The sequence below is a fragment of the Lissotriton helveticus genome, chromosome 8, assembly GCF_964261635.1.
Source record: "Lissotriton helveticus chromosome 8, aLisHel1.1, whole genome shotgun sequence".
NCBI lineage: Eukaryota > Metazoa > Chordata > Amphibia > Caudata > Salamandridae > Lissotriton > Lissotriton helveticus.
The window spans coordinates 419,483,762-419,627,940 of record NC_136069.1 but is presented as its reverse complement, the minus strand read 5'-3'; the positions used below and the strand labels follow the sequence as shown (position 1 = coordinate 419,627,940).

At 45.9% G+C, this 144,179-nt stretch overlaps 1 protein-coding gene across 1 annotated transcript; it reads left to right on the top strand.

Moving 5' to 3' along the window:
* The first annotated feature begins 33,565 nt into the window (after window positions 1-33,565).
* On the top strand, window positions 33,566-143,692 carry SERPINE3 (serpin family E member 3). The gene is given in 12 exon segments (XM_078658878.1): window positions 33,566-33,607; window positions 75,058-75,154; window positions 75,157-75,194; window positions 75,196-75,281; window positions 83,508-83,794; window positions 89,817-90,050; window positions 97,774-97,971; window positions 104,792-104,990; window positions 109,282-109,382; window positions 110,184-110,270; window positions 126,884-126,967; window positions 143,649-143,692. Coding segments are annotated over 12 exon segments (1,497 nt in total).
* The last annotated feature ends 487 nt before the right edge of the window (window positions 143,693-144,179 follow it).

Sequence of the window (144,179 nt, the reverse complement as noted above, 5' to 3'; positions counted from 1 at the left end):
TCGATGGAGGAGGCATGTTGGTCGTACCACTTCTTCATGTCCTCTTGACTGGCCTCCAGATTGGCTTTAGCGATCTCCCTGAATTTCCGGGTCTGATTACGGAGGGTCAGGAGGTATTTGTAGACGTCCGGAGGGGTCTTTAGGGGGGCCATTTCCCATTCCTCCTTCACTAGGCTGAGAGGCCCGCGAACGGGGTGTCCGTACAGGAGTTCGAAGGGGCTGAAGCCGAGGGACTTCTGGGGGACTTCTCGGTAGGCGAAGAGGAGGCACGGTAGTAGCACGTCCCACTGGCGGCGTAGGGGTTCTTCCAGCCCCATGATCATCCCCTTGAGGGTGCGGTTGAACCGCTCGACCAGTCCGTTCCCCTGGGGGTGATAGGGGGTGGTGAATCGGTAAGTGACTCCGCACTGCTGCCAGAGGGATTTCATATACTTTGAAATAAAGTTCGTACCCCTGTCGCTGACGACTTCCCGGGGGAAGCCCACTCGAGAGAAGATCCCCATCAAGGCTCGACCCACTACTGGGGCTGTTATCGTACGAAGGGGGACCGCCTCAGGATAGCGGGTAGCGTGATCCACCAGGACCAGGATGAAGCGATGTCCCTGTGCTGTTCGGGGGTCCAGGGGCCCCACAATGTCTATTCCCACCCTTTCGAACGGGGTGGTCACCACGGGGAATGGTTGTAGGGGTGCCTTGAGTTTGCGGCCGCTCTTCCCACTGGCCTGGCAGGTCGGGCAGGACCGGCAATGGTTGGATACGTCATTTCTCATTTTGGGCCAAAAAAAGTGAGTCACCAGGCGGTGGTAGGTCTTGTCTTGGCCCAGGTGCCCGGCCAGGGGGACATCATGGGCTAGGTTCAACAGGAAGTCTCTGAAGTGGAGGGGCACCACCAGCACTCGCCCGGCCCCCAGTTCTGCGATTTTCTGTTCGCTGTACAAGAGATCATTGTCCCAATAAACCCAGTGGGCCCCGGTGGTGTCTCCTTGGCTCTGGGCGAGCGCTTGCTGTCGCAATCCCTCGAGGGAGGGGCAGGTCTTTTGCTCCTGCCGGAATTGTTCCTGGGTGGGCCCCCCTTCTTGACGCCACTGAGCCAGGTCGGGAAGCTCGGGGGGCTGTGTGGACCCCTCTGGGGTGGGGTCCGGGTGGTCGGTCTGGAGGAAGTCTTCTTCTAAAGTGATCGAGGGCGGAGGTGCTGCCCATTCTGGTTCTTCTGGTCTAGGGATGGTGCGGGTGGCCATGGACCGGGTGGTTACGCACGCCCAGTCCGGGAGACCCAACATCCCCAGATGCTCTCTTCTTTCCACAGCGGCCCACGGGGAGCTCTCGAGATCGTTCCCCAGGAGGCAGTCTACGGGGGCATCGTCACGGACAGTTACTTTCAGCATGCCGGACACTCCTCCCCATTCGAAGGGGACGCAGGCCATCCGACACAGGCTCTCTGAGTTATCTGCCGATCGGACGGGGCAAAGTACGTTTGGTAGGATTTGTTCCGGGGTTACCAGGTGACAGCGGACGGCCGTCACACTGGCCCCGGTGTCACGCAGGGCCTCGGCCTTGCGCCCATTGATGCTCACCCATTGGCTGTACTTCCGAGTGTTGGCGGGCAGGGGAGTCCGCGGGACCATGTCTCTTCCTCCTAGGCATGCCAGGGTCATGGCGGCGGGTTCCCACTCGAACTGCTCCGACTCATAGGTCTCCGTGTCTTCGGAGACTTGTTCTTCTCCCAGGGCGGCGGCCGCCATTTGGCGGGGCCCGGGGGCCTGGTTCTTCGGGCAGGTCGGGTCACTGGCATAGTGGCCGACTCGCTGGCATCGATGACACGTCACGTTAGCTCGGAACCCCGGGCGCATCGGGGGGTTTCCCCGGCCTGCTGGGGCCGGGGTGGCGTTAGTGGGTGCGGCCGGGGCGGCGTCTCTGCCCCGGCCCGGGCCTCCTCCTCCTCCTCAGGGACGATGGTGACCTTGGTTGGTTCTGTTCTGCTCATTCGGCCCACTCCGGGCCACTCGGGTGCTCTCCCACCGGTCAGCCTCGGTGGCGAGCTGCCGGGGTTCAGTCAATTTACTGTCGAGGAGGTGCTGCCTGAGCTCGACAAAGCAGTTGTTGGAGAGGTGCTCCCACACAATGAGATTGAAGAGTTGTTCGTAAGTGGTTACGTTGTTACCCTTGATCCACCCCTCGAAGGCTCGGCTGAAATAGTTCACGTATTCCAACCACGTCGTACCTGGGATCCGGGTGCAGTTGCGGAACCTCTGGCGGTACATTTCGGGTGTAAGTCCATATCGACTGAGGAGGGCGGCCTTCATGTGGTCATAGGACGTCATTTGATGGTCCGGAAGTTGCAGCAGGGCATCACGACCCTCGTTGACGAATCTCCCCCATAGACCGGCTCCCCAGTCACTTCGAGCGACCCGGTGGGCGGTCATGGCAATCTCATAGGCCTTGAACCACTGCTGTATGTCGTCGTTCCGGTGATATTCTCGGACCACATCCTTGGGGATGTGGACCTTCTGCTCGGTAGGACCCGGGGAGTGCGGTTGCTCGGGCACCCCTAGGTTTTTGTTCAGTTTGCGTATTTCTATCTCCGCTAGTTTGCACTCGTGCTCGTATGCCAGTCTTTTTTCTTCGAGGTCTCTCTGTCTCTGTTTTTCCTCTCGCTCTTCTCTGAGCCGTAAGTGTTCTAAGTTTATTTTTTGTTCCGCCAGTTTCAATTCTCCGTCTAATCTGAGTCGTGCCAAGTCTAACTCGTGTAATCTATTTTTTTCCCGCTCTTGGATCTCTTCATGGGAGGGGCCTGTTCTCCGTTCCTCCGTCCGGGTGGTGTTGACTTCCGGGGCTGCGGGGTCCCGGGGGGTTGCGGTATTTGTCTCTGTCCAGGCCTCTAGGGCGTTTTTGAAGTCTTCTTTTGTGCTTAGCCCGGTGGTAGCAATGCCTAAGTCCATGCAAAATTGTTTGAGCTCTCGGTGGTTGTATTCTTCCAGCTTTTCCATCTGGAACTTCTCCGCCGATCCGCTCTCTTTGGTCGTCATTGTGGTTTTAGTCGTAGGGTGAGTTACTGTCTGTACGGTACGCGTTGGTTCGGATCGCGCCGCTAGCCACCAATGTTAGACGGGGACCTGGAGGGTCGGCCGAGCACAGTGATCGCACAGACAGGTAACTTCCCCCCCACAGATGGACACCACACAAGGATTAGGGTAACACCTTTTATAGGCACTTCAGGTAGTAGTGTAGCACGGTACAAGGCGATCAGGACACGATGATCCTCTCAATTCTAGTCTCTAGTAAGGGAAGGGGGTAGCGGGACAGTCTTGGTACCCACGGGTACGGGTGTGTAACGGTGATAGCTCACAATCCTCGAGCTCGGTGTTCGGATGGGTCAGACCGCGGCAGCGCCGGCAGGTCCCGAAGAGGTCGTAGGTGGCAACGGGCCGCGGCAGCGCCAGCAGGTCCCAACGAGGATGAAGGTTACAACGGGCCGCGGCAGCGCCAGCAGGTCCCACGAGAATGCAGGTTGCAACGGGCCGCGGCAGCGCCAGCAGGTCCCACGAGAATGCAGGTTGCAACGGGCCGCGGCAGCGCCAGCAGGTCCCAACGAGGATGAAGGTTACAACGGGCCGCGGCAGCGCCAGCAGGTCCCACGAGGATGCAGGTTGCAACGGGCCGCGGCAGCGCCAGCAGGTCCCAACGAGGATGAAGGTTACAGAGGGCCGCGGCAGCGCCAGCAGGTCCCACGAGGATGAAGGTTACAGAGGGCCGCGGCAGCGCCAGCAGGCAGGACAATAGTTCTCAAGGCAGGGCTGTGGCAGCGCCAACAGTCCGTCAAGGATGAGTTCGTCGCGGTGTCTCTCGACTCCAGGATACAACTGCCTTCCTGTCCTGGGGCTGCCTCAGTTATAGGTCTGGCGCCCTTTGATGTCCGGACCCTCGCTCTTGGAGGTCGGGAGGTCTGGGATGAGGGAGTCCAGACACCCAGCAGGGGGGCGGAGCCAGCGCCCAGGGAGGCTGGGGGTGCTCGGCACCTGGCGGGGGAGAGCCATCGACACTTCGTACTCCCATTGACCTGCCAAGTGGGCCGTTCACCTCCTGGGTGGAGGGTGGTGCCGGGATGTCGGGGCCTGGCCAGGCCCAGGGTTGGGGTCGGGCTGAGGCCGCGCGGCCGCGTGGTGCCGTGTCCAAGATGGCGGCTGGGCCGGGCAATGGTGCTGACGGTGGCCCGGGCCCTGTCCTGCGGGGAGGGAGCGAGCCCTTCATGTGGCCTGTCCAACAGCTACCATATAGCTAAAGAGGAGATGGGTTGCGGACTCCCCCTCCCTGCCGTCACCTACCCAGCCGGACCTTGGGCAGATTTTCCCCTCGTCTCTACGTCCTATCTTCCTCCTACCCCTTTACCCTATCCCCTTACCTTTCCTTGCTCCATTCACCTTGTCCCCTATGTTCTTTAAATGCTTTTCTTGATACTTATGTAACTTTTAACTGATGTAAATTGCAACATTGTAGTCCCTCATGTAAAGCGGTCTGATTCCATCGGGTCTAGCCAGCACTATATAATAACTCATTAATTAAATTTGTTCCCATCTAGTACTCTTTCTCTCTTTGTCTACCTCCCTAGCTCCTAGCTCCTATCCACTCTCCCCTGAATCTCTCACCTTGCCTGCTAGTCTGCCTAGCCCCCTGTCCTTTATGCCCTTTGACTAAGCACTCCTTCTCCCCTTGTTGGGGAAAGATCCAATATTTATACTCTGGAGTTTCAGCGTACCCACTGAGAGAGTCCACTGCGCCAAGGGAACCACTCACAGCTGAGGTATGGTATGGCACCCCTTGCCAAAGCACTACCTCTCCCCTTTTTGGGGAAGGATCCAGTATGTAGGCCTTGGAGTCTCAGAGACCCCTCTGAGAGAGTCCACTGCGTAAAGGGAGCCTCCCGCAACAGAGATAGGGAAGTGATACCACTTCCCCTGGGATCAAAGCTTACTGGACTTTGGACGTTGCTTTGACTTATCTACCGGTTTGTGTCCCTGTCGCCCTTCCCCGCCTCTTATCATGCGGTGTCCTTCACTCTCCCCTCCTCTTTCCCGCCTTCATTACCTGTCTACTTCCCCAGCTCCTTCCCTCACCCCTGAATCTTTCCCCTTGCCTGCTTTTCCCCTTACATATTTGTGCTTATTGTTTATCTTGACCTTACAAATAACTATGTTGCCATGCTCTAATAACCATGTAACCTTTGTAACGATGTAACCTGTAACTATGATCTGATGCTCATGTAAATCACTCTGATACCTCCGGGTCTAGCCAGCGCTATATAAAACCTTTAAAATAAATAAATACAAATAAAATAAAAGTGGCAAAAGAAGCAACCAAAGACTGGTACCAGCCATCACCAAAGTGAACCCAACATAATGGCAGTTTGGCCTTTCCCCTACTGTGACCTTCCTTATGCACATCAACAGTTAATACCAAATTGTTAACTCTAGCAGCGACTACGCCATCATTATTATTGTTCACCTTGACTGAGTTATTGCTATTTGAACCGCAAAACCCCACTTCCCTGCATGTATTAAACGTCTTTCCTAGTGCTGAACACCTTTTGCAGTTGCCTAACCGTGTTTTAGAGCCACACCTGAAACAAGTTCTAGAAATTAACCTTTTCGTATTAGAACGTTTTCCACTTTTGTCTTTATGGAACACTGCACACACTGATGCGTTGTTGTTGTCCCCACTCCGATAGACCTTTCGATGAGGTCGTCGATCTCTCAATACCCTTTGCGTTCCCTAATACTTCATGGAGAGGAGCATTTTAATAACTCAGCAGTCTCTCCTGAATCTTCTTGGAATGGCAATTGAAAACAAATTGATCCATCAACTACACCTCAACGTTGTTTTCATATTCACATCTAGACGCAAGAATGAGCAGCACTGCAATGTATTCATCTATCAACTCATCACTGCCTTGCTTCCTCTTGAAAAAATAATGTCTCTCCAGCATATTACTTGGTTCTTTGTAAAATATTAGACTTTTTATTGCATCTGTTCATTCATCGGAAGTGCCAAACCATTGCCTGATACCTCTAATTATGACCCCAAAGGACAATGATGAATGTGTTGCCCCACAAATAGTACTAGCTGAGATCACTCATGTGGCGTGTTTTTTTTTTTTTAATATATTTTTTATTGCGAAGATATAAAAAAAGGCACAAAGCTTACAGACTTCAATACCACTGAGATGGAATCGGTATAAACATGATGCTCCAAAGTCAATACACAGCCGTATATGGCCCACATCCCGGAGGCCGGGCGGCGTAGGAGTAAAGCATTTATAAGAGATGGGAAAATTGCATTTGTGCACTGAGGATACGACACTATCAGTACCTTCGACATTTCATTCATATTGCGCTATCAAACTACATAACAATTTAACAATAACCAATTACCCCATAAATGGCATCATTTAGTACAGATCCGAGCAAAGTAGGACATTCAGGTGAGGGCCAGTTAAGGCGCAGTCATTATAATGTAGTATGGACCCATGGGAATCACAGCTCTGTACAGGCCTACATGGTAAGGAATATCGGCGTGGCAATTCGGGGCTCCCACACCGGACCCAGTCACCCCACCCCAGTTCTCTCTTCCTCACAATCAGACTCCGAGGCAGCGGGAGTAAACAACTCAGCACTAGTAGCATCTGAATCATCTTCCGCCAGCCCCTCCATGCACAATACTCTCCAAGCAAGCAAATCATCCTGCAATTTCTCATCTTTGCGAGTGCTCTGCATGTGTGTTTCTTCAGTTAAGGCCCATTCCCTGGCATCCCTCAGCCAAGTGGAAATCTCGGGCGCTCTTTGACCCATCCAAGTGATGGCCACTCGTCTCCTCGCCAGAACTAGCAAGAGTTGCAGAAATTTATAGGACAAGTTCTTTTTTTTTGGTTTAGGCACCAGTGCCAGCAGACAGCGGAGTGGATCCAAGAGAAGCTTAAAGTGCGTGGCTCGAGCAATGTGGGCCACCACTTTGCGCCAAAAGTCCTGAACCAGAGGACATTCCCACGCCAAGTGCAGGAAGCCCGCCCTCCGCGTCCCACACCTAGGGCACTCGTGACGCTTATCCGCCGATATGCGATGAAGGGAGACAGGTGTCATATAGGTGCGATGGACACAGTTAAAATGTATGAGCTTGAATCGTGCGTTACAGGAGACCTTACGGGTCAACCGCCCTATCCGTTTCCGTTGCTCAGGTTCCAGTTCCACTCCTAAGTCCGCCTCTCAAGCCGCCCAAGCCGGTTCCTTCGGGGGCGGGGAGTCTCGGCGCATGGCCGAGTAGAGAAGGGAGATCAAGCGCTTACCTCTCCCACAGGATAAAATGATGTCAAGCGTATTGGTGAGCGGAGGCGCTCCCGGAAATTGGGGCCACGTTACCCTGGCCACGTCTTGAAGACTATGGTAGTGGAGGTATTGCCCCCCGCCCAGCTCAAAGGACTCCATGGCGCATTCAAAGGACACGAAGGAGTCGTTAGGGTAGAGGTCCGCCAGAGTCTCGCATCCTCCAGAACGCCACTCCCTGTAGGACATATTTTCTTCTATCCGGAGCATCGGGGCCAAAATCCAAACAGGGAGCTCCCTATGAAACGGAGCACGCCTCAACACCCTTTCGACAAACCGCTGCCAAATTCCAGCCGTGTGCCGCACCACATATGGCAGAGTGTTGTCGGCGCCGCGACCCTGCATCAAGGCCCTCTGTAGGGCTTTGTCATCCGCCAAACCAGCCAGCAGTGTCAGTTCCCAATTATCAGTCTCGGCGAACCACCTTGCGGCTGGGAGAAGTTGTGCTGCATAATAATACAGGTCAAACCTTGGGGCCTCGAGGCCTCCCTCATCCCAACATCTCGTTATGGTGCGTAGTGCTACCCTGCTGCGTCCACCCGCCCAGAGCAGGGAGGTAAGGAGCAAGTTCAACGTGCGAAACACTCGAGGAGGTAACGGACACATGGTGTTCTGTAAGACATATAGAATCCTGGGGAGCATCACCATTTTGGCGATTGCCAATCGCCCCATTAGGGAGAGAGGAAGCGTGTTCCAAAAGGCAACAGATTTGTGGAGGGCCCCGAGTATTCTGTCGACATTGCGAGCCAGTAGAGTCTCCTCAGATGTGGCCACATGAATGCCCAGATACCGGAACGCCACACGCTCACAACGGAGGCCTAAGCAAGGCAGGTCCGTGTCTGGGTCCGGGACAGAGCTGGTCAGGGGGAAAACCAAAGATTTGTTAATATTGATACGCAACCCAGAAGCCGCACCGAACCGGTCCAGGAGCCTCAACAAGGCGGGGAGGGCCTCAACGGGGGAGGTCAGATAGAAAAGCGCATCATCTGCGTAGAGGGAGACCACATTGGTGGTGTCACCCACCACTATCCCCCAGTTTCGTAGTTCAGTGCGGGCAGATACCGCAAGGGCTCAATTGCAAGAGCAAACAGGAGTGGGGAGAGAGGACAGCCCTGGTGGGTGCCTCTCTCCAATGACCACTCGTCCGAGCGGGCCGATCCTAAGCGCACCCTGGCTCGGGGTGCCCCATAGAGCACCCGGATCCAATTGCGAAATCCAGGTCCGTAACCCCATCTTCTGAAGCACCTGCATCAGGTATCCCCAGTGTACCGTATCGAATGCTTTAGCCAAATCAACTGAGACCAATGCGTGAGCTCTTCTCTTTCCCGCACCTCATGCAATACATGATTGAGGCGACGCAAATTCATCGCCGTGTTACGACCGGGAATACATCCGCACTGGTCGGAGTGGACCAGCCTAGTCATGAATGGGGCCAGGCGAGTGGCCAACAATTTAGTAAGGATTTTTGCATTTGTGTTAAGCAAGGTGATGGGACGGTACGCCGCGGGATCAGTACTGTCACCGCCCGGCTTCAAAATCATACACACCTCTCCCTGATTCATGGTGGGTGGGAGGGCGCCAGTGTGCAGAGCCTCCGTGTAAACTTGCAACAGGAGGGGGGCCAGGACATGCCCGAAAGAATGATAGAACTCGGACGGATATCCATCCCCACCAGGGGTCCTAGCACGAGGGAGGGCGGCTATAGCCGCATTTATCTCACCCAGCGTCAGCTTCGTATCTAGGTCTTTTACCGCTGCCTCTGGCAAGGTCTGGGGGTGCATGTCCTCAAGGTAAGAGTGGCAGACGTCCTCCGTGATCAACGGGTCAGCCTCATATACAGCCTGTAGGTGGGCCCGAAGGACCCCGAGTATACCTAACTCAGAGTGGACCATAATTCCATCAGATCCTCGTAGAGCCACTATCCTTTCAGGCGCGAATTCACGACGGAGTATCCAGGCCAACAAGCGGCCAGACTTATCTCCTTCACGGTGGAGACGTTGCCTATACTGGCCCAATGTAAATTTGTCAAGCCGGGCGAGTGTGTCATGTATCAACACCAAAGCATCTTTCTCCGCCCGCTGATCTAAGGCGTCCGGGTCAGGTCGGGACTGAGCCCGTTGAAGCTTAATCTCCGCCTCATGCAGCTCAGACAATAATTGTTTCCGGACCCCATAAGTGAGGCCCATACACTCGCCACGCACCACTGCCTTCAAGGCTTCCCACTTTGTAGAGTAGGGTAGATCATCACCCCCCCAGTTGAGCTCCAAATAGTTCGACAGTGACGCCGCCACATGGTCTCTGCCCACCTGATCATGAAGGAGGTCAGCGGGTAGTCTCCACGTACGTGGACGTGCAGTTCGATCCGACCACTGCGCCATGCATGTCACTGGGGCGTGGTCCGACAGATATCGGGCCTGATGAGTGACCGTCAAGGTAATAGATGGGGTGAGGCTAGCCGCAAGAACGCGGTCTAACCTGCTATGGGTACCGTGCGTCGGGGTGTAACACGTGTAGAGCTTCTGAGTGGGGTGACAAGCTCGTCATACGTCTATCGCCCCAAGGTTGTGCATCACTTCCCGTAAACGCGCCGTCATACGGGGCTTAGTACCCGTCCTAGGTGGATGACGATCCAACTCAGGGTGCAATATGCAATTGAAATCCCCAAACCAAAGAAGGGGTGTGTCCAAGCTTGAAGCCACAAGATCCTGGACTCGAGAGAAGAAGGCTGGGTCATCAGTGTTCGGGGCATAGGTGTTGAGGAGTATGAGTTCCTTGTCGTCCAATCTAAGCCTCACTAATAGGTACCTGCCGTCGACATCCGCCTCAATATACTGAACAGCGCAAGGAATCCCTGGGGCCCCCCAAATGAGGACACCCATAGCATATGAGGAGAAGGAGGAATGGAAGATCTGGCCTCTCCATTTCCTAGACAGCCGCTGCGCTCCGTCGTCGTCCAGGTGGGTCTCTTGTAGACAAGCCACCGAGACCCCATGTCATTTAAGGAAGGTGAGGACCCTGTGTCTCTTGGTGCAAGTGCCCAAACCACGCACATTCCATGTTAAAAATTTAAAACCCATGTCCAACGTTTGGGCCCAACCGGGCCACAGTAGAAGCAGAACACGACCCGCCGCCCCTCAGTCCCCACTGTAGTTAAATCTAGAGGTGTAGCCCAGTCAGTCGGCCAACCACAAATCGGAGTCAATGTGTACATGATGCCAGCAAGACCTTGTTCACGAACCCCATCCCACCCCCCAAAAACCCCACAACACGGAACATTTGCAAGAACAGTCTCCCCACCCCCACCCACGAGCAAGAGGATAGCAACAAAGAAAAACGCCACCCCGCCCTTCCCCTGCCAGTGCAAGGACGTACACAGCCACCCCATACAACACACTCAACACACACACACACTCACAACAAGTCAACCCCACCCACCCTCCCTCCCAGCTCCCCAAGAGACCCAACAATTCTAAGACAATACCCGTGCATGTCATCTCACTCCAGTCAGCAGTGTGGACACGTCACTCAGGACAACCCCCGGCCCCACCCTCCCCCCCCGCATCACAGGCCACAAGGGCGCCAGTTCTCAGGTATGTTCCAGGATCTAGAAACCCCAGCGACAAGGAGAAGGCGTGATAGCCCACCACAGTAGTAGTACAAGGCAACCCAACCCAAAGACATCCTCTCAAAGAGGCACATTCAACTCAAGTCAAAAAGTTATTCCAACCGTGGTCCAGAGAGGGCTGTCTCCGGAACCACCGGGGCAGTAGAGTCCGTGTCTGGTGGCGTTACCTGCAAAGTGTCTGGGACCAAAGTTTCACCAGGGGCAGGGGCCCGGTCGGACTCGAATCCGCCCTCGTCGGTGAAGGTTCCATATGAATAGCTCCATCTGCCCCTACTGTGGGTCGAGTCTCAGGAGTTCCGCGGGAGCCCGAACGGCGTCCCCTCCTCGCCTCTTCTGCGGTCTGGTCCCCCAAGTCTCACGGGAGCCACCACGCTCTCCCGGGGGCAGGTCATCTCCCCTGATTTCAAGCCATTCCCAGACCTCCGCTGGTGTCTCAAAGAAATGTGCCCGGCCCTGGGAGAGTACCTTCAGCTTGGCAGGATACAAAAACATATACTGGAGCTTCATTTCACGTAGTTTTTGTTTTACCCCCAGGTAGGATTTTCTCTGTTCCTGCACTTGTTGGGTGTAGTCAGGGTAAATCGACACGCGACTGTTCTCAATTGTAAGGGATTCCGCCTCCCTCGCAGCCCTGAGGATACAGTCACGGACCTTATAATTCAGAATTTTTGCGATGAGGGCTCTAGGAGCCTCGCCTGGGCGCGGAGGGGGCACAAGAGCTCTATGCGCCCGCTCCACAATGAATAAGCTAGACAAACCAGTCGGGCACAGGTGCGTGCGGATCCAGGTTTCCAGGAAGCGTTCAGGATTCCTCTGGAGTTCTGGACTTTTTGGTTCCGTCCAGAGGTGTCAGGGACAACACCCGAAGACCCCGGAGTTCAACCTGTCTCGGTGCACAAACAAACAGAAACACGGGCTTCTCGATGGTGGCGTCAAAGACCAAATGTTTATTACTGCAGGGACACAGAAGTCACAGAAACTGCACACGGGCAGTGTCTAGGAGCCTGTTCAATTTGTACAAAGAGGGTTGTTCCTTATATACCAAATATTCTGCTCGGGGCAAATTCTTTACATGTTACCACAGTTCTAAACATTCGTGTCTTAAACAATAAATATTTGGCGTTGCACAGGAATCGTCAACAGTATCTGATGTCAAAACATTAGGAATGAGGGGTTCCCACTAGTCCATCATAATCCCATGTCAATTCTTCATTCAAGACCCGGACCGCCTCATCTTAAATTTCGTTACCTCCCCCTAATAAAGGCCCAGAAGGAAAGGAGCAGAGCCAGGTGCAGAAGATAGAAAGACAGGATAAGAGATGTTTGTGGGTCGTAAATGGGCACGGTTACCAGCTTCGGCCGCCTAATCATGATCAGGCCAATGGACACAAGAACCAGTATAGCAGGACTGGCCTCAGGCTGGGGAGGCAGCTCTTGCCGAGTCATGCTGCCACAGCGTTGCTGGCCTAAGGTGCACGTGTCACTCGTAAGGTGAATCGCCGGCTAAAGCCTACGTGTCCTTAAATGAAAAGAGGTCATTGTGTGTCCATTGACTATGTGAGGGCAAGGAATACAAAATGGCTTCCGTGTTCTAAGATGGATGCCATGGGTAGAACAGAAATGTGTTTGTAACTGGAGTGCTCTTGCTCGTAGCATAGCGAAAACACCAGGATATACTAAATGGATCATTTGCGGTTCACTGATACCGAAATTATGTATTTACGACAATGTTACAAACACGAGTAAAATCGTCACGGAACCTCAGACCCTACTTTTGCCCTTACATAGGCAATTACTTAGTCTATATCAGAGTCAGAGTCTAATTCTATGCTCATTAGGTCAGTGACATGTTGTTGTATCATCATCCTGTCTCGTGCCTTTTCTCCTAATGCAGGTGGTTTTCTGAAACAGGTTGCAGCACAGAGACTACACAGAGCGGGACCACATTGGATAATAAGACAGCACGAGAACAGAAATACTAGGATGACACCAATGACCATCAGAACCTTCCATCCCCACGCTGATACCAGAGTCCAAAACCACTCCATGAAGGACCAGTTTCCCTTATCTACGTGTATAGAGTCGGAAATCTTGTGTAGCTTAGAGATTGCTTCATAGACTGTTGGAGCATTATTTGGAATAAAGACACAGCAGCTCGATTGGATCATTCTGCATACCCCACCTCGATCTGCAAGTATTACGTCTAGAACCATACGGTTCTGCAACGTCATGAGACGATCCGCCTGAAGCTCAGCTGTTAAGTTACTAAGGGCACCAGCAGTTTCTGTAATAGTAGATTCAACTACCCGTGTTAGTTGACGTAGATTTCTACTATTGGCCATAGGCCCCCAAAACGGAAGGAAACCTTTGAAAAAGTCTCCAGCTTCTTGACCAGCGGTATCTTCCTTGCTGAAGACACCTCTTGCTACTCTGGTCTTGTGATAATCTGAAGAAGCAGTGTATGTCGGGGGTAACAATCGAGCAATATAACATGAACCTGAAAAGTCAGCAGGCAGCCATGTATATGCTCTGTCCTGACAGATGAAGTAGGTACCCCTAGCAGTCAGGAAGGCAGGGGAGGAGTTAGACGGAAATACGTAAGTCTCAACGCACTCACTCCTCCCTAGCTGAGCTCTCAGATTTCTCCCATTTCCTTGCAAACAGACCTGACCTCGGTGAGGCACGACCCAAACTGAAGTGGAGCTTTTACGCTTGCTTTCTCCCAAACTAAGGCGATACTCTGTAGAGTTCCAACTCAAATACACCCGTAATTCATCTCTAGGGTAAGATGGAGTATTATTGACGTCTTTAATCATGTCAATAATTCCCTGGACTAAAGCTTTGTTGGCTGAGTTGTATTTAGTGGACCGTGGTGGACGCGGAGGATAGGTCTCAAGGGCATATGAAAAAATGGTCTGAAAGGCCTGAAATGATCCATTGTAGCTAAAAGGCAAGACTAAATAGGGAATGCCTTTATCCATAGTGTGAGGTATCAAGCCACACACCCAGCAGTCTGTAGTATTAACTACCAGTTGGTGTTGATGCAAGAGCTGTACAAATGTATTGTTAATAAATTCTGAGCGTCGAGCTTGTTCGTGTTCAGGAAATGAGTGAAAAGAATGCATAGAAGAAACCGTAGAAGTAGTAGGATCAAGGGGAGGTACTGTAGTTACTGGCATAAAAATCAAATGTACACCAAAGACGATTCCACCCACCAACGTTATCAAAACGATTAAAAACGTAACTGCACATTGCATTAGAAAGCATTTGCTGTGAAGTATTCTGTACAGTCTATTTCTGCGAACATAAATTACATTTTCTCGTTGCAGCTCAGGAAGCTCCATCTTCTACGACCGTTCGCGACCACTGATGATGTGTACGTAGATGAAAATGCCTCTATCAGCCCTGGGAGTTCCCAGAACTAACAGAAAGATCGACCTTGTGTCTGACCCCCGCAGATTCAACTAGGCACACAGCCACGACCCTACGGCTACCCAGACGGCAAGGCAATTTTAAAACAAAAAGAAACAATACAAAGTATTAGCAAACTTCCTGGCTGGAGGCAATGTATAGAAAATTCAAATCTGAAAATAGGCAGTTTCCTGCTTTATTTGTCCATATTGCGAGAACGTAAGTTGTATCTCAGTTTTGCAGGAGCTGTCTGGTCTGGAAACAATGTATTTTCAGCCGACGTTGCAATGTTCACGTTTTCAGATGACAAATGTTCTTTTGGTGCAGATGGCAAATGTTCAGGGTTCAAAAGAGCAGTTTCAGGAGGAGAGTCAGAATTTGGTGAATCCGTGATCAGTTCTGCATCGCTGAAAGGTATGAACCTGGGGATTTGTTCCGTTTCAGAGGCACCGATTCCTTTCTTTACCCAGTTGTCGTAAGGAAGTGGCAGAGGCACACGTTTGGCATGTGTCGTATGGATCCAGTTTTTCCTTCCGGCCACACGAATAGCAGTTCTCGTTGCTAGTAGGACTTGGAAAGGGCCAATGAATCTGGGCTGAAGATTTTTCGTTCTTGCAAAATTTTTAATGACCACCTGGTCACCTGGTTTCAGCTGATGGCCTGGACTCTCCGGTGGCTTTGGCAATGCATCGAAAACCTGTTGGTGAATAAGACTCGATTTAGCAGTCAAGTCGAAAAGGTAATCAATTAACATTGGGTATTCCAGCTGCTTGAATTCTTTTGGTCTAGGTACCCCCCAAACATTTGCAGGACGACCAAAAACTATTTCATAAGGACTAAGCCCTACTCTAGAATGTACAGTTGCTCTTGTTGATAGCAAAGCCAAAGGCAATGCGTCTGGCCAGGACAAACCCGTGGATGCTTGTATCTTAGCAAGTTTCAGTTTAAGGGTGCCATTGTAACCCTCGACTAAACCCGCGGACTGGGGATGATTCGCACTATGAAACTTCTGTCTAATCCCTAGACCGGCACACACACTCTGCATAACTTTCCCTACGAACTCACTTCCGTTATCTGACCATACAATCCGTGGCATTCCGTATCTGGGGAAGTATTCTTTAAGAAGAATTTTGGCAGTGGATAAGGCAGTATTGTCCTTTAGCGGGTATGCTTCGATCCATCTGGAGAAAGCACAAACTACCACTAGGACGTACTTTAGATTATTACAACGATCCATGTGAATGAAGTCTAGCTGGATCACTTCAAAGGGGCAGGAAGGAGGAGCGAAGTGACCTGCAGGTGTGGGGATTCCCTTGCCAGGATTATGCATCAAGCATACCATACAATTTCTCACCACTCTCTCTGCACACTTACTAATCCCATCATTCTTCCAGACCGGAGCCAACATCTTACAAATCCCTTTTGAACTGATGTGAGCTGTTCCATGTGCCATCGTCACTACTGCAAGCACATACGCATCAGGCAACATCCAACACTGTTGTTCCGACAAGTCAATCCAACACCCACTCGAGTCCAATTTACCCGTGCTCTCTCTCCATGCGAGTTTTTCCTCCTCAGTCGCCTCTTTCTGAATTTCCTTCACGCTTTCCACTGTGTCTTCACACATTCCAGACTCAGAAATCCATCTTGCAGACGTTGAAACATACATTCTACTCATCATGTTTCTAGCTGTCTGTTTTGCAGTCTCATCGGCAAAAGCATTCCCACGACCAACATCATCCGTGATTGCTTTATGAGCACTGCATTTCACAATCGCAACTTCAGTCGGCAAGGTTAGAGATTCCAACAAGTCATTAACTAGCTGACCATGTTGAATCTTAGTCCCATGGGACGTAATGAAACCTCTCTCTTTCCACAAACGGCCAAAACTATGGGCCACGCCGAACGCGTACTGACTATCTGTGAACACATTCACTCTCTTTCCCTTAGCTAAAACGCACGCTCTTGTTAGCGCGATCAATTCTGCAGCCTGGGCAGAATTCTGACTCACTCTTGCAGTCTCCACAATCGTACTCAAGGTCGTTACTGCATAAGCAGCAGTCACATCACCATTCTCCAATTTGAAGCAAGACCCATCAACATACAGCGTGCCATCTGGATCTGACAACGGAGTGTTTTTTAGATCAATTCGTCCTTTTGTTTCTTCCTCAGTTTTGAAATAACAGTCATGTGGTTCGGAATCACTCGACTCTTGGCTAGTCGGCAACAATGTTGCTGGATTCAATACATTGCATCTTTTGATCTGAATATGACTAGCTAACAGTGTCAGTTCATAACCTGATAATCTAGCACTGGTAAGGTGTTGCGTCTTGGTTCGGTTCATGAGTGTATCCACCGCATGAGGAACCATAACCACTAGCATGTTGTTCATTACTAAACCAGCAGATTGTCGAATGGAAGCTGCAGCTGCGGCTGTAGCTCTCAAGCAACTAGGCAATGCTCTAGCTACTGGATCTAATGTTGATGAAAAATACGCACAAGGGCGTTGTTTATCACCAAATTTCTGCGTCAAAACACTCAATGCACAACCTTCTCTCTCGTGGACATAGAGCGTGAATGGCTTACTGTAGTCGGGTGTACCCAATACAGGTGCTGAACACAGTGCATTTCGTAACTCAGAAAAACTCTGCTGACATTCTGCAGACCATGGTACCGGACTCGGAACACCTTTCCCAGTCAAAGCTACCAACGGTTTTGCTAAAAGAGAAAAATTCGGGATCCATTGCCTACAATATGAGGTAATACCTAAAAAGGCACGTACTTCTCTCTGCGTGCTAGGAACATTCATCTGTGTAATTGCTTTTATTCTCTCTGGGGTCAACTTCCTTCCCTCCTTTGACAAGAGATGACCTAGGTAGGTCACTTCTTGGCAGCAGTATTGCATTTTTGAAGGTGACACCTTGTGATTCAAATTTGACAAATGATGCAATAAAGAAATCGTAGCTGTTTTGCAAGTTTCCTTGTCATCAGCAGCCACTAGAAGATCATCGACATATTGTACTAAAGCAGAACCAAGAGGAAGTACGAAGGAATCTAACTGGCTTTTTAATGCTTGACTGTAAATGGATGGGCTTTCACAATAGCCTTGTGGAGCGCGTTTAAACCTAAAGCTTCGTCCTCCTAGAGAGAAACCGAAGATATCTCTGCTTTCTTCGGCTATCGGAATGCTGAAAAAGGCATTTTTCAAGTCGACAACCGAAAACCATGCTGCTGTAGCAGGAATCAACGTTAACAACGCAGTAATGTCTGGAACCACAGGAAACTGTGGAATCACAATTTTATTAACCTCTCTAAGATCAATTACAAACCTATATATTGGAGGTTTTGTAGGGTCAGTTCGTTTCAAAATAGGCAGTACAGGACTATTACAGACATTACCTCTAGTTTCTTCTATAACGTCTTTCTCAATCAGATCATGCACTATCAGTAGGAGCGCACGCTCACCTTCACTAGAGATTCTGTATTGTGGAATTCGTGGAAGTTTGACATTTGCTTTCAAAGTTACTACATAGGGTGGAATTTCCAATAGACCTACATCATTAGGACCAGTCGCCCAAAGAGTATCAGGGAGTGAACGCAGCTCTGGTGGGAGCGCATCCATCGACAAGTACATCGGAGAGATTATTCTTTTACCCAACGTAAGCTGTACTCCTGCTGGAGAACAGTACAATGTCGCGTACAGGCGTTTTAACAAGTCTAAACCAAGCAGATTTTCGTTACAACCTGTCGTCAAAATCAGGGGTGCTTTCAATTGACAGGGTCCAACAGAAATAGACAAAGGACCAGAAAAAGGGTTATGAACAGGGGCGCCCGAAAAACCTACTGAAACGTTTGTTGAGCCAGACAAAGGTGCGCCAGGGAGTTTCGCATGTATAATAGAACTTTTTGCTGCACCAGTATCCAACAGAAACGGTTCGACTATACCTGATGTTGCTACTGCGACATAAGGCCCACTCTGATCTACTGGAACTGATACTACTCCCTCTCTTTGTCCATGGCTGTCCTAGTACTCACTTTGCTGACCTTCCTCACTAGCTTCATAATAGTCTTCAACATGATACTGTGGAGACCTATTCTGTTGGGCAGATTGTCCATTTCGCTGGTCGAAATAATTAGAAGGGCGATCACTCGTCTGCGGAGGCATAGCACCTTGTCCTCGACCTCTAGAGTTTTGCATAGAACTACCACGACCTCTCTGAGCTGCCGCAGCATTATTTTGTGCCCGAACTGGACACTCATTTTTGTAATGACCTTCCACTTTGCAATAAGCACATTGATTCCATTGGTATTGTGGTCTTTGAAAATTATATTCCGTTCTTTGATATGACCCTTGCTGCATATTAGTCTGATTCGTGCGAGGCTGATAAGCTTGCTGTAAAAGTACTTTAGTTTTTAAATCTTTCGTCTTTTTATCTGATTTTTCCTTCTCTTCTTTATCCCTATTTTCATAGTACTGGGCAGTCGCAAGTATTTGCGCAGTCGTAGAGACAGCCCACGCACTTTCAGAATTCTTTAATTTACCACTAAGTTCTGGTAACAGATTGTGCACAAATTTATCAACAAATAATCTCTGGCCTCCTTCTGTGCTCATATCCTGACCACTATGATCCACGAAAGTCTCCTCGAATCTTGTGAAAAAGTCTGAGACGCTTTCGTCTTTCTTCTGTTTGCACGCGGACAATTTGTCCCAGTTAACGCGCAATGCTGGCATCAAGGTTTTCATTAAATCGATTATTCTACCAGGCAAATTAGCAATTAGGGGTTCTGGTTTGGAACCACCTATTTGTTGACCATCCGCTGCAATTATAGCCGCCCAGTCACCACCTAGGGCAACTGGATGATTCTCTTTACGAATTTTAGCCCAAATTGGTTGCGGTACTACATTACCAAATAGCAGATCTATGTCAGCAAGATTCAATACACAAGCGTCAACTGTTTGAGCCAACTCTTTGTAGTACCCTGCAGGATTTTTACGCGGATCTGGCAAGGCCTGTTTCACTGCTAATACTTCAGCTCGCTTGCATGGAATATGTATCCATACTCTCTGGAATTGGGCTGGAGCGGCCGCAATACCAAGCGGTGCATTAGCTTGCACAGCTTCACGCCAAATTGGTGGAACCTCTCTCATTGGATATTGACGATTTTGTTTCGTACTACGTTTCCCTAACTCTCTTGGTGAACGAAGGGATGAGTCGGTCCTATAACTTAGAACCAGTTCCATCGCTTCTTTTATATTTTGACTGACTATCATACCTGCAGCAAACTCTTTCTGAACATTAATTAATTCTCCTAGATTTGATTCAGGGTCATCCTCTTCCAATTCCTCACGTAGAAGGAAACACATTTCATCGAACACATATCGTTGTGTCGGTTCATTCCATTGCATAAATGTATCTAATACATCTTGTACATTATATCTTCCAACTTTCGAAACCCATCTAAGAGCAGTCGAATCTAATATTCCTCGCTCTTCAGTACTGGGAAGCTGACTACGCCTCTGTACAGAGTCAGAGGTAGGAGTCTTAATCAGAGTTTTATAGAAGGGAGATAGAATATTGGAGACAGAATCAGTGATTCTCCGACGAACAGAAAGCGGAGTCATAATATTAGCAGAGGCAGTAAATAGAGTAGCAGTTGGAACAGATAGATTAGGAACAGTAGGAGTAGCAGGAAAAATAGCTTGTGAACTAGCAGGTGTGAGCGATACAGGTATAGGTAAAGAAGCCGGCAACCCTGGAAGAGGGGTTGTCGAAGGAACATTAATATTGACCACAGGAGGTACAGGAACTTGATTCAGGGGAGCGGGAACAGGGACACCAGGTTGTCCAGCAACCGGTAATTGAACATTCGGTATAGGTGGAGCCGTAGCACCCTGTGCATATGGTGGGGGTGATCGTAACAAGTAAGACAACAGGGGATCCTTTTCAGGGTCCTCTACTATCTTAGCCGTACTCGATGGCAAAGCAGGATAGCACTTGTCTATCGCTAAATTACGCTCTCTATTGGCCACCTCCATCGCTTTTTCAGATTCGTTGAGTTGCAGCTGCCTAGCAGACTGTTCTAAAGTCAACTCTTGCTCTTTCTGTTCTTTCTTCAACTTTTTAATTTCTCTCTGTTTAGATTCTTTTCGCCAATAACGGAAAGAATCAAACATTGCCGGCCGGGCTTTCTTCTTAAACAACCTTCTTTCTAGATTATCGAGAACTTCAGGTTCAAAACTACCATGTAGTGGCCAACTAAGGACACCATCTTTCTCTGTGAAGCGGATCCATACCTCGTTATAAGAGATAGGGCCCACACCAAATTTGCAATATAGATCATAAAGGGGAGTTCCAATCGGAGGAACCAAACACGAGTCCTCCAACTGGGAATCACTGTTGCAACTAAAACAAGACAACATACAATTTTTCCGACTTACCATTTTATAATCCGGAACACAAAACAAACAAGACACAAACAGAAAAGATGCGCACTCGAACCAAGAACTTAGGCCTACCAGAACTGATAAACGTATCGATACCTGAACTGAACAGAATGATTATCGTAACCAGAATAACCAGTGATAATCTTACAGAACTGAACTGAACTGAGAACTAAAAGGATTATCCAAACAGGAGCAACCCTCACAAAATACTTAACTGAGGTACTGAAGACGTCACCAAGGAGAAACCCGTCACGTCTCGCCGTACTAAGGACTGCACCTCGGGTCCAAGACAGGGCGACGGTCAAGGCAACGGACCACTGCAGCCGTCTGAACGGGAACCCTCGCGGAAGAGAACGTCGGGGCCACTTTTGCGATATGCCGGGATCGATGAAGTGGGGCGCCTCCCTCTGAAATCTTCACACGAAGCTCCTCGAACTCTTCAGGCTTTTGGACCGGTACCGAATGACGTCGCCCCACGTTGGGCGCCAATTGGAGTTCTGGACTTTTTGGTTCCGTCCAGAGGTGTCAGGGACAACACCCGAAGACCCCGGAGTTCAACCTGTCTCGGTGCACAAACAAACAGAAACACGGGCTTCTCGATGGTGGCGTCAAAGACCAAAGGTTTATTACTGCAGGGACACAGAAGTCACAGAAACTGCACACGGGCAGTGTCTAGGAGCCTGTTCAATTTGTACAAAGAGGGTTGTTCCTTATATACCAAATATTCTGCTCGGGGCAAATTCTTTACATGTTACCACAGTTCTAAACATTCGTGTCTTAAACAATAAATATTTGGCGTTGCACAGGAATCGTCAACAGTATCTGATGTCAAAACATTACGAATGAGGGGTTCCCACTAGTCCATCATAATCCCATGTCAATTCTTCATTCAAGACCCGGACCGCCTCATCGTAAATTTCGTTACCTCCCCCTAATAAAGGCCCAGAAGGAAAGGAGCAGAGCCAGGTGCAGAAGATAGAAAGACAGGATAAGAGATGTTTGTGGGTCGTAAATGGGCACGGTTACCAGCTTCGGCCGCCTAATCATGATCAGGCCAATGGACACAAGAACCAGTATAGCAGGACTGGCCTAAGGCTGGGGAGGCAGCTCTTGCCGAGTCATGCTGCCACAGCGTTGCTGGCCTAAGGTGCACGTGTCACTCGTAAGGTGAATCGCCGGCTAAAGCCTACGTGTCCTTAAATGAAAAGAGGTCATTGTGTGTCCATTGACTATGTGAGGGCAAGGAATACAAAATGGCTTCCGTGTTCTAAGATGGATGCCATGGGTAGAACAGAAATGTGTTTGTAACTGGAGTGCTCTTGCTCGTAGCATAGCGAAAACACCAGGATATACTAAATGGATCATTTGCGGTTCACTGATACCGAAATTATGTATTTACGACAATGTTACAAACACGAGTAAAATCGTCACGGAACCTCACCTCGCCTCCAGTCGTTCCAGCACACCTAGGACCCTTATGTTGCTCCGACGGGCCCTCCCTTCCGCATCTTCAGCACGTCTCTCCAACGCGCGGGTGGTAGAGGTAAGCTGGGCGACTGTTTTTTGCAAGGAAGCGACCTCCCCCTGTAATTGTGTGATATTGCCCTCTGCGTCCGAAACCTTATCCGCCACCTTGCGAAGGTCGGTTCGTAGGAGGTTAACATCGATGGAGACCGTCTCTATCTGTCGCTCCAGGGCAGAGTGGGATCCCTGAATAGCCTTAAGGATTTCAGCTCTAGACGGTTCCGAAGGACCCTCACTTCCGTCGTCAGGCCCCGTTTGCCGTGTGATCCTCTGAGGCTGCAGGCGTGGAGTAGTATATTGCACAATCGTGTTCGGTTGGGAGGCCTTCGAGGATCGATCCTTACGAGCAGCCATAGTGATAGTCGGAGCCCCTATCCAGTGCGTTCCTCGGTGTCCACTCTGGGGCCCGCTGGCCAGGGAGGAACCACTCGACCAGACCAAGGACAGTGGGCACAGTGAGACCACACCAGTGCTCAGGGCGAATGCAGTGCAGGCAGTGCTCGGGACAGGCCGGGCGAGCCGGTATCTAGGGCAGAAAGGAGGCCGCGTGCACCCGTCTCCTCCTCAGAGCCGGGGGCGCAGTGAAGGCCTGAATCCGGCAACAAGGAGCGGAACGACCGGGTCAGTGGGCATGAGCAGCAACTCCCTCCAGGGCCCTCTTCATCTCCAGTCGGGAGCAGTCCAAGTCCGAGGCCTCCAGCAGCGCCCACCCCGGATGGCGCACAGCCGTTGTAGTCACTGTCCCACCAAGTAGCTGCCTGATTGAATGAGGGAAAATGGCGGGCGGGTGGGGGAGGGGCGCTAGCACGATCGCATCCTCAAAGGCTCCTCCACTCGTGACCCCCCCTGGGCATCAAGGCACCAACCCCCCCCCAAGAGGGGAATATAGTGTAGTTCGCAGTCCAGGGGGGGGGGGAAACAAGTCTGCAGCTCCCACGGGGCACAGCAATGGTATCAGGCCAGGCCGACCGCCCAGTAACTCGGGACCCACTCCAGCGACTGCACGCCTCAAGTAGGATCTAGGGCCACAGTACTCACGCAGTCCGCCAATGTTGGTATGGGCCACAGAGACCAGCCATGCGATCCTCAGCAGTGCGGGCGCCCGGGGTGGAGCTCCTCCGTAGGAGCACAGCGCAAGATGGACGGCGCCTCACGATCACTGCCGACCACCGGGGTCTCGGAGCCACCGCTCCCCGCCTCCTTAAGCTCGCATCTGCAGTCGCGGGTAGAGCGCCGGGGTCCGCCAAGGACCCGCCCGGCCCGGAGCCCGCCGCACGCCAGTCCCAGGCGGGCCGCCCGCAGCTCGGTCCCGCGATCTAGGCCCAGACCGCGGTGTCGCGTGAATCAGCGCGCCACCGCAGCCTCCGGCAGTGCCGTCGTCTCCGCTCCCGGGGGGGTCCGGAACCGCTCCTTCGGATCGGGAGATCCCAGTCGGGTCAAAGTGCCTTCCGACACAGTTCCAGAGAAGCTGACAGCCCGGGCAGGATTTATTCACAGGATTCTGCAGGTCTTCGGGACGGAGCTGGTGGAGCTCACGTCCTGTTGGCCATGTTGCTTGGCCACGCCCCCCCTCATGTGGCGTGTTTAAAGGACGGATTAACCCATTCAAATGCAGACTTGAGCACTCACCACTCCTGCAAGCGTGAAGGCTATAGCGCAAACCTGACTGTTAACAAGGGCACACAGTAAGTTCATAATGCTTCCCTATTGTTGATCTTTGTTCACAGGAAAGTGTATGTATGAATGGGGTGACATGCAATCCGTGGGCTCTGGATCCAGTGATACGCATACACTCAGGACTGCTTGAAAATTCCAAGGAAGCTGCTTGCTTCCAATTCAATTAACAAAACCAAAACAAGTCTAGCACAAATCTTTGGGCAAGCATCAGGCTAAACTCACCCTGAATAAACATAGTAGTTCCACCTTCCTATGTAAGTTCCAGTGAGTAAGTCCGCACCCTGCTTCATAGGCATTCCCTCAGATAACTCCTTGCAGATAAGGTGCATTGACAAGAACAACTCATTTCTAATATGTAATGAATGGGTCCACACCAGGACCAATAGAAGCGTGAATAATTTATTCTCAAAGATCTGAATATCAAACACACAAAAAGTGGTGAGAGGAATGCTTGCAAATAGTCTAACCACTGGCAGTCGCTCAGGGTAACACTCAAACCCATTGTTGCTCACTGTACCACTGGAATCAAGTTGCACCCAACTGAAGAGGCCCAATCAGGCCAGAAATGGTCCTGGGTTGCTTGTGTTCCAGTTCAGAGAGGACCTGGCTTGGCAGTTCAGACAGAACTGTTCGTATTAGAGCGGGACCAATACTGATTTGTATATGCCTGGTTCTAATCTGAGGTGGCCTTTTCCTCAGCTAATTAAGAAAGGGCATATTGCATGAAATGTCTTTGAAGAATGAAGCCTTTCCCTCACTGAGACCCATTGAAGGCTTAATGTCCACTCAGTGAGAGCGTGAGTAAGCACTGGGATCCCTTTGAACATAGTGATAGTAACTGGTGACATTGGCAAACTGTCAAAATGAACTAAACTCTGGCTAAACTTATAAGGACTTTCATTGATTGAGTATCCCCACTGGCTGATAAAAAATGTTCACTGACCTTTCAGATCAGAAGAGGTCAGGAAGGTCAGGAAGCCTGGAGTCACAGAAGATGCCAAACATTTTGTTCTTAAGCCCCTCATGCTGTACATAGTTACAACGTCCATTAAAAGCTTGCTTGCTTTATCACCAGTTCTGTATTTGTTCTTAAGTACAACCTGTACTCTGAGGCGAGCCTTGCAATTGAGCTTAGACAAATGTATTCCAGTTAAAATAGCTTCTGGGTTCAGTAGCAGCTGCTACCAGACCCGGGTGGTGGGGCGTGTGGGGCAGGTATGAAAAAAGAAGGAAAAAAAACCTTACCTTCAAACGACGGCCGCCACCTTTCCTCGGTCCTCTTTGTAGTGAGGAATGAAATCGCACTCACAGAACTCAAGTTAACAAGTGATGTTTATTCATACGAACGGAGCTTGAGGGGAGGGAACAGGTGACCGACAGGGAGAACAGCAAAAACTGTCAGTGCCGGCTGTGGCGCTGACGCCACTTTAATAGTGTCAACAATATACAGCTGCGCGAGCCCTGTGGCCAATAGCATGAGGGCAATAGTAAAAAGACTAGACTTACAACATCTCCCTTTCTAAAGGAAGTTTTAACTCACATCATACTCTTTGTAAATACTGGGCAGTTTTGCAATCCTGCCAGACCTGGTACATGTTCCCTGCCAACCTCCGTGCATGCGGACTTCATCAGAAGGTACTGCTGCAACAGAGGGAGGGTCATTACTGACAACATTGTCACTGACACCAACTTGCTCGATATCTTCTTTGTCAATTACTGGTTCACTGTAACGATTACACATATCATTGTAACTGTAGGCAATTCTACTTTCACTCTCACGCTGACAGTCATCATTGTTACTTGAATTGTCTGCATTGGTAGTAGGTAGACATGCTTCATTACCATTAAACATATTTAACCATGAGTATTCATCATTGTAGCCTCCTTCATTAACCTGACTGCTATGCCACACTTCAGCTTGCTGTTTGTTAATTCTGACAACATCACTTCTATTGTGCCACCCAGAATACCTGAGGCAAACAGCACTTTCTGAGACCTCCACCACTTCTTCAGGGGAAAAGTATCTAGACTCGCCCTTGACTTGATGACCTGGCTTGGTGGCTAACGCCCAATCTCCCTTGAGAAACTCTTTGTTGATAGCCCTATGCACCTTGTCATGATACTGTTTATTTTTCAATTGACACTCAGTTATTCTTTTCTTAATATGCAATTGTTCATCATCTATAATGATGGAGGGAGGCAATTCGTTCCCTGACAACATAAACTTGGGGGTAATGTCGTGGTCGCACCTCCTTCCCCTCAACAAAAAGAACGGTGAAAAACCTGTGACAGAGTTGTGTGTTATGTTATAAGTAAACACCCTTTCTCTTATAAAGTCTTTCACTGGTAGGTTTGATGCCAGGGCAAGTTGAATACCTTCCTTGAGGAACCTGTTGACTCGTTCAATTTGTCCATTAGATTTGGGAGAATACAACGGAGTTTTCTCCTGGGTAATTCTATGTGATTTGAAAAAATCTGTAATTTTGTTTGACGTAAGTTGTTTACCATTGTCTGAAACAATAATACGTGGACTACCTTCTATGTCAAAACACATGCGTAGAAAATCGATGACTGTGTCAGCATCTATAGTGCTGACAAATTTGTGGTAAATCCACTTCGAATAGTAGTCACTGACTGCAATTATGAATTTAGCATCCTGTCCAAGACGTTGGAACGGTCCTGCCATATCGATTGCAATTTTAAACCACGCTGAATTAGGGATGGAAACTAATTGCATCTCATGAGTTCTTCATTTCCAATGTTTGTCCGATTTTGTGCAGGCAGTACACTTTTCCACAAATAAGTTCACATCAAGGTCCATGCCGGGCCACCAGTAATGTTCTTTGAGACGTCTTTTAGTCAAGATGGCTCCCAAATGCGTTCTATGCGCCATGTCTATGATCCTGTTCCTAAAACTGGTGGGGGGAACAAGCAAATTACCTCTTCTGATACACCCTTTCACAATATTCAATTCATTGGCCACTTGCACAAATGTTCTAAGATCAGATGAAAGATTACGTATGGGAGGCCATGAAGTAGACATATATTCCTTGACCTTAGACATAACCACATCCTTACCCATGGCCCCTGCCCACTCTTCGTTCGAAATGGTCATATTGCACTGCTGTATAACATCTACATTAGACACTACTCACTCTGTTTCCTCAATTATTTGATTATCTTGACATTCTGTAGGCAAACGGGAAAGAAAATCCGCTCTGATGTTGCACCTGCCCGAAATATGTTTAATAGAAAAATTATATTCCTGTAGTCTGGCCAACAATCTCACCAACCTAGAAGATGCTCTCCCATTACCCCTACCGTATCCATCAAACAAATATATGAGGGGTTTGTGGTCTGTGATTAACTCGATTTTCCTTGCCTCAAATGTACATTTTTAGCTTCTCAACAGCCCAAACACAGGCTAACGCCTCTCTTTCTATGGTGCTGTAATTCTTCTCGGTTTCATTTAATCTTCGAGAAATGGAAGCAACTGTGTGGGTATGCTTACTTACTTTTTGGGTGAATACTGCGCCAATTCCCACTGAACTTTCGTCAACTGTAATGACATTATAACCATGTGAATCAAAAGGTTTCAATGTGGGTGCTTTAACAATCGCTTGTTTTACCTCTTTGAAAGCCACATCATGCTGCTCCTCCCAATTAAAACTCTGCCCTTTGCGCAACAGTGCCCTTAATGGTTCCACCATTCTAGCATAACTCTCGATGAACCTAGAGTAGTACTCGGTAAGACCTAAGAACGACCTGTGTGTCCTTACTATCAGGATTGGGTGCATCGGTTATTGCTTGTACAAGATTCAGTTTTGGTTTGATGCCATCGGCACTGAGTACATGACCTAAATACTCAATCTCAGTTTTCAAAAATTTACATTTATCTCTCGAGACTGTCATACCTCTCTCTTGTAACCTGTTTAATACTGTATCCAAGATCTTGTTGTGCTTGCTTTCTGAATCTGCGTGAACCAATATGTCATCCTGGAACTTCTGTACTCCATCAATCCCGCCGAACATGTTCTCCATTAGCTTCTGAAAAACACTGGCAGAAGATCCCAATCCAAAAGGTAGACGAACATATCTAAACGCTCCCAGGGGAGTGATGAAGGTGGTTAACATCTTGTATTTTTTATCCAACTTTACCTGGTGGTATGCCGATTTAAGATCTATCAAGGAAAAATATTTGGATCCGGAGGTGTTGGCTAAAATCTCTTGAATCCTGGGTAATGGGAAACAATCTACCAAAATGTTCTTATTTAATGATCTTAAATCGGCACACAGACGGTACTCACCATTTTTCTTCTTTATCAAAACTATCCCTGAAATCCACTCTGCTGAATCTGCAGGTTCAATTACTTTTTCTTTAACAAATTTTTCTAACAACAAACGTAACTCCTCCTTAACTGATAAGGGTAACGGTCTAACTTTGTGTTTTACAGGGGACGCATCTTTTTTGAGTACTATACTGTGCATAAGTCCCTTCACACAACCTATGCATTCTTCAAATAACCTTTTGTACTTACTCAAAATTGTAGATAATTCACCTTCTGACTCTGAGGAATCAAAGCTTTTGGACTCTGTGGGAACAGTAATGAGAGATACAAAGCCTTCATCTAACACAATGGGATCCTCAGCTCCTGGTTTGAGGATTATTTTTAGTTTTGCAAGATCTCTCCATCCCACAATATCTCTGCCCCGTTCCGCTACATATATTTTGGTTTCAATGCATCTGCCTTTTATGTTCAAAACATCATTAACATACCCAAACATGTTTATGTCATGTTCTCCAAACGCCTTGGGATTGACGTCTGAAGATAACAAATCAGTATTGGGCCAGTACTTCAGATACTTTTTATCTGACACAATGGTGATAGGTGACCCTGAATCTGCCATGATACTGAGCTCCACTTCGCCCACGTGAGCGGTACCTATCAGACCTTTTATGCAATTGTCGCTGTCACCGAGCGACAATATAATATTCGAGCACATATCTTCATCAAATTCTTCTACTACATTTACTTTTGCTCTTTCTACTTTTTTATGACCAAAATTTCCGCACACGCTAGCGAAGTGCCCTACCTTCTGGCATCTTGTACATCTTTTTCCTGTAGCTGGACAGTTCAAGGAATCTGCTTTGTGGTTGTGCGAACCACATCTATAACACACAAAATTTGAAGAATGAACCACTTAATTAGACTTGACATAACGGCCAACATTATATTCTTTTTTCCTTCTGTCATTGACATATGAAATGCTAGCATTGGCTGAAACACTTGACCTGGCTAACTCTCTTCTGCCCTCCAATGAACGTTCAATTCCCTTTGCAATGTCTATAACTTCGGACAAAGAGGGATTTTTACATGCTAACAAACGTTCTTGAATCTTGATCTCATGGCAATGGAACACAAATTGGTCACGTAAATATTCATCCACCCTGTCACCAAACCCACATTTGGCAGCCAATACCCTTAAACTGCCGATATATTCCTCTACATTCTCAGACTCCGATTGCTTTCTCATAGCAAGTCGAAGTCTGCCCACCATTATGTTTTCCTCTTCGTCAAACTGTCTTTCCAGTCTCTTTACAGCTTCTTGGAACTCGTCGAGAGGAATACATTTTCCAGGTGCGGGTTCATATTCCGGTAAACTATAAAACATTTCTTGACCAGCAACGCCTAGTAACCCATATAGAATTGCTTTTTTGCGTTCCGGTTCAAATCTTTTGCCATTTATAGCTACCAGATAATTATCAAATGCCCTGTACCAGTTTTTTCATGACATGACTGGTTTACCTGGTGATTCCAGGAAATGTGCTGGGGCACAGAAATTGCTTTCGTTTGCCATCTGAACTTTATCCTCCTCAAAGGTCTCTTTTTTAATGAACCACGCTATTGTGCTGAAGAAATAAAACTTTTACAAGAAGAAATTGCTTTTAAAATGTACTTGCCACAATCAGCGTTGACTTTTGGTATCTAGAAATCAACAATTTCGTATGTACCTGCTTTCCGATGTTTACTTCACCTTACGGTGACTCTTCTGTGCTGAGAAAACACGGAGCAACTCTGAGTGAAAACTCCGCCCAAAATGGCGGCACGCACTCGATGCTGCGCGATGATGCGCTCACGCTGCCTCCCGCGTTCGCCCGCTGCAGTGAAATAACCAGCTGTGACTGACGTGTTTACGTCAGCTTGCCGATGACAGTTGACAGTTGATTCTGTCACTTTTTCCTCACCGGCAGCAACTCGGTTTCCAAACACGCTGAAATGCACGAAATTCAGCTTTAGAAGAAGTTAAACACAACAGCCCAGTGTAAACATCCACACTTGCCTGAACATTTGCTTCCGACGGCTGCTCTCACTTCTGAATTACACCCCGCCTCCTTTACTCGTCGCGTCCCGAACACTTCTGCTCAGCGGGCCGACGTTCTTATGATCCTCTCGACGGCACTCTCGGAAATAATGAGAGAAGAAATAAGAACTCCGACAACTCTTTGTGAAATTAAGAGTATCATAAACTTGCCTCGAGTAAATTAGAAATCCTCCGAAAATTCTCCTCCACAAGCTCCTACAAATCACCGATCCCGTACCTCGTCGCCAAATTGTAGTGAGGAATGAAATCGCACTCACAGAACTCAAGTTAACAAGTGATGTTTATTCATACGAACGGAGCTTGAGGGGAGGGAACAGGTGACCGACAGGGAGAACAGCGATAACTGTCAGTGCCGGCTGTGGCGCTGACGTCACTTTAATAGTGTCAACAATATACAGCTGCGCGAGCCCTGTGGCCAATAGCATGAGAGCAATAGTAAAAAGACTAGACTTACAACACTCTTCTTCCTGTCTAGCAGCAGGAAGAAGCAGAAAGCACCCGGGCTCCCAGGCTTCCCTGAGCCAATCACAACGCTGCACTGTAGCGTTGTGATTGGTCAGAGCACTGTGGTTTGGTGTTCAGACCGGGAATGGGAGGTTGGGCTTGTTCCTCAACAGGCTGTACATTACAGCCTGGTGGGGAAACTGCAAAGTGTGCATGACTTTTTGGCGGGCCCAAGAGGTCCGGCAAAGCAGTCGTGCGCACTTAGAGAGTGCAAGCCACACCTCCCTCTTTTCTGGCCAGCCCGCACGCCCGAGAGCCACTAACTGCAATAGGAAAGCTAAAATGATTATAACAATAAGTTATTAGCATTTTCTTTTTCTTTTTTAGCAGTGGGTCGACGCTCCACCTCATTAGCTGAGGAGCTGCCATTGTCTGGTTTATGGAAATCGAATAGTCAGCCCTCCAAACAGAGCAGAAGGAATCGGTTTGGTGAATGTGTCTGTTCTTAAATGAGGTGAAAATTTAACATTATTCCCTGAGGACAAAAAACCTTCATCATTAGCACTGGAAAGTTATGGCAATGTGTTGGTCAGGAAACTTCTCTCCTCTCGCACAGTTCTCTTGTAAATGCCCTGTCCCCAGTGCTCCCTCTGGCCAGTGTTCGAGGCCTCTGTGCCTCACCTCGCCTGTGGTCCTTCCACTGCCTCTGTCTGTGCCTTAATTCTTCTTTTGCCTCTGCCTGTTTTCCTCTTGTCTTTTTTTTCCTTTTTGCCCCTTTCCTTTTGTCTTTTTCCTATTGCCTCACTCCTTTTGCCATGTTCCATCTGCCTTTTGCCTCTTTTTGCCTTTTTCCCTTTCCCTATTGCCTTTGCCTTTTTTTCTGCTGCTGCTGCCACTGTCGCCCTTCCTCCTCCCACGTGCTCCCACTCTCGCCTCCCAGCTGTCCTACCCTCCCCAACCCCTACTTAATGGCAGCCGCTGCATGATAGGGTGAGCAAGACTTCTGACATCTTGGTCAGGAAACTGCTCTCCCCCCCCAACAACCAGGACAGGGCCAGGACAACAACTGCAAGCTTTCTTCTTCTATCGACACCCACGAACCCTTCACCTGCCATCACTGTTGCCACTCCTTCGCCTCCACTGAGACTCAGGACACACCTCAACTCCACCTCACCCCAAACTCTGCAGTGCATCCCCCATCAACGTCCGCACTCTCCACAGACACACAGAGGAAATCTGGTCCCTCCTCAACAGCACCACCCCTACGTCGCCTTCTTCACAGAATCCTGGACGAATGCCGAATCTACCTCGCCAAGACCACATCACCCATCACCTGCGGACACTACATTGGCTCCTGTCGAGAAGAGAATCACCTTCAAGCTTCTCACCCATGCCCACAAAGACCTCCACAACACCAGACCTGCCTACCTGAACCATAGCCTCTCATTCCACGCACCCCAAAGATCCCTCCGCTCAGCCCAGCTCTCCCTTGCTACGGTGGCACACATCAAGAAGACCACAACAGGAGGTCGTTCCTTCTCCTTCCTGACAGCCATGGCACCCTTCCTCTCAACCTACGACAGAAGCCAACAATCCCCAAGTTCATGAAGGACCTCAAGACCTGGCTCTTTGATGAATCGCTGTGAACATTCGGGAGCTCCGCCCCCCAGAAATCTTTGAAACCCTATTGGGTGAGTAGTTGCGCTTAACAAACCCTGATTGATTGCCAGAGGGAAAAGCCTAGATGTATTGGAAGCAGCAGCAGGCAGCATAACATCTAAAATAGAACTGTTTTCCATTTGTCCAGTGACAGCACATACCATCTTAATGGCATTGGTGTGGTTAACATGAGCTGAATGAGGGTTGCAGCAGAGAGTACAAAGATCAGGGACGCTGATGGGAAATGGTAGAACACAGGAAGGAAATATATAATACCTGTGTCTTGAGGTGTTGGTTATCAGGGATTGTAGTGCCATCCAGTGCAAATAGCTGTAGGAAAGCCCCAAATACATGACTGAGGGGATGCAAAAGTTGAGAGAGAGAAACATATTTAGGTGTCGTGAGATGAAATGTAAAACCAAAGGGGGAGCTGATGTCAATTACCAACATGGTGCTGTGTAATATAAAGAGAACAAGTGTGGGCTGTGGGCAGGCCCTTGGGGGATGTCAACATGTCGAGCTGTACGAGAGGATGACTTCAGCATCCTGTAACTGAAAAAGATCAATCAGCGAGATCGGAGGAGAGCCAATTGATGGCAGAGCTCGTTTCCTACCAAGCTGAGGGAGAACGTCGAGGAGGGTGATGGTCTGGGAGGGAGAGAGAGAGAGAAGCATGAGGATTAAGGATAGATGATTGTGGTGCGCTCCTGGGATGACATTGGATACATGTGTAAATGTAATCTCAGTGGAATGGAAAGCACAAAAGCCAGACTGAAGGGGACTAAGAAGATTACTCGATGAGAGATACAAAGAGAAACTAAGGCACTGTAGAATTTGCAAGGGTAATAGAGGCCCTTTCCAATAGTTAGAAAGAGGAATGGTCTGGGGATGGTTTATTTAGAAGAAGTATAACCAACATTGACTTAGACCACTGTTACAGATGAGACTGAGAGTAGCAGAAAAGAGAAGTAAGGTAAAAGAGAATTTTAGAGGAGATAACAAACGTTTCTGATCTGAAAGTATCCGATGGAGTGCAAAAGAGTTTACGATTTTGATTACAGCAAAGAGGTGAGCAAATTAGGGGGCATATTAGCAAGGGCTGGCGATAATATTATCGCCGCTTTAGCGTCCGTTTTCAGACGAAAAGCGGCAAAATTATCATCGCTCTATCTACAAGGACAAGCTGGCACGTGTTTCCTTGCATTAGCACCCAGTTTCTTGCCGCCTCGCCTCGCATCCCTAATGAGATGCAAAGTGGGCGTGCCTCGTAAAACTTCATTGTGAAATATCGCTAACGGGGCTTAATGATATTTACAATGCAGCCCCGTCCGGCGTAGCAATATTCTTTTCAGAGCTAACTCGCCCTTAACGCTGCTTCCAGAAATCTGTAAAAAATATGAGTTATGGATGTTTTACACTGGGGGTGGATTATGGTGATATGACCACAGGGTCGTATCAGCAAGGTTATCGCCGTATTCAGGAGATCAACGCCGCTGGTTTTCCAGCGATGTTTTTGCCATTTCCCCCCTATCGCTGGAAATGTATCTCCCTGGAGAAACGCAATGTTAATAACGCGCTAACCGGGCGATAAATTCCAGTGATAGACGGCGATAAATAAAAAAGCGCTAAGCGAGCTTTGCGATATTGATCACCGTCTATTGTTGATATGCCCTTAAGTGTCTGTTAAGTCAAAGAGTAGAGCAGAGATAGTCTTGAGGGTAGGGCTTGAAAGTGAAGTTGTGAGTAGAGTAGCTACATTTATGGTGATTTTAGGCAAGGAGTAGGCTGCAAAGCTATTCTCCGACAGTGAGGCTTGTGAGGTCGGTTCTGTGACAGGGCAGTTGAAATAAACTGATGAGGTTTAGGAAGTATATGGTTGAAAACATGCTACGGCCAAGAATAGTGTGCCCAATGTCGGTTTACTGCTGCAAGATTTTCTGTCGTCTTTGTACCATTTGTGAACATCTGCAAAGGGAATTAATATAGGTGAGATCCAAAGCTGTGGTCAAGAAGAAACAGAGGGGCACTTCAAAGGGGATAGTGCTTACATCATTATGGGTTTACCAGAGAAATGCTGGCAGTGCATTGGAAGAATATTTCCTTTTGGAAACTGAGAGGCAGTAAGTGAGGTGTAGAAATTATATTGACTAGAATTTTCAAGATGGCATGGTCAGAGGGAGATGGGTTGATAGGTGGGTGCAAAGTGGGTCAATATGTCTGATATCAGTACTGTAGCCAGTGCGTTCCCTAGTTATGTGTGGGTGAAGAGCATTGGACAGATTTACAAGCCCCTTGCAACACTTTTGCACCACCATTGCATCACGTTTGTGAGGCAGCGGTGGCGTAAAAAATGCGCCCTATTTAAAACGTGACACAACTAGGATCTTTTCCTGTCGATTCGGAAAGTGAGACGCCAGCCGCACCGTTTCAGAGCGCAGTGTTCTATCCTCGCAGAATAAAGGAAATTATTGGTTCATCATTCGGTGGCCGCATTACTCGTCACCACCATTTAGACAGCTGCTGCTGCAAGTCCCATTTTCATCTTGAAGTATAACTCTCAGAGAAGCGACTTTCTCACATCTGAGTGGTTCATCAGACAGCACCAAATTCACTGTCCTGAAGATGGTCTGAAAAGACGAAAGCGGAACAGACCGAATCGTCGACCATTACATCTATTTCCAAGTGGAAATTATTTCCTTTGATAGTTACATATTTTTGTTTAATTTGTGACTCTCATTTTTGCATTTGGAATAGTTATTTTTATGTACTGTTAGCACAATGTGTGTTTGGCTTCTTTGCATAAAGATGTTGCTGTAAATATTTTACCCCATTCGAATACTTCATGTCTAAATAAGATTGACATTTTCAAAATATCCTAGGTTTCCCGTGTGTTCTTTCTCTTTTTTGCATTTTTGCTCAGTTGTCCATCGACACTTTGTAGTCATCTCCTGCTGGAGTGTTACTTTCAGATTGAATCTTACAACTAACCAGAAGTCATTTTTTGTAACAAAATCCCTTGCAGGTCCTTTTACTTGATCATTGTATTGCCCAAACCTACAAGGGTATATTCAGGGGCGGTGGGTGAGATTTGAAAGTGGTAGGGCGCAAAGTGATTTGCATACTGCACCGAAACCCAAAAGGGGGGTTTGGGGGGATTACCCCCCCCCAAGAAAATTTTGAAAAAAAAGAAGAAAAATCGTGCATTTTCAAGCAAATTTGAGAAAGCAGGAAGGTTAATAAAGCAATTGTGAAAGTGCAGTTATTACATTAATAGATGGCATAACATAGGTAGCTGCTTATTCAGTATAACCACAGAGCTTCATACATTCTGTCCTATTATGCTCAGGTGTTGAATTCAGACTATAAGACTTTCATGGAAATCTCAGCTCTAAGAGTAGAAGAAGTTGCACAGCCTAACTCCCATGTAAAAAAATATAGCATCAGTTTGCTTACCTTTATCACTGGTGTTGGCTGGGTGGTAGCCGGGGTGAAAGAGCAGCAAAGGAGGTTGTGGTCCTCTTCTTGTTTGCTGAGAACTCGCCCCAAAATGCGGTAATGTTTCAGGTAGTCAGGTGCTGAAAATGAAAAGATAACAATTTATTTTTGAAACAGTAGGGTAATCAAACAAAGACTGTGGGGAAAAAACATAACGCTCCAATCTTGTCCTTGCAGTTTGCATCCAGCTCTTAGATGACAGTTAATAGCTCGCTGTTGTATGTTAGGAATTTTACTTTGAAACTGCAAGTAACAAAAGGATCTCTCTGACAAAAGCAGTCACTCACTGACCTATTTACATCATTTGCTCCAACCGGGGTTCAATAAATTCTCCCTGAGGATGTTTGGCAGCCAGAAAGCTGTGCTCATTTCATTTTTGAAACCCACTAGATACATAGACTGTCTTTTATGTTTGTAGATAAAGTAGTACAAGACACCAGCACAATGTCATCAGCAAGTGTTTCATTTTAGGGTTAAGGGCTATGCACAGAAGTCTGAGTTATTTCTACAGACTGTAGGGTTCGATCACGTAAATTAAGAAATTATGTGGATATTATTCCAGGTAGACATTTTCAGGGCATACTTTTTAAAAATATTCAAAAAACAGACTAGCGTACAGAACTTTCCTGTTGTGCAAGTCATGTGCAAAATGTTCATAGCTTGATACTGGCTCATGTCCCTTTGATTCTGGTGCTTGGAGTTGTGCATTTTTAAGTAAAGTCAGAATTAACAGGCACCAGCATTCTAAGTGCTCTGTACTACAAAACCAGGCCCAATGTCCCACATCAGATATGAGATAACTTAGTCTTTGTGCGGGTGGGAAGATGTGTGGATTGTATTCAGCTGCTGACTTTGCTGAGAGAGGGCGTCTGCCAGGGTGAACTGTCGGTTGTCAGTCCCCCATGTTAAGTTGTCAGTGACTTTCACATTTTACAAGAGAAATATATGTACAGCACCACCAAAAGGCACCGTTTGTGTCAATTAAGGTAACTAACTCCATTTCAAAGAAACTGCGCTTAAATTAAGCTCTCATTTGTATTAAACGAGCATCATGTATTTGCTCTTGCAATTGTTGCATATGAGTCATGAGTGTAGCAGGAGTGTAGTGTACACAGCGTCTATCCTACAGTCCTAGCGCACAGAGGTTCTGCTCCACATAGCGTCTGCACCAGGGCCTTCAGGCGCACACAATCAGTTCCTGTGGTGTTAATGGTGCACATAGTGTCAGCCACCGTGATTTTAGTTTATACAGCGTCAGCCATCAGGGATCTTAGCTTATTCAGTGTCAGCCACCGGAATCTTAGTCCATGGAGTGTCAGCCACCGGAACCTTAGTTCATACAGTGTCTGCCACCAGGGTTTTGGTACACACACTGTCACCCACCAGGACTGAGTGCACAAAGCGTATACCACCAGAGAGGCGCAGTAACAACAACAATGCCCGGCTGTTCGGGGAAAGCCAACCATGTTGGGATGGGTTGCGCAGTCTGAAGCAGGTTGTTGACCCCCAGCTTGCTGGGAAAGGCGCAGCTAGGGGTGCAGGCACGTGCACACTTCACGAGACATCGGTTCTCGCCATTATCTGAGGGGACATTGTGAATATGAAATGGCCGCACTGCATGAAATAGATGTCCAGCAAATTTCCTCTGACCCAGAAGAGCCAGGCGCTTGCATCAGTGGTCAGTCGTCCTGCTCACATAAGATACTCCATGGAAATAGGGAATTGATGGCTTTGACACATTGATTGATGGCGTTGACACGCTGATGGCTTTGACACGTTCTGTTTGGAAGAAAAGGGGGCATGATGGATTTAAGAACTGCATACCAAGATTTTGGCGAATTCATTTTATGATTGTTCTTTTTAGCTAATTTATATAATGTCAATTACATTGATGATTTTTCAATTGTTATCATTGTTTCCATTCCTGTTATTGCTGTAAAACATCCATAACGATTTTAAGTAATTGTATATATTAAATTCAGTACAATTTAAAATCAATTCAGTAAGATAGCCAAGTGCATTTGCTGTACAAGCCTCATGGTGGGTGAACTCGGATACACTCATAGCTGGAGAACTCGAACCCTTGTCACAGCCCTTTGGAATTGTGTCTCTTAAGATAATGAGACATCTAATGAGGGTACAAGCCTCATGCACTGAAAACCACAAAACCTATTCCACTCTGAAGCGATAAGCGAACATACCAACCCCTTCACACCACAGCTGTGGCTTCCTCTCATAAGTAAATCCCCAAATACAATGTTTGAAACCTAGCAGGTGTCTTGGGCAAAGCAACAAGTGCAGTGTGAAGAACTAAGAACGCAGCACTCTAACGACGTCTGATTCAATAGTCAAAAGTAATGTTGTTATAATTATAATTATATATCCCCTGCCCTGGTTTACATAGCAAAGACTGAAATTTGTGGGTGTTGTAAAAGCACTCGGGGAAATACAGGACCACTGGGTACGATTTTACTAACACATTCCACCTTCAGCACACAGGAAAGGCAAAAATGCACTAAAACACGGGTTTTCCACCTTTATGAGATGCAAACCTCGTAGAACAAATTTAGGCAGGTATTCCATGTCCTCGCGGCGGGATGCCTGGCTTTCACCTTGTGGATACCCTGCCGGGGTATCTCACAGGGGAATACCAGGACGGGTTCCCTAAGCAAGCGCCTTGATGCCTTCGGGTGATACGTGCGCTATATAAGTCGCAATACATTTACATTTACATTTACATGTGGCAAAAGTTTTGTTGTTAAATACTGCGTGCGAGTACATGTATCGAACCACTCAGAATAGGAAAACATGCCCAAATGCTGTTTGGCCAGACTAGTTATTTTGTGCAGCCCTCGGTCTTTGTAATTTGAACATAGCTGAACTGGAACAACCAGCTGGAGATTAAGCACAGATTGACCTGCATTTTGTTCTGCAGCTCACTGTGCCTTGGAAACAAGACTCAACTGACGCAATACTGTGTATATATATATATATATATATGTGAACATATTTAATGGTTCACTTTACAATTGGGCAGCTACAGTTCACACACAGACTGGCTTAGGATATGCGCAGCGTATAGCACAACAGACAGAATATCTCGACACACTGAATTTGGCTTTACTTGGTATTCATGATGCACCCTTAACCTCTATTAGTGTCCACTCAATAGAGCCATCCTTAGGACAGGGCCTACCAGTCTCAGTCACACGAAGAGACTTCTCTCACCCACAAGGCAGGGACATATTCCTGCAACAAATGAACTACGATCGGCCGTGCCCACAGTGGAAATATTCCGCAAACAAGCGGTCACATACTGCTTCAACAAGTAAAACTGCAAGGACTGGGGCCTAAACAGCTGCTCCGCCATTACCATAGAAAGGCGGTTGAACCTTAATCTATGGCAGCTGCGACACAAACAAAACCGTCCCCAGTCTACAGCGTTCCGGAATCCGTCTGCCTTTACATGTGACAATTAGTACTCCAAGTGGTAATGAGTCAGAAAAATAAAACCGCGCATAACATGACTGCGAGGCAGAGCTAAATGTTCATATCCTTTCTTTCAGGGGAAAATTGGACTTGTGGGCATTTCGTTAGAAACTTAAAACGCGGCTGCATAAGCTCAAAGAATTCTGTATATTTTCTGAAAAATCGTTTTCAACTTTCTGTGCCCGAGGCGAATTCCACACAAATCCCGCCGTAAACGCTTTCTCAGTGCTGTAATTTAAAATGCCTACAAAGCACATCGCCGCACACTCCACCAGCCACCCGCACTGTGGCCTGCCTGAGGCCTCATCATCACATCATTTCATCATAGCTGCCAAGGGTTCTGATTACTTATGTGTGACATTTTCACAATTGCAGTGTAATTATGAGTGACATTCAACGACTATGAGTGACACTTTCTCGCAAGCAAAATCAAGCAATGAAGAAGTGCAAAACATATAAATAACAGACATTAAACTCACTTGGGCAACGAAAAACTCAGATCTTAAAACTGCTGTAAAGTGCTAGAAATGGAAGGGCACTAACCTAGTAAAAAGCAGTAGCTCACAGATAATCCTCATAAACTACAATTTTGTGAACGTGTGGTTCATGTTCTTTCTTTCCTTCCTTCTCCCCTTTTCTCCTCTTTCTTGCTTTTTCCCTCCTTCCCATTGTCTCACTTTCCATTTCCCTCTCTAGAACTCTTTTTTTTCCTGTTTCCGCACTCAAAAGGTAACAGTGGTAAAACGGGTTAGCCATGTGGCATTATTTGGGATCAAAGCGTGCATGATGTTACTTCTGCTACCCCCAGGCGTTTGGACTGACACTTTATAAAACTATCTCTGTATGCTATAGCACCAAGAGGCCTTATTAATCCAGAGCCCTGTGCAGGCGTCCCTGGAGGGTGAAAGGGCGCCGTAAACTGCCATCGACCCTGACTGACTTGGCACCCTGTTCGGGACACAAGCTGTCTCCGTGCAGCTATTAATGAATAATTGGTCTAGTTACTGCCAGACAAGGTGATCAGTAAGGTGCAGCTAAACTTGCTACTGTACAAAAAGAAAAACATCTCGGGAGACTCCAGGCCAAGCCAGCACTTTACTGGGTCCATTCATTATTAATTGTATTGCCACTGTTCTGCAGTCTAGGCCACGGTGCCCTGCACCACTTAAAGTAGGTAGGTCAGTTGCCCTCCCAGCCTGCACCCTCCGACCGCTGAGGTGTGAAACCTGCCACCTGCGATAGCATACGCTGTGGGGGCACTTTGAAAGGTTGTGCAGCATTTTGTTTTATTTGCTCTGCTCTACGTTTAAATGCACAATCGACATCACCCTACCTTGCAAAACATATTTAGAGCGTAATACGCAGGCCTTGCTGGGTCTTGTGCACAGGTCGGTGATTTCGCCGATATTACACCAAAGTGGCGGCTGTTTGGGGGCACTTTGAAAGGTTGTGCAGCATTTTGTTTTATTTGCTATGCTCTACGTTTAAATGCACAATCGACATCACCAGTACCTTGCAAAAGTAATACGCTCTAATTATGTTTTACAAGGTAAGGGTGATGTCGATTGTGCATTTAAACGTAGAGCAGAGCAAATAAAACAAAATGCTGCACAACCTTTCAAAGTGCCCCCAAACAGCCGCCACTTTGGTGTAATATCGGCGAAATCACCGACCTGTGCACAAGACCCAGCAAGGCCTGCAGGCAGCCAAAACTAACTAAAGCAGCCATCACTGACCTGCACAGCTACCGGCCACTTGGAACTCCGGCAATGCCGGCGGGGTAATACCGCGCAATCAGCACAGCGCGACTACCCTTCCTTCAGCCCCCTAAACACAGACGTCCTGCCCTGCCCCCAAGCGCGACCCGACCGGCTGCACCTACTTTTAGTATTCCTTCGAAAATTTCAGTCGATGAGTCGATTCGATTGACGATACTTGAACCTCTCTGAGCAGTGTCACAGTGTTGTGACTCAAGCTGTTGTGACTACTCGAGTCGAGTCAACAAGTGAGTCTAGGCTCTAAGTGTCGGACGGAAGTGCTGTGTCCTGGTGCTGCCTGGCCTACACGCAGGAGACATGTCAGAGAGGGAGCCCCACCCCCTACCCTACTGGAAACTTACACGGGGCGCACGTCCCCGAATGGCCAATCACTGAATGACTTCACATGCTGAAGTCACAGTGATTGGCCATGATTGATAAAGTGCTGAGCCTTGTCCTTGGCGTGGTGGACCAGCCAATCCTGGCGCTCCATAAGCGCCAGGATTGGCTAGGGGGGCCCGCAGACTCCTCGCCCTGGCACCTTTCAAATGACGGGGCCCGGCTAAAGCTGCACCCCCTGGCCCCTTCGGTCCCTTCAGCCTGAATAATGGGAACTGCTGCACGCTAAAGCGCATGCTCGGGCTAGTTTCAGCCCTGAATTCCTCATGCGCTGTGCTCAGTGGCCGGATCATGCAGACTCTCTGACTGCAGTGTCACGCAAGCGGATTGCAGCGGCGCTTTATTTAATTTATCGGTGCTCTCAGTGTGTCACGCAGCGCAGGTGCGTCCACCAGGCTTAGTGGGGCTACGCCCCTACGCCCCAATGGACGCACCGCTGCTGGCGTATATTGGGTTTCCCCCTTTTACTATTTACAACTAGGGAGCGGCATCACGTTGTAAAGCCCTGCGTCACATTATTCCTGCGTCAGGTATAATGTAAGCAGGGTGGGCGTTCCCACACAAGAAAGCCTTGAAAAAGTGACAAAGGGAAATCTACACGATTTCACTGTGTCACTTCTAGGACGCCACTGCGTCAAAACCTTACGCCTGCTTGAAGCAGGCGTAAGGAGTGGCGTAGAGTAGTGGGAATAGGCCTCAAAATGCATTGCTGGAGTTGCGTCGTGCTTGCGACATGACTCCAGCAATGTGTGCCTTTTGCCCCAACAGATGCATCAGAATTTCTGACGCATATGTCAATCCTTGCGACATGGTGCACCGTATTGTAAATATGCAGCATCGAGGGTGGCGCAAGGGTTTCTCAGGGTGGCGCAGGGATAGTGACGCATCTCTACAGATGCATCAGTTTCTTGTAAATCTGACCCCAGGGGCCTCATTTATGAGGCCCCTTGTGCCATCGGAACGTCACTTTTTGTGACATTCCGTGGCCCAGAAGCCTGCATGATATTTATCAGGCAGCACTAAGCCACTTTTTTGGCTTAATGCTGCCTGATAAATATCAGTCCCTTTGCAGTGTTCTGGGTTAAAGGGGCGTGCAATGGGTGTTGCTGGGGGGGTTCTCAGCAACATCCATGGCCTTTTGACACTTCCCCAGATTTACGAGAAATCGTAAATCTGAGGCAGTGCCAAAAGCTTACGCCTCCCCAAGGGAGGCCTAAGGGAGGCGCAACAGGGAGAAATATCTTTATTTCTCCTCGTTTTTCCTTTTTCTATGTGTGCTGCATTCTGCTGCACACGTAGAACGAGAAAAAGCCTCTTGTGATTATTTTTGTACAGAGAGGTTTCCCTTCCTGTACAAAAATAATCATCCCGCAACACAGGCACCCTTGCACCATGGTACAAAGGTGCCTGCGTTGGCGCTCGGCAGCCCACTGTGCGTCGGCACAGGGGAAAAGGACAGGAATGCAGCCTATCTTATAGATACGGCGCATTCCTGCCCTTTTCTTTTGCCGAAGAGCAGCGCAGCAGGAAGGCCCTACGGCAAAACCTCATAAATGAGGCCCCAGGTGTTTAGGGGTGAGTGGTCAGTTATGGAGTGCCTGATAAGGGTGCTGTAGGGAGCTTGTTGTTAAGTTTTAGGTGAAAACCCTTGTTAAGGTATACAAAGAATGACTCTATAGCAGCTGGAGGGGGCTAATAGGCCACAATTTTGGCCTTGAAGGGAATGGTGACGGATGTAGTGGTTTATTGAGAAGAATGCCTACTATGCTACCTTACCTCTTTTCATGAGGTGCGTGGCAAAGGGCGTAATAGGTGTGAAGAGATGCATGCGTGGCAAAGTCCTTATGTTAAATATTGTGGCAGTAGGTCTGGCCATGTTCCTTCTTCTCTTGTTCCTTAGGTAGAAGTGGGCACAGTGTGAGCCATTCGGACTGCACACTTCTCCCTCTACTGCTCCTCTGATTCCATATGGTGGCCACAACTATGCTCCTATTTCCCCTGCACATGTCCAGCAGCACCTACCATTTAGTGGGCCTATCAAGTTGTGCACTGCAGTCTCAAACAATAGAGCATGGCACCTGTGTAACACTGCTGTCTGTCGTTTCCCAGACCCTATTTTCTTCTTGGCACCTCTGTCATACTTTTAAAGGCCTGTTCAATTTCCTGTTTTCTTTGGCGGCAGGGGGGGCTGTGGGTTAGCTGGTGAGAAAAACAGGGCATATATTGAAGTTTAAGAAATTAATAATGAGTCACTGGTGACTGGCCTGTAATTTCAGAGCCAGGGACTTGTGTCCCTGTATGGGAAATGGCCCATTTAAAACAAATTGATGGATGAATGTAATAGAGTCCATTAATTAAAATGAAAAAATAACCTAATAAGCTATTGTACAATGTATAGCTTAACCTTGAAGTGACACACATTTGAAATGTGCTGACTTGCAATAGGCAGTCATACTCATCCGTGTAGGCCATAAAAGGGCTGTGAAGCAAGTTTTCTTTCACTAGATGCAATCTTAATATTGCTGAAATGTACATAACGTGATTTAGGGCCTTGACCGTAGATTGACATGCTTCGAAATGATTGCCATACAATCAGAATATTCCAATTTTAACAAATGTATTACTTTATAAGCAACATTATATTATTGAATGTCATCAGCTTCCTATTTTCTTATGTTTCATATGACGATTGAATAGAATAACCTCTGCATTTTAAGCCATAATGCTTGATTCTAATTAAAAAGAATGCATTACCTAACAGTGATTTTGCCTTTTAGTTAGTAGTTCATTGCTCTTGCAGTGAAACAATTTGAGATATAGAAGGTTGATCTGTGTTTAAGGCCTATGGGAACCACGTCTAATGTTTCCAGAATCGAACTACACAAGACTGGAATTTTGGTGACCCAGTCAGTGCAGTAGTTTCAGCCACATCATTTCTTCTTAGAACATGTAATAAAAATGTACTGTTGCTACCTAAGCACGCAACACACAGTAGTCACCGTTCTAATAATGTCAAGATTGGACTATTGTAACAGTCTTTACCTTAATATGCAGGAGCGGTTTCTGCATAGACTCCAACTTCTTCAGAATGCGGCCGCTAGACTGCTTACCGGGACTGCTAAATATGCCTCTGTCTCCGGGGATATTGGAAGACTACACTGGCTACCCGTCACGAAACCGGTGCAGTTCAAATCACTTTGTACTGTCTATAAGGCCCTTCAGGGTTTAGGTCCTGATCACCTGAAGCGACAGTTCTAGTGGTATGTCCCTAAAAAAACCACCTTGTTCCCTGGGAGCAAAGTTAGTAACAGTCCCTCCTTCAAAAAAAGCCAGCTGAGTAGGTAGGAGTTTTTTGGATGGGGCAGCCAAGGCATGGAATGCCCTTCCATTCCATCTTAGAAATAGTGCTGATTTACTGGCTTTTAGGAAAGCTTTAAAAACCTGGCTGTTTGGCATATAGTTTTCTGTTTCTTCAGTACGCTTCAGTGGGAGGATTGTACATAGCGCCAGGACACCTTTGGGTAACAGATTGCACTTTAAAAATGCCACTAACATAACATTACTAGTCGCTTGGATTAATTCAGGCATTCCATCACTTTTTTGTAGCATTCCCTGTATGAGAAAGGCACATGTTCTAAGACTAGAATATGTTCCCACACTCTAATCATCATACTATCACCAAACCATTATGAAGCCTTCTTTTTCTAGCTACGTGGAAACCTATTCTAAGATTTCTACATCTACTTCTGCATTACTGAGGCGGAGCTAGCCTTGCTCCTGATATATAAGAGAGGAGAAAGGCGAATGTAGTGCATTGCAACACTCTGGGAGCACATTGCGATCGTCTCCACTCGAACTGCATTCGGTTGTGTCACGCAGGTTTCTTGTTATTTTTTAATTTTTTTTTATTAATCATGTTTTGAATTACCTTCATGTTGTTTCTATCGTTTTCTGCTTGTGAGTTTTTCTCTTTGAGAGTTTTTCTTGACTTCTTTTGTGTTTTTACTCTCTTTGGTGTCTTCCTTTGTCTTCCTGGAGTCTGTGGTAATCAAGCATTTGGCACTTAAACTTTGGTTTACTCAGCCATCAATCTCTTCTTAGGTCAAAGCCTAGCGTTGCAGAGCATGCGCTGCTCGCTTTGCGAGGCATGCTGCATTAGGGTGTTTTAGAATTGGTGTGGAAGCCCCGCCCATATTTTTCATTGGCTGGCGTCATCGTCCATGGTACATGCTGGCATCCGATTGTTAATGAGGCTTCTTAGTCCCTCCTTCTTTACCGCCCTGACTCCTTTTGTGACCACGCATCGGGACTGGAACTTTTACTTGCGGCATTACACTGTCTCCTTCATTAGCCGGTAAGCACTATATTTTTTTCACAATGGCAACAGCTTGTCTGGTATTTGTATTCGGGGTTTTGGTGCGCAGCTGTAGAGCCTGAGAACCAGGTCAGCAGAGCTGCTGTAGAGCCAGAGAACCAGGTCAGCAGAGCTGCTCTAGAGCCAGAGGACCAGGACAGCAGAGCCTCCCTAGACCCAGAGAACCAGGTCAGCAGAGCTGCTATAGAGCCAGAGAACCAGTTCAGCAGAGCCGCTCTAGAGCCAGAGAAATAGGTCAGCAAAGCCGCTCTAGAGCCATAGAACCAGGTCGGCAGAGCCGCTCTAGAGCCAGAGAACCAGGTCAGCAGAGCTGCTGTAGAGCTAGACAACCAGGTCAGCAGAGCTGCTGTAGAGCCAGAGAACAAGGTCAGCAGAGCCGCTCTAGAGCCAGAGAACCAGGTCAGCAGAGCTGCTGTAGAGCCAGGCACCCAGGTCAGCAGAGCCGTTGTAGAGCCAGAGAACCAGGTCAGCAGAGCTGCTCGAGAGCCAGAGAACCAGGTCAGCAGAGCTGCTAAAGAGCCAGAGAACCAGGTCAGCAGAGCAGCTCTGGAGCCAGAGAACTAGGTCAACAGAGCCACTCTAAAGCCAGAGAACCAGGTCAGCAGAGCTGCTGTAGGACCAGAGAACCAGATCCGCAGAGCTGCCCTAGAGCCAGAGAACCAAGTCAGCAGAGCTGATGTAGAGGCAGACAACCAGGTCAGCAGAACCGTTGTAGAGCCAGAGAACCAGGTCAGTGAGCTGCTGCTGAGCTAGAGAACCAGGCCAGCAGAACTGCTCTAGAGCCAGAGGACTAGGTCAGCAGAGCTGCTGTAGAGCCAGGTCAGCAGAGCAGCTGTAAAGCCAGAGAACCAGGCCAGTAGAGCCGCTGTAGAGCCAATAAACCAGGTCAGCAGAGCTGCTGTAGAGCTTGAGAACCAGGCCAGCAGAGCCACTCTAGAGCCAGAGAACCAGGTCAGCAGAGCTGCGTTAAAGCCAGAGAACCAGGTCAGCAGAGCCGCTGTAGAGCTATAGAACCAGGCCAGCAGAGCCGCTCTAGAGCCAGAGAACCAGGTCAGCAGAGCTGCAGTAGAGCCAGAGAACCAGGTCATTAGGGTGTTTTAGAATTGGTGTGGAAACCCCGCCCATATTTTTCATTGGCTGGCGTCATCGTCCATGATACATGCTGGCATCCGATTGATAATGAGGCTTCTTAGTCCCTCCTTCTTACCGCCCTGACTCCTTTTGTGACCACTCATCGGGACTGGAACTTTTACTTGCGGCATTACACTGTCTCCTTCATTAGCCGGTAAGCACTATATTTTTTTCACAATGGCAACAGCTTGTCTGGTATTTGTATTCGGGGTTTTGGTGCGCAGCTGTAGAGCCTGAGAACAAGGTCAGCAGAGCTGCTGTAGAGCCAGAGAACCAGGTCAGCAGAGCTGCTCTAGAGCCAGAGGACCAGGACAGCAGAGCCTCCCTAGAGCCAGAGAACCAGGTCAGCAGAGCTGCTATAGAGCCAGAGAACCAGTTCAGCAGAGCAGCTCGAGAGCCAGAGAACCAGGTCAGCAGAGCTGCTAAAGAGCCAGAGAACCAGGTCAGCAGAGCAGCTCTGGAGCCAGAGAACTAGGTCAACAGAGCCACTCTAAAGCCAGAGAACCAGGTCAGCAGAGCTGCTGTAGGGCCAGAGAACCAGGTCCGCAGAGCTGCCCTAGAGCCAGAGAACCAAGTCAGCAGAGCTGATGTAGAGGCAGACAACCAGGTCAGCAGAACCGTTGTAGAGCCAGAGAACCAGGTCAGTGAGCTGCTCTAGAGCTAGAGAACCAGGCCAGCAGAACTGCTCTAGAGCCAGAGGACTAGGTCAGCAGAGCTGCTGTAGAGCCAGGTCAGCAGAGCAGCTGTAAAGCCAGAGAACCAGGCCAGTAGAGCCGCTGTAGAGCCAATAAACCAGGTCAGCAGAGCTGCTGTAGAGCTTGAGAACCAGGCCAGCAGAGCCACTCTAGAGCCAGAGAACCAGGTCAGCAGAGCTGCGTTAAAGCCAGAGAACCAGGTCAGCAGAGCCGCTGTAGAGCTATAGAACCAGGCCAGCAGAGCCGCTCTAGAGCCAGAGAACCAGGTCAGCAGAGCTGCAGTAGAGCCAGAGAACCAGGTCATTAGGGTGTTTTAGAATTGGTGTGGAAACCCCGCCCATATTTTTCATTGGCTGGCGTCATCGTCCATGATACATGCTGGCATCCGATTGATAATGAGGCTTCTTAGTCCCTCCTTCTTACCGCCCTGACTCCTTTTGTGACCACGCATCGGGACTGGAACTTTTACTTGCGGCATTACACTGTCTCCTTCATTAGCCGGTAAGCACTATATTTTTTTCACAATGGCAACAGCTTGTCTGGTATTTGTATTCGGGGTTTTGGTGCGCAGCTGTAGAGCCTGAGAACAAGGTCAGCAGAGCTGCTGTAGAGCCAGAGAACCAGGTCAGCAGAGCTGCTCTAGAGCCAGAGGACCAGGACAGCAGAGCCTCCCTAGAGCCAGAGAACCAGGTCAGCAGAGCTGCTATAGAGCCAGAGATCCAGTTCAGCAGAGCCGTTCTAGAGCCAGAGAAATAGGTCAGCAGAGCCGCTCTAGAGCCATAGAACCAGGTCAGCAAAGCTGCTGTAGGAGCTGCTGTAGAGCCAAAGAACCAGGTCAGCAGCTCTGCTGACCTGGTTCTTTGGCTCTACAGCAGCTCCTACAGCAGCTTTGCTGCTCTAGAGACAGAGAACCAGGTCAGCAGAGCTGCTGTAGAGCTAGACAACCAGGTCAGCAGAGCTGCTGTAGAGCCAGAGAACAAGGTCAGCAGAGCCGTTGTAGAGCCAGAGAACCAGGTCAGCAGAGCTGCTCGAGAGCCAGAGAACCAGGTCAGCAGAGCTGCTTAAGAGCCAAAGAACCAGGTCAGCAGAGCAGCTTTGGAGCCAGAGAACTAGGTCAACAGAGCCACTCTAAAGCCAGAGAACCAGGTCAGCAGAGCTGCTGTAGGGCCAGAGAACAAGGCCAGAAGAGCCACTCTAGAGCCAGAAAACCAGGTCAGCAGAGCTGCTGTAGAGCAAGAGAACCAGGTCAGCAGAGCCGTTGTAGAGCCAGAGAACCAGGTCAGCAGAGCTGCTCGAGAGCCAGAGAACCAAGTCAGCAGAGCTGTTGTAGAGGCAGACAACCAGGTCAGCAGAACCGTTGTAGAGCCAGAGAACCAGGTCAGCAGAGCTGCTCTAGAGCTAGAAAACCAGGTCAGCAGTGCCGCTCTAGAGCCTCAGAACCAGGTCAGCAGACCTGCTGTCGAGCCATAGAACTGGGTCAGCAGAGCCGCACTAGAGTCAGAGAACTGGGTCAGCAGAGCCACTCTAGAGCCAGAAACTCCAGGCCAGCAGAGCTGCTGTAAAGCCAGAGGGCCCGGTCAGCAGAGCCCCTCTAGAGCCAGAAAACCAGGTCAGCAGAGCTGTTCTAGAGCCAGAGAACCAGGTCAGCAGAGCTGCTAAAGAGCCAGAGAACAAGGTCAGCAGAGACGCTCAAGACCCAGAGAACCAGGTCAGCAGATCTGCTGTAGGGCCAGAGAAATGGGTCAGCAGAGCCGTTGTAGAGCCGGAGAACCAGGTCAGCAGAGCTGCTAAAGAGCCAGAGAACCTAGTCAGCAGAGCTGCTCTAGACCCAGAAAACCAGGTCAGCAGAGCTGCTGTAGAGCTAGCGAAGCAGGTCAGCAGAGCTTCTCTAGATCAAGACAATCAGGTCAGCAGAGCTGCTGTAGCACCAGAGAACCAGTTCAGCAGAGTTGCTGTAGAGCCAGATATCCAGGTCAGCAGATCTGCTGTAAAGCCAGAGAAATGGGTCAGCAGAGCCGCTCTAGAGCCAGAGAACCAGGTCAGCAGAGCTGTTCTAGATCCAGAGAACCAGGTCAGCAGAGCCGCTGTAGAGCCAGAGAACCAGGTCAGAAGAGTTGCTGTAGAACCATAGAACGAGCTCAGCAGAGCTGCTGTATAGCCAGAGAACCAGGTCAGCAGAGCTGCTGTAGAGCCAGAGAAGCAGGTCAACAAGCTGTTGTAGAGCCAGAGAAGCAGACCACTAGGCTGCTGTACAGCCATAGAACAATATCAGCAGAGCTGTTGTGGAGCCAGAGAACCAGGTCAACAGAGCTGCTCTAGAGCCAGAGAACCAGGTCAGCAGAGCTGCTCTAGAGCCAGAGAACCAGGTCGGCAGAGCTGCTGTAGAACCTTAGAACGAGCTCAGCAGAGCTGCTAGAGAGACAGAGAACCAGGTTAGCAGAGCTGCTGTAGAGCCAGAGAAGCATGTCATCAATCTGATGTAGAGCCAGAGAAGCAGGCCAATAAGCTGCTGAACAGTCATAGAACAATATCAGCAGAGCTGTTGTAGAGCCAGAGAACCAGGTCAGCAGAGCTGCTCTAGAGCCAGCGAATCAGGTCAGCAGAGTGCTGTAGAGCCAGAAAACCAGGTCAGTAGTGCCGCTCTAGAGCCTCAGAACCAGCTCAGAGAACTGCTGTAGAGCCTGAGGCACTGGTCAGCAGAGTTGCTGTAGAGCCAGAGAACTGGGTCAGCGGAGCCGCTCTAGAGCCAGAGAACCAGGTCAGCAGACCTGCTGTAGAGCCATAGAACCGGGTCAGCAGAGCCTCTCTAGAGCCAGAGAACCGAGTCAGCAGAGCCACTCTAGAGCCAGAAAACCAGGTCAGCAGAACTGTTCTAGAGCCAGAGAACCAGGTCAGCAGAGCTGCTAAAGAGCCAGAGAACCAGGTCAGCAGAGGCGCTCTAGAGCCAGAAAACCAGGTCAGCAGAACTGTTCTAGAGCCAGAGAACCAGGTCAGCAGAGCTGCTAAAGAGCCAGAGAACCAGGTCAGCAGACCTGCTGTAGAGCCATAGAACCGGGTCAGCAGAGCCTCTCTAGAGCCAGAGAACCGAGTCAGCAGAGCCACTCTAGAGCCAGAAAACCAGGTCAGCAGAACTGTTCTAGAGCCAGAGAACCAGGTCAGCAGAGCTGCTAAAGAGCCAGAGAACCAGGTCAGCAGAGGCGCTCTAGAGCCAGAAAACCAGGTCAGCAGAACTGTTCTAGAGCCAGAGAACCAGGTCAGCAGAGCTGCTAAAGAGCCAGAGAACCAGGTCAGCAGAGGCGCTCTAGACCCAGATATCCAGGTCAGCAGATCTGCTGTAAAGCCAGAGAAATGGGTCAGCAGAGCCGCTCTAGAGCCAGAGAACCAGGTCAGCAGAGCTGTTCTAGATCCAGAGAACCAGGTCAGCAGAGCTGCTAAAGAGCCAGAGAACCAGGTCAGCAGAGCTGTTCTAGACCCAGAAAACCAGGTCAGCAGAGCTGCTAAAGAGCCAGAGTACCAGGTCAGCAGAGGCGCTCTAGACCCAAAGAACCAGGTAAGTAGATCTGCTGTAGAGCCAGAGAAATGGGTCAGCAGAGCCGTTGTAGAGCCAGAGAACCAGGTCAGCAGAGCTGTTCTAGATCCAGAGAACCAGGTCAGCAGAGCTGCTAAAGAGCCAGAGACCCAGGTCAGCAGAGCTGTTCTAGACCCAGAAAACCAGGTCAGCAGAGCTGCTAAGAGCCAGAGAACCAGGTCAGCAGAGGCGCTCTAGACCCAAAGAACCAGGTCAGCAGATCTGCTGTAGAGCCAAAGAAATGGGTCAGCAGAGCCGTTGTAGAGCCAAAGAACCAGGTCAGCAGCTCTGCTGACCTGGTTCTTTGGCTCTACAGCAGCTCCTACAGCAGCTTTGCTGCTCTAGAGACAGAGAACCAGGTCAGCAGAGCTGCTGTAGAGCTAGACAACCAGGTCAGCAGAGCTGCTGTAGAGCCAGAGAACAAGGTCAGCAGAGCCGTTGTAGAGCCAGAGAACCAGGTCAGCAGAGCTGCTCGAGAGCCAGAGAACCAGGTCAGCAGAGCTGCTTAAGAGCCAAAGAACCAGGTCAGCAGAGCAGCTTTGGAGCCAGAGAACTAGGTCAACAGAGCCACTCTAAAGCCAGAGAACCAGGTCAGCAGAGCTGCTGTAGGGCCAGAGAACAAGGCCAGAAGAGCCACTCTAGAGCCAGAAAACCAGGTCAGCAGAGCTGCTGTAGAGCAAGAGAACCAGGTCAGCAGAGCCGTTGTAGAGCCAGAGAACCAGGTCAGCAGAGCTGCTCGAGAGCCAGAGAACCAAGTCAGCAGAGCTGTTGTAGAGGCAGACAACCAGGTCAGCAGAACCGTTGTAGAGCCAGAGAACCAGGTCAGCAGAGCTGCTCTAGAGCTAGAAAACCAGGTCAGCAGTGCCGCTCTAGAGCCTCAGAACCAGGTCAGCAGACCTGCTGTCGAGCCATAGAACTGGGTCAGCAGAGCCGCACTAGAGTCAGAGAACTGGGTCAGCAGAGCCACTCTAGAGCCAGAAACTCCAGGCCAGCAGAGCTGCTGTAAAGCCAGAGGGCCCGGTCAGCAGAGCCCCTCTAGAGCCAGAAAACCAGGTCAGCAGAGCTGTTCTAGAGCCAGAGAACCAGGTCAGCAGAGCTGCTAAAGAGCCAGAGAACAAGGTCAGCAGAGACGCTCAAGACCCAGAGAACCAGGTCAGCAGATCTGCTGTAGGGCCAGAGAAATGGGTCAGCAGAGCCGTTGTAGAGCCGGAGAACCAGGTCAGCAGAGCTGCTAAAGAGCCAGAGAACCTAGTCAGCAGAGCTGCTCTAGACCCAGAAAACCAGGTCAGCAGAGCTGCTGTAGAGCTAGCGAAGCAGGTCAGCAGAGCTTCTCTAGATCAAGACAATCAGGTCAGCAGAGCTGCTGTAGCACCAGAGAACCAGTTCAGCAGAGTTGCTGTAGAGCCAGATATCCAGGTCAGCAGATCTGCTGTAAAGCCAGAGAAATGGGTCAGCAGAGCCGCTCTAGAGCCAGAGAACCAGGTCAGCAGAGCTGTTCTAGATCCAGAGAACCAGGTCAGCAGAGCCGCTGTAGAGCCAGAGAACCAGGTCAGAAGAGTTGCTGTAGAACCATAGAACGAGCTCAGCAGAGCTGCTGTATAGCCAGAGAACCAGGTCAGCAGAGCTGCTGTAGAGCCAGAGAAGCAGGTCAACAAGCTGTTGTAGAGCCAGAGAAGCAGACCACTAGGCTGCTGTACAGCCATAGAACAATATCAGCAGAGCTGTTGTGGAGCCAGAGAACCAGGTCAACAGAGCTGCTCTAGAGCCAGAGAACCAGGTCAGCAGAGCTGCTCTAGAGCCAGAGAACCAGGTCGGCAGAGCTGCTGTAGAACCTTAGAACGAGCTCAGCAGAGCTGCTAGAGAGACAGAGAACCAGGTTAGCAGAGCTGCTGTAGAGCCAGAGAAGCATGTCATCAATCTGATGTAGAGCCAGAGAAGCAGGCCAATAAGCTGCTGAACAGTCATAGAACAATATCAGCAGAGCTGTTGTAGAGCCAGAGAACCAGGTCAGCAGAGCTGCTCTAGAGCCAGCGAATCAGGTCAGCAGAGTGCTGTAGAGCCAGAAAACCAGGTCAGTAGTGCCGCTCTAGAGCCTCAGAACCAGCTCAGAGAACTGCTGTAGAGCCTGAGGCACTGGTCAGCAGAGTTGCTGTAGAGCCAGAGAACTGGGTCAGCGGAGCCGCTCTAGAGCCAGAGAACCAGGTCAGCAGACCTGCTGTAGAGCCATAGAACCGGGTCAGCAGAGCCTCTCTAGAGCCAGAGAACCGAGTCAGCAGAGCCACTCTAGAGCCAGAAAACCAGGTCAGCAGAACTGTTCTAGAGCCAGAGAACCAGGTCAGCAGAGCTGCTAAAGAGCCAGAGAACCAGGTCAGCAGAGGCGCTCTAGAGCCAGAAAACCAGGTCAGCAGAACTGTTCTAGAGCCAGAGAACCAGGTCAGCAGAGCTGCTAAAGAGCCAGAGAACCAGGTCAGCAGAGGCGCTCTAGACCCAGATATCCAGGTCAGCAGATCTGCTGTAAAGCCAGAGAAATGGGTCAGCAGAGCCGCTCTAGAGCCAGAGAACCAGGTCAGCAGAGCTGTTCTAGATCCAGAGAACCAGGTCAGCAGAGCTGCTAAAGAGCCAGAGAACCAGGTCAGCAGAGCTGTTCTAGACCCAGAAAACCAGGTCAGCAGAGCTGCTAAAGAGCCAGAGTACCAGGTCAGCAGAGGCGCTCTAGACCCAAAGAACCAGGTAAGTAGATCTGCTGTAGAGCCAGAGAAATGGGTCAGCAGAGCCGTTGTAGAGCCAGAGAACCAGGTCAGCAGAGCTGTTCTAGATCCAGAGAACCAGGTCAGCAGAGCTGCTAAAGAGCCAGAGACCCAGGTCAGCAGAGCTGTTCTAGACCCAGAAAACCAGGTCAGCAGAGCTGCTAAGAGCCAGAGAACCAGGTCAGCAGAGGCGCTCTAGACCCAAAGAACCAGGTCAGCAGATCTGCTGTAGAGCCAAAGAAATGGGTCAGCAGAGCCGTTGTAGAGCCAGAGAACCAGGTCAGCAGAGCTGTTCTAGATCCAGAGAACCAGGTCAGCAGAGCTGCTGTAGAGCTAGAGAAGCAGGTCAGCAGAGCTTCTCTAGATAAAGACAACCAGGTCAGCAGAGCAGCTGTAGCACCAGAGAACCAGTTCAGCAGAGCTGCTGTAGAGCCAGAGAACCAGGTCAGCAGAGCTGCTGTAGAGCCAGAGAACCAGGTCAGCAGAGCTGCTGTAGAACCTTAGAACGAGCTCAGCAGAGCTGCTGTAGAGCCAGAGAACCAGGTCAGCAGAGCTGCTGTAGAGCCAGAGAAGCAGGTCATCAAGCTGCTGTAGAGCCAGAGAACCAGGTCAGCAGAGCTGCTGTAGAACCATAGAAGCAGGTAAGCAGAGCCATTGTAGAGCCAGAGAACCAGGTCAGCAAAGCCGTTGTAGAGCCTGAGACCCAGGTCAGCAGAGCTGCTGTAGAGCCAGAGAACCAGGTCATCAGAGCTTCTCTAGAGCCAGAGAACCAGGTCAGAAGAGCTGCTGTAGAGCCATAGAACCAGGTCAACAGAGCGTTGTAGAGCTATAGAACCAGGTCAGCAGAGCTGCTGTAGAGCCAAAGAACCAGGTGAGCAGACACGCTCTAGAGCCTAAGAACCATGTCAGCAGAGCTGATCTAGAGCCAGAGAACCAGGTCAGCAGAGCCGCTCTAGAGTCAGAGAACCAGTCAGGCAGAGCCGCTATAGAACCAGAGAACCAGGTCAGCAAGCTGCTGTACAGCCTGAGAACCAGGTCAGAAGAGCTGTTGTAGAGCCTGTGAACCAGGCCAGCAGAGCTGCTCTACAGCCAGAGAACCAGGTCAGCAGAGCCGCTCTAGAGCCAGAGAACATGGACAGCAGATCTGTTGTAAAGCCTGAGAACCAGGTCAGCAGAGCTGCTCTTGAGCCAGAGAACCAGGTCAGCAGAGCTGCACTAGAGCCAGAGAAATAGGCTAGCAAAGCTGCTCTAGAGCCAGACAACCAGGTCAGCAGAGCTGCTCTAGAGCCAGAGAACCAGGTCAGCAGAGCTGCTAAAGAGCCAGAGAACCAGGTCAGCAGAGGCGCTCTAGACCCGGATATCCAGGTCAGCAGATCTGCTGTAAAGCCAGAGAAATGGGTCAGCAGAGCTGCTCTAGAGCCAGAGAACCAGGTCAGCAGAGCTGTTCTAGACCCAGAAAACCAGGTCAGCAGAGCTGCTAAAGAGCCAGAGAACCAGGTCAGCAGAGGCGCTCTAGACCCAAAGAACCAGGTCAGTAGATCTGCTGTAGAGCCAGAGAAATGGGTCAGCAGAGCCGTTGTAGAGCCAGAGAACCAGGTCAGCAGAGCTGTTCTAGATCCAGAGAACCAGGTCAGCAGAGCTGCTAAAGAGCCAGAGAACCAGGTCAGCAGAGCTGTTCTAGACCCAGAAAACCAGGTCAGCAGAGCTGCTAAAGAGCCAGAGAACCAGGTCAGCAGAGGCGCTCTAGACCCAAAGAACCAGGTCAGCAGATCTGCTGTAGAGCCAAAGAAATGGGTCAGCAGAGCCGTTGTAGAGCCAGAGAACCAGGTCAGCAGAGCTGTTCTAGATCCAGAGAACCAGGTCAGCAGAGCTGCTGTAGAGCTAGAGAAGCAGGTCAGCAGAGCTTCTCTAGATCAAGACAACCAGGTCAGCAGAGCAGCTGTAGCACCAGAGAACCAGTTCAGCAGAGCTGCTGTAGAGCCAGAGAACCAGGTCAGCAGAGCTGCTGTAGAGCCAGAGAACCAGGTCAGCAGAGCTGCTGTAGAACCTTAGAACGAGCTCAGCAGAGCTGCTGTAGAGCCAGAGAACCAGGTCAGCAGAGCTGCTGTAGAGCCAGAGAAGCAGGTCATCAAGCTGCTGTAGAGCCAGAGAACCAGGTCAGCAGAGCTGCTGTAGAACCATAGAAGCAGGTAAGCAGAGCCATTGTAGAGCCAGAGAACCAGGTCAGCAAAGCCGTTGTAGAGCCTGAGACCCAGGTCAGCAGAGCTGCTGTAGAGCCAGAGAACCAGGTCATCAGAGCTTCTCTAGAGCCAGAGAACCAGGTCAGAAGAGCTGCTGTAGAGCCATAGAACCAGGTCAACAGAGCCGTTGTAGAGCTATAGAACCAGGTCAGCAGAGCTGCTGTAGAGCCAAAGAACCAGGTGAGCAGGCACGCTCTAGAGCCTAAGGACCATGTCAGCAGAGCTGATCTAGAGCCAGAGAACCAGGTCAGCAGAGCCGCTCTAGAGTCAGAGAACCAGTCAGGCAGAGCCGCTATAGAACCAGAGAACCAGGTCAGCAAGCTGCTGTAGAGCCTGAGAACCAGGTCAGAAGAGCTGTTGTAGAGCCTGTGAACCAGGCCAGCAGAGCTGCTCTACAGCCAGAGAACCAGGTCAGCAGAGCCGCTCTAGAGCCAGAGAACACGGACAGCAGAGCTGTTGTAAAGCCTGAGAATCAGGTCAGCAGAGCTGCCCTCGAGCCAGAGAACCAGGTCAGCAGAGCTGCACTAGAGCCAGAGAAATAGGCTAGCAAAGCTGCTCTAGAGCCAGACAACCAGGTCAGCAGAGCTGCTCTAGAAACAGCGAACCAGGTCAGCACAGCTGCTCCAGAGCCAGAGAACTGGGTCAGCAGAGCTGTTCTAGAGCCAGAGAACCAGGTCAGCAGAGCCGCTGTACAGCCAGAGAACCAGGTCAGCAGATCTGCTGTAGAGCCAGAGAAATGGGTCAGCAGAGCCGCTCTAGAGCCAGAGAACCAGGTCAGCAGAGCTGTTCTAGATCCAGAGAACCAGGTCAGCAGAGCTGCTAAAGAGCCAGAGAACCAGGTCAGCAGAGCTGTTCTAGACCCAGAAAACCAGGTCAGCGGAGCTGCTAAAGAGCCAGAGAACCAGGCCAGCAGAGGCGCTCTAGACCCAAAGAACCAGGTCAGCAGATCTGCTGTAGAGCCAAAGAAATGGGTCAGCAGAGCCGTTGTAGAGCCAGAGAACCAGGTCAGCAGAGCTGTTCTAGATCCAGAGAACCAGGCCAGCAGAGCTGCTGTAGAGCTAGAGAAGCAGGTCAGCTGAGCTTCTCTAGATCAAGACAACCAGGTCAGCAGAGCAGCTGTAGCACCAGAGAACCAGTTCAACAGAGCTGCTGTAGAGCCAGAGAACCAGGTCAGCAGAGCTGCTGTAGAGCCAGAGAACCAGGTCAGCAGAGCTGCTGTAGAACCTTAGAACGAGCTCAGCAGAGCTGCTGTAGAGCCAGAGAACCAGGTCAGCAGAGCTGCTGTAGAGCCAGAGAAGCAGGTCATCAAGCTGCTGTAGAGCCAGAGAACCAGGTCAGCAGAGCTGCTGTAGAACCATAGAAGCAGGTAAGCAGAGCCATTGTAGAGCCAGAGAACCAGGTCAGCAAAGCCGTTGTAGAGCCTGAGACCCAGGTCAGCAGAGCTGCTGTAGAGCCAGGGAACCAGGTCATCAGAGCTTCTCTAGAGCCAGAGAACCAGGTCAGAAGAGCTGCTGTAGAGCCATAGAACCAGGTCAACAGAGCCGTTGTAGAGCTATAGAACCAGGTCAGCAGAGCTGCTGTAGAGCCAAAGAACCAGGTGAGCAGACACGCTCTAGAGCCTAAGAACCATGTCAGCAGAGCTGATCTAGAGCCAGAGAACCAGGTCAGCAGAGCCGCTCTAGAGTCAGAGAATCAGTCAGGCAGAGCCGCTATAGAACCAGAGAACCAGGTCAGCAAGCTGCTGTAGAGCCTGAGAACCAGGTCAGAAGAGCTGTTGTAGAGCCTGTGAACCAGGCCAGCAGAGCTGCTCTACAGCCAGAGAACCAGGTCAGCAGAGCCGCTCTAGAGCCAGAGAACATGGACAGCAGAGCTGTTGTAAAGCCTGAGAACCAGGGCAGCAGAGCTGCTCTTGAGCCAGAGAACCAGGTCAGCAAAGCTGCTCTAGAGCCAGAGAAATAGGCTAGCAAAACTGCTCTAGAGCCAGACAACCAGTTCAGCAGAGCTGCTCTAGAAACAGCGAACCAGGTCAGCACAGCTGCTCCAGAGCCAGAGAACGGGGTCAGCAGAGCTGTTCTAGAGCCAGAGAACCAGGTCAGCAGAGCCGCTGTACAGCCAGAGAACCAGGTCAGCAGTCCTGCTATAGAGCCAGAGAACCAGGTAAGCAGTCCTGCCGTAGAGCCAGAGAACCAGGTCAGCAAGCTGCTGTGGAGCCTGAGAAACAGGTCAGCAGAGCCATTTTAGAGCCAGAGAACCAGGTCTGCAGAGCGGCTGTAGAACCTGAGAACCAGGTCAGCAGAGCTGCTGTAGAGCCAGAGAACCATGTCGGCAGAGCTGTTGTAGAGCCTGAGACCCAGGTCAGAACAGGTGCTGCAGGGACTGGAGAGGTACAAACGTAATCAGACACAGAAGATGTGCAATGTTGCACCGTAATATTGCACATTCTGTAGCAATATTTTGCTATTTTGTCATTTTCCAGCACAGTAGTACTGTCTGGGCAAACGTTTCTCCTCATATTAGGAGCACTCTAACACCCGAATACAGCCATCCGCAACAAAATGGTAACAGTTAATCTTTGCATAGCGTCTGTCCCCCCGTGGGACCACGGCTGATGCTTTTTAAAGCCTCTTTTGATCCATCTGAGCTAGAATCAATGTTTGTAACTGGTACAGAAGATCTGAATGAGCAAATACTAGTCGTGTATGCCCTTTATTTACTGACTGTGTTGTAAATCCATGGAACTGTCCCCCAGAAGAATATTTGGGTAAAAAATAACATTGAAGTACTGATTCTGTGGTACTGATAAAGTAAGGGTAAAAGTGGAGGCCATGCAAGGTCACTGAAGTCAGGAAGGAATGGGCAGTTCTGGACAGCATTGTCATTCTCCAGGTAGGAATTTTTATGTGGGCAGCGCCAAGTAGCTGGGATGAAACAAGCATTAGCAATGCAATAGGTCTCTCATTTACGAGAGATGAAGCTATTGCCATTGTAAATGACAATGTCTTTTATTTATGTTTTAAAAACCAAAACATAAATAAAAGGCATTGTCATTTGCAATGCCAATAGCTCAAACTTGCCTAAATGCGAGACCTATTGCATTGCAAATGCTTGTTCTGAGAAGTGTCAAGGAGGAATCTGGGGAAGGTCACCCTTTTCATCCCTCAGAAGTGCAAAGACTGAAGTCGAGGGCAGACCGGAGGCCATAGCGTGACACTTTACTGTCACTGTAGATATGGCTTACTTATAACCAAGAAGTGTCCTCAGGGGTTCTGTGAATCAAAGTGGTCAGTAATGAAAACAGTTTTATTGCAGAAAAGTATCACATTTCATAGATACATGGAAACAGTGCAGTTGCTAGTTTTAGGATCAACATGTTCAGTGGTCTGTTTGCCTTTTGGTATAGGGGATATATAAGGTAATTAGTAGTGGATCTCAGAGACCAAGGGTAGAGAGAGTGGAGGGTGGATGTGGGAGAATGTGTGATAATTGATAATGAGGTGTTCAGAAGGGTAGTAGACTTTGCGGATTGCTAGACAAAGAAGTAGGATGACCAGGGTGGTTGATGATAATATTAAGATAGTAGTTCTATAATGTACACAACATTGAAAAACAAAAAATGGCCACTTAAAGACAGCACTTAAGAATCCACCTTACTGTGCACGACTTGCAAGGCTCCCTCTGTATTACTCATGAGCATAGAAGTGTCAATTAGACAGTGCGTGGGTTAAAAAACTAGCATTTGGGTAACTGTACATACAGAGCGACTTACTGAGGGCAGTAACTAATAGCATCAATCTCAAAATGAATCATCTTGTGACAAAAATATAATTTCTTCTGAGGACTAATCTAGGCAAAATGTGCTGAACTGATATGTAGAATCATTTACCAGAAGTAGAAAAGCAAAGAGAGTGTCATAACAAATTAAGTGTCTTTATTACATCAGGTATGTTTTACCTGGAAGTGAAAATAACTACTAGGGGATAAGAAATTACGTCTTAAAACACATTATGAACTAGCTGCAAGTTCCCCGTTTTGCCTTTGTATATTTAGAAATTACATAATCGCAGATAGCAGACAGTCTTGAAATGTACATATGGTTTTACTAACGTTATTGAAAGGTATAGTTTGGGTGATTTATAGCATGCTTATTATATCCAATACATTAGCCCTCATTACAAGTTGACTGGACTTTGCTATGGCGATATCTGAGTGCAGGAATTAAGTTTACCTCCCGATATCTATGCTGCAAAGTCTGATCATGACAAGGTTTTATTTTCACCAAAATGCTCATACTCAGGTTTTCTCCATTCTATCCAAAAAACGCTGACATTTTCTGCCTGTTCTGAGCAGGCGCAAAGTCAGCGGCACTGCTGATAGGGTTTGGGGGTGTTGATTGTGGGGGCTCGTGTGAAGCACACTTGTGCCTGTCCAGGGATCTGAAGGGGAAAATCGAATATTATTCAGCACTCCAAATATGCAAGGAAAGCCACATTGCATTATTGACCATGAAATAAAAATAAATGTCCATCCCTCATTATCATTTTAACAAATCTAGAAATGTTCCTGGATGCCTGCCTTAGCCCCGACCTCTGCTGCTTCTCTGAGCGGCCCTTTTTCTCGGGCCTAGAAATATTGGGTCCAGAGATTTTCAACCTGATCATTCCACGACTCGCTATAGCATTATTTCACGCAGAGTTACTACTCCAAGTGAAATAACCAGTGGCTGCTTCTACGAAACAGAAGTGGTGAGGAGGTGGGGGAGAAAAATAGAAAAGATCACTTACCTGCAGGCCGCCGCCTCTCCTCCGTCCTCTTATGTTCCTGTGGACTCTCGGCAGCACGCAGGCTCCCCTAAGCCAATCATGACGCTGCTGTCATGCTGGTAATAGTATTACCAGCATTATAGCAGCATCGTGAGTGGTCTGAGCAGCCTCGTTTGCCGCTCAGACACTGCCTGAGAGAGAGCTTGGGACTGTTCTCCACCTGGCTGTACAGCACAGCCGGATGGAGAAATGCTAAGTGCGCATGTCGGTTTGGCTGTCCTAAGATGACCGGCCAAACCATCATGCACTCTTATAGTGCCCTCCACTCCTTCTCCTTGCTCTGTGGCGACAGCCCAGCCCCGCTCTAAACTGGCTCAGTACTAAAAAAATTAAATGTTAATAACATTGTGTTATTATCTTTTTATTTTTATTTTTTGCACTGCTCAAAAAGCATTGGGGCGAGGCTCCTCCACCTAAACACAGGAGCGTCTGCTGGAAAGAACACAACTCGTAATGAGGACCATAGTGCGTGGACATGTTATTTAATATGCATGGATGGATGACTGAGGAACTTTACCCACATGATAAATCTAGTGCATACAATGGAAGCACTAATAATAAATTACAATACATTACTGAACTGCTTGTGTAAATACATTCTTACTGCATCAACAAAGCAAAGGTAAACCATCACTTTTCTACCTTCCTTACTGACACTTTCCCACCCTTATATGGGAGGGTTCGAAAAGTGCAGTGAAGCCTTTGCTTGGCAGAATCTGGGCTCTGGGAGGAGGGTCAATTGACCCCTCACCCCTGAGCTTCTGCGTCACTTCCAGACAGAGTATACCACCTCAACGTCTTCAACATGGGAAATAGCGCACCCCCAACTCCACACATCCTGAACATTATTGTCCACATGTACTTCAGCATGCAACACGTTAGTCAAAACCCCAGAACAAGAAAAGGATTTGCAATCATCCCCAAAGTCTCATGACTTCCACGTTCCGGGAATCATCAAACCCCACATCCCTAAAACGCCAGTTTTGCCACTTCCCTATCTATCAGATAACCACATTCAACATGATCTATAGACCACCAGGAAACCACACCAGATTTATCAAATAGATTTCTGACCACATAACAAACACATCTCCAAACCTCACCAACAAGATCTGCCTTAGGGACTTCATCCACCTAGGTGACCACTACTCAGAACTTCACTTGTCTTTTTCCCAGGCACCATCAACATTTTACAATATATGCTCAAACAATTGGATCTCTTGGATAACAATTGTGATCTAGTTATCACCTCCATGCCATCTCTCAAACGTCCACAAGACAAGGGAGCCAGCCCTCTGAGAGGCAACTGAGGTCAGGTAGAAAGAGGGGAATGAAAATGAGAACAACTAAGCTAAAAAAGCTCCCCTTTGACCTATATTTCTTTACAAAAGATTGTATCTAGTATGGGTGTAAGTACAAGCACATGAACAAAGCTACATAGTTATATGATACAAATATAATTATTTATTTTTGACTTATTATTCATGGTACCTTTTTTAACCAATGTATCATTTGGAACAACATATAATAAAAAAAGTGAACTTTTTTTTCCCTTTTATACAAACATTTTTGTTATTTTTTTATATAAAAATTGATACAAAATTCTGTCCCCCTACTGAATGATCAGCATTATACCATTGATAACCACACTCATTCATTCAACGTAACCGTGCACAATCATTCAAAACAGATATACACATCTGGGTATAAAGGGAAAACAAGAATGTAAAATATCTCCAAGACAGAATTTGATGACCATAACAACAAGGTCTGGACACATGAGGTAGACGCGCGTTTTGGTGGATTGAAACACGATGTGAAGCACCTTCATCAGGACCTTTCCCAAATAGTATAGGTTTTCACACAGACAACTGAAAGGGGGTACGGTTTTCCTAGGGATCCCAACACTTAAAAGATGCACAGTATTAGGTACAACTTAGGACAGCGGTGCCTATTTCACGTGGCCTTAGTCCACTTGACTTTCCTGTAGTTTTGTATACGCAATAATATCAGAATTTTTTTATCTATGTTAATAAGAAGGACCACCGCAGACATATATGCAGTTATCATCAATTCCTGTACGGTAGAGAAAATATCAGTCACTGGCTCAGAATGAAGAATGTTCTAGGCAGGAATAAAGAATTGTGTTCCCGCAGCTTAACCAGAGGAGCAAAGCTTTTCGTTCCCTCAATAGATGTCCCTATATTTTCGATAGTGTCCCTTATAAGGCTCCGTGTCCGTCAAGAGCGTCCGCCGAAGCAAATGGATTGGTGAGATGAACGATCTTATTCTCACCCACCTCACACCAACTCCTTGCAAAGGACAGCAAGATCTGTTAAAAGTAGTATATCATTTTTAATGACATGGCCAAGAACATAGACATTCAATACATAACCGCCCCATTCATCATAATACAGCCACTATCAACCCATTCCTAGCTTCATTCAGTGGAACTAGAAAAGCCGATATTGATATCCATCTCCCAATGGAAAAGCAATCCATAAAATCAAAGCCCACCAATCAGTGGTATACCCATATGCTGCATTTGTAATTAGAAAGGAAATAGCATACCGCACAAATAAAAGATGAGCTCAGCGCACTGAAAAGTCTCTGCTCTACATGCAGAAAGATCATCACCACAACTCCATTCTACATGCTTCTACTCTATGAAGCCACTAATGGAAGCAAACACCACCTTCAAATTCATTATAAACTGTGTCAACCCCTAGCCAGACAAGTCTGTATTCAAGCCAACTGAATAGCGCAAGAACGTCAAACTCTTTATAGAAACGAATGCCTGAATCAGACAACACATCAACAGCAGTAACAAGCATTTACAATGCAATGGTTTCGCCTTTTGAAAAGTTTGAGCTATTGGCATTGTAAATGACAAAATTGTTATTTATGTGTTGGTTTTGAAAATAAATAAATAAATGGCATTGTCATTTACAATGCCAATAGCTTAATCTGACCTTGAACTGAAAGGGTCAAAATAAACACCATTTTAAATAGTTACTTCAGAGACGAGCACTTACACACGTTGACCTTCCAGGCACCCGGATCTCATATTTTACCATTGGCCACCACTGTGTACTTAATATATTTGATCCCATAGTTGGAAAAACATGTGGTTGTGATATCTTTTGCAGTAAAACCCCACTGAGCTACATTACCAACTCAGAGAGCTAGGAGGCAAAGTTCTACTTGAGAGGCTCCGAGGCTGCTTGCACAACAACCCTTCCTATGAATTCGGCTCACGGAAAGGCAAGCCCTGAAATAATTATTAGGAGTTATTGTTTTTTTGTTTTTTTACCCCCAATAATAGAGGTCTTCATTGGCCATACAAAACAACTTCGTATCCCCCAAATCACGCATTAAAGTACTAGACATCGCATATGGGATCAGTGTGAGGGTGGAGTTAATGTGAGGCTAAAACAGCGCCAAAAGTGAAAGTGGGGAGAGAAAGTGGTGTAATGGCTAGAGATGCCGACTTCCGAGATGGGGAACCAGGTTGAAGTCTGGCCTCAGCCCAACATCCTGTGATTCTGGGCATATCATTTAATCTCCTGTAAATGAATGTGTCCTTAACTGGTGCTCATGAAAAGCTCTGGTGTTGAAGATTAAGTGCAGTCCTTAGCACCTGGAAACCACCGGTTCAAATTAAGCACTGTGTACACCAGACAGATATTATTCCCCAATTGCACTTATCTTTTCAAAACTTCGCCCTGGCAAATTGGCATTTTGAGGCACCTGGCATACTTGTTCTTGGTTGACAAAGAGGTGTTCCTCATGCTGGAGACCTTCGGTCTACAGAGAAGTAGGTCAGTCAGGCGTTTCACGCCATAGTCATGGTCAATATTTTTCCAGCTCGTTCCAGCTGCAGGGTGGAAGGGCAGTGAGCACATAGGTTCAAGGTCCGGGACACAGACCTTCCGGCTGTAGTCCTTTTTGCAGAGACCCAGTATTAGTTCAGCTCCGGAGTGGGGGACCAGGCTACAGAGATTCCAAACAGCAAGGAGTCTGGTTTCAGTATTTACCCGAGGAAAGTGTCAATTAACAGGGCTTTTATAGGCTTTATTCACAGGCAACATGGGTTGGGCCTGCAGAAGCCGGGCAAAGCTCAGTGACAACTCTTAATATCGTTACTCAGAATGCTGCTAATGGCTCTGGGGTAAAGCCTGTCACGGCCAATAACAACCCTCTAGTGAGCAGTCACCATCGCGTTACAATTGCATGCCTTCGAGGAGGGATGCGCTCTGTATTTGATTACAATCTTACAGCTCGCTCTAGGTGGGAAGGTCCTCGTCGAGATTACACAAAGTGCATTTTGAGAGAGCAGCCAATCAGCGTCGAGGCACACTGGCCAGGGCCTTCAGCTAGCGCCTGGGTGGTTTGCGTGGGCAGACACCACCGGGTTAAACTGAACAGGGTTTGGAGATAGGGTGGGGAAGAAAGGCGGGACAGCTGCAGCACACATTCGTACTTGCGGCTGGTTTACTGCCCAAGACGTAACGCTGTAACCAAAGCCCGTTTTAGCCCTGTATAGAACTTTTCGTGGTTTTATTGCCAACACAGAGCTTCTTTCATGCAAACGTCTTGTGGTGTGCTTGTGCCTCGTCTCAGTCTTCTTTTAGTAGCTAACTCCTGCGGCAATAATATGAAACAACGTCACAGGGAGGTCCAACCACGTGTCCACAGCGCCTCCGTGCATAGCATCACAAAAGAATGCTTATACTACTGCATAAGGTAATGCACAAAGGGTACAGAAAGAGCTGCTGAACCCATGCAGCAGGGGCCCTGAATAACAGTAGCAACAAAGAGATGCAGCAGGGCAGGGCTCACTTTACATTACAGCAATCCAACTGAAAACAAGTCAGGTCCCGGGCCGGCAGCCAATCACAGCGCGGCCCGGAAAATGACGTCACGGGGGTGTCCCGGGCCGGCAGCCAATCACAGCGCAGCCCGGGGAATTACGTCACGGGGGTGTCAAGGGCCGGCAGCCAATCACAGCGCAGCCCGGGACACATGGCAACAAGGGGCGGGACTTAAAAAAAGAGTCAGAAACGCCCACGATTTGCGTTCTGACCGGGAAAAAGTGATGGACACTGATGTCTTCCAATTGCTAGCCTCCATTTATGGAGCTAGCCAATGGAAGAAGGGGCGGTTTCAAGTCCCCACTACTGAGATAACATTAGATTTAGCCGTGGGCGGAGCACTGCTTCGCAGTGCTACGGCCAGGGCGAAACCTAAAAAGGATAGTAAAGTGGTACCCGTCTCACCACAGCCAATGGTTCTCCTTTAAAACTGTTTGAGCTACACAATTTAAGTCCACCCTCACTGTGTCAGGGGCTCGAGTAGTAGAAAACAATACACATATTTCCCTAGAACTTAACCCCCAACACAGGAATACAGTGTCACAATGCCAACCCTCAGGAAAGTGAGTGAAGGGAAGGGATAAATAAACACTGGATACTTCAGCTGCAGTTGCCACGAGCATGGTCAGTCATGGGACCAAAACTCCAGGAACTAATATACAGAGAAAAACCATTACCAACTTAACCATGCACACAGTGCTTAAATAAAAAAAGGAAAGGAGGGCAGCGTTCTTAACAGTCTTCCTGAGAAGGCTAACAGGAGACCTAGAGAAGAACCTGCCGTGAGAAGGTCCAGTTGGTCAAGGCTGCAACATTGGTCATATCAGAGTTAATGTTACAAAATGATAACACTTAAATCAGGAAATTCAAGACCTGAATGGGAATCAATTGGAAACACAAAGTAAAGGTGCAGAAGAAAGGGCCAGGTGTTTACTGCTGTAGGAGCAGGAAACCAATAAAACATGGCAAGTTGTTGCTCTAGGGTAGAGGTATACTTTTAAGCTGCACTGCCCAGCACAACCAGTAAGTGATGATGATGATGCCGGAGGTTGACCTAGAACAGTAGCGGCCCGTGGTGGGAGTGCTGCTGGGCGCTGATGTGGGGCGGCGAGGGGCTGGGTGGGGGGTAGTTAACTCCGGAATACGGCTGCACAGAGGTAAGTACACAAACAAATAAATAAAATGAATTTTGTTGCGTGTGCTGCATCGCATTTGGCGATGCAGCGCCCGCAACAAAATTTGTTTTATTTAATTGTTTGTGTACTTACCTTTGTGCGGCCATATTCCGTAGCCAACTACCCCCACCCTACCCCTCCCCCGCCCGTCAGGGCCTGTCAGCACTCCCACCATGGGCCGATATTGACCCAGAAGTTCTTTAGCTGACTTGCCAGTCCCATCTGCCTACCCACTCCAGAGGTTTGTCCACCAGAGTGGCCTCTGTCTCCCTACACACTCAGAGGCGGATTGTCTCTGTGTACCTAACCATGCATGCCATATAGCACACCATCCGAGAGCTAGGTTCCTCTCATTAAGCTCACAAGGCAACCTACAACAAAGAAAAAATCCATCACCAGAGAAGCAGTCACATCACTTCTCAACACAGTCAATACCTCACTCATGCAAGGCACCTCACCAAACACTCAAAACATGACTGACCTCACATTGGTCTAAAAAGTCACCTATCTTCCACTCATCAGAACCATGGCATGTGTACTTTGGGGTTTATTTACTAAGGTTTTGCGTGGGTGCGCACCTGCCGCAAAAATACAAGGCAAAGTTACGTTGATTGACACCCCAGCTACCTGCAAGTGCCTATGCAACCTTTGAATCAGTTGGAAGTTGAGTGAGTGGACTGTGTGCGCACATTGAAGGGCTTTGTGTGAGGTTGCCCAGGTCACTGGTTATAGGAATGTCACAGCTTGTGCATTCCCTCTTCCTTTACGATTAGGCTCTAAAGACATACAGAGGACTGTGGGAAGAGGTGTCCAGCCTCTGAATCTGGGCCACTTTAAACAAGCCTAGGAGAAGCTCCTGAAGTCCATAGCCATGACATGAGTGGATCATGCAGTGGCCATGCAAAGTTTTTCTAGAAGAACTCACTCCCACCCCCAAAATTCGAACTATGCAAGAGAGTTGATAAGTCAGATCTGATGATGAATACTGGCCAATGTAACTGACATTTTGTTCCAGAATCTCTCATGAACACAGAAGGAACTGTGGACCATCGCTGTTGAAAAGGAATGAATTCCAGGTAGAGAGGGACATATTTACAAGCCACTATCGCCACAGGAACATCACTTTTAACATTGTTCCTGTGGCGATAGGGGCTTTGCCTTCTTTACAATGTAGACTTAATGTGGCTTAACGCCGCCTTGTAAATAAGGCACCCCTTCACGCTATACTTAACATGAAAGGCGTGGGCAATGGGTCTCGCGGTGGGCATTCTAACGCAAGACCCATTGGTTTTGATGCTGCCCCCTATTTACAAGGGTGGTGTAAATGGAATGCAGGGCCAACGTTAAGACCATGGAAAACCTGGTCTTAACATAGAGAAATGTGGAAAAATGCTTTATTTCTCCTCGTTTTTGCTGTTGCTATGTGTGCTGCATTGCACTGTGGTGCAAGGGTGCCTACATTGGCGCTAGGCAGCCTACTTTAACGCCAGCGCTAGGAAACATGCAGGGATGTGTTGTATATTTGTAAATACGGCCTATCCCTAAAATGCCTTGCACAGAACAGAGCACTTCCGGCTCTTAGGTAATGCAGGCCTGCATTTAAAGAGACAACATGGAAGAAGACATTTATCAGCCCAGCTGTCTGAGGATATGTGAAAGCTGTTGTGAGGTCTGCACTGCTCTAGAAAATGCGGTCGCCCAGTCACAGCAAGCATTACGGGGGGGGTCATGGGTAAAAGCTGTCCCTAATACCATGTTTGCTGAGGCTGCTTTGTCTCTGCTCTTACCGGCTCTGGAAGGAAACCAATGTGAACCACAAGTTACCGCTAGAACCTTGAGGGCAACTTCAATCCATCCTATGACCTGAATAAGTCATGGGGAGACGTTTTGTACAACTAATTTTACTCTTTATTCCTCTGAATTGACTAGTATTTCAACTGGCTTGATTACAGACAGAATGATTCAGAAAAGGGGGTGGTGATGAACAGAGTGCCTGAATTAAGCAGACCACTCTTACCCAGTCCAAAGATCAGGGCTTGATCCATCACCGTTTTTTAGCTCACTGCACCATCCCAGCTCAGAACTTGGCTATATGCAAATTAGTCTGTTCCTGTCCCAGTGCATGATGGGAACAGGGCAAACCAAACTACCAAGCCAATTCTTGTACTGGGAAGGAAACAAGCTTCCGGGGACCGGTTTCTGCCATTTCAGTCGTCGTCGGCCCGGCTTGCTTGAATCCTGATGGTGCAATGAGCAAGGGACTCACATCTGAGTATACCCTTCCACGCTTATGGTGGACAAAATGATTCAGAAAAGGGGGTGGTGATGAACAGAGTGCCTGAATTAAGCAGACCACTCTTACCCAGTCCAAAGATCAGGGCTTGATCCATCACCGTTTTTTAGCTCACTGCACCATCCCAGCTCAGAACTTGGGTATATGCAAATTAGTCTGTTCCTGTCCCAGTGCATGATGGTAACAGGGCAAACCAAACTACCAAGCCAATTCTTGTACTGGAAAGGAAACAAGCTTCCGGGGACCGGTTTTTGCCATTTCAGGCGTCGTCGGTGTGGCAGGGTATACTCAGACATGAGTCCCTTGCTCACTGCTCCATCAGGATTCAAGCAAGCCGGGCCGACGAGGCTGTAATGCCAGAAACCGGTCCCCGGTAGCTTGTCTCCTTTCTGGTGAAGAATTGGCTTGGTAGTTTGGTCTGCCCTGTTCCCATGATGCACTGGGCCAGGGACAGACTAATTTGCATATAGCCAGGTTCTGAGCTGGGATGGGGCAGTGAGCAAAATAACGGTGATGGATCAAGCCCTGATCTTTGGACTGGGTAAGAGTGGTCTGCTTAATTCAGACACTCTGTTCATCACCACCCCCTTTTCTGAATTGATTACAGACAGAGCTTTGTTGGTTAAAGAATAATGTTAACCTCATGGGACTGATCAGACTCCACACAGAATATACTGTGACCAAATATCGTTTGATGTCTTAGCACCAGGGCCAGACTGGCCTAACGAGCAGGGCTGGCAAAGTTGGGGCGCGTTTCACTGTCGGTGGGGGCCAGTTTAGTTGCTGGGTGCCTGCCTTCTGCACTTCTGAATAAAAATACAAAAGCAAATGGTTTTAATGTACACTTCAAGTACGCTTTGCAGCCCTTCTAATGTGAAAGTGCTACAAGCAGTAGCCTGGCCTACTGGTCCCCAGCAACCAAACTGCGGGCCAAGGCAATGAAACTGAGCCCCCCCCTCCCAGCCCACCAAAAAGCCCGATAGCCACTCCGGCCCGGGTAATGACCCCCACATTTTATGCAAACATATTGAGATATCCACATCACTGCAATAATGGACCAAAAACATATGAGTCATTATCATTCACAGAGTTTGACTAAAGTGAAACGCCCCTTAGACCCCACAAAACCCCTGTTTAGAAAATGATCCTTGCTTAAAGGGTGAGCATCAAGAAATCTGTGATATGCTATATGTTTAAACTGTGTGTACATTGTAGGTACACGTTGTGTGTAGTGCCTCGCCGTTTTCTGTGTTATAAAAACATCATTCATGAGTTATGGCCTCTTCCAAGAACAGCTCTTTCTAGAAATTATGGCTAAACATGGCCCATTCTTTGTTTTCTTTATACCTGCAGGAAATGCCTGAGGCAAAGAGCTTTTACTAAGAAAGTACCGTACTCTGATAGTGTGTGTTCTGTATGTCTTAACATATTTATGTTATATGTTATTTCGTCCTGACACTAGAATCTTGAAATGTTAAACAAAGCAAGAGACCTTTATGTCCTGATGAAGGCCACTGACCCTTTGAGGCATATAAAATTGTCCAAAACATGGCAACAATAAAACCTGGTTGACGGATAATTATATCCCAGATACCATCACACCTTGCTCCCCATCCCACTATAATCTCTTTTAAAAATAAAAAAAACATGTTCTTACTCCTGCTTTGTTTTCTTTTTTACCGCTTAGCTCCCCTTCCTGCTCTACTCTCATTTTTTACAAACCCCTTGCTCCCCGTTTACTACTTTTTCGAACCCCTTGCTCCCCTTCAAGATTTACTTTTTTACACCCCCAATATCCACTCATGCTTACTCCCTTTTTCAAATCCCTTCCTTTTCCTCCAGCTTTACTTCCTTCTTCATAAACCCTTTATTCCAACTTCTCCTTTACTCCAGTTTTAAATCCTTTATCCCCTTGCAGTTTTACTCCAATGTTTTACAAGCCTCTTTTTCCCCCTTCCGTGTAACTCCCATTTTTTAACATATTTTCTCTTTCCCACTTTACTCTCTTCTTTTTAACAAACTCTTTACTCCCACACCTGCTTTACATTCTTTTTTAAACCCCATACTCCACCTCCTCCTTTAATCCCATTTTGTATAAACCTATTGTTGTAATTGTACTCCTTTTTCGAGCCCCTTACACCCCTTCACTTTACTCCTGTTTTTTAAATTCCTTACTCTGACTCTTACTTTTTCCATTTCTTCAAACCCTTTACTCACCTCCCTCCATTAGCTAATTTTTTTACAAACCTCTTACTACAACTTACCTCATTTTTCTAACCTCTTACTACCCCTCCCACTTTACTCCTTTTGGAAACCGATTATTCTCCCTCCAGCTTTATTCCTTTTTACAAACCCCTTACTCCCACTCCCACTTTATACTCTTTTTCAAGCCATTTACTTTCCCTCCCACCTTACTTTCTTTTGTATAACCCCCTTACTCCCACTCCTGTTTTAATCTATTTTAAACCCCTTACACCCTTAACTTACGTTTTTGTTTTCAAATCCTTTACTCCTCCCACATCACTCAATTTTTCCAAAAAGCCATTACTCCCACGCCTGCTTTACTCATTTTTAGATACCCTCCACACTTTACTCCCATTTGTTTACAAAGCCCTTATTCCACCTCCCACTTTAATCTATTTTTTCAAACTCTTGCTCCCCCTCCAGCATTACACCTGGTTTCCAAGCCCCTTACTCCCTCTCACACTTTTCTCACATTTTTAACAACCCCTTTACTATTTCCCCTTCCTCATCCAAGTCTACACCATTCTGAATAGCCACCTTTTCCCCCTTCTTACCTATTTATCGTGCTTTCCTTTAAATTAAACATTTACCTTTTCCACTGAAGCATATTTTCATGGAAAAGTATCTTGTAATTCCATTTATATAGCGCTTACTACCCCATACGAGGCGTCGAAGCGCTTTTTCGGCGGGTAGCACGACACAGGGGGCCCCATTCACAAAGGTAAACGTACACTTTTTGTAAATTTACTACTGTTTGGTATTCGCAAAGGGATTTACGAGTAGTATCTTAATCTTAATTTTACTCCTCACTCAGAAAGATACTACTCGTAAATCCCTTTGTGAATAGCAAACAATCGTAAATTTACACAACATTTAAGTTTACCGTTGTGAATCAGGCCTTGGGTGTTTAAAAAGGTAATCTGTCATTTTGAGAAATATCTAAAATGAAGAAAGTCAGCCTAAAGAAAATAGGCTGATTAAATTTAATTTCAGAGAAAATTTAAATTACAATACAATACAATGTGTATAATAGTACTTCTCTTTTTAGAAAGTAAACCACTGACTGAACTGGTAACCTTATTGACTGATATTATTACTGTGTTCTGATGTCTAGCCCACACCACCGCATTGAGTAAGCTGTTGACTTCTCTGCCTCGTTAACCAAAGTACTAAATAAGAGAACTTGGTAATCAAGTTATGGGTCGAATATTCGGGAAACAACCTTTACAACGCAACTTTTACAACGAACTACCATTACAACTAAAGTTTTACAACGCAAAAACTTTTACAACGCATACCATTACAACGCAGGATTTTACAACGCAAGTACCTTTACAACGCATACCATTACAACGTAAGTATTGGTAAGTATATAAATATTTTTAAAATATTATATGTTTGGGTTTTTTGGAAAAGGGGTATTTTTAGGGTTCAGGGTCAGTTTTTAGTTTTTGGGTAAAGGGGTATTTTTAGGGTTCAGGGTCAGTTTTCAGTTTTTGAGCAAAGGGGTATTTTTAGGGTTCAGGGTCAGTTTTCAGTTTTTGGGTAAAGGGGTATTTTTAGGGTTCAGGGTCAGTTTTCAGTTTTTGGGTAAAGGGGTATTTTTAGGGTTCAGGGTCAGTTTTCAGTTTTTGGGTAAAGGGGGTATTTTTAGGGTTCAGGGTCAGTTTTCAGTTTTTGGGTAAAGGGGTATTTTTAGGGTTCAGGGTCAGTTTTCAGTTTTTGGGTAAAGGGGTATTTTTAGGGTTCAGGGTCAGTTTTGGGTTTTTGGGCAAAGGGGTATTTTTAGGGTTCAGGGACAGTTTTGGGTTTTTGGGGTGCAGGGTTAATTTGTAAAAATAAAATAAAATTATATTTAAATTAAATTAATTAAATGTAATTAAATAAAAATTAATTATATTTTAATAATTTAAATTAATTTAAATAAAAAAAAATATGTTTAGGGTTCAGGGTCAGTTTTGGGTTTTTGGGGTACAGGGTTAATTTGTAAAAATAAATTAAAATTATATTTAAATTAAATTAATTAAATAAAATTAAATCAAATTTAATTATATTTTAATAATTTAAAATAATTTATATTAAAAAAAATTATATACTTACCAATATTTACGTTGTAATGGTATGCGTTGTAAAGGTACTTGCGTTGTAAAATCCTGCGTTGTAATGGTATGCGTTGTAAAAGTTTTTGCGTTGGTGTAAAAATTTGTTGTAATGGTAGTCGTTGTAAAAGTATGCGTTGTAACGTCATACATCCGAATATTCTAGTAGGCCCAGAGCATGAGTAGTAAGTGATTCCAATTGTTCCAACTGGAGCCCTCTAGCCCCAACTGCCCGCAGATTCCTTTGGACAAAAGTAAGTAAAATAAAAATAAAAATTCTAACCCCCTGAATCATTGGGGGAAAATGTAATATGTGGACTATATGCCCTTGCTTAGTTAACTTTTGTACCACTGTCGATGGTATTACATGAACGATGTTTCATTATTCTATTTATTGCATCGGTATATCTTGTCTAAAATGCCTCACCTGGGGTCATATCACGTAAACAGTTTTTTGCCGGCACTTGTTGGTGTTAAAAAAAAATCAGCTTTTTTTTATTATTTCATTTTGTTGTGCTAAATGTTTATTGAAATAACGTTGCAACAATGCAAAACATATAAGATGGTGCAGTATGTTACTTGCAAGTTGCAACACCACACGACGTTTTGCCACTGACCAAATGAATCACCGCCGACACAAAATTGTTTCTGTGAGAATTGCTAAGGCATCGAAACGCCAATGCACGTTTGCAGTAGTCTAATCATGAGAACATAACTTGTTACTTTTCTACACTAGTTTGCCAGTACACGTTTTAGACACTTTTATCAGAGATAAGACTTAGCAAAGATAAAAGTGGTTGGCAGTTCTGATCCCTCTGTGATCGGTCCTCTGACACTGTGGCTTCTTTGTTCAGGTCTGGATTAAGTTTGGCAGTCGTGGGAAACACACAAATTACACTGTTTCGGGGCTTGTCGAGTTTTCGTTGGGCACTTTTTTTGAAGGAAAGTCGGGCGCGCACTGCTCGTGCCAGGAAGCTTGAACAATAATAATAAAGGGCGGGGTGCGCTTTTGATATTTGATGAATGTCGGGGCCCTGAGTCCAGCGTGTGAACCAGAGCGGTGGGCCGCTCCTCCCCGGGTACCAATCTGTTCCATGGAGACGGATTTGCCGCTCAGGGAAATACCTCTCTGCCTGGCTGTGTGCGGAGCCTCCGGCGTCCAGGAATTTGGACAGAGTGGTACAGACATCGCCAACAGAGGCCGCGGTCACCGACCCCCCTTTAAAGGCAGCGCCATGGCTCAGGCCACAGCCATCCATCCACACACCGCCGGGAGGAAGCGAGGCGTGCAGGCAGGAAGTGAGGACCGAAGCGAGGAGAGACATCCGGAGCCACCTGTGAGTAGACCTCTCAGCAGTGCGTCATCAAACAAATCTGCGTAGTCTTGTTTGCACCTCGTGATTCTTTCTTCCACCACCCTACACTGCCTGTCCCTAAATACATATAACTCTTACTGGTTATTTTCCATCCCTGCTTTTCCCCTTTGCCTTTGTTTTCCTTTCTGTCTTCCTTTTCTTCCATTCTCTCACTTGCTCTGGGTCAAAGTCTCATGGTGACAAGTCTCTGTACTCAAAAAAGTGCATTGGATTAATTGCAGTTTTTTTGGAACTAAAAGCCTAGCAGTTGCCACTTCACTTGAATGTATGACTGAAGGAGACCACTCTATGGCATTAGTGCAGGGGAGTCCAATTTCGGTCCAGGATGGCCACATACATTTCGCATTTTCGCAATCTACATTTACAATAAATGAATCTAAATGGAGTTTGTTTAAATATTCAGAGGTTATCCTGAAAATCTGGCATGCTGAGTGAACAAATATGTCTTACTTTTTATTGAGTGATGTATATACAGTAGTACTGCTGCAGCGCTGCTTTACTGCGTCGATGGCCAGGGGACGAAGGCATGGCGTGCCTACCGTTCTATACCTGCAACTGAACACACAACACCGCGGCGGACAGCCTAAATATACCTGGATTTAAAGTGTCCCACGACCCGGCATATATCTCTTACCACCAATACAGTCTACTTGATGTTATAATATGCAGATTTGTTGAGCGTGCTATCAGCCTGGGTGGGAGGTATCTGGGCACTGACCAGGTGTAAATCTAGCGGTGCAAAAGGGGGTGGTGATGGACAGAGCATCTGAACCAATCAAACACTCACACCCAGTCAAAAGATCTGGGTTTAATCCATCACCGTTCTTTAGCCCACTCTGCCACCCCAGTTCAGACATGGCCATATGCAAATAAGTCTGACCCTGTGCCTCATGGGAACAGTCTAGCCCGAACTGCCAAGCCATTCCTTCCCTGGACCGGAAACAAGCTTCCTAGGACCAGTTTCTGGCATTCCAGCATTCTTCAGCCATGCTAGCTTGAATCCAGTGGCAAAGTGAGCAAGGGACTCACGTCTGAGCATACCCTGCCAAACTTATGGCGAACAAAGCGGTACAAAAGGGGGTAAATCTAGGCACACCTAGGGCCTAGTGAGACTACTCGAAAAGCCATGTCTTTGGCTTCTTGTGTTATTCATGTAGTGAGGAGGAGGATCTTATTGGTAGTGCCAGGTCATTCCAGACTTTAGGAGCGATGTAGGACAAGGCTTGACCACCGGATCAGGTTTTCCTGGTGCGTGGGATTTGTGCAAGTCGGAGTCCAGACGAGCAGAGATGTCTGGAAGGTTTGTGAAAGAAGATGCGATTGTGAGGTATGCTGGGCCAGTGTTCTTGATCCCTCATGATGGAGGTTTACTCTGTCAACTTTGCAACATTACCGTTAGTTTGTATTTGCTATAGCTTAGCTTTGAGTCTGGGCCACCACTGAAAAACCGGTCAACCCTACAGAGAAGACTATCAGAAACCAGGTGCAGCAACTCAGTCGCATAAAGGAAGCCGAGTAAATTCTTGTCGACACACCATGCTTTCACAGCGCCCACAAAATACCCTATGACAGTACTGCTATAAAAGTGTTTTAAGTGCTTCAAAAAAACAAGCATTGGCATAGCCAATAGGTCTCGCCTTTGGGACCTTATAAGTGATTAGCCAGAGTTATTGGCTTTGCCAATGTCTGTAAGCTATGCAGCATGTTGAAAATTTGCCAAGTAGGAACTCCGCTGCCTAGGCAGCAACGGCTCAAAGCGGGGGTGATTCAGGCTATGAAGGGTGCATTCCAGGCTCCACAGCAGAGCTTTGTCTAGTAAGGGTTGTGCTTTTAAACACAACAAAACTCCTGGCTAGGCCAACATTGAACCTCACCAATGTCAAAAGAGAGTAGGTTCCTAGCTAGGAATAGTTTCTGCCAGTGAGCTGCAGCAGTGTAACTTCTGCAAAAACCTAGCCACACAAATTAAGCACAGTCCTGACTAAGAAGGATCCCCTCACGCTGCTCAAAATGAGCACATTGGTGGCTAATGTTCTATTTTAGCAGCCGACTATTTTTCAGGAAGAATTTTTTTTAACTGCCCAGGACAGGTACTTTTGAGGTACCAAAAGAAGTGGTGCTCCGAGCTACCAAGTAATATTCCTAACTGCCCAATGCCCACAGGCAAAAACCCAGGTGGCCATGAGATAGGGTGACCGAAACTATGAGTCATTCCAACAACATAGAAGTAGGACTACAATTTGTACGACCCAGGATTGAAGAATGACTTAACTGATGGCATTGATCAATATTGAAAGCACAGATATTGTGGCACTAAAGGAAATTAAATGCTAAGTTGAAACATAGTATTATCTGTGTTAAGTAAATTGAAGTCTGTTTGGGACTGCTACGTAATTCTGCTCTAAAACACATTGGGACGTGGCTCCCTCTTTGTCCCGTCGACCTTCTCTAAAAACGTGTTTTCTACTAAATGTAAAACATTTTTTTAAATGACAGACCAGATGTTGAAAAAACTGTAGTTAGGAGCAAATTGAGGGCACTTGGTCACCCTACCATGAAGGGGGGAGGGGGGTTTCTAGCCTCCAAAATTGCGCACACCCTTGCCAGAAATGCCTCAGTGTTCACGGGCAGACAAGTAGTCAAGTCAAGTCAAGTCAAGTCAAAGAATTTATATAGCGCTCTACATACCCATAGGGTCTCAAGGCGCTTGAGGAGGGGTGGGAAATTACTTGTCAAATATCCACGTTTTAAGTTGCTTTCTGAATGCTAGGTGGTTCTGGGTAAGGCGAAGGTAAGTGGGAAGTGAGTTCCAGGTTTTAGCTGCCAGGTAGGAGAAGGATCTGCCTCCCATGGTGGTTTTGTTGATGCGAGGTACCGTGGCGAGGGCTTGGTTGGATGATCGTAGCTGGCGGGAGGGGGTGTAGAAGGACAGTCGTGTGTTGAGGCATTCTGGTCCGATTTCGTAGAGTGATTTGTGTGCGTGGGTTAGGAGTCGGAAAGTGATCCTCTTATTGACGGGAAGCCAGTGGAGGTTTTTCAGGTGACCAGAGATATGTTCTTTGCGTGGGATGTCTAATATGAGCCTGGCTGAGGCGTTCTGGATTCGTTGGAGTTTTTTCATGAGTTTAGCGGTAGTACCGGCGTAGAGGGTGTTTCCATAGTCCAGTCGGCTCGTGACCAGAGCGTGGGTGACCGTTTTCCTAGTTTCGGTGGGGATCCAACGAAATGTTTTTTTGAGCATGCGAAGAATGTTGAAGCAGGATGAGGAGACGGCGTTGACTTGTCTGTTCATCGAAAGTGAGGAATCCAGGATGACGCCCAGGTTCCGTGCGTGGTCTGTCGGGATGGGTGCTTTTCCAAGGGCTTCTGGCCACCACGAGTCGTCCCATGCAGAGGGGGAAGTACCTAAGATGAGGACTTCTGTTTTATCTGAGTTCAGTCTCAGACGGCTGTGTTTCATCCATTCGGCTACTTCTTTCATTCCTTCGTGTAGGTTAGTTTTGGCGGTGCTAGGGTCATTGGTGAGTGAGAGGATCAGTTGAGTGTCATCCGCGTAGGAGATGATGTTGAGGTTGTGTTGGCGTGCGATGGCCGCGAGGGGGCTCATGTATACGTTGAAAAGGGTGGGGCTGAGTGAAGATCCTTGTGGTACGCCGCAGATGACTTCAGTGGCCTCTGACTTGAATGGTGGAAGGCGGACTCTCTGGGTTCTTCCGGTGAGGAACGAGGTGATCCATTCTAGTGCTTTTCCTTGGATTCCGATGTTTCTGAGACGCTGTAGGAGGGTACTATGGCAGACTGTGTCGAAGGCTGCGGAGAGGTCGAGGAGGATGAGGGCGACTGTGTCTCCATTGTCCAGTAGAGTTCGAATGTCGTCTGTTGCTGCGATGAGTGCGGTCTCAGTGCTGTGTTTTGCTCGGAAGCCGGACTGTGAGGAGTCGAGGGATTTGTTGGCTTCGAGGAAGGCAGCGAGCTGGTTGTTGACAGCTTTCTCGATGACTTTGGCCGGGAATGGAAGGAGCGAGATGGGACGGTAGTTTTTGAGTTCGGTGGGGTCCGCTGTGGGTTTTTTCAGAAGGGCGCTGAGTTCAGCGTGTTTCCAGCTTTCCGGGAAGGTGGCGAAGTTGAGGGAGCAGTTGATGACGTCTCGGAGGTGCGGTGCTATGATGGAGTCTGCTTTGTTGAAGATGTGGTGAGGGCATGGGTCTGAGGGGGATCCTGAGTGGATAGAGTTCATCAGGCGGATGGTGTCCTCAGTGGAGATTGGCTTGCAGTCGTTAAGGGTGTTCGAGGGGGGTGAAGGTCTAGCATGTGGTTCGGTGGGTTGGTCTCCAGGTTGGTTGTCGAAGCTGTTGTGGATGTCTGCAATTTTGTTGTGGAAGAATGAGGCAAGGGATTCGCAGAGGGCTTGAGAGGGGGTGATGTCGTTAGAGTTGGCCGAGGGATTGGTAAATTCCTTGACGATGTTGAAAAGTTCCTTGCTGTTGTGGGCGTTGCTATCTAGTCGGTCCTTGAGGGCGCTTTTCTTGGCCTTTCGAATCAGTTGGTGGTGTATGCGGGTGGCGTTTTTGAAGGCGTCCTTGGTGCTGGAGGTTGGGTCTTTTTTCCAGTTCTTCTCAAGGGAGCGGCAGAGTTTCTTGGATTTCTTAAGATCATCGTTGAACCAGGAGGCCTTCTTGCTGCCAAGTTTGATTTGTCGTTTTTTCAGTGGTTAAGTTAAGTAGGGTTCCTTCAAGTCACACTCGTGAATAATGTGGCTTCGCTTTACTCCACGGCAACTTCAACTGGAAACTGGGGAGGAAGCACAAGTTTTTGGTTCCGGATTTGATTACAAAACCATGAACTGCACACAAGGCATTTCAATTAAACAAGTTCTTCCTAATGCATGTTTTAATAAGGAGTAAATGTGACCTACATTTCACGTGTTGCCTCGAAGAGCGCACACACGGCAGTTCATCAAATGCGCACTTTTAAAATCCAGAATTGCTAATTGCATTCTGACAGGAAGACTTCTGGCAAGATAGCACGCCAGACAAACTGGCAGAAATTAAATGAGTTCCATGGAAAATAATACTCTACCAAAGGCAAAGGTGCATACAAAAAGTAAAGATTGCGAGTAAAATACTATAGCCTAAGTAGTGCTGTGATCTCAAAAATTCCTGGAGCTTCCTACCCCACTTGACATCTTACGAGTAAACAAAGATATTCTTATATGGAGCACTTTCACTCAAACATGGGTTCTTGGTTATAAGAAAAACAGAGGGCTCATCTCCATGTGAAAGAATCTTCAAGGAAGAACAGAATGAAGAAAACCAGGTTCTTCACGTTTTGTAAAGAAGGGAATATTACAAATGCTGTGCAAGGAGGTAGGCAGCGTGTTCTTGATCGCAACAGTGCCACTTTTGACTTAAAACCGGGGACAAGCATTGGTTAAAATATTTCAATGTTCCAAACAAGCAAACAAATCCCCCCGGCCCTCACTTACCTACCTCCGGCCGCTGGAACACGCTGTGACGCACACCGCAAGTCGGCCTGGAGCGCGCCTCGGCAGAGACGCGGGAGGACAGGAGCGTGACGCGCGTGAACGTGCACATTGACGTTCCCGCGCGTTCACGGACCTGAGTCGGCTCGTTCACAGGTCTGGAGCTGCTCGTTCACAGCTCTCACTCCCTTGGCAGGGAGGAAGGTGACTATAGAACTCGCTGGCGGGAGCGCTTCGCGCTCCAACGCCAGGCGAGCCCTAATGAATGATGTGAGGAAATTCCAATCATGGAACGTGTCATTGATCATGCTGTGCCCAGACAAGCTCTGTCAGCCAGAGCTTTATTTAGGTGCAGAAGCCTTAAGATTTTGCTCGAAGCTCGCCGCCAGCACTGGTAAACCACAGTCTTGCCGAATAACAAGGCTGCAGGGGCGCAGCTTTTGATGGTGCAGCAGGCACAGTTAATTATTTGTATTCCTTTTCCTAGGAACATGTTCCATTTTCCCCTGGGGCCAGGTTCGTACTTAACAAACACACTAAGTAAAACAAATAGAAAAATAATAACACTAGCTTTAAGAGAACAATAAACCCACAAATATCCCCTGGGGCTTCCAATAGAGGGAAGTGGAATGTGGGAATGTGTTTCCCTTTAATGTATTTTATACTTGTCACTGGTTGGTTCATGTGGGCCAGAGCCATGCCAGGTTTTCAAGCTACCGCATGAGATACTTTAAACAAGCATTGGCAAAGCTAATAGGGCACACCTACGCAAGAACTATTGGCTTTGCCAATGTTTTAACCATGCTGCACACCAGCGTGACTGCTGTTCATCATGGCTAAAAGTTAGTGGTGTAAAGGAGAGTGCTGTGGAGTGGAGTGTCATAAAAGGTAGTGTTGTTGAGTAGCGTGCAGTGTTATAGAGTGGTGTAGGGAGTCGTGGAGTGGCGTAGAATTGTGTATAGTCGCGTATTGTGGTGTATAGTAGAGCTGAGTAGTGTAGAGTGTAGTGGCATAGAGTGTCAAACAGTGGAGTGGAGTAGAGTGTCATGGACTTCAGTGTCATAGAGTTTAGTGTCGTAGAGTGGGATGCATGCAGTGGAGTAGAGTGTCATTGAGTGCAGTGGCATAGAGTGTTGTGGAGTGGCATAGAGCAGAAGGGCGAGGCATAGAGGGAGTGCTATGTTGTGGAATAGAGTGTTGTAGAGTAGAGTAGAGTGCAGTAGAACAGAGCAGATTGTCATAAAGTGGAGTGGGATAGAATGGAGTAGTATACGAGAGTGGAATGGCAAAGGGTGGAGTAGAGTGTTGTGGAGAGACGTAGATTGGAGCAGACTGTCATAGAGTGGAGTGGCATAGAGAGGAGTGGATTGGCATAAAATGGAGTGTGGGAGACTGGAGGAGTGTGTCGTAGACTGGAGTGGAGAAAAGTGGCATGGAGTGGCATAGAGGGAGTTGTGTAGAGTTTCGTAGAATAGAGTAGTGTCAAAGAGTGGCACAAAGTGGAGTAGAGTGGATTAGAGGGTGTGGGTGGAGTAGAACGTCATAGAGTGAAGTGTCGTAGAGTGGAGTAGATTGGCATAGGGTGCAGAAGTATAGAGTGCATTTGTTTTGAGTAAAGTGGTGTAAAGTATATTGGTGAAGAGTGCAGTGGCATAGAGTGGCGTAGAGTGCAGTGGCATAGAGTGGAGTGGTGTAGAGTAGAGTGGTGTAGCGTAGAGTGCAGTTGCATTTAGTACAATGCCGCAGAGTTGAATCATGCGGATTAGAGTGGCGTACAGTGCAGTGGCGTAAAGTAGATTGTTTCAAAGCAGAGTGAAGTGGCGTAGAGTGGAGTTGTGCAGGGCAGAGTGGAGTGATGTAGGGTATAGTGCAAGGGTGTAGAGTAGAGTGGCTTAGAGTAGAGTGGCACAGAGTGCAGTGGCCCAGAGTGGACTGATGCAGAGTAGAGTAGAGTGCATTGGTGCAGATTGCAGTTGAGTGGCGAAGAGTTCATTGGTGGAGAGTGCAGTGGTGTAGAGTAGAGTGGCCTAAAACGCAATGGTGTAGAGTGCAGTGGCATATAGTACAGTGGTGCAGAGCAGAATAGAGTGGTACAGAGTGCAGTGACATAGAACGCAATGGTGTACAGTGGCATAGCGTAGAGTGGCATATTCGTACCCCTGTACGCTGTGCCTTGTATATATAAATCTCTTTTCCAATTAAAAATTACTGAAATTAAAAAAAAAACACAGCAGCAACACGTTATTGCACAGTGGAAGGCCCTTCTCAAAGGTTGTTTGGTCACCTTTCTAAAGCGTATTTCTGTTTTTGGGTGTCAAAGCGGTACGAACGAGGTAAAACCTTTGCCCAGAAAGTGTTAACGAGCGAGTAAAATTCCAAAATAATGAGGTAATACTAACACAAAATGGGCTTCATTTCGCCGCATAATTTGCCTTTTCCTGTTGCATAATTTAGTCGACCCTGCAGCATAATTTGGTCCTCACATATAATTCCAGTGGCCCTGCCTATTAGGTCAATTTTTTAAATTCTAACACTCGCGTCAAACCTTCAAACACAACACATGAAACGTTGATTTTGTAATTATTAATAATAAAAGGAAACCATCGTCTTACTCTGAAAGGTATAGTTTGTGGATAAAGTCCGATTGGCAACAGGGATGTGTACAGTATCTTGTCATTCCCTTACAGTCCGTGTGTTCCTCTGTTTCAGGTGCGTCATTCCCGCCTCGGTTCCCCTCATGCATCCTCACTGCTTGATCGCGTTGATTTTGTCGTCTGGCGCCCTCGGGAAAGGCTGCTGCGGCCGGCACGATGCGCTGAAGGAGCAGAGCACGGACTTCGCCGTCAGCTTCTACCAGAAGTTGGCAGACGCTGACAACAGAACCAACCTCATCGTTTCCCCAGCCAGTGTTTCCTTTTCCTTGGGTGTGCTGCAGTTTGGGGCCCAGGGGAACACGTTCCGACAGCTGGAAAGAGCCCTTGGCTACAACGTGCACGGTACTGTGTCACGTTAAACATGCATGTTATATGATAGCAAGCGTTATATAAATGCAAACCTTTTCCCTCTTCTATCCCTCCACTATCCTTCTGAATCCAGATAACTGACTAAGACTCAAATTACTTTCATATTTCACTTTACTAATTCAGCACTAATCCTTTATGGGTTCCGGAATAGAATGCTACTCGCCGAAAAAGCGCATTGACGCCTCGTGAGGGGTAGTAGACGCTATATAAATGCAATTACAATACAATACAATATGATGCAAGAACTTTTCATAGGTCAGAGATTTAGGCCCAGATTTGCAAAGACTTTGCATCGGGTTTGAATTACTTTTTTTATGCAAACCCAACACAAAGGGATATATTTGCTAAGATTTTACACTGTGTTTGCATCACAAAAGTTACGCAACGCGGCAGTGGCATAGCTAGGCCTTTTGCTGCCCGTGGTGGTCCCCGCCTTTGCTGCCCCGCGGCAGCAGTAAGAGCAGGAGGGTGCTGGCAAGGAATCCTGCATTTGCAGTGCTGCTGCAGTTAAGGGGGGGTTTGTAGGTGGCTGCCGCCCACAAAACTCTGGCCGCCCGAGGCAGACCGCCCCTTCCCCCCTTGCTATGTCACTGCAAATCAGCCCAAAATCGTTTTTTATGGTTTACTTTCCAGCGCTAAACTTCTTTAGTGCTGGAAATAACATTAAAGTAAAGCAGCAAATATCGCTGCTTTCCATTACTTGGCGCCAATGGATGTACCATGGGTGGAGCATGGGAGTTCCTATGCAACCACCCATGGTTTCTGACGATAAACGGTATTTACTAAATAAAGTGGGCAGGGTTTAGCATCAGAAAACTGCACCCTTTTGAAGTAGGCACAAGGAAGGAGAAATGCTTTAATTTCTATTTCATTTTCCAACTTTGTACATGTGCTGCACTTTACAGCACACAGACCAAGAAGGAAAAGGGATAAAGTTAGTCTAGGCATGGTATTTTGTACTGGAAGGCTATCCTTCCAGAACAAAATCTATGCTAGACTCATGGAGACACCTTTGCACCATGGCACAAAGGTGTCTCCGTGGCGCACAGCAGCTGATTTCAGTGCCAGCACTAGGGAAAAAGGGAGGAGAGAGACATATTTCTGTAAATATGGTGCTCTTCTCCTCTCTCCTTTTCACACAGCACTTTGCGGATTCTACACTGCGCTGCATGATTAAATGTTATATCTGCCACAAAGTGTTGTTCTAGTATTTACAATCAAAGGCAAATCATGATTTGCACTGGATTGTAACCAAGACAAAGGCAAAGCTGTGAAGTGCAATGCACTGCCTCGAATTACCTTGCATGAAAAGGCCGTTCCCCGGATGGTGTATGGGCATTCCTATGCAACCACCAGTGGTTTATGGTGCAAGGGTGTCTGCCTTGGCTCATGGTAGCGTAAAGTGCACCAGCCCAGGGAGAGAGCAGAACAGTGCCGCATCTTAGTAGATACAGTGCTGTTCTGCTCTCTCTCCAGTCTCACAGCGCAGATCAGCAACTTTACTTGTGTGATGTATTCATCCTTTGCTATCGTGTATAGCTGCAAAGTGTGGCTTCACGTCAAATGTGAATCATTTAACCTTTCCTTTTTAGGCTTTTCTGACAGCAGTTCCACCAGCCCTGTGTCAGAAAGAGGAGTTGTCATGTAAACATACATAGTGATGTCAGAGCTCTTTAACATATAGCTCTTACTAGGTACTGAACAGTAGCGGTCGGTGGAAGGAGTAGCTGCCGGGCGGTGACGTGGGGAGGGGGTAGTAAACTATCGATACCGCCCGATTACAGGGGGGGAACAGCGTTTACAGCGCAACTTTTACAACGAAGTACCTTTACGACGCAACCATTACAACGCAACTTTTACAACGACTTGCGCTGGGGGGCGCTCTAGGATAGGGAATAGTTTTAATTTACTATCCAACACCTTCCCTACTATCCACGGGGACTGGAGTTGGAATAGTAAATGAAACTATTCACTATCCAGCGCCCCCCAACGCAAGTCGTTGTAACGACTTGCGTTGTAAAACTTGCGTCGTAAAGTCATGCGTTGTAAAAGCATGCGTTGTAACAACGTACATCCGATTACAGGTAAGTAAACATATAAATAAATAAAACGAATTTCGTTGCGAGCACTACAAAGCATTTGGGGATGCAGTGCGTGCAACGAAATTAGTTTTATTTATTTATATGTTTACTTACCTGTAATCGGCCGTAATCCATAGTTTACTTCCCCCTGCCCTGCCCCTCCCCCTCCCCACGTCACCGCCCGGCAGCTACTCCTTCCACCGACCGCTACTGGTACTGAAATAGAGTAGGAACCTCCCAGACACTGGTTTGAGCAGCTGTTCGTGAGCCTGATCTGCAATCCAGGTTGGCCGCTGTGAATCACCGCGCCTGTGTCGCGATGAAGTGTTCCAGGACACTTAAAGATATAGAAAATGGCGTCTGTGCATCGCCGAGAGGGGCTGTTGCTGGTTCACTTCCCTTTCCAGCGCATCTGGCTGAACGATCTAATTCCTTTTGTTTGGTAGTGGTGTCATTGATGGGAACAGCTGGCGGGCAGAGCCAGCACAGACAAAATATCAAACCTGGGCTCTGCGCCCAGTGGTCTATTCAAGGCAAACAAAATATAAACATGCAGTGTAAATTCACAAGTTGAGAAAATGAAGCTGTTAAAGTTTTTTTGACTAGCTCAGGCTCTGGGTCTATGTAATCTGCATATGCTCTGTAGAAATACCACATGTGTCTGTCTATGTGTGTGTGTGGGTGTATATGTGTGTGTGTAAGTACTCTGGTAATTATATAAATAGATATTAAATGAATGCCAATAGGTCTGGCGTTGGCCACCAGCCTTCTAGCAATTCTTGTTTTGTTTTGTCATGGCTTTTGTATAACTTGTTTGTTTGGGGATATTTCTGGCCCTCATCCATCTGAAAAAAAATCACTTGCTACATGAAAAATAGTTTTTTTGTCTCAAAATACCACACATTACCATAGTGCTCTCTTGCATTGAAGGGAACTACTTAAAAGGCCAATCAGTCTGGCATTTGCTGCAACCCTTTAGAATGAATGAAAGAGACAAAGCAAAATAATGAAAGAAGGCAAGACCAAAAGAAGGCAAGAAAGAAAGAAGACAAAGAAAAAAGAATTACATTTAAGAATGAAAGAAAGAACTCCAAAAGGAATTTACAACAGTATTGGCAGGAGATATGCTCTGATGAAGATGGACTCTGCATCAGAAGCATCCTGCTATCCATTCAGGCTCTAAACACAAAGGCAACACTAAAGTAATGATAGAGAACAAACAAAAACAATGGCACTGAAGGGAACTTGCTTGTGTGTGGATGTGCGCCTTTTGAGAGAGCAAAAAGCAGTCAATCAAAGTTAACCAGTGGATTATGTAAGATGATTAACTGCCCCTTGCTAGATGCTGTAGTGGGTGGAAGTAAAATGTGAATAACACTACAACAGAATTTTTAGTTTAGTGGGAACAGCACCGCTCAGTGGTATTCCACTTGGTGACTTCACTTGCTGTGAACAGGCAAAATATCCAGGTAGAATATCAATGAAAATATGCAGAAACTACTTGATGAGTCACCCTCCCCCCCCACCCCCCCCCCCCACCCCCGAAATTACAGGGATCCCCTGTAACAGTAAATCCAGGTGAGGGAAATAACAGAGGGTTTTATGAGCCAGTCGTAATAACGGCCATTGTGTTTATTACGTCCCATTGAATCTCATTTTATCATCATAACACTAAAGAAAGATCGATTTTAAACTAACTGCAGAGTATCACACACACACACGTCTTTGCAAGTCACATGTGACTGTGTGAACTGGGTGTATTATCAGGATTGTATCTTGCCGATACACAAGGATCTTTGTGGCAAAATGATTAACGCATTGAGCTCTCATGTATGTATGAAATACACATCTGTAACCTACACTTACACGTTATGCTTTGCAGCAGGCATATTACCCAGGTAAATCAAGACTGTAGAGTGCACACCTATGTCTCCAATATATGCATGACGCACCAGAGTTACACCCTGGAAGGTGCTGGATACACGTAGATCTCTGCAGCAGGCGCCCCAACCCCCTAAGATACCTTAAAATGCAATTTGTTGGTGACTAATTGATTAAACTAGAAAAAAGCTGTACTATCACATCTCTCCTTATTTCTCATTTCTTTTGGGGGCAGATTTTGTAAGAACAATGCATAGGATGACTGCCATTCACCCTGCTCCTTTTGAGCTGCCCCTCTAGACTCTGGCCCTCATTAACCCCCCCCCCCCCACCCCCCAGCCCCCACGCCCTCTGTCATTATCTAAAATTATAGGTCGCCACAGTATCTTTTCACCCCATCACTCTTTTCACTATGATTTCAGAATTATATTTACATCAGTTTTGATCACCTCTAGCATTATCACAAAACATCAGCCCCGCTGGCATTATTGTAACATATTTGAAGCTTACAAGTGAATCTGAGTAATGTGTGACACATTCAGCCAGCCCTGGGGTTTAGGGCTTGCAGTTTTTATTTTAACGTTGAAAGTATTATGACCACTTCATAGTTACAAAATAATTCAGCGTTATGAACAAGCCAAGTTGGTCTGGTGAGGGATTTGGGGAGCAAAGCTCAATATTAACATTTGCCCGTTTTAAGTATATGTTTGTCCATGTACATAAAGGCTGTGCTTTACTTCGAAATAAATCGGAGTCCGCCCAACTTTGTGTCCTGGAAGGACCCTGTACCACATTTTTAGAATCTTAATGTAGTACCTTTTTGTGTGGCTTGTGTAATCTCACTGGGGACACAGTCCATTTCCTGTACCCTAATTTCTGTGTTGTCCAGACATGCAGGTAGTTGAGTAATTCTACTCTACCAGATTAAGAACACATCACTGTTGAATTTTTAATATTTTTTATGCACACCTTCTTGAAAATGTGTGCATTTTCATATATCTTTATGGATATGTTGCTCATGTTAGTGCCACAAGACACATCACGGAAGTTGCAGATGTTTGTTTTGTTAAAAGTCAGCAAAAGCAAAACATCAAAAAGTATGCCTACCATCTTTGCACGATCAAGCTAGTGCTTACCTCCATGACATATATATCGCAAATCAAATTAATACACGTGGGAAACGGCTCCCAGATAAAGAATTCCCTGCAGTGTAGTGTTGATTGGCACTACACAAATGCGAATGACATAACTTAGTTGCAAAGATGAAGCAGTCTGTGGCCAGCAGCGTCTTCACCTAATTCTTTTGTGATCTGAATGGTGCCATCTAGAATTTCATCAATAATATCTTTGTGAGGGGAGAGGTAAAGTTAATTTCACACGAGTGTGTGTTGTGTGAGTGTGTGTGTGACATCATCCATTGGTATCATCAAAGGCAACATTGAAGTCATAAACAATTTCTCTTTTGATCATCTATTTATTGACAATCTTCTTATTGCATTCAGCCATTGGGGGAAAACTGCATATAGAAATTGGTAGTGCATCCGAAGGGTGGGCCCAAGGGCTGTGTCATGAAGCGGATAAGCGGATTGGTTGTAGTATGAGGTCAAAGGCCACACCCTGAAGCCAAACTAACTGAGCATAGTCGAAGACCATGCCTTGCAAGCGCTAGTGCCAGAGAGATTCCTGCATTTGAGATCTCCGTGAAGAAACAGACAAAACTGATTGATTGAAATAGTTCCTAAATTATGGGCTGTATGATAGGGCTTCCTACTTGCCGAGACATAGGAAACTTTGCCTTTTGCTGTTTAACAAGATACAAAAAGGCCTCCTTAAGGCCAGCAGGGATTGTGGAAAGTTTGGTGTCTTGTGGTTTGGAACGCAAATACTTCAGTCTTCACCTGAAAATGTATATCCCAAAGCAATAGTATCGGGCCACCTCTTTCTAGTGCTAAGTTTCAAAAGCCTCATTCTCCTGGTAGTAGGCGCTGTAAGATAATACTTATTCTTTCCTGCGGATCTTCTTTTTCCATCAGATGAAAGAGTCCAGGACTTCCTGCGTACTGTGTATGAGGAGCTGGCCAACTCCAGTCAAGGCAGCGTCATTCGCCTGGCATGTGCGCTTTTTCTGCAAGCTGGCATCCGTCTCTCGCCTCACTTCGTAGAGCAGACTGCGCTGTGGGCAAACAGTAGCCTGCAGCCAACAAATTTCAGTGAGCCTTCAAGGACACTTGCCCAGATAAACGAATGGGTGATCCATCAGATTGGAGGTAAGAAAAAGATTCCTGCGACCCGCTCAAGATGGTTGCACTACAGGTTTACAAGTCACCTTGCAATGGCATGCCAACATATACACAGCTGGGTCGCCATTTACATATAATTGTTTCCTACAAACAATACTTGTGTGGGATGTTACTGTTGCATAGCTATAACTGATTGATCTTGCCTTTCATATTCTAATATTAAACTGATTCCAAACAGTAAAAGTACAATATTTACATACAGGAATGCTAGAAAACCCTTAGCTATAGTATGTAGTAAATGTAAGAGCTGTGAATTGACTTCTTGCAGTGGATGGGGGTGTTGAACTTTGTGAAGAGTAACTGTATATTGGTTACTCAAATGGTACATTCAGGACATTCATTGAGGTTTTTACGTTCTTAATTACTGACAGTAAAAATTACAGGTTTATAAATATATATCCTCATTTTGTCTATGTACCCATTGCATCGAGACTTCTTTTTGTACCTTTGCAAAAGGAACAAATGATGGACTGAATGCGGAACAATGCAAACATTCACCCCAGTCACAAAGATCTGGATTTAATCCATCGTTCTTTGTTCACCACGCCACCCCAGTTTGGACCCAGCCACATGCAAATCAGCCTTGACCCTGTGCCTTATGGGAACAGTCCAGCTCGAACTGTCAAGCCAGGTCCTCCCTGGACCGGAAACCAGAATACTGGGACCAGTTTCACCCCCATCAGCCAGGCATGCTTGAATCCAGTGGCGCAGTGAGCATGTACATTGGCATCTCTGGGAACTGTGTGAGTCTTGCCTGCCGCCCAGCTGTATAAAAGGAAGAGAAAATATTACTGTAGTCTTAATAATTTATTTTCTCAAAGAACACAGAGTGAAAACGAAATTAGAGCATACAGGGAGCTCACTGTAGCAGCACATCAAAAGGAGACATGTTGTGCTGCTTACAGCTGGGCAGAGCATGCATTCTCTTTCTTTATTCCTTCCATTGTTAATGAGCAAATAATACCAGCAGTACCAGAGTGCCAAGGGAGCTAAACTGAAATGCAAATACTACTATATTTGAACATCACACACTGTGCTTTGGATTAGTTGAGATGTATGTATATTTAAATATAATAAACCTTGCTAAGGAGCAATGAAGCACTGGGATTACTCATGGTCCAGAGTCTTTATCCATAGAAGGCAGGGCCTCTCTCTCCCATCCGCCTTTTTATTTAATGTGAGCAATATTACCCGTCTCATTCACAAGCACCCGCCGCCATTTTAGAGTCAAAGGCCCAGATTTACTAACACTTTGCATCAGGTCTGTGTTGCAACCACAGAGGTGGGGGTTGATGCAAATCCATATTTACAAAGAATCATTGACAGGGATTTGCACCAAAATACAAGACCTCCTTGAGGCAGGCACAAAGAGGAAAGTTGTTTTAATTTCTCCTTGTTTTTCCTACTTTGCACCACATACATACATACAAAGTGGGAAAAGCTGTAAAGCACAGGTTTTTTTTACTGGAAGGAACGCCTTCCATTACAAAATGTATGCTTTAGAGAACACAGACACCCTTGCACTTTGGTGCAAGAGTGTCTGCGTTGGTACACGGCTGCCAAAAGTGCGCAGGCGGAACGGAGCAACAGCTCCACGTCATAGTACGTATGGTGCAGTTCTGTTCTCTCCCTTTCATACCTTGCAGCGCAGCAACTTTATTTGTGAGACTTCTTACTAAATCCGGCCCAAAGATCCTGTCAACATCTATGCAACATCTGAGCTGATGCAAGACAAATGCTTAAGTAATTATTTATGGAGTCATTTAGAGTGCAATTGGGGGAGTGCCAAACTGTCATGTTGGTGGAGACCATCACCTCTGCCTTCTCGACAGAACACCACTCTTTATAATTAGAGATCATTTTGCCGCGGGTGCAGCTTTTTATGCAGTGGAAACTCTTTAGGCAAAACTGAAATGCCAGACGTTTACCATGCATGGTGGAGGGCCAGCATTTTTTTCTTTGTTTTTGTTTTGCATAAACAAATGCCTGAAACGGCGTTGTTTCTTTTAAACTAAATATTAGTGTCTCCGACACACAGGAATCCTTGTTCAAGCACATTGGGGTAATTTTTTTAATGTTTCTGGTGGTCCTCAAAAAGAAAAAATTTACCTTAGATGTAGCAACAAAAGAATGTCCTTTGGAAATTACTTAAACACCCTTTATCAACTCAGTCACTCAAAGCCACTTGCATACAATATTGAGAGTTATTGCTACTGACCAAAGAAACAGTGTATTAACATATCAGACGTTATGGCAAATTTCTAAAAACTATTTATTAAAACATTTTTTTTTGTTTAAAAACAGTTCATGTACAATACATTGTATAAACTAGCGACAAAATCAACATAAAACTACACATAATGCTGCAACAATTTAGATCACAAAAATACAATACCAAAACTTTACGAGAGTAAGAGTAAAAAGACACTACTCTTTGTCATTAAACACCATATCCATGTAGGGAATCTTCAAGATGGACCCTGATGTGTTACAATCCATTAACATCTAGAGTAACATCAAATTTTGATGGATTTATGGTATGCCTGCATCGACGCGTTTCGATCGTTGCCTGATTTAGACCATCTTTATCAAGACTGAATGTATACACATTCTTGTTATTTATATATCTTCAAATCAATCAGTACCCCAAAATAAGGGTTTCTGTTTGGGTTTTTGTTTGTAGATGATACTCTAAATGTTAATGGATTGTAAAACACAGGGTCCATCTTGAAGATTCCCTATATAGATATGGTGTTTTATGACAAAGAGTAGTGTATTTTTACTTTTACTCTCGTAAAGTTTTGGTATTGTATTTTTGTGATCTAAGTTGTTGCAGCCTTATGTGTATTTTTATTCTGATTTTGTCGCGAGTATATACAATGTATATTGTACATGAACTGTTTTTAAACTAGTAAAACAATTGTTTTAAAATAAATTGTTTTTATAGATTTGCTTAACGTTTCTTTGGTCAGTAGCAATAACCCTCGATATTGTATGCAAGTGGCTTTGAGTGACTGAGTTGATAAGGGGTGTTTAACCCCTCCCATGCTCGTGACGGAACCGTTCCGTCACGAGCCTAGGGTGGGCTGTGCTGGTGACGGAACGGTTCCGTAACGGCCCGATCGCCGCGCCTGCGCGGCGCGAATTCCGCACCTGCTCTGAGGTTCTAAAGAGCGGGTAGGGCCGTGACGGAACCGTTCCGTCACAAGCACAGCTCACCCGAGGGCCGTGACGGAGCGGTTCCGTCACGAGTATGGGAGCGCCGCGCGGCCCCGCCTCCCCCATAGCGCTGCGGCAGAATAGCCGCCGCAGCGAAGGGGTTAAATAATTTCCAAAGGACATTCTGTTGTTGTTTCTGAGTGAACCCTAGTCCTTTGGATTAGAAAGGGTCCCTCTCAATTTTTTCTAAGATGACCTTAGAAGTAGCGCCCTAAGTAGGGCAGATCTCCTGGCATATTTTGACTGCCCAACACATAGCGATAGTTGTCGGTCAAAGGTTTTTGCTGGCAGTGTTAGCTGAGGCTCTACTGTTGGAAGCCGGGTACTTCCCCCTACTCTAAATAGAACAGGGGAACCACACAGTTTGAGAATTGGGGCGTCCATCACTTTTTTCCGGACCCCATCCAAAGCCTGCAGATTGCCTGGCACATTAAGGCTTTCAGAGGCTGTTGAGGAGCCAGATTGGCTGGGGTTGTGTCAAAAGTTGCTTACACCATTGGCCATTCCTCGAAAGGTCCACTTGAAGAAGCCCTTCTGTTGCTGCTATGATAGTTGTTGAGCAGCAAGAAAGAAAAGACGATGACTTTGAAGTACGCACTCTGAAGGGCTATGATAATTTTTTCTCTTCTGCCTTTCTTGAGCAGGTCATCTAACTGAGGTCCCAACAGGTTGGGACCAAAAATGGAAAATGGAAAATCGGATATGAGAGACTTCTGTATGCAGTTTCCAGTGATTAACCAAAAGTGGCATTTACCTGCTGTGACAGCCCCTGATGAAGCAGCAGAAGCACAGAGGCTGTACCTGATAGGAAACACTCCCTTAACTCCATGGTGCAGAACCAGCCACGGCCCGTGGAGGGGAGTTTTGGTGGGGCTTAGAGGCGGGGCGGGGGAAGGGCAGGGTGGGGTGTGCTAAAAACCGGAGTATGGATAATTGAAGGTAAGTAAACAATTTAATAAAACGAATTTCATAGCGCACCCTGCATCACATTGTGCGATGCATGGCGCGCTACGAAATTCGTTTTATTAATTAAATTGTTTACTTACTTTCAATTATCCATCCTCCGGTTTTTAGCACACCCCACCCTGCACCTCCCCCGCCCCGCCTCTCCGCTCCACCGAAACTCCCCTCCACGGGCCGTGGCTGTGCAGAACAAATATGTGCAGTCCTCCCCTTTCTGTCCACCCTCATAGAGCCCCTGAAAGACCTCAATAGTGCTTGATAGGTATAGGCTGCATACCAAGAATAGTGAAGCAAGAAATTGGAACAGCATATGCTCTTTTAGTGCTCCTCCATCTTTTTTCTGCCTGGATCATTAGGAAGGCACTCACCTGTTGCCAAGGAAGGAGACATGCTTGCAAGCAGAGAGGTAAACTTAACAGCTTGAGGAAATTCAACATCAATCCCTTCCTAAGAGTATTGCTTGCTTAAAAACCTTGGAAATACAGTCTCATCGATCATTTTCCACTCTCTTTCCAAAAGTAATATATTTATGAAGTGGTAAAAAATCTGTAGCGGAGGTGGGGGGCATCGTAACTGACAATGTACTCATGAGGAGCATCCATATCTGGTCTTATCCAGAATTTTCTACAGCTGTTCTAGAGAAAAAACAATTACGGAGGGACGGATCTCCTCCTCCAACACATGATGTCTTTTAGAAGAACATTTGCACCCTCCATGGCTGATCATAAAATGAGACCGTCCTCAGCTAGTGCACATCTTTTAAATACACTTCCACTAGTTAATTACATAAAATAAGAACTTGGAGCTGGCGGTCCGCCTCCTGGATGCTAGTCTGTCAGCTCGCTCAACCCCAAAAGGGTCCTGGAAGGAGTGAGGAAACTTCCTGGAACAAGGACCTCTATGACAGCACTCCCCCCTTCAACACCTTCCCACCCAAAGCTAGGGCAGATAAACCAAGGGCGAACGGGGAGCGGCGAGAGGAAAGTTAGATGCACCCTAGCGGACCAGAGATCTTATACACATGGTAGGCACTTACCTGAATTATGGGAAAGCCCTGTTCTCTACAGCAAAACAGGGAACACTGGACTTCCTGTTGGAGGGTACGGGTTATATGGGCAAGAGACAGAGTATTTTTGGTAGAAAGATTAAAGGGACTAAAAACAAGTGTTTATTGGTCTGTGGGGTTAGCTATATTGCATTTACAACCTTGTATGCTACATTTGGAGTAGAATTCACCCTCAGATACCGAGGACTGTGACGAGGAAGGGAGAACAAGGGGGTAATGCTGTAATATCCCGAGAGTTGTCAAGTAGCTGTAAATTGAGGGGTATAGAACAGATAATATGCTGCAGTTCTTTTATGATCATTTGCTGCTATCATATACTTACGCTGCTTACTTCTCATTTGCACAGGATGAGGTTTAATTCTCTCCTGAATATATTTATTTATTATTTATTCTTCTTGTATACGTTTTAATATTTTGAAGAATGAATAGTATGTTGAAGTCTATTGCTTTTAAGGCAAATGGTCCGAACAAACATTCGCATTTTTAGTGAAGACCAATTATTGAGCTGCTGCTTTTTCTCTCCTGCTTTGTTGCTATTATACAATTGTGTTGCTTATTTGCATATTTGCACAAGGGGAGGTTTAAACCAATACGTTTTGCTGCTATTGTACAATTGTGCTGCTCATTTGCATATTTGCACAAAGAGAGGTTTAGAACAATATAATGTTGATTTTTTTTGTTCTATTACATATCTGTGCTGCTTTTTTGCTTTTCTTGCACAGGGAGAGGTTTAGAACAAATAATATGCTGCAGTTCTTTTATGATTATTTGCTGCTATCATACATGTATGCTGCTTATTGCTCTTTTGCACAGGCTGAGGTTTAAAACTCCCCTGGATATATTTATCTATTTTTTGTTGTTCTTATAGACGTCTGAATATTCTGAAAAACAAATAGTATGTTGACGTTTATTTCTTTTAATGCAAATGGCTTGAACAATGTTCGCAAAAAAAATGCCATTGAGTGCTGGCTTAAAAATCTTATCCCAGATGTTATATATTTACAAGAAACCCATTATAGAGATCAGGCTGAGTCAGATAACATTTGTAAGAGCTGGGTTGGCCACAAGATATCCTCAACAGCTGGGCTGGCGCAGAGAGGAGTATGTATACTAATAGGAAGACATGTAGGCGTCATTCTGGAATGGTAAATTAAATAATGCAAACATAATTTTCGCCACAATTTACGCACCAATTCTAGACGACCCTCTGCCAATCCTACAGTTAACTAATGAACAAAAAGATGCCACTGCTGTCTCACTGTTTTTTCTAAATCTTAGAAACCATATGGATTATACACTATGGTCCATTGACACAGTCAAATCTGAATAAATCTTTTGTTTTATTTTTAATTTTTCTTTTTCAAAAAAGACATTTGGTATTATTTCACCAATTCATTATACAATACAAGACCACCTCTACATAATATATACATTTTACAAAATTGTTAACACACAAACCTTTGCACACTTCCAAAATTATAAAGATTTCATACGTTCAAAAACAATCATACCCTCATACATACACAGCCATTCATATTTTCATATATATACACATATATATACACACACTGGAATTACAATATTCACAGTAAGCTATAAAAATCAATGAATTTCCATCAATAAAATTTTTGTTGACAAAAAGTCTAGATTACTCCTTTTGTTTAGATGGCATCAATTGTCTACGCGTTTCGAACTCACACTGGTGGGGGAGTTCTCATCAGGACAAAAAGCTGTAAGGAAAGGAGAATAAAACCTTTCTTGAGGGACACGACAGAAATGGTGGTAACCTTACTCGAACCACCATCACTCAAGCTGCCTTCTCTTACCTCTAAAAGTTAAAGCTGAAAGGGTTTTTTTTTTAATTTCCCCGACGGTTGTTCTGTTGGGGAAATCCAAAAAAAACCTTCAGCTTTAGAACTGTACCTGCCACTGTCTAGTGCAGATACCAATCATTCACGGTTGAAAAGCAGCACCTGGAGGGCCACAACACATTGGAGAGGAATTGCCATTCCACTGAGTCAAACACCACAACTCTGCCACATTGTCACAGACTTTTGCAACCTCCTTTGCCTTTCAGGACCCAGTGGTGGGCGGCTCGCGCCTATAAGCCATTGCATGGAGGCATTTTGTTCCACGGAGGCTTCCGTGCCTTGCCTGTTGTGTTGTTCTTAGAAGACATGGTGGCAGGGGCTGTAACCATGGTTCCAGCTCACTAACATGCTTGAATGTCATCATTTTAGATCCGTGCACTGTGCTTTCGCTTGTCCACTTCCCCAGTGACAGATGAATCCCACTTAACGACTCGGGGTCTTGTAGCACAGAACGTTTCTGCACTGCACAAGTAAATCTTGTGTTGCAGTGTAGAATGTATATATAGTTTTAACTGTTTTCCCCAGTCCTAAGGGAATTGTGCTTCTTTTGTTTTTTTTATTTCTTAATTAGGTGGAATGACAGACTTTCTGACCTTGGATGCCTCTGCCTCACCTTTGACCCAAATAGCTTTGGTGAGCACCATGTATTTTAAAAGCACTTGGCAAAAGAAGTTCTCTTTTACAGACACACAGACGTTGCCGTTCATCAGCACTGAGGGATCCGTCCTAAAGGTACCCATGATGCACCAGACAGCTGACGTCAACTATGGTAAATATGGCGGCAATTTATAGTATGTTCATACACTTCACCAACTTGTGTTTTAGACTATAGCGCCATAACCCTGCCCAAGGGCAAAGTGGAAAGCACTGTTTATTTGCCCAATAGTAGGAGAATTTTGGGATGACATGGATGAGTAAGCCCAGCTCCTTAGATTCATCTTTTTTCGATAAAGGTCTGCTGCACTTTCCTTCTGCCAGCTGTTTAGCGGTTCAGATAATTCGGGGTGGCATTGTTGTGTCAGTCCATTTCAGAGTGAGTGAGGCGGTATCCACCTCACGAATACTGATTGTTATGTATTAAGCACCACACATGTAACTTAGGTGTTCTTATATTATAGAGCGTTATCATACAGAGAAGTAGGTTTAATATTGTAAGCCAACAGCTGTAAGGACATACTACCACGCATGGGTAGTTGAAAATGACGAGTAACAAAATATCCATGCATAGGTGGAGAAAATACCGGGTGTCATAGCATCCTAGCTTTGGTGGTGAACATATTGGGTATCGATGTATGACGTTACAACGCAGGCTATTAAAACGCCTGCCTTTACAACGCGGTTTTTACATCGCAATCCATTACAACGCATAGTGCTTTTGGGTGTTGGATAGTGAATAGTTTAATTTACTATTCCAACTCCAGTCCCCGTGGACACTAGGGAAGGTGTTGGATAGTAAATTAAACGTATTCCCTATCCTAGAGCGCCCCCCAGCGCAATGCGTTGTAATGGTTTGTGTTGTAATGACCGCGTTGTAATGGTAGTGCGTTGTAAAAGTTTCGTTGTAAAGGTTGTTTACCATTGGGTATCATATAATTCAAGCTTAAATGGAGAAGCAACAACTAATTATATATGGGGAGGTATCGATAACAGGGTGTTGAAATAATGGGGCAATTTAATGGATGTCATATACAAGGCAATGCAGACAGGACACTACGACACCCAACTGTTGCAATCGCCACATAACAGGAATATGAAGTTGCTCGCGTCCACAGTGTGAGCATTCCAAGACTGCGCACACGAGGTCAAAATCACAACACTTTATCCCTTTTACAAAGGACAATGTAAATAGAAAACAAAAGGACAAGAAGGGTATGAAAAAATAAGCAAAAAAAGAAGGCCTACAACACAGAGATGTTAACATATAAAAACAATTAATAGGTTACATGATCCTTGAGTTTTATGGGGTCACGTTCACCTATCACAATGTGCATGAGTACAGCTCTCATCGCAGTTGATGCTGATCCATTAAAATTACCATTGTTGTAGCCATTATTACTGTTGCAGCTGCTGTTACCTTGTTCAATCTCAGAACTAGTTGTGTCTAACGTTAAGTTAGAATTACACCCACCAGGACTTGTTTGTTCTCCATTCATTGTACTGATATTGCATTGCTGTGTCCCAAATATGCCTTCCTTTTTTTTTAACTGTGTAGCAAAATCTAGAAAATGAAAACTGCTGCTAGAACGTTGCCTAGTTCCAGTGACAATCTCTCCTGTAAAACTTTCCATACTCGGTTGACATTCCACCATTTCCCTTCTTTAGTCCATAAAGAGTTTTTCCTCATGTGTTTACTTGACATGGATAAGAAGCGTTAGCAATACTGTTGTGATTAAAATAAGGTGCTTTTCTGAATCAGTCATTAACCTTAAAACACTTTTCTAGAACCTGTATCTCTTCTCATAATAAGTTTTATATTTCCCCTGCTTCTCCCCAATTTGGCTTTTATTTTGGTCAGGTTCTTCCGTTCTTGAAATGAAATGATTCGTTCTTTCCATTTGCATACTCACTGAGAACAGTGGAAGAATGCCTATGTATTAGGAGGGAAAACAGTTTGTCTTCAGTAGCACTCTGTGGTGTAATACGTGGCCCACAGCTGAACTACTAGCAAAAGCCACTGAACATAACCCTACATCATTCAGTCTATCCTCTCTAAAAGTTCATTACCTTGTGGGTGATATCAGGATGTGAGTACACGTTCTATACCTGTACCAGTTAGGAAATTCCTCATTTCAACAGAAATAAACTGCACTTCATTGCCACTGCGAAAGATACCCTTCCCTTTCAAAGACTTCATTGAGAAACGTAATTACATCGACTATACTGGATTCACCAATTAATCGTCCATCAAACCATTTAGAAAATAGTAATGGTGACTATGTGCTTGTTTTCAGATCTGAATTTAGAAAATGGGCTCATAAAATCAATGGCAATAGTATGCCAATGTTGCATTGGCACTTAATAGATTCTAAATGAGCATCATGATTATGTATTGTTGTTTACAAGTGTTGCAAATTCATACTACCGGGCAGTTGTCCATTTGTGATAAGTAATTGCCAGATCCCTTCTCAGGTGGCCACTGCAGCTTGCACCACTCATTGCCCTTGTCAGCCCTGCCAATGACAGTACCAACACAGCCAATAACCATCACACTCCCACAAGTGTGACAATTCATAATATTTCTGGCCACCCAAAGCTATAAGAATGGTGTGGGTGGCATTTATTATAAAGTTTTAATATACATTGAATCTTTAAACAACTGTTGTTGTGCTCATCTAAAATTAGACAATCTTTGAGGTAGCCATTTAAATATCTTAAGAAGCATGCAGAGGATGAAAAAGCAAGAGTGGGAGATGGAGTTGATTTAAGTCATCATGGTTAGCTGGTTGTCCAGAATGATACCTAGGTTCCTAGCGTGGTCAGTGGGGGTAGGAATAGGTCCAATTTCTGCAGGCCACCAGGATGCATCCTATGAGGACCTTTTGTTTCCGTAACCTCTGTCTTGTCTGTGTTGAGCTCCAGGCAGTTGTCCTTTATCCAGTTGGTGAGGTCTGTCATGCAGTTGTCGAAGTTGGTCTTGGTGGTGTCTTCAGAGAGGGAGAGGATGAGTTGTGTGTCGTCAGCATAGAATATGATGCAGAGTCCGGTGGTTTTGGCGATGCTGCCAGAGGTTTAATATAAGTGTTGAAGAGGGTGGGGCTGAACGAGGATCTTTGGGTTTCTCCACAGATGATTTCCTTGGGTTCTGAGGTGAAGGCGGACTTTTTGCTTTCTTCTGGTGAGTAAAGAGGCAAGTCATCTGAGATCAGCTCCTTGGATGCCTCTGTTGTGCAGCCTTGTTATGAGTGTGTGATGGAAGACTATATCAAAGGCTTCTAAGAGGTCTAGGAGGATCAGAACCAAAAGTTCTTCTTGGTCGATTAGGGCTCAGATTGCATCGGTAGGCATGATGAGGGCTGTCTCAGTGCTGTAGTTGCTGCAGAATCCGGATTTCGAGGAGTCAAGTAGGAGGATCCAATCCAAATGTGCAGAGTTGTTGGTTGATGGCTTTTTCTAATACTTTGGCCGGGAACAGTAGAAGGGAGATTGGTCGGTAGTTGTTAAGTTTGCTTGGGTCTGCCAATGGTTTCTTTATTAGGACGTTGACTTCTGGGTATTTCCAGTCCTCTGGAAAGGTGACCGGGTCAAATGAGGTGTTGAACAAGGTGGCAAGTACGTGGCTGATTCTGGCTTCACCTAGGTTGAAGATGTGGGGAGGGCATGGGTTGGTTGGGGCTTCTAGGTGGAGTGTGTTCATGATGGAGGCAGGTGTCCTGTGGAGTAAGCTAGCTCCATTCGGTTATTCGGTTGTCTATGGTGGTAGCGGGGTCGTTGTGTTGCTTGAAGAAGTCGGTGGGTTTAGGTTGGGGTTTGAAGTTTCTGTAGATGTTGGCGATCTTGTCGTGGAAGAAGTTTGCAAGGCTGTTGCGGAGTTCGTGTGAGGGGGTAATGCTGCTTGTTGCAGCTGAGGAGTTGGAAAACTCTTTGGTGATGTTGAAGAGTTCTTTGCAATTATTTGAGCTTGGTTCAATATATGAGGCTAAGGCCTTTTCCTTTGATTCTCTCAACTGTCTGTGGTAGAGGTTGAGGGCTGTTTAGAAGGCCGCCTGGTCGGTCATGTCCTTGCTGCAACGCCATCTCCTTTCCATTTGTTTACAGTGTCATTTAGTGGTTTTGAGATCTCAGTGTACCAGCTGACCTGCTTGGTGGACCTTTTGTGGGTGTTGTTGCAGTTGAGAGCAACGCTGTTGGTGCAGTTGGTGATCCAATTGTTTTTGATGTTCTGGTTTAGATTGGTGAAGGAGATGGGGTGGATAGTTTTGAGGGCATTGATGCATGTGTCCTTTGAGACTTTCCTCGAGCTGCAGTGTGAGACAGAGACTCGTGAACTGGTGATGATGAAGTGAACATTGGAGTGGTCGGTCCAAGTGAGTGTTGTGGTGTGGCTGTACCTCATGCGGTCACTAAAGTTAAAGATGGGGTTTAGCGTGTGGTGTGCGATGTGCATGGGGTCATGGATGAGTTGAGTGAGAACGATGTTGTTGAAGCTTTCGAAGTGGTTGGGAGTGTCGATGTCTTTGTTGTCGTCGAGATGGAAGTTTAGGTAGATGAGGAAAATTCATATGTTGATATCTATGGCAAGGGGAGCGATGAAGTCGACAACGAAGATGCAAAACGCTGGATGTGGTCCTGGAGGATGGTAAGAAAGAGTGCCCCTGATGGTGGTTTTGCTGTCTGCTTGGAGTCAGAAGTTGAGGTGCTCCATGGCTGGGGTGATGTTGTCATTCGTGGAGGTGCATTGGATGGATTCATTGTGTATGATGGCGATCCCTCTGCCAGGCTTGTTGATGCGGTTGTGGTGGATGATCTTGTATCTTTCGTGTACTGCGGTGGCAATTGTCGGGCACAGGAGTAGGGTTGAGCCAGGTTTCAGTGAGCAAGAGGATGTCGGGTGTGAGGGTAGAAATTAGGTCACAAATTTCTGTGATGTGTTTGCATAGTGAGCGTGTGTTGAGAAGGGCGCATGCGAATTGGTGTTTTTGTTCAGGTGGTGTCTGTGGTGTGTTCAGTGTGGAGGTGGTCAGTGGGCTGGTGTGTGTGTTGTTGCAGGTGAAGTGGCAATGGGGGCTGGTGAATGGTCCTACCATGGAACATGGGTCAACGCGGTGGCATTGTTTGTTGCAGAGACAGAAATTCCTCCACCTCTCTTTCAACTGGGGAGAACATCAATGGAAGGTACCGGGGAAGATGGTTTAAGATCCACCATTCCACTCCTTCCTATGGATCTCTGGAAATCAGCGGGGATGGTTTATTCAGCACCCTCCCTTCCACCATTTACCTCAGGTCTTTGGAGACCCAGCAATGCAGATTAAGGCTGAGAACGTGGATACACTTCAGTGTGTATCATAGGATTGGAAAATTACTTTCGTTTTTCACTAGGCCAAAGGCATCTTGTGGAAACTAAGTAGGATATAATTACATTCAAACACAATTAGATACAGAGCATCACAGCACTCATGCATTAAGGGCAAAAGATATAGGGTGTATTTTTTCAAATGTTTTTTCACTCGGCCAAAGGCATCATTTTGAAACCATACACAAAATGTGATATAATTACATTCAAGGGCAATTAGATACAGGCCATCATAGCTCCCACGCATTAAGTACAAAAGTTATAGGGTATATATTTCAAATGTTAGTGAATTTTTTAAAACTTTAACATGTACCCATTTGATATGAATAAATTACATCACAGTACATTTTCAAATCTGAATTATGCTTTGGATAAAAGACGGGTAAGCAGATCATTAGTTTGTATTGGATCAGTTACCAACCATTTAAGGTAGTCTAATGGGGAGCTCCTGTCAATGCTGGAATCTATGAGCATCTTAAAATCATCTGTAACCATATTAATGCATAAGTCAATCCTTTTTATATATTTACAAAAGCAAAATAGGAGCTGTCCATAATGTTCTAGCTTGCTCCGTTTCAGCCTACGTAGGCAGTCCTTGAGTGGTGCGTCATTGTGACGCAGGTTTTCTCATCTACACTTCTTAGCGACCTGGCTCTGTGCTTCATTTCTTTTTTTGTTTGTAAGATGGATAGGTCTCCCTAGTACTTTAGACAGCACATTTTTAAAGAACTCTGCATCAGTACTTTTGGGATGTATCTTGAGCTATTCCTTAGATTGTGTAACGGATGGGCAGCATGTTCCTAACACCTCTGGGTAAGTATTGAACCATTGCTGTTTTATGGCTGAACCAGGCCTTTTCAGATTGGGCATCGATAGGGTGAACAGTTTCGTGGTGGGTTAGATCTCTGATTTCTCTAGGTGAGTTTGGACCATTGCTGTTCTATGTCTGGACCAGGAGTATGTAGATTGGCCATCAATAGGGTGAATTGTTTCTTGGTGGCTTTTGATCTCTGATTTCTCTATGTGAGTTTGGACCATTGCTTCTTCTGTGTCTAAACCAGGCCTTTTTAGCTTGCCCATCGATAGGGTGAACAGTTTCTTGGTGGCTTTGACCTCTGATTTCTCTAGGTGAGTTTGGCACATTGCTGTTCTATGTCTGGACCAAGCGTATTTAGATTGGCCATCAATAGGGTGAATTGTTTCTTGGTGGCTTTGATCTCTGATTTCTCTATGTGAGTTTGGATCATTGCTGTTCTATGTCTGGACCAGGGATTTTCAGATTGGCCATCGATAGTGTGAACTGTTTCTTGGTGGCTTTGATCTCTGATTTCTCTAGGTGAGTTTGGACCATTGCTGTTCTGTATCGAAACCAGGCCATTTTAGATTGCCCATCGATAGGGTGAACTGTTTCTTGGTGGCTTTGATCTCGGATTTCTGATTTCTCTTTAATATGGATCGCAGACCATCTGGTATCTGTATTCTCTCAATATTGACTTGACTATGAAAAATGAACAATTATTCAAGTAGACAACATACATAAAACACCTGTTGATGCATGATTATATCACATTTTCTTTAGGTCTATTTCAAACACCTTCCCAGTACCGATTTACAGTGACTGAGCTGCCCTACATTGGGAATAAGGTCAGCATGTTCGTGGTGCTTCCTAGCGACCGAATGACACCTCTCTGCCACATAGAATCTCACCTCACCGCCAGAACCATTGCCCAGTGGACCAATGGCATGAGGAGGATGAAGATGGACATTTTCCTTCCCAGGTAGATTTGTCATGTGTACTCGTTGTGGGCATGTTTGCAGATTATTTGTATATGCTAAGCATATAATACGTCATGTTTAGTAAATCTACTCCAATAAAACCTGTGCACAAATATCAATAGAATAAAATATAGAGAAAGCGATCAAGTAAAAAATCAAATGTATGAGTAAAGGTGGAATAAAATGGCATACCAGAGAGATATTATGTACTAATACCCTGCTCAGTAACCCTTTGAGCATTAAATAGTTCGATATTCATCAAAGCTTTGGCGCATAAATCCTGAAACTATTTTAAGACTTTCATTTTTTCAAGATTTCATTTTTTTTAACGTTAGATCTGCATGATCATCTTTGTTGTTAGTGACTTCAGTGGTAAATATGTAGAAACTGATGACAGATATCGAGCACCAACCATATCCTGCCTATATGAGCTTTCTTTATGAGAAATGGCGGTGTGAGTTATAATTTGCGCAGGTCACTGTAACTGGAATTTCAGTTTTTTTTGTAAATTTAACTGCACTTTTTCATGGAATTCATGAAATATTTATAAGCTTTAGTCTACATTAAGTAAAAAGGACGATAGATAGATAGATAGATGGATGGATGGATAGATAGATAGATAGATAGATAGATAGATAGATAGATAGATAGATAGATAGATAGATAGATAGATAGATAGATAGATAGATAGATAGAGAGGGCTTTAAGTGGGATGAAAGAACTGGGGGGTCTCTCAAAGGGGCATGGCGACTGTAATTAAGGACGTGGCTTAAAAACATGTAAACTAAAAATCTGTGCTTAGCATAGTGTGTTACCCGACTTGTATTTTACTGTTTCTGTCATTGCATCCAGATATATGATACAGCAAGTAACATAATACCTACAACAAGTCAGGACTATTGGCTTTGTCAATGGTTGTTAGTTGCATAAGATAAATAAGCAGCAACTATGGACCTCATTTATGAAAAATGACGCATCGCTGCGTGAAAACAGCGATGCGTCACTTTTCATTGCGCCCTCCTTGCAACATGCTGGATGCGTCATATTTACAGTATGACGCATCATGTCGCAAGGAGTTACAGAAACGTCAGTATTTCCGACGTATCTGTAGGCGCAAAAATGACGCATTGCTGGAGTGTGCCACAAAAGTGATGCAACTCCATCAATGGGTCATTTCGCTTGGGCAAGTCCCATTTCAATAGTGCCAGCGTCAGTCTTATGCCTGCTGTGAGGCAGGCGTAAGATATTGACGCATTTGCGTCCTAGAAGTGATGCAGTAAAATCTCATAGATTTCACTGCGTCACCTCTACAAGGCTTACTTGAGTCAGAACGCCCACCCTGCATACACTATACCTGGCACCGGTATAATGTGGCGCAGGGGTTTACAAAGTGACGCATCTACCTAGATGCGTCACTTTGTAAATATGACCCAACATGTCGCATTTTTTACGCTGCTGGTGCGTCACAAAAATTGAGGCACCGGCGGTGCAAAAGTGGTGCCGAGGCTCATAAATAAGCCCCTATGGCTTGTATATATTATTGAAAAAGTTTCCACTTAAATCCCTAGTGACACCAGGACAATGTTGCTGCTCCTGAGTTTAAAAAAGAGAAGGGAAATCCAGAGATAAAATGACTCTCTTTAAAGGATTTCCCTTCCCCTACAACCTCACCTTGCATGAAGTCATGCCATAATTTCTCCACTAGTGAAAAGTGAACAGTGTAATCACGGCACATCGGTGTGCCTGCTGTCACTGCAGGCCGGAAAAAAGAGACCACCTGTGCCAGGGAACAAAACAGAGCCCGATAGAGACCCGTTTCGAGGCACCCTTTAAAATTCTGCTGGTGCTCTCCACCGGTGAGACCCGCCCACTTAATGCCCTAGATAGATAGATAGATAGATAGATAGATAGATAGATAGATAGATAGATAGATAGATAGATATTTCCCCTGAGTCATAAATTGTTTCGGTAGTTAGTGCACTTGTAGAATTGTTCTAACCTCGAAACAAAGACAAAGATGCTTCTTTAGAGATTGTTGGATCATATGGACTGGCGTAAATTGGAAGTTCCCTCGCCTAGGGTTTCCTCTGATGCAGTCCCCTGGCTTTGCTCGCAGTAAACACTTGACCTGTCGCCGTGCCTGCCCCAGGCCACCATGTCATAATGACTGCTGTGTCTTAGGGCAAGGCAATCCTCACTTGATTTTCCTGCCCAGGAACGCCATGTGGAGCGTAGCTTTGATTTTCAGGCTGAGAGTTTGTGTTAAAAAAAAAAGTTTGAGAGCGGGGCTAAAACGACATGGCACGAGTTAGGCAAAGTCTTCTGCTGCTGCAACTAAGGTTGTGCTAAAAGGCAATGATATCTATGCCAGGAAGCAGGCACCTCATAGTGGGACAGGGCTAGGCTGCTCTGTGCCAGGGGGGGCAGAGACCGTTTCCTTCGACGACAACCCAATGTCTGCTTGAGCTTTAAAAACTCTTAATCCAATTGTAACTGTGTTTTCTTAAAATATATATATATGTGTGTGTGTGCATATTTCTTAGGCAGGTGGCTACTATATGGGAATACGCGGTAAGCAAACTAGTGAAAAAGGCCCTGTATGCCAAGGAGGCTCCTCTTTGGGCGGTGGCACCGTTTTGGAACAGATGCCGGCACATGTCTATCACTCGGTGAACAGCGGGAGGTTGTGCCACTATGGGAGACTTATATTTGGATCAGCGTTTCCTCACCGGAGAGGAGGCTGAATGGGCGTTTAACTTAGGACATGGACAATTCCTTCAGTACGCCAAGATTTCGGCGATTGCGCTAGAGGTATGGCCATCATTCCCCGAAGAGCCGCCCATATCCGTTATTCTTAGGACTCTAGTCACGATGGTTGGGGGCCGCAGACTGGTGTCCCATATATATAAGGCGTTGTGTGAAGACTTTGCTGTAGGTCCGCTGCCAACACAGGGCAAGTGGGATGAAATACGTGAAACGCCCTTGACAGAGATAGAGTGGACAAGAGTACATAGAGAGGTCAAACAAATTAGCTCCAACCTGCGATTTAAGCTTATTCAATTTAACATCGTACGCCAAATATACTTGACCCCGCATACATTACATAAAATATATTCAGACAGGTCCTCTAAATGCCCGAAGTGTGGTTATGATGATGCTAGGTTCCTACACATGACATGGGAATGTCCTACGGTGTCCCCCTTTTGGGGGGGTGGTCATGGATCAGTTGAAGCAAGTTACGGGGTGGTCGATTCAGCACTCCAGTACGCAGGTACTCCTGGGACTTATATCAAGGCCCAAAGGCAGGAAGCTTTCAAGACATTTCCTGCAGCTGGGATTAGTGTTGGCAAAGAGGCGGGTGGCGATTAGTTGGATCTGTGCACAGCCACCTACACTAAAATATCGGCCAGGGACCTGGTGGAGTGGGCGACTACGGAGGTGGTCCGCATGAGACAAGTCTGGAGGGAAGATAAATTAGAAGACGATGTGAGAGCTTGGCAGGTAATGATTCTAGAGGTTCCATTACAGGTGGAGGGGGTGGCCTCCCCTGCACGAAATACTAGGAGGACGCAGGTAGTTCAACTCGATTTGGATGACAGAGAAGGTACACAGCTCATCCCAGTCTAGTGGGCACATGGATAGGATTTCGCAACTGATTACCCTAACAAATTTCATGCTATGTAGATAAGGAGAGGTGTGTAGCTGCCTGACCCTGGTGGGAGGGGAGGGAGGGAGTTATTCGTTTATAAATTTGAATATGTTTCAGATACTGTTCTTTCGGATCCCACTGTATCAGGAGAGGTACAGAAAAGGCATCTGATATCCACTGATCCTTTATAAATTGAAACTGTATAGAAATGTTCTTGATCTATGTCTTGGGACGGATTGTTGGTATAGATGTGATAATTATGATCGTGGCATATTGTGATGGTTTTTGGAAGAACATGAAACAATAAAAATATATGTTTTTAAAGTGTGTGTGTGTATGTGTGTTGTGTGTTGTGTATGTGTGTGTGTGTGTATATATATGTGTGTATTCTGTAGCTGCCTTTACAAGTTTCGACACTGTTTGCACAAATGACAACAATTTTCCTGACCCGTTGTTACCTTCTTCTCTTCCAATGCCCTGGGTTTTCCCCTTTCACTGTGAGTACAGGCTCAATTACATTTAAGGCCATTGACATGTTAAAGAGATATTATGATTTGACGTGAATTAGTTTCCATTAAAGCATGTGTTGGACATACAAATATTGTTACCATAGTCATGCATGAGAATTGTTTCCTTACGTTTAGATTTAGAATCCAAAGTAACTTCAGCCTGAAAATGGTTTTACCTACATTGGGGATCACAGACCTATTTGACCCCAGAAAAGCAGACTTCAAAGGAATTTCAGGTAAGCTCTATCATGTCATATCTGCTCTCGGTAATAATTCTAAGTCACGTAGCTATGTTGTTGCTGTTCGGTACAAAACTGAAGGTTTAACTTCACTATAAAGTCTGTGATTGTGAATGTTGTTTCTGCAGAATGATTGGAGACACAATGTAGACACCTAGGTGAACAGCCACTCTTCCAGCCAATCTGAAATAGAAATAGGTCAATAGTTTAGCGCTGCCCAATACTAGACTTGCGTCATAAAACACTTTGCACATCCTGAGTTATACATTGAAAATCGCGTAATAAAACTTGCACATTCCTAATTGCAACAAAAAATCGCCAAATATGACGTTTTTACATCTTTAATTCAAAATCAAGTAATAAACACTTTTCATATCCCAAACTATAAATTTGAAATTGGGTAATATAAATTTTTACAATCCTAACTATAATTTAGAAAATTGCGTAGTAAAAACTTTGCATATCTCAAACTATAAATTGAAAATCGGTTAATATAAAGTTTTTACATCCCTAACTATAATTTGAAAATCACATGATAAAAACATTGCACACCCATACCTAAAAATTCAGGACTCTTAGTACCAGAATCCGAAGAAAAAACTTGGGTGGATTCTGGAAAATTGCTATCTCTCAGACAGTAACCAGAATAATGTCATGTTGTAATAGGTCAGGTTTAAAAATGTTTTTAATACTATCTACTCTAATTGTTGCCCGTGAATGTGTAATAACGTTTTCTTTATGCAATGCCAGTGTTATAAAAGAAAGTAATAATGCTCTGCTTTTTTTCTTGATATCTAGATCAGGACAACATTTACATTTCGACAGCAATCCATAAGGCAGAGATTGAGGTGACAGAAGATGGAACAAAGGCTTCAGGGGTTACAGGTACCTATTTCTCAAGTGTCATTGCAGGCTTTGCTGCCTCTTGTCCTCTCATACGAATTTCAACATACCTTTTTAGTTGGCAGATGCACTAAAGCTCCTACATTGTTGTGTGGCATTTTAGAACCCTTGTATAATTTTACTGATTCATGCCCATATATAGGTATAAATCACCCTATCCTTATATAGGCGTAGAAATCATAACCATATTTGGACTTAGCCTATGCGGTCCAAATACGGCAGGGCTACTTCCACTAGTTCCGAAAATCCACAACGATGTCTTGGAAAAACCCGCCTTCAGCAGCCAGGGACTTCCCCTTGCTTGAATATTGATTTATCCAAGAACTCAAGGAGTTTTCAAAGAACTGAGTCTTTGATGACGTTATTATGTCCAACCTTACGTCAAAGAAAGCACCATCAAGGTATAAATATGCCCACACTTGCCCAGGCAAACACACGGTGGCTTGGAGCAGTTCGACTATCTAATTGCTCGACTCCCTGCTGCAGCAAGTGCCAAAGGAAGCCGACCCTCCAACTGACGCACTGAAAGAGACGCTGTCTTTTCTCTTGCTGAGAAATCCAGCTCCAGTGTTTCCAGGCTACCCTTGCGGGTTGCTGGGAAATCGAGTCCTGAGAGAGAGATACAAGACCTCCTTCATTCTAAACCAAGGTACGGAGCTGATTAGACCCTTAGAGAATTCTTGGAATAGATTCTTGGCAAAAGAATACTAAACTTAAGCTACACCTCACTTACTTCTTCCCTTGTACTAGACCTAGGTTAGGTAAATCGGGGTAGGCATATTTTAGAAGCACCAGTTGAGTACTTTTAGTCTTTATTTATTAGTGTATGTATTCTATGTATTGTATGGCTTAGAAACCATACCATGCTTTTACAGTATTATTTTATAATACTCTTCGTACTGTACGCATTGTACTTTGCAACCAGTATTGCGATTGTAGCAGTTCATTTCTTCTGCATAAGAAAGAAGACTGTTCAATAAATACCCTTTTATTGAAAACGCCGTCTCTCTATTTCTCTGCACCTCTGGTGAAACGAAGCATGCACGATTGACTGAGTGAAATAACTATCTATTGTTTCCGCGACTCTAGAGATAGATTTCTTATTCTTGGGAAACAAAGTTGTCATGTTTATGCGGTTATCAGAAACGAATCCCTTCTTGTGTATTCGAGAAAGTTTCTAGTGATCTCTGAGCTAGCTGGCACTCAAAATTAAGTCTAATATATTCGATAGAGACCTAGTAGACCTCAGTCCTACGTCAAATCTATAGGATATATCATTCCAATGCGCAGAGCCTATTGGGAATATAGGAACTACACTACAACATGTTCCTGATTGCACAAAGCACCACTGTGGATGAACAGGCACGGCAGACATTATGCCTGAATCTGAGATGCTTGTACCTTCCTAAACCCTTGCAGCATCTTGAACATGGGAAGTTGTGGCCTAGTGGCTAAACTGCAGACTTTGTAATCAGGAGGACTTTATTGTAATCCTATCCTCCTTCTTTATTAAATCATACAATCCTAGGCAAATAACGTTAACTCTCTGTGACCAGGCGTCCTTGCCTGCTAAATAATGCCGAGAGTCTAATCAGTTTGCTTGTGTGAGCTGGACAAAAAAATTTAATTAATTCAATATATCCAGATCAGGGTTATGTCTGTATTGACAGCACTTTCAGTCAGTATAAAGGTCGGACTGGGGTGGAAAATAGGCCCAGGCGAAATATAAAAATAGCCCCATTTGCGAAAAAGACTGCTCAAAAAAGTCTCCGACACTCTAAAAATAGGGTACATTTTTAAATTGTAGTATAGGTGTTTTGCAAGGTTTGAAAGACTAATTGCCAGCCGGAGCCTGTGCAGGTAAGAGCGGTGCAGCCAGGTGGGGTGGATTTCGACAGACGGCGACGAGGGAAAATGTATTATTTTATTACTATTCCCTCGTGGTCATCCGTGGCATCCTCCACAGACCGTGGCTGCTATATGCTACATTTAAGCTTGCGGCAGGCATTGTTTGTGGTAATATCAGTGAAATCAAAAGTAAAACCCGGCTTACCCGTCTATATAACAGGCCCACAAATGGACAAAAAAAACAGCCCACATTCTGACCTGTCAGACCGGCCCTTCTGGCACTGCCAGTCCAACCCTGATCCTCTTATTTACCCAATGCCACACCCAGACTACCTGCTCCTCAAGCCCAATCTGCCCCTTTCTTCACACGTTCAAGGCACTAGACAACTCAGACCCCACATACTTCACCAGTCGCATCTACTTCCACCAACCACCCAGACACCTCTGCTCCATAGGACTCCTACTCGCCCATATCCCACACATACACAGAACAGGTGGACAGGCATTTTCCTACATTGTTCCTAAAGCATGGAATGACCTATTCCACATTAGTCTCATCCTCTCTTCTTGAATTCTGCAAGAAGCTGAGGACCTGGCTTTTCAATTAACCAACCTACCATAGGCAGGGCTGGGCACACACCTGCTCAGATCCAGGATACCCTTGCGGGTGATAGTGCACTTTGCAAAGACAACTAACATAACATAGAATGAAGGATGCAAGCCAATCACCAGCAGCCTGCCGTATCAGCTCACAGGAAATGTTGTGCATTTTAAATGTACAGACTGCCCACAGAGATTTGTTCTAAGAATGCAGTGATGACAGCAACCAATAAAGTGCTACGCCAATCCAAAATAGAGACCTTCAGGAACTGAAGCTAGAAGAAGGAGACAGAAAACCCATAGGTAGAATAAGTGCACAGGGCCCTTGAGCCATATTCAGGCTTCTGGGGGTGTACGTCATTGAAGTAATGTGTCACAGGTCACAGCCTAAAACAACAACTAGATTCCTGCCTCAAGCACAAACTGGTCCTCCTAGTCTCTCAAAAGAACACAGGGGGAAAAAAGGGCTGGAAAGTTAATAACTTGCCAGGTATCCTTTTTCAAACTGAGAACAGGGTTAAGGGGCATCTGGCAGGTGACCTGGTCCTCCTTCCCAAGAAAACTAAGATGGAGAAGGAGGATTGGGACATAAGGGCAACTGTTGCCTACCCCTGTCTTTCTTCACTGGCATTTTATTGAAGGTGTAGGGGACCAGGAATGCTAATCAATCAATCAATCAGTTATGACATTAAAACCGTGGCTACCCACTAAGAGCAAGATCTGTCATTGTAGAGCTTTTTGCAAGCCCTAGGGTAAAGTATCGTGGGGCGAGGGCTGTTCAAGGTGCTTGGAGAACTGACGGGACAATAGGGCCCTCTATCCTGCCACCCTTGGGCATGGCAGTACACACGGCCAGGTGGAATTCTTTGTTCTGGGATGGAGAGCGACACAGCATACCCTGGCCCGTGTACAAGGGCTGGAGAATAATAAGTTGCAGAAGGAAGCAGCTGCATGGACAATCACTCCCCCCCCACCCCTCTCCCCCCCCCCCCCCCCCCCACACACACACACACAAAGCCAGGCTTATTAAGCTCGATTTTGAATTTGGATTAAAGCTGCAAGGAGCAGAAATAACTCAAGTCTTTCCGAGTGTCTAGAGCGAATGTGAGTTAGAGGGAATGTAAGTTACAGGGATGGCTGCGAGGAGAAAAGCAGAAATATCTTGCAAGCTATTTTTTCACTTAACTTGAAAACAGCTGTAAGAAAATGTACCAAACCAACAAGAGTAGGCAAATGAAACTTTGCTCTGCCTGCCTATTTAATGTGGTGCTTTTTCAAGGGAAATGGAGGTTTCAGAAGCATCCAGGTATAGAAAACACAGTTTGCTAAGAGATGGGCGATTTGAACAGTAAAATAATGCCTAGTCAAAATAAATACCAAGATTTCCACTTTGTAGCCCTTAAAACACTTGTTCCTTCCTTGGCATTCATGGAGCCTGTTCCACAAGGGAACTTTCTGCCCTCCTGGAGAGACATGCCAGCGATTCTCAGGAAGGAGAATAATGCAGGATTACAGGCCAGGGAGGTTTCACCTCCCTTCTGCAGGAAGCCACTTGGGTGTTAGCCCCAAAAGACAGGTTTCAAGGGTGAAGCTGGCTTTGAAAGGCAGATGTGTAACACCAGGGGGAAGGCTACTCTATTGTTGAGATAGACAGGCTAGCATGGGGAGCAGAGAGAGGAAACCATGTGCAAAACCGGTTTCCCCAGGGGCGTGAAGCCCTGAGGTAGCCACACCCCAGAGGTGGGCTAGTGAGTTCTGAACACCGAAAGAGAGGTCACGCCATATTGGGAGTCGGAAGAATGGTGCATCCTGGGATATGCAGATGCCACTCTCCACAGGAAGTGATCACCGGGTGGAAAAGAACCTAGTAACCCATTGCTACCAACTGCATCCTGCCCTGAGGGCATTTTCTGGCATCCATATCTCAGATGTCATCTAACTTGGAAGAAGGACCTAAGAAGGACTGCCCTGCTGCACCAAGGGACTTGGTGATTAGCGAAGAGAGGGACTGTGCCTGTTGTGTCCTGCCCAATGAGAAGCTGTTGCCAGAGCCCAGTCAAGCCAAGAGAACTCCAAGGGACAGTTTACTGGCTTCCTGTTCGCTGCACAGAGACACAGCAGCTGAAGAAGCCTGCTTGGGCAAGTTGGTAGCTCAAAGTCTTCAAGTTGCTACTACTGCCCTTGTGCAGCACCGAGGACCAAAACACGATGCAAAGAGTTGCACCCAGGCTTGCTAAACCCGGGAGTGCCGTCAGAGAGTCTGGGCCCCTTATAAGGTGAGTTATCAACTCAGGAGGGATTGGCCTGTGACCAAGACAATCATCAACTGGTAGTCCAGTCCAACTGGACTTTGGCCAGACCAAAGGGGACTTCATGGGACGTCGATCCTGTAACAGGACCCCCCCTCACGATCTGCTTTAACCAAAGAATCCCTCCAGATAGACCTCCGTCGTCCCCACCGCAACCACAGCATCCTTAGAGTACCTTCAGAATTATTATTATTATGCGTTCTTATATAGCGCTCGATTACCCGTAGGCATCTCGGCGCTTGCCTTGGGAACCCGTCCTGGCTTTTCCCTGTGAGATACCCGTACTGGGCATCCCCAAGGTGAAAGCCAGGCATCCCGCCGTGGGGGGGCCGTAGTGGAGATTAAGCAAGCTGATGCCCAGAGCTGCAGAGTGTGAACCCGTGATTCGAGTAGGCACCGAAACGAGAATTATCGAGTCTGTGGATAATTGGGCTCAAGACCTTGCATTTTTTTTTTTTTTTTAAATTTTTTAATTTTTAAATAATTGACTCAAGAATCCTTCATCCCTTGCATCAGAACCACTCCATAGGAATCCATTGCTATGCGGATAAAGTCCCTGGAACTGCTGAAGCATGGCTTCTTCCCGGAAGGTAACTATTCTTGAGGAACTTGCTGGTCTCACTGACTAGCTCCTTACTAGAGTTGGTCGCCCCAAGTACTTCTAATCGACCGCATTGACACGTACTCAAGTGTTCTTTGAGAAGTGTCTAATCCGTTGAATTTGCCGAGGCTTTTTCGCGGTTGAGTGGAATTGTTTTAAATTATTATTGCTTACAAAATCTATATCACTGGATCGATTTTTTTAAATTGGTGTTGGATTTCTCGAGTGTCATGTTGATTTATTCTTCGATTGTTCTGGTGCTGTTGAAATGCTTTATACTTGTTTCTCTGTTTAAGACTTCCAACTCAGTTATGGCACTGGATGGATGGATTAAAGGCAACAAAGTGGATACATTTAAGGGCTCTACGATCTATTGGTTAAGGAGTACATTTTAACATATTGTTGGAAAGGTTGCACCAGCATCTGGTGGACTCATTGCTGTCTAGCCCCAAGGAACTGGGCAATATAGCTCATGAGTCAGTAACAACAAGTGTCCCAAAAAAGACCCAGGGTGGTGACCAGAAGAAAAGTGGTCAGGTCCCCTCTCAGAGGAAAGATAAAAAGATAAACAGAGAGATGGCTCCAAAGAGTCTCCGAAATTACTCCAAGGGGTGGGGGGAGTCCTGAGCCACATCACAGTCAAAGGGGAAACAGTATCAGGGAAAGAAGTTTCACCTTGAAGGCAGGGGTGTGCTTTGACTGTAACCAGCCAAGGCACAAGAGAGAGGATGCCATGTGCACCAAAAAGGCACCCATTGGTGACCAGTCCAAAGGGTTGGCTACTGTAGAGATTGGATGGGACATCACCTCTATAGATCCCAAAGGGTACACAGAATCCGCCTTAGTGTCCCTGGGTGGGGAGAACATTGAGCTTTTGGCCCACTCACCTCCTAGCATGGAGAAGTAGTGGCAGTGGCAAAAATCAATGGGGTGGAGGTGAAGACTCTGAGGGATACAGGTGCCATTATAACCATTGTCATGGTTAAACTGGTTTCCCCAGGCCAGATCCTACCTGAGGAGGCACACGAGATTGTCAACACTGATGACATCACAAATCAGAACACCCAATCCTGGTGCTGCTCTCACAGCATGAGAGCAGCACCAGGATTGGATAGAGCAGGCTCTCTCAGCGCTCCCGAAAGAGCACCGGAGGCCTGCGCTATCTCTTATCCAGCTTTCGAAGACAGCTAGGTTAGAGAATTTTAAAATGTACATGGCTGTCTGGCCGGCCCAGCCAAAGAGACATGCGCATTTTAAAGCACACAGCTCCCTGATACTGCCACTCGGTAGCGCTGACCCCGCCCCATCCTCACAGTTTGGGACGGATTGCTGAAAAATTAAATGGTAATGAATAAACTTTATTATCATTTTATTTTCCATCTCTGGGGATTGTGGGGCGACGCTCATCTGCTCAAATGGAGGAGCCGCCCCTGAATTTTGCAAGTTCGCAATGCCCTGAAGAAGGCTCTGTTCCATACTTCACATTGGAAATTAGGATGCTGGTGAAGAAGACAAGAGTAAATCCAATATCAGAGGTTATAAAAAGTCGAAGAATAATGTGCCTGAGTGCCTTAAAAAAATTAGGGTAAAATGGAAGAGGGGCTTGTGGCCAACAGAGAAAGCAGAGTGGGGGAAATTCTCATGAGTCTTTAGGAGGCGCCCAAACAGCCAAGTCTTGGGCTGGTGTCGCACAAAATGCCTTGCAGGGTGCATTTTTACTGGTTAGGCAGTGCAACACCAGGCTGGTTGATGACCTCAGCTTCTTCAGATGCTAGAACGAGGAGGGGCCTCTCATGTCAGGTAATTCAGACGTTCTGGGTGCGGTGAGTGTGGAAACATCCAAGGTGCTGAGGGTGGGAGATAGAACTAGAACAGAAACCAGCAATACTGAGAATATTGAAGGAAGTGAATTTGTCTGGATTAAATAAATCACTACTCTGGTTAGGTTTGACAGTGGAGCATAGAGATACTGCACATTTAGGGGTAGCTCAAATATTGCTCGTAAAGTATAGAGGTCTGGCCTTCTGTATGTCCCCTAAAACAGCAATGTGCAGAAACTGGGGAAATTTGTACATTTTGAGGCATTACTATGTCATTGACTAAGTAACCGCAGAAAGACATGGAAGAACTGCACTGGTGAATGGCTGACCAGGGGCCTTTGTAGTAATAGTAATTAACAGGGCTAGGTAAATAAATGTCGGCTGCATTTTTCGGGTGTGAATCAAAGCGCCAATCCACCAATTTCACCAGATTTGCTTCCTCCTACAAAGACCAAAATCGAACACTATGAACTGCTTCGAAACTTACAGCCTGATTCATCAAGCTAAATTGCACTTGCAAAGGGCAAGATTCTCAGAATCTTGCCTTTTGCGAGTGCAATTTTTGCATTTGGGATTCATCATCCCAAATGCAAAAATCGCTATTAAAGAATTCGCACATTTGCGAAGAATTGCATTTAAGGAATCTCTAGTTGAGATTCCTTAAATGCAATTCATGAATCATTTTAAAAATGCGAAATTGCAATTTTGGGCCACTATTTACCGAGAGGTCAGACCTCGTGGTAAATAGCAAAAACTTAGAAAAATGCATTTAAATGCATTTTTCTAAGTTGCATGTTACACACACACATGTCCTTTGGACATGTGTGTGCGCAACACCAATGTAGATTACATTTCAGGGGTGCTACAGGGTGTCCTTTGGACACCCCTGCACCCTTGAAATCGCATCCTTATTTGCGATTAGCTAATTGCTAATCGCAAATAAGGAATAACTCCCCATGCATTCCTATGGGCCTGTAGGCCCATAGGAATGCATGGGGAGTTATTCCTTATTTGCGATTAGCAATTTGCTAATCGCAAATAAGGAACATGTAGGAATCGCAATATTTTTTGCAATTCCTACATGAATCCCGTTTTGCAAGTCCTTAATAGCGATTCCTTATGAATCGCTATTAGGGGCTCGCAAAACGGGAGAATGATGAATCTGGCTGTATGGTTCAAGCAGGAGAGGTTTTCAGTCATTTGTGGGATTTCAGACAGTTTGTGCTGGAAAGCCACGCGGTTCTCTGGTTAGCTTTTTATTCTAGGCTATTGGCAAATTAAAAAAAAACGGATACACGAATAACATTTATTTAAAAACAAAAATGAACAGACTTTGCAATCTTTATGCCTAAATTTCGCTCCAAAGTTAGTTTAATTTGTAATATTTTAAAAGTGAGGGCATCTGTAATTGTCTCACGCCCTTTTGTGGAAAAACATCAAACATAGAGCATATTCAGGCCGAGATTTACAAACATTTTGTGTCGGGTTTGTTTACAATCCAAAGCAAATCAAAATTTACGATGGATTGTAACCAAAAGTAGCACAAAGCTGTGCAAAGCCTAAGCGTTACTTTGCGTCAAGGGGGTGTGCCATGGGTGGTGCATGGGCCTTCCCAAACAACCACCCATGGGTTTTTTTTTCACAACTGATTTTATTGAATGATTAGGCAAAGCATAAATACAGTGCTCCACAATCAGGAGGGTACTGTCAAATAGTAAGACACGTCTCAATATTCTTACAAACCTAATCAATTGAAAGGAACACCCCTCCCATCCCCCCCCACTACCCCAGCTACCCAACACCCCAACGACCCACCCCGAACCCCACCCTAACACGATGCACGTGGTCACAATAAGCCTCAGCATTAGAACATACACCCATGGGTTTTGATGCAAATATCTTGGGGCTCATTTATGATCCCTTGCGTCACTTTTGCACCACTGCTGCGTCACTTTTTACGATGCACCAGCAGTATAAAAAATGCGCCTTGTTGCGTCATATTTACAAAGTGACGCATCTAGGTAGATGCTTCACTTTGTAAACCCCTGCGCTATAATATACCTGCGCCAGGTATAATGTATGCAGGGGGGTGTTCCCACGCAAGAAAGGGTCGTAAAAGTGACGATGTGAAATCTACCAGATTTCACTGCGCCACTTCTAGGACTCAAATGCGTCAAAATCTTACGCCTGCCTCACAGCAGGCGTAAGGCTGACGCAAGCCCTTTTCCCCATGTGAAAGGACACATTGCTGGAGTTGTGTCACTTTTGTGACACACTCCAGCAATGCGTCACTTTTGCGCCATACAGATACGTCAGAAATACTGACGTATCTGTAACTCCTTGCGACATGATGCGTCATACTGTAAATATGACGAATCAGTCATGTCGCAAGGAGGGCTCACTGAGAAGTGACGCATAGCTGCTTTCACGCAGCGATGCGTCACTTCTCATAAATGAGGCCCCTTATCTTCAAAGACTTGTACACAGGGATTTGCGCCAATATCCTACGCCTCCTTGAAGCAGACGTAACAAAGAGAAATGTTTCAATTTCTCCTCGTTTTTTGTGCTGCATTCTGCAACACACATACAACGTTGGAAACGCATTAGGGCATAGTTTTTGTACTGGATGGGACCCCTTCTTGTACAAAAACTATGCTTTCCTCAACTCCGGGACCCTCGCACAATGATGCAAAGGTATTTATGTTGACGCACGGCAACCAAAAGAACACCAACGCTGGGAGAGGAGAACAGCGCCACATCTTAGTAGGTAGGACGCTGTTCTTCTCGCGTCCGTTCGACAAACCACCACTGCATCTTTACTTGCATCACTGCCTTGTGTGATATTTCAGTAAATCTGGGGCGCAGCTTGATCAGTTTCTTTCCCTGATGCAAAAATGCTTATGTCGTATAAACTGCAGCAACCACATTTGCCTCAATCCATTTAGCATATTGAAAATGTGGAAAATAACTTTCGCCAAGTTTTCCCCAGTGCAAGGTTTATGAATCTGCACTCAGCTGTATTGCACAATTTGGTTGTTGTGATATAATTGTATCTATACTTTAAGGGGCAGATTTATGTTAACTGGCGCATCCCCAGGGATGCGCCAGTTAATGTGCGCCACAGTGCGCCACAGCTCCGCCACCCATGGTGCAAGGCAGGGAAGATGCGTGACGCATCTTTCGGCGTACGGGCGGCGCATTGCTGGAGTCATGTCGCAAGTGCGACATGACTCCTGCAATGCACAGGGGCCACCCCTACAATGCATGGTGCGTCACCCCTATGCCTGCTTCAAGCAGGCGTAAGGAATTGACGTAGAAAGTGACTGAGTGAAATCTCATAGATTTCACTCAGCCACTTTTAGGAGGCGTTCCTGCGCAGGAACGCCCCCCCCCCCCGCGCAGGAACGCCTCCTTATGGCGCAGGGCTTTCCAACGTGACGCATCTCCTAGATGCGTCACGTTATAAATAGGGCGCATTGTTTGCGCCGCCGTTGCGTCAAATAAAGTGACGCAATTGCGGCGCAAAGAGGCACAACGGCCTCATAAATCTGCCCCCAAGCTTCCAGTGCAGTTCGTGCTGCAGTTCTGTGCTTCACTCTTCTGAGCCGTATCATATTAGGGAATTTGGGGGCCCTGGGCAAGACATATTTTAGGGACCCCTGTACCGAACAAACTTGAGTGTTATTATCCATTTCCGGCTAATTCAAGCCCACGCAATGCCAAAGCTATATTGAATTAAAAGTTAATCTTTAACAAGGGCGCACAAAATAGCTGAAATATGCTTTGTGTGCCACCCCAAAAGCCCTTCAGATGATAGTGGGTAGAGACCGAGTTAGAGGTGGAGTTAGATAACGATGGAGAGTGGTTTAACTAGAGAACCAGAATAGACAGAGGTCAAACAGCAAAAAAAAAATACACTTTCCCAGGGGGCAGGGTCGGATTGGTAATGCGGGCACTCAGGAAGTGGCCGTAGGGGTGGTAGCCGATTTCTAGCTGTGGGCTGCTTTTTTGTGCAGCCTGGGGGCTGTCTGTGCTGTTAAGAATACCGCCAGTGGCCCGGGGGGTGCCCGAGTGGCCTTTCTAGAGGCAGATGGGCGGAGGTATCACTTCCGTTCTCTCGCTGAGCCAGCCCAATAATGAATGCTGATTGAGCGGGGGCAGGGGGCCGGAGCAGAAGTGGTCTCACTTGCATCCATGTGTGGCTCAGTAGTGTGAACTAATCTGTGCATTGCTTTTTTAGGTATCGGCCTGCGAAAGACTGCGCAGACATGCAAAGTTGAGCTGGCGAGATTTAATGATGTAGGGAGAGTTTCACTAGTGAGGTTAAGCCCCGCCCCTCGTTTCCATTGGCTGGCGTCACCGTTCATGCAAAAAGGTGGCCAGCCATTGGAGAAGAGGTCCTAGTGATGTTCTTCTTTCTCTTTTAGCCCCGTCCTTTTCAGATTGGGTTCCTTGACTTCCTGCTGGCGTAAAAGGTTTCTTATCTTCTTTATGGGTCCAGATGGCCCCATAAAAAAGATAAGGAACATTTTACCGCAGCAGTAAGTCATGCCGAGACCATCTGAAAAGGACGGGGCTAAAAGAGAAATTCTGTTATGCCACGCTCCTGAACTCATCGCGTCATTAGGGGTGAAATGCTGCTAACACACGAAGTTCAAAAGTCCGCTTTCCATACATTCACTATTTTAGTCAAGTTGCCTGATTCCCCTACACACCGTGATTCTCCATTCAAACCCGACACTCATTCATTGGCACTGCTGCAAGGCGCGGTGAAGATTCGGACCTGCAGAGCACACCCAGCGGTGAGAGGCTGTCTCAGTGCGCTGTACTTTGTTGCGCTCAAACGCCCATATTATGTGGCTTGTTACTAATGATTCCCTATGGGCCTGTCCAGCCCTGAGCAGGGCACACCCGCACTCCCCAACCTGCTGCAGCGGGTGCCATGAATGAACAGACCCACAAACATCTGCTGCCCACACACATATTCCGGCATGCACACGTGCCCCACGATTTACCACTTCCGGTGTGAGCATTTCACCGAGTTCCCGCCTCGTGCTGTGGAGCTTGGGATGCCATCATGGGGTTCAGGTGCAAAAGGTAATACGTCACAATGAGAAGTGGGTTGGGGTGAGGCGATGGCTCGCGGCCTGGCACGCTCTGGGAGTGTCAGCGGCTGCGCGAGCGCCGTAGGAGCCAGAGCCGGCGCGGGGCACGTGAGGGGTGATGGGTGGGCACTCCAGTCAGGGACGGCGTGGGCATGTGAGGGCCAGGAGCTCGTACCTGGGCGGCAGCCTCACTCCCTGCCGGCGTTTGGCTTTTAGTGCCTCCACATTTCGTGTAGCGAGGGTGGCAGTGTTCCAGGTTCAAGTAACACCCCCCCTCAATTAAATTCAGCATAAAGCGCGCGCGTGGGGGAAGGGGTGGTTAAATGGGTCCCGGTCAGTGCTTTCAATGAACCGGTACTGGGCACCGGCACTTTTTATTTTGATTGTGAGAGTACCGGCACTTCTCAAGAGAAATGTAATACTTATAATTGGAAGGGACCAGGCCGGCACTTCTCAAAAACAAGAAGGTACTCCGGTGGAGAGTACCCGCACTTCTATTTTTCCATTTCAAGCACTGGGACTCCCGGTGCAACAGCACATACTGCACCATTAATGGCGACGCCCCGTCTCACCTGCTTGGAAGGACTCTCCTCCCGCTCCGTGCTCTAGGGGGTCACCTACTCTCCCCCGGAGTTAACCCTCACTCAGGACGCTGTTTGCCCCACTGAAGCCGGGCGCGGGTAGTCCATTTATGGTCACAGGTGGTAGTCACACAGGGGACCTGTAGGCCTGGGGCTGGTTCTGTGGAGGGCGACTGTCAATACAACACAACCAGATGCCTGAATCCTGCCCCATTCCTGTCCGTACTCTGTTCTTTACATGTCTCCTCCATTCAGTATCCAGTCCCTGCAGGGGGCAGATGTTGTGACGGGCCCCCTCAGGTAGGCACGAGGAATGATTCGGAGGCAAGTCACCCCAAGTTTATCAGACGCCGACGCTGTTAGTGCTAAGAATCCACAGTCCACGCCTCACTAGTAAGTCCAGTCCAGACTTTCCCTTGGAATTCTGGGACTTGTAGTGGCGGCTTTATACCGGGCTAACCAAGACTACAAATCTCAGAATCCTAAAATGCAGCCCGGGCTGTCCTAACTGTTGATGCACCCCCTCCACACTCTGTGTGTTGCATAATTAGGGAATGGGACTGATATTTTCTGCTTTCTTAAGGGGCCATTCTGCACTGCCATATTCTTCCCCGGACTGGGGTATTTGTGCAAGGCACCATAAATACAGTGTTGGACTTTTATTTTAAAATCAGGGTATTCTGTGAGTTGTGTTCTTGATGCACAACAATTGAACTGACGGGAGCGACGCACCAGATCGCACGAAATGAAACAGCGCACACAAAATCCACAGATCTTCTCGACAAGAAACCCTTGAAGTACAGGCATCTCAGAAGTGAGAGTGCCAGACACCTATACTCCCTGCTAGTGCTACCCATACAAGAAAGTGTATAATGTTAGAATTTGACTTTATAAATAGATATATGTGCCCTCTTGCATACTTCGCATATTTTAAAGCAGGGTGAGCCGAGTGCAGGAACTCTGTGGTGTTTTTATCTGACCTGCGACTAGGTGATTTTCAAGAGAAATTGTGTCTTAAATTCCCTCACAAACAAGCGCTATCTGAAATAAAATAGTCACTTGTCCTGAAGCAATTAGTCCCCAGTACCAAAACGCCTTCCTGTTTGTGTAAGGTGGCCAATAATGTATAAAAACACAGGTGTTAGAAAGCAATTTTTTAGGATCGTTTTTATTTGGGGGAGCTGGTATTTTACAATATTTTCGATGTAGATGCAAAGAAAAAGCGCTAAACGCTTCCTCGCCATCCAGGGAAGTGGACCCTGGTCACATGGCTCGGTATTTCCACTAAAAGGAGAAGGAATCTCACTTTTCTGTTCTTCTTAAATTGATATCCGCAGCCTCAAGCACCGTTTGGTGAGGTTCCTTGAAGGGGGCTGGGGCGCAGAGGTGTCCCCTGCGCTAGGCATAGAGCGCACGGCCGTAGAATGGTGTGTGTGTCTGTGGCTCTGTAAGTGTGTGTGTGTGGCTGTGTGTGTGTGTGTGTGTGTGTGTGTGTGTGTGTGTGTGTGTGTGTGTGTGTGTGTGTGTGTGTGCGCACAAATGCAATAGGTCTCGCATTTGCGAAAGATTAAGCTATTGGCATTGTAAATGGCAATGCCTTTTATTTATCTGTTTTCAAAACCAACACATACATAACAATTTACAATGCCAATAGCTCTACTTTTGCAAAGGCGAGACCGTTGCACTGTAAATGCTTGTTTATCTAAGTGAAGTTAATAAAACATGACCCCCACCCCCTTTCTTTCCATACAACTTAACTTCGCTGAAGCTTTGTTTTGCGGAAAGGCAATACGCAAATGTGGACCACTTTTTTGTGTGTGCCCGGGATGACTTTTGATCCCAATCCAATCCTGCCAGTGGGGCCCTTGGAAGGCGAGGGCCTGGGCAGAGTGCCCAATATGGTCGTGCATTAAAACATCTCTGCTGCTGAGTCCCCCAGAAAATGAACACAGATGAACATTACAGCCGAAGGTAGTCACGTAATAGAAAGTAGTGCTCACTCTGGCAGTCTGGCTGCATAAAGGTTTTTAAAATGCCTCATGCAATGGAGATTCGCAAAAATTAAAAAGTGGGCGTGCGCTCAGGGGAATACATTCAAAAACAGGTTTGCACAAGCAGGCGTTCACATAGGTATTGAAGTTGACCGGATAACAAAAAAAAAAAAAACATCTGCGCCCTCACAAAATATCAGAAAGTGGCTGAACAAGTAATATTACAACAGACCCTTCATCTACACTATTCCCAATTTGTAAATTGTGACTAAATGAAGTTATCAGCAATACACTACTACAGTGGTTCCCAATCTTTTGACTCCTGAGGACCCCCATTGAGTCACCACTGGAAGCCGGGGACCCCCAAGCAATTGGTAGGATTTAAATTTCAAACAATAAAACAGTAATTCGGAAAAAAATTAACACACGTGCACACAAAACAAATACTCAAATTACTAATGATTTTAGGGGCATATTTACAAGCCCCTATCACCATGGGAACATCACTTTTTGAGATGTTCCCGTGGCAATAGGGGCTTTGCCTTATTTACAAGGCAACGTTAAGCCACTTAACGTGGCTTAACGGTTTCTTGTAAATAAGACCCCCTTTCACACAATGCTTAGCGTGAAAGGGGTGGGCAGTGGGTGTTGCAGTGGGCGTTTCCCATGCAACACCCATTGATTTTGACGCTGCCCCCTATTTACAAGAGCAGCATAAATGGGAAGCAGCGCAAAAAGTAAGACCAGGGAAAACCTGGTCTTAACTTGGCGAAACAAGGAGAAATGCTTAATTTCTCCTTGTTTTTGTAAAATGCCTTGGATTGTTTATGTTCAGGAAGGCAACACTTCCTGCACATCAACAATCTTTAAAAAAAATTACATTTAGTAACTTCCATGTGTGATGCATTAAGCAGCACACATACAAGTGACAAAATGACATTTCAAGATTGTTTATGTGCAGGAAGGGGGACCTTCCTGTACATAAATAATCTTCCCCTGTTAAGTGTAGGGCCAGCGCAGGGGAAACGCGGGGTTGCACCATATTCTTGTAAATATGGTGCAGCCCTGCGTTTCTGAAGTAGTGGAGTGTGTTGTTAAGCCAAGAAGGCTGGTCTGGAGAAGCACAAACTTAAGGAGTACTGGTCTGGAGAAGCACAAACTCAGGATTCAGAACATAACACAGTGGTTAGCATTGACTTTAACAATAAAAATGTATTTCCACCCAAATAAACCTTATTAGAAGCATCAGGATACTGAAAGACCGAGAAAAAACATAAGTCACTAACAGTTTGCAAGCAGCTGTTTGATGACAGTTTTTTGGTCACTGTGCTAGATTACGATTGTCACTTATGAACTGCACTGTAACAAAAGAATCCCTGACAAAAGCAGTAACCCGCTGACCGATGCATATCAAATACTGTTTTTTAAATGCGTGGTACACTTTCTTTGCAGTAGGCATATTAACCCTCGGTGCTACATTAGTTCAGTAACAGCTGCCACTGGACAAAACTCTCATGGCTCTCCAGCAGGGAAATTAATCACTGTTATCTTGACACTTTTATTGTTCTTTGAAAACTGCTAATTAAACAAGATACTTTGCTGTGCTTTTAAAACTGCTGCCCGTGGACCCCCTGGGAATGTGTCAGGGACCCCTGGGGGTCCGTGGACCACAGTTTGGGAAACACTGCACTACTACACAAAATACAACCCACAATAAGAGTATTTTTGTTTGTTTTGCAGCCATGGTGTTGCTGAAAAGATCCCGGACCCCTGTGTTCAAAGCAGACCGACCGTTTCTCTTTTTCCTGAGGCAAGCGATCACAGGTAGAGTGTCATCCTCGAGTGTTTGCGTTCCATGCTTGGGCTGTGAATGGGCGAGCAGTGGAAAACGGTCTTGGTGTACACTGCGGTCTCTGAGGCCGTGGTCGCTATGAATAGTCCACCTTGGCACGTTTCTTGTTGAGCAAGTGCTTCTGCGAACTTATTTGGGCCCAGAGGGACAGGCGAAGGTCTGAGCATGCCAGGCAGGTTTGAAAAGCACACCTTGGAATGTTGACGTATCTTGCTGACGAGCCCCAACGCATCTAGCGGCCAATCAGGTGCAGGGGCGAGGGTGACCTCAGGCATGGTTGTCTTTTCAACCACCGGCAGGAACATGTCATGCCTTGTACGTCTATCCCCGTACTGGGGGAAATGGAACTACCAGCCTTCGCATGTGCTGTGAGCTGAGAAACAGGACTGTCTGGAAGTCACCCTCTGGACTTGGGGCTTATTGACAGCTAAGAGGTCCTGTGCACATTCCGCACTCCAATAGTGCTAGCACTTTAGTAGTGCTAGCACTTTATAAACCCGGAGGGCCCATTTCACAACAAAGATGTACATTTGAAACGTGGGAAAGGACTCCTTCGATTGAGTGCAGATTCACTACTTTTTGGAATTCACAAATACAGACCTAGACCTAGACCCAGAGGGGCTTATTTACAAGCCCCTTGCGCCAGACGAAAGTCACTTTTAAAAATGACGCAAAAATGGCGCAAGAGGCTTGTAAATAAGCCCCATGGAAGTCTATGCCCCTCGCAAGTTTCTTGATGTACTACTGGGAATGCAGGGCACGGTATTGGGTAAAGAAGTTCAGGTGTGCAACTCTACATTTAAGTCTGGGAAAATATTTCTCCCCATGCCGAAACGCTTTCACCTCTGCCACTTTTCAAGGTCAGAGGGGTCAGAAAGGAATAAGTAATACTCCCGAGCGCTGCGATATAAAATGACAGAGTTCCAACATGTTCTTTAATTTTCCTATTTTCATACATCCAGCAATTATCACAGTTTTTCATCATTTAGGTGCATCAACCAATGAATTCATTTTTTTCCCCCCGGAGTTTTATATAGTGCAAACATGACCCGAAAGTATCAGAACACTTTACACGAACACCAGTTGTGTTACAGACGGACACATTCATTTTTTGTTCGGCACGTGGAGATTAAGGGGCAGGTTTACAAGGACTGGCGCATCCCTGCATATCAGCAGGGATGCGCCAGTAAAGATGCGTCACGCAATTCTACCCTTGCGCCACAACGGATGCGTCGCATTTACACACGTACCCGTTTCAGTGAGAGACCGACGTTCGTGCGATTAATACCACAACATATCTGTCTACCCAGACAAGACTTCTAGCAGAAACATCTTATCCGCAGTCACAACTGACATCAATAGTCACTGCAGATTTTCCAGTTGAATATATGGAAGGTGGCAACCAGGTTTGATTTCCGCCCTGTCTTTCCAAAGGGGCTTTCCTTGAAAAATTAGTCCTGATGATGGTCTTATTGGTGCCTACAAGCAAGACCGAAACGTCGACCTCATCACCATCTTCACAGCATTAATGCATGAAGGATACCCTTGTATACCTGTGAACTTGGTCTTCTTCCTTTTCCCCTATGGAGTTGTTGATATGTTATGAATTGAATTGTTGATTTATATGTACATCCATTCATAACTGCCAAGATTGGATTAATCTCTTTTTATCCCCATAATGTGTATTCGTTGATCAATTCAATACTAACATTTTCAGATAAAACTAACTTGTTGTGTGCTTACTTTACTTTTCTTCTCTTCAGCCTAATTTCATTGAATGCTTATGAACAATGCAAGAATGATTTAGTTATCCTGTGGATACAATAGGGTTCAATTACTTAATCAACCCTTGAATGATATACGTTTAATCATATGTACTTAGTTTATGAACAAAACCCCTTGTAGACATTCCCTATTTTGAATTATCCATTGCCCAAGCCTACAAGGGTTTATTGGGTTACCCAAAATCTCCTTGCATTTACAAAGTGGCGCACCGTGGCGCAGGGATAGACAGATGCGTGTTGCATCTGATGGCGTAAAGTTGATGCAGTGCTTGAGTTGTGTCGCAAGTGCGACGCAACTCCAGCAATGCTCAGGGGCCGCCCACACCTAACGTGCTGCGTTACACCTTACACCTACTTCAAGCAGGTGTAAGGTTTTGACGTAGTGGGGAAGTAAAAGTGACTCAACGAAATCTTGTAGATTTCACTGCGTCACTTTTACGAGGCTTCTTTACGATGGAATGCCCATCCTGCATACATTATACCTGACGCAGGTTTAATGTGGTGCAGGGCTTTACAACGTGACGCATCTCACTAGATGCGTCACGTTGTAAATAAGTCACGACGTGGCGCATGGTTTATGATGCCGATGCATTACAGAAGTGACGCAACAGCGGCGTAAATGTGTGGCAAAGGGGCTTGTAAATCTGCCCCTAAGTGATTTGCCCAGACTCACAGGATGTTGAGCGTCTCTGCTGGGTTTGCGACTCAAACTCGGTTCTCCAGCTTCAAGGTCGAATGCTCTAGCCCTAAGGCTACATCCTCTCCCCTTCATCAGGGCCAAACTCTGATTATAGTTGTGCGCACTTGGAAGCTGTTCCCTTTATGATTGCGTACAGCAAATATAACCTAGTATGTCGTATCACCGGTAGGATCACCGGTTCCATCATTATTATAAATTAGAAAGTGTTTGAAGATCCATTCATTGAATAAAGAGAGTATTCCAACTCGCGTCAGTAATTGGAAAAGACGAAAATAAGAAACTTAAAAAACATATTGGGATAATTGAAACTGACATTTTATACGTGGTGCTCAGGAGTATTAATTATTACTGCGGTGAACAGACATAATATCGACCTCAAAAATATCGACTGGACATAATATCGAGGTAAAAATATAGACTAGACAAAATATCGACCAGACATAATATAGACTACAAAAATATCGATTACTATCGATATTAATAGCCAAAATATCGAGTCAAAAATATAGACTAGACATAATATCGACTAGATAGAATATAGACAACAAAAATATCGAAAATAAGGTAAGTGTTTTATAATTTGTAATAATTGTGTAATATAAATCTGTAGCGGGTTGTGGGTTTATAGGGGAATAGGGTGGGAAGTAATTTAAATATAATTAATTAAATCTGTAATATAATAGTAATTGTTAATTAATTATTAATTGTTAATTAATTAAAATATAATTGGTAATTAATAATAATTGATTAATTGATCAATAATTACATTTTCGTAAAATATTTTCTGTAGCGGGTTGTGGGTTTATAGGGGAATAGGGTGGGAAGTAATTTAAATATAATTAATTAAATCTGTAATATAATAGTAATTGTTAATTAATTATTAATTGTTAATTAATAAAAATATAATTGGTAATTAATAATAATTGATTAATTGATCAATAATTACATTTTCGTAAAATATTTTCTGTTGCGGGTTGTGGGTTTATAGGGGAATAGGGTGGGAAGTAATTTAAATATAATTAATTAAATCTGTAATATAATAGTAATTGTTAATTAATTATTAATTGTTAATTAATTAAAATATAATTGGTAATTAATAATAATTGATTAATTGATCAATAATTACATTTTCGTAAAATATTTTCTGTAGCGGGTTGTGGGTTTATAGGGGAATACGGTGGGAAGTAATTTAAATTTAATTAATTAAATATGTAAATTAATAATAATTGTTAATTATCATTTGGTAAATAATTAAAATATAATTGGTAATTATAAATATTTAAAGAATAAAAAATAATTAGTAAATTAATTTCTGTAGTGGGTTGTGAGTTTATAGGGGGATAGGGTGGGGAGTAATTTAATGATAACTAATTAAATATGTTAATTAATTAAATGTGTTAATTGATTAATAATTGAGCATTAAATAAAATTTACTTTGTAAATAAAAGTAATTGGTTTTGGAAATTAAATTTAAGTTTTGGGTTTTTGGGTAAAGGGGTATTTTTAGGGTTCAGGGTCAGTTTTGGGTTTTTGGGTAAAGGGGTATTTTTAGGGTTCAGGGTCAGTTTTCCGTTTTTGGGTAAAGGGGTATTTTTAGGGTTCAGGGTCAGTTTTCAGTTTTTGGGGTAAAGGGGTATTTTTAGGGTTCAGGGTCAGTTTTCAGTTTTTGAGTAAAGGGGTATTTTTAGGGTTCAGGGTCAGTTTTCAGTTTTTGGGTAAAGGGGTATTTTTAGGGTTCAGGGTCAGTTTTCAGTTTTTGGGGTAAAGGGGTATTTTTAGGGTTCAGGGTCAGTTTTCAGTTTTTGAGTAAAGGGGTATTTTTAGGGTTCAGGGTCAGTTTTCAGTTTTTGGGTAAAGGGGTATTTTTAGGGTTCAGGGTCAGTTTTCAGTTTTTGGGGTAAAGGGGTATTTTTAGGGTTCAGGGTCAGGTTTCAGTTTTTGGGTAAAGGGGTATTTTTAGGGTTCAGGGTCAGGTTTCAGTTTTTGGGTAAAGGGGTATTTTTAGGGTTCAGGGTCAGTTTTCAGTTTTTGGGGTAAAGGGGTATTTTTAGGGTTCAGGGTCAGTTTTCAGTTTTTGAGTAAAGGGGTATTTTTAGGGTTCAGGGTCAGTTTTCAGTTTTTGGGTAAAGGGGTATTTTTAGGGTTCAGGGTCAGTTTTCAGTTTTTGGGGTAAAGGGGTATTTTTAGGGTTCAGGGTCAGTTTTCAGTTTTTGGGTAAAGGGGTATTTTTAGGGTTCAGGGTCAGTTTTCAGTTTTTGGGTAAAGGGGTATTTTTAGGGTTCAGGGTCAGTTTTCAGTTTTTGGGTAAAGGGGTATTTTTAGGGTTCAGGGTCAGTTTTGGGTTTTTGGGGTACAGGGGTACTTTGTAAAAATAAAGTAAAATTACATTTAAATTAAATTAATTAAATAAAATTAAATAAAATAAAATTATATTATAATAATTTTCATTAATTTATATTAAAAAAATTATTATATACTTACCAATACTTACGTTGTAATGGTATGCGTTGTAAAGGTATATGCGTTGTAAAATCTTGCGTTGTAAATGTATGCGTTGTAAAAGTTTTTGCGTTGTAAAAGTTTCGTTGTAATGGTAGGCGTTGTAAAAGTATGCGTTGTAACGTCATACATCCCTGGAGTGGGAATAGTAATTTTAACCCCTACGCTATCCAGCGCTTTCCCTACTGTTGCACCCACTGGAGTGGGAATAGTAATTTTAACCCCTACGCTATCCAGCGCTTTCCCTACTGTTGCACCCACTGGAGTTGGAATAGTAATTTTAACCCGTATGCTATCCAGCGCTTTCCCTACTGTTGCACCCACTGGAGTGGGAATAGTAAATTTTACCTCTACGCTATCCAACACTTTTGCTAATGTTGAACTCACTATAGTTGTAACAATACATTTTAACCATTTTCTATGTTACGCTAAAAATGTTATATATGTTTATTTAATAATATGTTTTTATATATATATATATATATATATGTATTCTTTTTGGTGATATAATTTTTTTAATTATATTAATTATTTATTAATACTACATTTATTTAATAATTATTTCTAAGTTTATATTAAATATATTTATTACTATATTAGTTTTAACTTAATTTTAAAATATTTAAAAAAATCGATATTTTGACTGTCTATATTTTTGTAAGTATATATTTTGGAGTCGATATTTTGGTACTTACCTGTTTGAAGATAGGGAATCGATATTTTGTCTCTCGATATTTTTGACTCGATATTTTTGTATCTCGATTTTTGTGAGGTCGATATTATGTCAGTGATCCATTACTGCTGGGAGCATCTCTTCCCTGCGTTGGAGTGTGGTGGCCATTTCATGTTCATGGAGCACCATATGAAAGAACTGTTTGGATTGACAAAATAAGGAGCACACATGTTTGCGAAGACATATAGCCTTTTTTATTATTCTACATGCAGTCACAGGTGCAGTTAAACGGTGCTTGATTTGGATGGTGCAGCAGGTGCAGCTGCACTGGGCCCTAAAGTTATTACGACTCCTCTAAACACCTAATATTGCTATATTTTACAATTATATAGGCAGTCACAGGCGCAGTTATCTAACAAGGGCAAGGGTCATGATTTCAATAGTGTAGCAGGTGCAGTGGCACCAGGCCAGAGGGTTGTCAGAACTCCTCTATGCACCTAATTTTGCTATATTTTACAGGCAGTCACAATTGCAATTACCTTGCAGTTAAAAGGGGCTTGATTTAAATGGTGAAACAGGTGCTGTGGCACCGGAGCCAAAGTTGCCATAACTCCACTAGACACCACTATAGCTGTATTTTACTATTAAGCAGGCAGTCACAACTGCAGTTATCTTGTAGGCAAAAGGATCATAATTCGAATGGTGTAGCAGGTGCAGTGGCACCGGGCCCAAAAGTTATCAGAACTCCTTTAAACACCTAATATTGCTATATTTTACTATTAAACAGGTAGTCACAAGTGCAGTTATCTTGCAGGCAACAGGGTCAATATTTGAATGGTGCAGCAGGTGCAGTGGCACCGGGCCCAAAAGTTATCAGGACTCCTCTAAACACCTAATATTGCTATATTTTAATACTAAGCAGGCAGTCAAAATTGCAATTACCTTGCAGTTGAAAGGGGTTTGATTTAAATGGTGAAACAGAGCAGTGGCACTGAAGCCAAAAGTTGCCATAACTCCACTAAAACCCAAATATTAGTATATTTTATTATTAAACAGGCAGTCACAATTGCAGTTATCTAGCAAGCACTATGGTCAGGATTTAAATAGTACAGCAGGTGCAGTGGCATTGGGACCAAAAGCTCCAGGCACCCCACTAGACACCAAATATGGCATATTTTACCCCTAAACAGGCAACCCCAGCTGCAGTTACCTTGCAGACAACATGGTCCTGTTTTGAATGGGTCAGCGGATGCAGTAGCACCAGGACCAAAAGTTGTCAAAAGTCCTCTAAACACATAATATTGCTATATTATACCACTATACAGGTAAACACCATTGCAGTTACCTTGCAGTTAAAAAGGGCCTGATTTGAGTAGTGCAGCAGGTGCAGTGGCACTGGCGTCAAAAGCTCAAGGGACCCCGCTAAGTGCAGAATATTGCTAAATTTTACTACTAAACAGGCAGTCACATGTGCAGGTATCTAGCATGCGCTATGGCCATGATTTCAATGGTGCAGCAGGTGAAGTGGCACCAGGGCCAAAAGTAGTCAGAACTCCTCTAAACACCAAATAGTGCTATATTTAACTACTAAATAAGCAGTCGCAAGTGCAGTTACCTTGCAGGCACTAGCATCATGATTTGAATGGTTCAGCAGGTAGAGTGGCACTGGGGCCAAAAGCTCTAGGAACTCCTCTAAACACCAAATATTGCAATATTTTAAAACTACTCAGGCAGACCCAAGTGCAGGTACCTTACAGGCAATAAGGTGATGATTTGAATGGTTCAGCAGGTGCAGTGGCACAAGGGCCAAAAGTTGTCATAACTCCTCTAAATACCAAATATTGCTATATTCTACTACTAAACAGGCAGTCACAAATACATTTATCTAGCAGGCACTAGGTGCATGATTTGAATGGTACAACAGCTGCAGTGGCACCGGGCCCAAAAGTTGTCTGAACGCCTCTAAACACACAATATTGCTATTACATTAATTAATTTTATTTGTTCCCTCTTTCTTTTCATTTTTATAAATGTTGCTATTACTTATCCACACTATACCACTAGTAACAGTAACATATATTGCCTCTCAGTACATAAACAAGTCATAACACTTTAACAGACTTTCTGTAACTTATATTGTATAACTACTCAGCATGCTACAACTTACAACAAAAAACAGCTTATTATTAATTACATAGGCAAAACCTAATGCCTTTACCATTGCTTGTTAAAATGTGGGGCTGCATGGAAACATCGTGCTACTCCACTACTGCTGTGCCCCTACATTGCAGCTGAAAGCAGAGATAGATGATTTTTGGGCAATACATATAATGAAATTATACATGGGTAAAAAGTGAATTACGGGAATTATTTCACCTTAGCGTTCTGAGTGTCATCATAGAAAACACAAGCTTCGCTCTCATTGTCTATTTGATGTCAATAAGAAGCTCTTGGTTGAAAACATCCCTGTAATTCAATATGACCTATTTAAAATTCTAAATATAATGGATAACAAAATGTTTTTTCTTCATTCACAACCAAATCCCCCCCCCCCCCAACCCCCCGCGACCCGCCCCCCTACTGCTGTTAAATACCATCCACCACTGAACTTGGGATGATAAGTTAAAAGAAAAAAAAACTTATGGTCACCAGAGCTTCATAACAGATGTGTGCACAGGCGTCAAGGTGCGTGCATGAACATACGTCATCACGCTGAAGCCAGCCATTTTTATATATTTTTCTCTATACCATTTAGCATCAGAAGTAAGCGTTTTTAGGTCTCGCTGAACCAACGCGCATGCGTTGTTCTGCGAGTGTATAGTAGGCAAAACAGCTTTTGAAACCAGCGAGGATTGTCCCCAAAGCATGTGAGTTACTCAAGTGCGACGCTTCCCCAGCGCGCACTTGAGCGCACTTCTCAATCACACCCCATATGGTGTTCCCTCCCACTCGCTCGCACATCAAAGGCTGCTGCTCCCCCGCCAATGCGCTCCCGCCTTTCACACTTCAAAGGAATGCGTTTCCCTGCCGCTTTTCATTTCATTTTGCGGCCGCTTTTTGTACCTGGGCTCCCCTGGTTAATAGAGTCACCCAAGGGGGTCTGTGAGCTTTTTATTACACCGGGGATCGACCGATGATTAAATTTCACGTGTCTGGTGCTTTCCCCAGTCTTTGCCCCAATATATTTGATCTCTTCTCCCACCAGTTTTTCGTCCGCATCCATCATCTATCTTTTTACCTGCCTTTTCCCCCGTCCATTCCCCTCTTTCCTCCCCCTGCAATCGCAGTTTAGACAAGGGTCGGGTTGCAGTCCCCGCCCCCTCAACCTCGCACGACCACGATGCTTAACATCCCTGCCCGCCTTTCCAGTACCTCAGCAAAAGAGTGGTGAAACAGGTGCATTTTAATTGAGACCCATTGACTCGTACGGCCTTATCATCCATGGGGCATTTTAGGAACCACAAAGAAAAAACATCTTCGGAGGTCCATTAATTTCTGTTTGATCAGCGACAGGCCGATTTCTCTTCAATTTAAACTCGCAGCAGTTGCCATCCTACATGCAAATACACATTTAAGAGAAGCTGCAAGTTTGCTTTATTGAATTAACAAGAAAAGCAAACAACGACTCGACTTTATTTCACCCAGAGCAGCAAGAAACAAAACGCGCGACACACAAAGCCGGGTTAGCAATGAGTTGATGTTGAGAAGAAAGGGCGTGGGGTCAAGTTAAATATATTTATTTTAGAATTTTAAAGCTAAGCAGCAGAGTTTGGTAGTACGTATTCCAAGTACTCAATGGGTCACTAAAAATAATCAGGAGCTACAGAAGGAAATGCTTACTAAACTCGTTTGAACAAGCCGCCCTTTTCTGCAGCGACATTTTCAACCAGTGCAGAGTTGTGGATAACAATGACATTCTAAACACCTTCTGCAAGTCCATTTTTTTTGTCCAACTGTTGTATTAATTGTGTAACGTTCCTTTCAATTGTGTGTGCCTTCGACGCAGAGTTGTGTTGGGTAAAAAGCAAACTGGGCTGACTGTAGGTGGCCCCTAGATACTGCTCCATTTGATACCTCATTAGATGTTGCACATGGGCATAGAGTGAAAGGGCATTTAAATTCGAGGGGAAAGACAACTAAACGGCCCGCAGACTTGCTAGTCATTTCCCATGCCCTGTCGATGGCGCCATGGGGTCATGAGGCTTAATTTTGAAGTATCTATGTCTTTTGGCCTGGTTCCATTATGTTTCGACCCTCTGGTTACCACATTCACTGGGTTGGGGCGCATTTGTCTGTTGACAGCCTTTCAGAAAGATCTGTGATCTAGCGCTGTAACATAACTTCTTTCATGTAGCTCCTTGAATCGGCCACATAAATACTTCCAGTCCCTGATGTCAAGTGATACAGTTAGGCAACCGAGTGGAGTGTTTTGGGTGCACTGAGTGGTATCACACCCTGGGCAGGGGATCTGCGCTCCTGATCTTTCAGACACAAACATTTCCTGTGCAGAGGGGAGGTAGCTGGGGGAAGAGGCCGCCTTGGGCTATCAACGAAACCGGATCCTGTGAGTGCCTGAACTTCCTGTAACAAGCACTGTTTGTATTTGAAGAAGCACCACTCAGAACCACCACAGCACCACTCAGCACCTCCACATTATCACTCAGCAACACCACATTATCACTCAGCACCACCACAGCACCACTTAGCACCACCACAGCACCACTCAGCACCGCCACAGCACCACTCAGCACCACCACAGCATCACTCAGCACCACCACTCAGCACCACCACAGCATCACTCAGCACCACCACAGCACCACTCAGCACCACCACAGCATCACTCAGCACCACCACAGCACCACTCAGCACCACCACAGCATCACTCAATACCACCACAGCACCACTCAGCACCACCACAGCACCACCACAGCACCACTCAGCACCACCACAGCACCACTCAGTACCACCACAGCACCACTCAGTACCACCACAGCACCACTCAGCACCACCACAGCATCACTCAGCACAACCACAGCATCACTCAGCACCACCACAGCACTACTCAGCACCACCACAGCACCACTCAGAACCACCACAGCACCACTCAGCACCACCACATTATCACTCAGCACCACCACATTATCACTCAGCAACACCACATTATCACTCAGCACCACCACAGCACCACTACCACCACAGAACCACTCAGCACCACCACAGCATCACTCAGCACCACCACACCACCAGTCAGCACCACCACAGCATCACTCAGCACCACCACAGCACCACTCAGCACCACCACATCATCACTCAGCACCACCACAGCACCACTCAGCACCACCACAGCACCACCACAGCATCACTCAGCACCACCACAGCACCACCACAGCATCACTCAGCACCACCACAGCACCACTCAGCACCACCACAGCATCACTCAGCACCACCACAGCATCACTCAGCACCACCACAGCATCACTCAGCACCACCACAGCATCACTCAGCACCACCACAGCACCACTCAGCACCACCACAGCATCACTCAGCGCCACCACAACATCACTCCGCGCCATCACAGCATCAATCTGTGCAACCATTCAACAACAACTGGTTCAAATATGTTCTCTCAATGTTTCAAGCTTTATTACAAATGTCACAAAAAGATGTTAATATTTCACTTCTGTTCTTGGATTTTCATCACAATAAAATACACTGAACATAATCTTCACAAAAGTTATTTACAAAAGTTTAAGCAATTGCAATTATAAATTACAATCACTTTTAAGTATTAATTATTTAAAAAAATTAAAAGCCGTTGTTATTTGTAATATCAATACATCTTAGTCACGTAAATTCAAAACATATTGCATTACAAATGCTATAGGTTTCACATTTGCAAAAGTTATAACTGTTGGAATTGTAAATGACAAAGCTATTAATTTAGCTATTTTCAAAACCAACACATAAATAAAAAAATTGTCATTTACAAGACCAATAGCTCAAACTTTCATAATGCGAGACCTATTGCATTGCAAATGCTTGTTTTTCTTGTTGCCAGAACTGTTCAGCATTGGCAACAAGCATTCACAAAGTCACAATATCAGTTAATACCAATGCTTTTTAAGCTTTTTAATTGTGACATTACCAATCTGTAGCAAGCAAATTACACAACTTCTGTATTCTAACAATGTAATACCATTGATTTACAACGTCACAGAGTCTGTTGTCAGAGTCATCACGTAGTGTACACATGGCAGATCACAGAGCAGAATTACAACTGGCGTTCACACGATTAAACCGAACTATCTTTTACTCTCTCATCAGAAATATTTTCTCCTGGAAAAACCGTCTTAAGCCAATAAAATACATCTATCGTAGTATGTGTGTATTCTGCACTGCTGGATACTTAAAGCAAAAAAAATCTGCATTTTACTACACAATCTAGGCCACAGCCGGATTAACATGTAACATATTAAACTATGTAATATATACGTTGGCAAAACTTTACAAGCTGCATCTTGGGGTATTAGGTTTGGCAAAACATATTCCATCTTTCAAGAGGAGAAGGAGGAAGAGACTGAGGTTCGGGAGGACGATGAGGCTGTGGGCACGTTTTTTATTTTTTCCCACAGAGAAAACGTGGCATGTTGTAAAATCCCTATCGTTTAATTTTTGGCAGTAGACCTCACTCGTGGAAAGAAAAAAAAATCTTACTGAACAATTCAGATAAATTGTTATTACAGTCGCCTAGCAACACCACAGTCCCTCTGAAAGCTGCTCTGGCACAAACCTCCCTCCTGCCACTTTTCCTTAACTGAAAGTGAGATGGCAGGCTGTGCCTGCCAAGAGCCTCTTTATTTTTATTTATTGAACACTTGGCTCTTGAGGCTGAACTGCATGCTCATAAAACAGCATGCTGCTTTGACTGAAATAACTGCTATGTGCTGGAGTTCCCTTCTGTGCTGCTAGGTATAAACTCCACCGCGCCATGCGGAAATAGAGGCATGGCTATGCAGCAAATGGAAGGTTCTAAAGTATACAAATGTAAGCCTCACAGGGTGGGCACATTTTTTATTTAACAGTGTCTAGACTAATTTGCATAAGGCTGGGTCTGAACTGGGGTGGAGAAGTGAGCTAAAGAATGATGATGGATTAAACCCAGATCTGTGACTGGGGGTGAGTGTCTGAAAGGTTTCAGCGCCCCGTCCATCATCTCGTTGTGTTTGCTCCACATTTTTTATTTCCTCTATGCAGTCGGCTGAACTTGGGAGATTTTGCACTCGGGTACGAAGTTTCGTGTATTTACCTGAAGTCAGCGTGGTTGTTAACAGATTCCTGTAGCCGGATGTCCTGCTCAAAATGGACAAAGCCTCAAGCTGTTTTCCTGCTTTTAGGTGCTTTTCTGCAGCAAAACTGAATGACCACGTTTGGTCTTGTCATCTACTTTAACCCATTTTGAAGTTGCATCCTTGGATTTATGAACGTGGGAAAGGAGACTGAGCACCGCTACGCCAAATACCATGCATTGGCAAAGCCAGTAGTTCTCACCCATGCAAAAGCTTACGGCTTTGGTGATGTGTTTTAGCAGTGGCGACTCCTCCGCTATGGCGTAGGAGCGTCGCCTACTTCAGGCAGTGCGCTTTATCAGGCGGGGCTGCTCTACTCTCGGAGCAGGGCAGGGAAGGAGTGGTTTGCCCACTCCTAAGTGCACAATGACTGTTTGGTCAGCCCTCTCTGGCCGCCCAAAGCAGTGATGCGCTCTCTCACCGTTCTCCATGCAGGCTGCATTACAGCCTGCATGAAGAACCTGCCCACCCCTCTAGCCCCTGGCTGAGCGCCGTATCATGGCGCTCAGACCAATCACAACGCTGCATTGCAGCTTTGTGATTGGCTTAGGGGAGGGAGCCTTGCTGCCTGCTTCTTGTTCCTAAAGTAAGAGGCAGGAGAGCAGGAGCGGAGACGCCGGACCCGGCAACAAGGTACGTTAAAAAATATATATATATGCTCACTCCCTCCCGCAATTGCGACCCCCCGCAATCTCCTGCACCTGGGTGGGGTAGACTGGAGTGGAGTTGGGTAGATTGGAGTGGAATGGGGCAAAGATTGGAGGGGGCAGATTGCTTGGATGGGAATACGGTAGAATGGAATGGAGTGGGTGTAGATAGGGGTAGTTTGGAGTGAGATGGTTTGGGGTGGAGTGGGGTAGATTGGGTGAGTGAGGTGGAATGGGGTAGATTGGATTGGGGTAAATGGGAGTGGCATGGAATGTATTGGGGGTAGATATGGGTGAAATGGGGTATATTGGGTGGGGGTTGATTGGGGTGGAGTGGGGTAGATTGGGGTGAAGAGGGATAGACTGATGTGGAGTGGGGTAGATCGGGGTTGAGTGGATTGGGATATATTGGGGTAGATTGGAGTGGAGTGGGGTAGTTTGGAGTAGGCAGATTGAACTGGGGTAGTTAGGAGAGTGGAGTAATAGAGTGGAGTGGGGTAGATTAGGGTGGAGTGGGATAGAGTGGAGTGGGATAGATTAGAGTGGGATAGATTGGGTGGATTATGGAAGGTAGATTGGAGCGAAATGGGGTAGATTGGAGTGAGATAGGAGTGGGGGTGTTTGGAGTGGAGTGGGGTAGACTGGAGTGGAGTGGGATAGAGTGGTGTGGGTAGATGGGGTGAGGTAGATTGGAATGTGGTAGATTAAGTTAGGGTAGAGTGAAGTGGAATAGATTGGAGTGGAGTAGAATGGAGAAGGTTGGAGTGGGGCAGATTGGATGGGGTAGATTGAAATAGGGTAGTTTGGGGTGGAGTGGGGCATGATAAATTGGAGTGGGGTGGATAGGGGTGCAGTGGGTTAGATTGGACTAGAATGCATTAGATTCGGGTGGCATGTGGTAGATTGGAGTAAAGTGGGGTAGATTGGGTAGAGTGAAACAGAGTGTGGTAGATTGGGGTAGAGTGAAGTGGTGTAGATGGGTGGATTGGAGTGGGCGGATTGGAGTGGGGTAGGTTGGGGAAGATTTGAGAGGGGTGGATTGGGGTGGAGTGGAATTGGATAGATTGGAGTAGAGTCAAGATTGGAGTGCACTGACATAGATTGGGGAAAAGTGGAGTGTAGCAGGTAGATTTGAGTGTAGTGGGTTAGATTTGTGTAAAGTGGAGTGGTGGAGATTGTGTGGATTAGAGTAGGGTAACTGGGAAAGAAGTGGGGGAGATTGGAGTGAGGTAGATTGAAGAGGAATGGTTTGAGTGGGGTAGTTTGGAGAGGGTTAGATTAGAGCAGAGTGGGGGTAAAGTGGAGTGGGGTAGATTAGAGCGGAGTGGGGTAGATGTGTGGGTTGAATTGCAGTCGGATAGAGTGGGGTGGGGTAGATTGCAGTGGGGTGGGGGAGAGTGGGGTAGATTGAGGGAGAGTGGGGTAGATTGAGGTAGAGTGGGGTAGATTGGGGAGGGATAGATTGGAGTAGGGTAGATTGGGTTAAAATTAAGCGTGTTCCGAGTCCGGGCAAATCCAAATAAAGTGTAGAGAAAAATCAGGAGATACTTGTGACATGAGTGGTTCGTCATGTTTCTCTGAGCAGTTCTGACAAGAACTGCCCTAAAGATTTGACCAAATCAGGGGTGCCGCTGCAAGTCACAAGCTGATGCTGACAATGTCAGAAAGAAAGAGAATTCACCATTAAGTAGAGCCTGGGAGGCTGCAACTATGTGTCGCCGTTGAGTACATCCTGGTCGGCCTGGGAAATTGCTGCTGCCATAGAAGTCAGCCCATGACGTCTGGGCCCATTGTACTTTGATCCTCCATCGATGCTGGCACCGAAGAGAGGCTGCCTTGAGGACAGAAGGCATAGGCTACCCTCGTCACATCAACTGATCTTCCAGACCAATGCACATGTACTGTGAGGCTTCAAAGGCAACCAGAGCAAAGGAACGAGATGCACTGCAAAGAAATAGAGCGAAAGGACGTGGGACTTTCTGCCCAAACTAAACCTGAGATCAGAACTATTAAACTGAGTTACACATCTGAATCCATTGAGAATAACAGTGAAATAATATGTATCTCTGCTTAATACGTGCCTCTGCCACAGAATACTGGGGATGTGAAGATACTTGAATCACCCTGGTGGGGAAAGAATATTGAGCCTGGGATGGTGTTGCGCTTACTGGGATCAATACCATGGCTACACCCTGCATTTGCTAATCAAACTGAATAGCGTATAATTTAGTACTGCTGTTTGATTAGAGTACTTACATTTACAAAAAGGCAAGCACTAGGTTGACATTACATTATTGTGTCTGTTGGTTGACTGTTGAGTTCTGAGCTCTTGCCCCGTACACCACCGCCCTGCGAATCTTATGACTGCGCTCCCTTGCTACCCTGATATTCTGTTGTGGACAGGCTTGTATTTTGCCTACTTTGCAGAGCCATAGTAGGACGGACACCAGTGACAAATGACTCAGCCGCACTGCAAGTCAGTAAAAACCACAAAACTAATATGAATTTTTTTTCGAAAATTGCAAAAATATTTTTTGCAACTGCGCATTCTCAAAGCTAGGAAGATTGACTGTGGTATGGTAAATCTTTTGTTGTCATTCTTGGGGGGAAAACACTCATGCACAGCATGTTTCCCATCAACCCACCCCATCCCCCCCAAAAAATGTTACATTTTGGCTACTTTCTCCATCTCTTTGGGGGAATCCACAATCCCTGGGTACCTTTAGAATTCATAATTCCCAACATGCGGGGATTATGTTGCAAATTTGACTTGCATGCCTTTGGTACAAAACAAGTTGTGCAGTCATAAGTGTGGACTGGAAGAGCAAAAAAAAAAGCCTCAGCACTGCGGGGTAGGGTGACTATCAACGAAGTGGTTAAACTTTAAGACTACCTCTTTAAATATATTTGTCATGAACTCAAAAGATTTGGATTGTTATCTACTATTCATTGGCTGGATTCAAGGATGAATATTTATGTATTGTATTTGTGTTCTTTTTTGTAGGTACAGTGCTGTTCATTGGAAGAGTTACAAATCCCCTGGAGTAACCAAAATGTCATAGATTCACTTTGCCTTTTTCTGCTTAATTACTCTGAAGAAAAAATAAATATTTATTGAAATTCAAAATCAAAAACTTTTGAAAACATGTTTTTTTATACATTTGCTTGTGAATAAAATGTTACTACTTTTTTAGTTTTGTGTCATTTTGTATTTCATTACTCTTTCTAAATAATTTAAATCTAGCAACCTCTCAGATACAGGGTGTACAGCTATCCTACTATCATTGGGATCACATTCTGTCTAAACTCATAGAAAAATAATAGAAATATGAAACTATCTTGAAGAATTTTCACGATTACTCAGCCTAAAGGAATTCTCCAGTAGAAAGCGGAATATAGACAAACCCGTACATGAACCGTAAGTGTAAATGACAGCTTGGGCAGTAAGAGGAAACATAGTTTGAACTGAACCCCATAAATCGTGTGTTACTCAAAACTTAAGAAAACCACCTTAACAAAATAATCTTTAGATCAT